We start from the raw sequence: 142663 nt of genomic DNA on the forward strand, positions 1-142663 counted from the left end.
CCTTATTACTTAAAATAACCCTGTACTAGTTAATGGCATATTAAATGCATAAAAAAGCCATTAATGAACAGATTAGTAATTCACAATATAAAAAACATAAATCACAATTACATGTTGTTTCTAATTTAAAAGTTAACTAATGGTCTGTTAGGCATAATATAAATGCAATATAAGATGAATTAAACTTCTAAACAAACAATGAACAAAAGCATTATTTTAATGTAAGTGTAATCGTTTCTGAAACCGTAAAGAGGATGTAATATGTATTGCTACTGAGCATGCCGAGTGTGAGGGTGTGTGTGTGTGAGTGCTACGTTTGTAGGCGAGTGTGTGGGTGGAAAGTTGTGTTCGAGAGCTGAGGGTGTTCTTTCCCCTTTCAAACCAACCTCTGTTCCTAGACCTGCTTGTTAACTGACATCACTGGAGTTTCCCCCATCTGCAGTGTTTATAAACTGCACTGACCAGCAGATAACTTCATTTTACAAACTCACACAATAAGGAACAGATCTCAGAGAACTAACGGCAGCTAACAGCATGGTGAAATACGAAACGACATTAGATCTGGAAGCCGGCGTAGGGGGAGTTTATCAGACAACGGTGGCACCTGTACCAGTGAAGTCCTCCAAAAGCTGGATATGGAAGACAGTCGTTGTAATCGCTTTTCTCGGCCTGTGCGCCACAGCAGCGGTTTTCTTCGCCTGGCATATGACGGTAAGATTGAAACTTCAGTGTGAGATGAGACATTATTCAAGTGCATTACACTGTGACCTTATTTCAAATGAGTCATTAATAAGCAACATTTGCCATTTCTTTCACAGAAACCAATCCAAGGAGATATTCCATTCTTTTCAGAGAAACAAATCAGTACACCATCAGGTAAACAACATTCCTAGCATTCCATCTCTGTTAGCACTTTTCAAAGCTAAATCTGTCTTTATGAGCAACTATTTTACGAGGTGTATGAATTCGTATGATGTGATTTGTATGGAAACGAACGATTTTTAAACCCTGTCAGAGGGGCGAAAGCAGATACGAATTAAATCGTACAAATTAGCCATCTGTTCGCCAAAATGTAAAAATAGTAATTGCTATAAAATGTTCTTTTTACATCAGTGTTTTGCTTTTCTAGTTATTTTACACTTTAATTAGCTTCTGTTGTTAGATTCAGACTGTGAAACTGACCCCAATCCCCTTTTCTACAGAGCACGGAAAAACGCTAATGCAGATCGCTGAGAAAACAAAGGCAGCCATTCATTTGCATGGTGAGTCTCAAACTATCTTTGACCTTCTCTGTGCACCGGTCTCATACACGTCATAGGTTATCTCATTTCAAGGGACTGAATTGAGTATTCTTAGTCAAGATCATCTTTATCAGATACTCAAAAATCTGAGATTTCTAAAAGGCATTTGTTGGCGTAGAGCTGCTAAATGGCCTTTCGGGTTGCAACAAAGACTGAATGCTTAATCAAACATTAGCTAATGTGGATTTCCTAGTCTGGTGGAAATTTATCTAAATACAGTAAAATAGAGCTTCCTCACACATATTTACTTTGCCAAGAGGTGGGGACACTCCAATAAAATGTATGATTACTACATTGCATGCTCTACTGAACATAAAGACCGTGATCATTAACCCAAACACCCAAAAAACCTGAAACAGGCTCACTTCAACACTAGTTTATGATCTAAGATTTTAAGATAATATATTAAACACAGGTAGATTTCTCACAGGAAAGAATTTGAATGTTGTTTTCACCATTTTGATACATTCTAAGTGCCACCTTCTCACACATTTATCTTCTCCATACCCAGGTCAGCATGAAGGCAGCACAAATGAATCACTGAAATGGGTCACCGGCGTGGATCAGTCATTTGAACAGGGCGGTCTTAAGCTGGAAAATAACAAGATTCACATTCCTGCCGACGGCCTTTACTTTGTGTACAGCCAGGTGTCCTATGCCATACAGTGCAATATGGACGAAAGCGACAACGGTCCGGCTCAGAACTTCCTCAGCCACAGCATCTGGCGTCATACGGACGCAGTGGTCGAGCCGATGCCTATACAGAGCTCTGTTCACTCCGTCTGCCAATCACACGAGGACGAGAAGACCACCTACAGCACCGCCTACCTCGGTGCCGTCTTTCAGCTAATGGAGGGTGATAGGTTGTCAACCAAAACCAGCCGTGTAGGCAAACGTTGAGGAAAATTATGCCAAAACATTCTTTGGGGTGTTTGCATTGTGATTTATTAGCCACATGAGTCGAGTGGCACTGGTACAAAGACAAGTGTTTTATGTTAAAACACAGAAAGTATGTTCTCAGGGCATTTGCTTTATTTGTTGTTTGACTAATGATGGAAGTCAATATTGCATCATGAAAATTATGTTTGGGTTCTAAAACACATTAGATGCAGTGAGAGCCATGCACTGAATACCATGTACTCAGTCATGAGCACTATAGCAAGGGCACTACACCTCGTATACTTATTTTAAGCTAATGTGATGTTCATTATCTTGCAGATTTCGTTGTAGAAATAGCAAGGATGTTCAAAATAATTTTTTCTAATTTGTGGATTATAGAATTATTTATAACTTTTGAGTGTATTTAAAGTATTTTACTGTGTTATTTATATTTATATATTTATTAATGATTTAATGTGCTATCATGGAAAATGGATGTGTTGAAATTGCTTGTTGAAACTCATCTGTGATTCTGACATTTTAATGGTGAATAAACAAGAAGTATTACTGCAATACACTTGACTCGTCTCATTCCACTCAAAAAGAAGAAGCAGCTTGTGACAGGTCATATGAACACAATGGGGAATTTTTGTATTCCAGTACGTGACTCGTGGTTCTTTATCCTCCTGAAGTCTGACTTCCTTTTATTTGCCAAAAATGAGGTCACTGCTTCTTTCATGAATGTTTGCTGCTTTCTCACAGGTGCGATTAGAAAAAAGCCCAGAGCACTGAATTAACAGAATTGCATCACTCTCCGGTTACTCTCGTGAAGGGTGGAGATCTCACACTTTAGTGCAACAATGTAACTGTGAATTCCAGGGAGTTCTTTGATCTGAAAGGCCGTGTACTGAAAAGACTCTGATATGTGTCTAAAAACTACTATTTAAAATCCAAAATGAAATAGTTTAGTTGCCTCTACAGGCAACTATATATATATATATATATATATGTATACAGGATGCGATTTGTAGGGGGGGACGAGGGGGATTTCCCACCTTCTGGTCTATGTATCCCTGCCTCTGCTGAATTATTTTTATCCCCCCCGGGTGATGCTACTCCACAAGCCACCAACAGAGCATATAAAATACCAAAAATAAAAATCTTTTTTTAAAACATCGGCAAGTAAAACGCTGCATTTATATAGAAATATCTCTTTACGACCGCAACAAACGGGACACTTTTTAGACACGCATTGTGACTTCGCCTCAGCGCCAGGCGCAAGTCAAACGAGCGCGTAAAAGGTGCAGGTGACGACGAGGGAGCTTCAGTTCAGTGTTGCCAGATTGGAAATGTCCAAGTATCGTACCAGAAGCTCAGAATTATCGTATTTAGAAGAAAATTATCGTTTTATAAGTTATAAGTATCGTCGTAAGTTTTTAGTATAGGTAAATTAATTAATAACTAAAGATTTTTACAACGGAATGAATCCAATACCGAACCTACTTAAGCTGGAAACTCACACTATTTTAGCTGCTGTACTACCAAAATTATGTTCCCTCTATGTAAAGCTATACTTTGACACAATCTGCATTGTAAAAAGCGCTATATAAATAAAGGTGACTTGACGTGTCAAACGTACAGAATACAGCTATTTATCTAGACCAACAACTTTTTGACATGACCTGCAAATTACCACAATAGATAAATAACTAGGCTTACCTCAGTGGGAAACAACTGACCTAAAAGCGCTGCAGCAGGAAGGTTAACATCTGCTCGAGAGAGAGTCATTCTGTCATTCTCCACGATGATTGGCCGAGAAGACGTATCATGAGATGGTAGACATGCCTAACAACGTTCACGTTGTCCTTACAATCATGACGTAGAGGATCTACAGCTAGATAAATGAGTATAAACCGATTATAACGACCATCATTTGAAGTGTCACAAAATTCTGAAATTATCGTACATTATGGGATTATTTTCATTATTGATCGTACATTGTACAGAGGTCAAAATTATCATACAAATACGATAATTATCGTACGTCTGGCAACCCTGCTTCAGTTGAACAACAGTCGGTAAAACAAAGAAAAATGAACATGACTGTCCAATCAGCCGTTATACTGTACTTGTGGCGCGCACTCAAGAAATGCACGTGCAAATGCGGCGGCGCGCGCTACATAGCTTAAATAAAGCGCAAAAGAAACGACGAACATGCGCCGTCGTTGTTCTGTTATAAGTGAAGTCATGAAATTACTAAACATGCGATTAAAGCTGCCTCAAAACTGTGTATGCATGTATGTATTTGTTGACATTGTTTTAATGCTATTGTTATTAAATTTGTTTGCCTTTAAATGTCTTAAAAATGTACATATGTACACCAGGGAAATCTAAATTTTCTCAGGGGAGCATGCCACCGTACCCCACTAGCAAACAACATTTTCTGACCTCGGTAATTATGAAACCCTGCGTACGGCCCGGCTTATATTCTATCTAACGAAATATTAGGTAAACATGTATTTCTACAAATCTGCGCACTTTTGGACTAAAAGTTAGTATGTGTATGCACTGTGATCAAAAATAAATGGGACCCACCATAATTGAATGTAGAGGGTTGTGTCTCGTTATTCTATTAACCCTTAAATGCATACCTCGGGTCTTTAGTGACCCGGGACGTCATTCACTACCCTCCTCCTTGTTCATTTTTTAAAGTTAGACATCAACCTTCTTGGTATTCCTCAATCAGTTCATTATAAAGAATATAACAAGAAAAAAATCATAAAATTATAAAAGAATGCCTATTTTTGTACTAATTTTTTTGTAAAAATTGTATAGGGTCACTAATGACCCAAGGTCTGTATGAGTGTATGTATATTTTTTCTGCACAACAATAGTTGAATCTTAGATGACGGAATAAGTGCAATTCACCTTTATTCCACAAGGTGGCAATGTCTGATACACAATGCTGGAGTGACGACTCATTCAGACAGAAAACGAAATAATAAGAAAAACACTAAATGGCTCAGCGATTTACTGCAGAGCAAGTACTGAACGCAATCAAATATGACTGTAACTGTTACTGGATGGATCTGGTGAAGCTGTTAGCGATTGAAATATTGATTTTGAAGATAGTTGAAAATTATATAGTTTTGAGAATACGTTTGAGATCGCGAATGGGCTCATATTCGTGACCTCAAACATAAAACTAGCCCATTATTTGCTGAATTTACTGGGAAATGAGCTCTGACAAGGACAGTGATGATGGCATAAAACATCTGCTCAAACTGAACCCTTTCAACCTCCAAAATGTAACAAAATATGCTTTATTTTATTCTTCTATAATTGCTACTCTAATATCAGAGGAGTTTTATATTATTGCGACAGGTAGAGATCCTTCCGTGTTAGATATAGATCCGGGTCGATAAAGACCCGAATATGTAAGAATGATTGGTGAAACAGTCATGCATTTAAGGTTTAATAACTACCGATTGATTTTGCATTCCCAGTTTGGAAAGTTTTTCGCAGTACCTCCGTCTACAACACGCATGACCTTTCAACGTAATGTGTGGTGCATCACAGAGCAGTGCAAGACGAGCATTTGTGGTTAAAAAGTATATAAATTGTTATTTTTTTTTTAGAAAATGGCTGATCATTTCACTAGATAAGACACTTATTCCTTGTCTGGGATCGTGTTAAAGCCCTTTGAAGCTGCACTGAAAGTGTAATTTGGACCTTCAACCCTGTGAACCCCACTGAAGTCCACTATATGGAGAAAAATCCTGGAATGTTTTACCCGAAAAACGTAATTTCTTTTCAACTGACGAAAGAAAGACATGGACATCCTGGATGGCATAGGGGTGAGTACATTTTTAGAAAATTTTCATTCAGAAGTCAACTAATGCTTTAATATTCAACACTATTATTGATCTGACTGCAGTGACACTATCTGATGAGAACTGAACTGAGCTGGATGATGACATCACTGTTTTCCACAGAACTGAACTAATTTGATAATTAATGATCTTTACACTATAAGTGACTTCATACTGAATAATGACACAATGACAATTTCCTGTTGATCACTGTAAACCTGCTTTGAAAACAATCTGTATTGTATAAAGTGCTATAAAAATAAAGGTAAATTGACTTGACTTAAAATGATTTCAAATGAGACAAAACAAGCATGAAACAAGCTTAAACATGCAACTAAAAATCAAGATATTTCTCATTATTTGGATATTTTCATAATGAATATACAGTTATGCGAAGCTCTAAATTATTTTATCTGGTTGACATTGTGAGTGAGAATGGGTATAGAGAACTGACAGAAGGAAAGTGTGGGGAGACAGGATCAGGAAAGGTACCTAAGCCGGGACTGGAACTCAGGTCACCCAAAGTGCAACCGCGCTACATGCTTGGAATGCTGCCAACAAGGCTATTTGCTCAATCTAGTACAAGTACTTTTAAAGACCTTCATGATCTTTTGTTTTGACTTCCTATGTGGGGTTCAAGCCTAGGGTTTCACACGTATCTTGCATTCTTCTTATGATTGTTGCTTCATCAAGAACATTCCTGGCTGCACTCTCAGTGCAAAATAATGAGTTTATTGAATGTTGACATCCAGAAAGTTTGCATATTTAGAGAAACTTTCTAAAGCTTAACATACATAGTTTTTGTCAGTTGAAAAATTACAAGAGAATTACATTATTTTTAGACACTTGGAAGTATTAAAAAAACTCCTTGTGGTACAGTGTACACACCTGACTACTAAACAGTACATTTAAGGAAAATCCATAACTGCTGCAACAGCAGGGCCTTTAGAGAAATAAATGCCTCTGAATAATAACAACCATCCCATGTACGTCAGCGGTGACTCCACACAGATGTTTACAAAGAACCCCTCCCATCCGTTCAAAAGGCACTGTTTCAGGAATTACAGATTGTACCTTTACCGTGTGTCAAGTGTTACAGTATATAGTCACACACCCTGAGCTACATTACTAGAATGCTGATATACTAGAGGAAATGATGTGTTGTACTATGCTTAGCTGTCCAGTCTGTGAATCATTGCTTGTTATATGTTAGTTTATACATGAGTACTTTTCATACAAGAATAAAACATGCAGCGATGCACAACTCTGTCCGAAATTAAAATCCCCGAATATTGTCTTACTGTGTAAACAAGTATTACATGATTGTCTTACTATAGGAAATAAAGATTAATGTAATATTGCAATAAATCCAAATATACAGAGATTGTCCACAAGTACAAAATTTTAAACATTGACTCAACTTGTAATAAATATAAAAAAAAAAAAAAAAAAAAAAAAATACAAGAGGAGAGTCAATACAATTTTATAGATCTAAGTATGGTTATAGTTTTGATGATTTCTGCCACTATGACAGTGTTTATGAAGTGATAAATAATTGGGAAAGCTTTCAAGCATAACATTTGTGTTTAAATGTCACAGAATGGTCATAAATATAATCATAAAATTGTACAAAAAGTGGTTGCATCCCTTACAATGCATATAAACAATTGTGAAAAGCACTCATTTGTCTACTGATACTCGTAAGAGGCACAAAATCATTTTTAAACAATAAGTGAAAAGTAAAACAATAAAAAAATTTATGAATTAAGAAATATTGAAACAGTGACTTAAGAAAATAAATAAATAAATAAATAATATTGCACAGACCAAGTAATGGTCTTGAATTTAGATCTTTATATATATATATATATATATATATATATATATATATATATATATATATATATATATATATATATATATATATATATATATATATTTTTTTTTTTTTTTTTTTTTTTTTTTTTTTTTACCCCACAGACCAATAATCTGTACGGAAGAGGATTAGGGCCAAGCAATAATAAAAAAATAAAACAATCTCGAGATTAAAGTTGTTAAATTTCAAGAAAAAGTCGAAATAAAATGTTAAGAATAAACTCGTTAAATTACGAGAAAAAACTCGTTAAATTTCGAGAAAAAAGTCGAGATAAAATGTTGAGAATAAACTCGTTAAATTACGAGAAAAAAACTCGTTAAATTTCGAGAAAAAAGTCGAGATAAAATGTTGAGAATAAACTTGTTAAATTACGAGAAAAAACTCGTTAAATTTCGAGAATAAAGTCGAGATAAAATGTTGAGAATAAACTCGTTAAATTACGAGAAAAAAAATCGTTAAATTTCGAGAAAAAGTCGAGATAAAATGTTGAGAATAAACTCATTAAATTACGAGAAAAAAATCGTTAAATTTCGAGAAAAATGTCAAGAAAAAATGTTGAGAATAAAGTAATTAAATTACGAGAAAAAACTTGTTAAATTTCGAGAATAAAGTCGAGATAAAATGTTGAGAATAAACTCATTAAATTATGACTTTATTCTCAACATTTTATCTCAACTTTTTTCTCGTAATTTAATGACTTTATTCTAAACATTTTATCTCGACTTTTTTCTCGAAATTTAACGAGTTTTTTCTCGAAATTTAACAACTTTAATCTCGAGATGGTTTTATTTTTTTATTATTGCTTGTCCCTAATCCTCTTCCGTAAATCTGGACAGAGTGCTCACAGAGGAAAAAAACAAAACATCTTATAATGTCGTGTGACGTGAGATGTGTGATAAATCTGGCCCGAAAGTGCAAAAGCTACTGAAGCTGTTCATAGGCCTGTGCTTATTTTTCACTCAAACTGTGACGTAACACAAATCACAAACATCATGGATGACTTGGCAAACAAAGAAGCCATTAGCGACGATTTTATCGGGAGTATTTGTGACTGTACGCTAATATGAGGGACAACAAAATGATGCTCATCTTTATACAGTCCAGGCCAAAACATACTTTCTTTCTTTTCCATTTCATTCCACTCCACTTCTACAACTACAGTTGTAAAAAATGGGAGCAGGAGGGGTTGAGACAAGGACAGAAAAGCCATTAAAGCACCCTGGCACACAGCCTTAGGGATTAGAGGAGAGAAAGCAGAGGAAGAAAATAGAGTATCGACCAGACTCGGGTCAAATACCTTTAGGAGTGAGTAAATCACAGGTGCGGCTAAAACCTTGTCTCATTTCCTTTGTGAACTGGATGAGTGAGAGCAATTCATCTGATACTGTCTGTTGATGCAATGCAAGGTCTGTCTCATTAAAGTGACAGTCTCTTCAAATGCTAAGTGAAGCACGGAGACACGCTCTTCTTCCTCCGCTGTCACTCAACAAAATAATTCAAAGAAATGTTTGACCGGTTCTGGCTCCAGCACCCACACAATCCTTCCTAAACACCCCTGTCCTAGTGCTTAAAAGATGCCTTTATCCAAAGGGATTTACGGCAGTCCAATTGCAAAAACAGTCAGTTCCCCTTGAAGAACTCTGGTTTAAGTGCTATGGTCAAGGGCAAAATAATGACAGAGCGCAAATGAGATTTAAATAACTCTCGGCTCGTCTACCAGAACCTCTAGCATTCGGACAGCAGTTTGGCCTTTATGTTAGCATTGTTAGCTCTTCAAAGAATATTACAGGTTCAGTAAAAGTTAAGCTCAATTGACAATGTTCATTACCACAAAAATTGCCATTTGTCTCCTTTTTTCTATAAAAAAAGCAAATATCTGTTACGTTGAGGCATTTACAATGGAAGTGAATAGGGCAAATCTTTATATGTTTGAAGTCACGATGAAATGGAAGTAGCGACAGATGGTTTCTTCTGTATTTTGATGCACATTAGAGCAGTGTATCCCAACCCTGCTCCTGGAGGCACATTTTTGATGTCTCCCTTATCTGACCCATACATTTTTAGGTCTTGCAGTCTCTACAAATGAGTTAATAAGTTGAATCAGGTGTATCTGATTAGGAAGAGTTGGAAAATGTGTAGTGTTGGTGTGCCTCCAGGAACAGGGTTGGGAAACACTGCATTAGAGTGTTATGGATTCTCGAAAAGGAAATATATATAGGGCGGGGACTAAGTTGTATGCATCGGTTGCGGATTGGACTTTGAGATGTGGGTGTTGCACATTGAAAGTGGAGGCAGAGTTCGCAGGGGTTGAGTTTACACTGACAAAATGACTAAAATCATGCATACGCCACCAGAGAGAAGTCTGCAATTTCACCAGAAGGTCCAGTTATGACATTTTGATTAAGTATTATGAGGTCAAAATGTTTTTTTAACAATGAGACATGTACACAGCATAATTATTCATAATAAGATCTATAACATGCATTTAGAAAATAAATAGGATGAATTTCCTGTGACCTGACAGGAAACGCAGAAAATGGATGAATGGAAAGGGTGACTTAAATATGATTTTAGAGTGTAAAATTGCTAACTAACCTTTTTCTGTGTAAAATTATATTGTATTTTAATCCGTGCAAGTTAAAACACAGAAAAAAAAATTGTTTGTCATGGTAATCTTTAATCAAAAACGACAAATCTGACTTCCGGTCTGGAATGGCATTCCTTCTCTGGTAACGTCAGTTTGATGGCTTGGGTCGAAAACGCGTAAACCTCTCATCTGAAACCGTTAGTCTGCTATGAGAGAGATGGAGAGGAGGAGCGCTAAAGTAAAAGTCTGTAAAAATGATGATTTAAATCGCTTTACAGCTCACATAATACACTGAATAAGTGCTTTTTTATATGAAAGCTTCACATTTCAGAAAAAATGGTCCAAAAATTGTCCCAATTTACTTCCATTGCATGTGACTAAACTGGACAAGCCAATATAAAACATTTTTATGCTAATTAACATAAAACAACATGCTGTCACTGGAGCTTAACTTGTACTGAATTCAGAATATTTCTTTAAAGAAGGTTTGATTAATGGGCAAGAAAAGTTATTTTCTGACATCATTGGTTTTTGGTGGCTAAAAGCAAAGCACTTGTTGACTGTGCAACAGAAATTTAGTACACACTATCATTCAAATGTTTAGGGTCACTAAGATTTTTTTGTTGAAAGAAATGAATACATTTATTCAACAAGTTTGCATGAAATTGATCAGAAAATGACAGTAAAGGTATATACAGTATGTTACAAAATATTTTTATTTCAAATAAATGCTGTTCTATTCAACAGACCCTAAAAAAATATCTCAGATCATGTGACACTGAAGACTGGAGTAATGATGCTGAAAATTCAGCTTTGCATCACAGGAATAAATTACATTTTAAAACATATTAAAATAGAAAAGAGTTATTTTAAATTGTAATAATATTTCACAATATTTATGTTTTTACTGTATTTTTGATCAAATAAATGCAGCATTGATGAGCATAAAAGGCTTCTTTTAAAAACAAAAAATCTTACCAACCCCAAACTTTTGAACGATAGTGTAGTCGGAGCAGAGTGTGAATTCATATAAATACAGTGAAAATGTTTTAAATAATATGTGTATTTTATAGCTGAGATAGGGAGTTATCAAAAGTAAACAAAGAAGTCAGGTTCAGGAATGTCAGAAATCTAAAAGCGGAGTTAAAAACCCACCAACTTCAAAATAAAGTACATAAATTACCAGTTTCTAGATACAACTTTACATTGCCTTCTTGAGATTGCACCGTCCCGGACTCATTTGTACAGCAGGGGCAGACGGCTGTTGTGGCAGTTGTTCCGACTCAGTTTGCCCTCGCCCTGGTAGAGGTTGGAAGAATTGGAGAAGGATTGAGGCAGGGATTGTTTGTCTGTTGCGGGGGAGTAGCTGGGGGGTTCCACATGAGAGGACGGGACGCTGTGGTTCTGGTTCTGATTCTGGACAGATGTGCGCCTGCGAGAACGCAAGGCCTGACGTTCTGCAAGTTGATTCCGCAGCTCTGTCACTCTTTCTTCCTTCTGTACAAAAAAAACAAATAAATTACCAATCAAATGAAAAACATATCTTGACTTTGAATGTGCCACATTTGAAATTTTACAAATAATAATAATAATTCTCTCTCTCTCTCTCTCTCTCTCTCTATTTTATATATATACAGTACAGTCCAAAAGTTTGGAACCACTAAGATTTTTAATGTTTTTAAAAGAAGTTTCGTCTGCTCACCAAGGCTATATTTATTTAATTAAAAATACAGTAAAAAACAGTAATATTGTGAAATATTATTGCAATTTAAAATAACTGTGTACTATTTTAATATATTTGACAAAGTAATTTATTCCTGTGATCAAAGCTGAATTTTCAGCATCGTTACTCCAGTCTTCAGTGTCACATGATCCTTCAGAAATCATTCTAATATGCTGATCTGCTGCTCAAGAAACATTTAATGTGTACAATTGTACAAAATATTTGTGTACAATATTTTTTTTCAGGATTATTTGATGAATAGAAAGTTCAAAAGAACAGTGTTTATCTGAAATCTAATCTTTTGTAACATTATAAATGTCTTTACTGCCACTTTTGATTGATTTAATGCATCCTTGCTGAATAAAAGTATTCATTTCTTTAATTTCTTTTCAAAAAAATAAAAATAAAAATTCTTACTGACCCCAAACTTTTGAACGGTAGTGTATAATGCTACAGAAGCTTTGTATTTCAGATAAATGCTGTTCTTTTGAACTTTCTATTCATCAAGGAATCCTGAAAAAAAAGTACACAACTGTTTTCATCATTGAAAATAATCATAAATGTTTATTGAGCAGCAAATCAGCATATTAGAATGATTTCTGAAGGATCATGTGACACTGAAGACTGGAGTAACGATGCTGAAAATTCAGCTTTGATCACAGGAATAAATTACTTTGTCAAATATATTAAAATAGTACACAGTTATTTTAAATTGCAATAATATTTCACAATATTACTGTTTTTTACTGTATTTTTAATTAAATAAATATAGCCTTGGTGAGCAGACGAAACTTCTTTTAAAAACATTAAAAATCTTAGTGGTTCCAAACTTTTGGACTGTACTTTATATTATATATATATATATATATATATATATATGCTACTAGGATGTTGAATGCTCGAATCTGATTGGTTGATCAACGTTCTGAGGTGTGTAGTTATTTTCAGGGAAACGCACGGCTAAAGTAGTTCTAGCAGGTCTTGTCCACATTACAGTTCCATATTACTTCAACAAATAATTCCATTTATCTCAATAGGTCCTTACAGCCTACAACCGCAAAAGAAACAAAACCCACAATGACACCGGCCAAGCAAATAAATAAAGTAAACAATAGGATGAAAACGACAAATTAGTGTCATGGTTTATGGCACAAAATACATTTTATTGTGTCCTGAAATCGCATACTCTCTCACATTCTCTCTCGCTCTCTTTTAAACTTAACAGTTACACACATACTGTATAGTATGGGCACACACTCGCAGCGCTGCTCTGAGGAATTAATCGGTAAAATGACTCACCAGTGAGGTAATAACTGTGCGATTCTTGAGGTAGATAAACTTTAGTTTCGTTTCTCTATTAGTAGCGACAGTGCTGCCTTGAGAGAGGCACAGACACTCAGGTAGGCTAATTCACATATGCTCATTCTCTCTCTCTACTGCATTAATAACTGTATCAAAGGTATTATTCTGCTATCAAGTTCTAAAAATGAGTTCTAAAATGACATTTTGGAATTAGCAACAGAGGCTTGGGATGAGATAAGAAATTAGTCCCACACACAAGAGTGTTTTAAGGAAACAGTGTCTTGAGGTGTGAAAACTGTAGTATAAGCGGAATAACTGACAGAATTCTTAGAAAATAATGCACGTGCAAGGTCATGGCTGCATTACCATGTCGGGTTTGCATTATTTTCTAAGAATTCAATGGCCTGTGGTCAATTATTCCTTGCATATATACAGTCAAACCAAAATTAATTCATTTCTTGTTGAATCACTTGTTGAATCATTTCATTCATTATTACAGTTCATTCACTATAGTTTAAAAAATGGTGATAAAATATGACCTCAGAGTTAAACTGTGTCAGAAAACATTAATCTTAATTATGTCAGATAACACTTAAGCAAAACATGGTCAGGTCAAAGTGTCTGAATCATTTTTGGTTCCAAATTTGATCAGTTTTACTGCTAGTCCACTGTAAGAAGAATTTTTGGGTATAATATGTCACAAAATTTTATTTTGCTATCCTCACTTATATAAATGAACTATAGTGTCCTGCACCCACTAGTAAAAATATATCAAAAATCTCTGAATAATTTTCTTTTTACTTGGAGAACGGTGACCAGAAAGAACCAAATTTTATTTGGCATCGTCACTCACCTTTGTTCCATAATAATAATTTTTTATCAGGAAAGATTCCATTTCATTGTCCACAGTGGGTTAGATGTAATGTAAATTGCTTTGGTGACATTTATGATGACAAAGGCCTGAAATCATTTCAATATATTAAGGCTCTTTTTGATATACCACAAACTTCCTTTTTCATGTATCTTCGCATTAGGTCTGCCTGCCAAGCCACTTTCCATAACAACTGTCTGGTCTAAGGATATCAGTGGTGACTTTATTTACTGATCAAATTTCAGAATCAATCACATTATCCTCAAAAAACCCAAATAATCAGATGATCCATTGGAAACTACTGCATAGACTCTACCCGTCTCCATTAAACCATTTCCATATGCATCTGTCACCTTCTCCGAACTGTAATTTGTGTCTGCAGTGAGTTCTAGGTACATATTTGGTTTTTTTCTGAGAATGTTCTGCACTTGTTTCTTTCTGGTCTCAACTTGCTCATGACTTATCATTCCTGTTAGATAAAGATATGGTTTTGACTTTTCTTACTAAGTAGTTTGATATGTTGTATCCTTTTTATGTAAATAATTATTCAATAAAAACAACTGTTCACAAAAAAAAAAAGTCTGAATAATTTTTGATTTGACTGTATGTGTTTCCTTTAAACTATTCTTTCCTTTGTATATTAACTTGCATATAAAGCATATTCTGGCCTTACTGAATGAACAACATGTGAAAGCACAGTCATGTGCTCAGAAGGTCAAAGACAAGGACGTGTATGATATCATTTCAATAATTCATCCTACCCTACGGATTTCTGGTGTGTTCATTTTTTAAGTCGCAAGCTGTGTGCACATGAGGAGAAGAGGAAGTGACGGATGTAGAGAGAGAAAAGGAGCACGTGCCTCTTGAATGATCTTCTGGAGTTCCCTGTTCTCGCGCTCAAGCTGTCGTGACTTCTCCTCATCGTTGTTGTTGGTAGAAGAGCCGGTTTTCAGCGTGTCCTGCTGCTCCGACTGCCACTCGCCACGAGTGATCAAACGGCGTATCTGCAGAAATGACCATAATAATCTATGAGGCACCGCAGGGAAACGTCACAGAATTTATGAAATATCATTCAAATCAATAGTTCATATGGGTGATACTGTGCAGGGATAATTTACAGCCAGCCAGTCAAAACATAAATCACCCTGAAGGGTGTACTTAGAGATAAAGATCGGTTTTCTGTACATTAGTACAACGTTACCAACCTAATAAATAAATAAGTGGACATGAAATACTTATTTGAGTAGAAACTTATGTGAGAAGAAATAGACCAAAAAGCAGGATTATTGGTCCGTGTATCTTTTGGTCATTCGTTTTTTTGTTTAATATTGAAATCGGAAAATTAAAAAACGGCACCTTTTTCGTTTTTCATTTTTTCAAACAAGAATTCGGCTTGATTTTTCGTTCAGGCGTAGAAAATTATAAACAACTTGAATATTTGATCTCAACATGTGGGCGGGAATGAAACGCCCCTTTCCGCTGATTGGTCAACCAAACATTAAACAGTACCGTCATCAGCTCTTCCGCAGTTCAGCGCAGCAGAATAATAGTCCTTCGCTGCGATGGATTTAACGCGTTTATTGCAACTACATTTAATCTCTTTCTCATCAAACAGCCAGATTAACGAATGGCTTAATGAAACATACCATTCGGAGGCAGAGCCTAGACAAGGCTTTCTTCTGTGTGTCCATAGATTCAGCAACCTACGCGTGTTTATCTCAGATATAATACATTACTTCGCACCTGCACTCACAACTAGCCTACCTAATAGCCAACACCTTTGACACACTGCCTGATTTATTATTGCTGACCACCTATCAATTTAAGTCATCATACACAGATGTCATAACTTTTTTTAGGCAATACTCTGCGATTTGGATAATGGAGGAACTTGAAATAATATGACAGATATGAAAAGAATTGACATTGTATCGTAGTTTATGTTCACAGCACATCTATTATAGTTCTATAATGATTTTTATTCATACAACAGATGGATATCATAATGCCGTTATCTCACAGAATGTGACATTGTACATCCAATGTGATTGAATTTAGTGAAATATGAATTTGACATAACGATGAACTTATAAACTTTTACCTTTATATAGAATTTCTTTCCTAATCTTATTAAAAAAGTATGCTATATATAATGTTAAATTCTTAAATTTTGTCAAATAAATTGAATAATATGACACTAGGCTGTTAGCATTTAAAGGTGCTCTAAGCGATCCTGGGTGGAGTAACTTCCTGTTGACATTCGAAGTGTTGTCAAACAAAACAGAGGCTAGCTAGACCCTCCCTCCTCCTCCTCCTCCCCCTCCCCTCCGTGCTTCCTGAAACAGTCATGAACGCGCATTTAAAATCATTATTGTCGGTTATTGGCTGGAGCATGTTTATTATGTTTTGTGGTCCAGGCTGCACCAATTTGTTTTTATTGCTGTTTTTGGAGCTTGTGGCGACTACAGAGACCGCGTTTTTTTACAGTGTGTTCAGGGGACAGGCAGCTAGCGGATAGTGAGGAGATGTTTGCTGTATGTGACAAAAAATGTTTTGGCATAAAAACGTGTGACATCGCTTAGAGCACCTTTAAATCAGTATCAACCAACTGCATGAAGTTGCTTTCAGATGTAGCTACTTACAGTAAATGAATTTACACAGCAATTACAACTGTATAATATAATGAGATAAATATTTTAAATGACATTTTGATACAGAAATATGAAATGACACAATAAAATGATACTTGGATTGTCAAAGTAATATCGCCACTAGGTGGCGGTAAGTCATTGTGTTAAAGAAGGAGTCATTTATTCATTCGTCGATTCGTTCAAAGCACTGATCATAGCACTGATTCATTCAGGAATAAAATCAAGTGGCTGTCAATATTAATTGGTCACTGAATTATCGTCTATGGGTTGTTAAGACTCTTATTCATACAGGAATGAAACAACTCTGTTGCCTTAGTCAGTCGCACAACGGTTCTGTGACTTTATTTGCTTTGGAAGTTTAGTTGTCAGAGAAAATAACCATTCTGTCTGCCATCAGTTAGCCGGCCAATACTTAATATTAATTACATAATCTCAGCGTATTGCCTAAAACAAAATGACTTCTATATATGATGACTTAAATTGATACTGGTCTGGGCTTGTCTGTGTTGCCACACAGATTTTGATAGGTGGTCAGCAATAATAAATCAGGCAGTGTGTCAAAGGTGTTGGCTATTAGGTAGGCTAGTTGTGAGTGCAGGTGCGAAGTAATGTATTATATCTGAGATAAACACGCGTAGGTTGCCGAATCTATGGACACACAGAAGAAAGCCTTGTCTAGGCTCTGCCTCGGAATGGTATGTCTCATTAAGCAATTCGTTAATCTGGCTGTTTGATGAGAAAGAGATTAAATGTAGTTGCAATAAACGCGTTAAATCCATCGCAGCGAAGGACTATTATTCTGCTGCGCTGAACTGCGGAAGAGCTGATGACGGCACTGTTTAATGTTTGGTTGACCAATCAGCGGAAAGGGGCGTTTCATTCACGCCCACATGTTGAGATCAAATATTCAAGTTGTTTATAATTTTCTACCCCTGAACGAAAAACCAAAAAAAAATCAAGCCGAATTCTTGTTTTTCGCTTTGTTTGAAAAAATGAAAAACGAAAAAGGTGCAGTTTTTTAATTTTCCGATTACAATATTAAATCAAAAAACGAATGACCAAAATATACACGGACCATTATTATTGACAAAACTAAAACTATATGTAAAAAACAACAACATTTTTTTAATAATTGAAATGAAGCTGAAATAAAATAAAATATAAATATTACATGACAAACTAAACAAAATGTGGAATGTTTCTTAGCAACTAACTGAAAAAGTTTAAGTTGAAGCACTAAAATTACTAACTAAATAAAAACTAAAATGGAAATAAAGCTAAAACTGAAATAAAATCAAATTAAACAAAAAAAAAATAATATAAAAACTAATAAAAATGACAAAAGCCCATTTAAAAATTACTAACTGTAAATAAAGAAAAATTAAACTGAAATAAAGCAAAAAATTAACTACAAATAAATTGAACCTAAACTGTAAAATTTAAAATAAAAATAATAATAAAAATGACAAAATCACATTTTAAAATTACTTACTGGAAATAAATAAAAACTAAAGCTGAAATAAAATTATTTAAACCTAAATAATAATATTTTAAAACAAATTAAAATAAACACTGGGCGGGAAATATATATATATATATATATATATATATATATACACATATATATATACATATATATATACACACACAAAATTCAAAATTTTAATAAAAACATTAATTTAATAAAAACAGAAATATGAAACTACTAAAAAAAATTAATAAAATAAAAAATAAAAAAATGACACAGTTAAACGGGCATTATATAAATGTATTTGACTGCATAATGCCATGAATGACCAGTAATAATCAAGCATTCCTGAGCACTGTGTAAAAATAATGCATGATAAAGAGAGCATTCTCCAAGATGTTTTGTAAAAACACCATTTCGTATCGAAAACGAAACGTAGATTAACCTAATACACTTTTGCAGTGACAAAAAACGAAACCGTGTTAAGGGAAAGAACCGAAATCAGACAAAACGAGAAATCCGTGTCCACCATAAAGACGAAGCAACATGAATGTGGAAGTGATATAAAGCAGGGGATTGTTGAAGTGCATGGACCTTGGGCACGAAGAGCACCACGAGTGTGATGTAGACTGAGAAAATGATGGCCAGAGAGGCGAACGCAAATGAAGCGTCCTGCTGAGAGGAGAGGATCATGGTCACTGGAGCAGTAATCATGCACAGCACCTGGAGACAGACAGAAAGACAGAATAACGTTAATCATGTTTTTCAAGATATAACTGATTCATTTTTAAATCAGATCTTTAGGACACACTTTCTCTCATTTTACAGGTAATTAGGTTAAAATTAAATAATAAAAAGTTAAACCACCTACTGTTTTTAAAAAACCTAAAACCTTTTTTTTTTTTGCTGTTCAGACTACAAAAAACTAAATGTCAAAAAAAAATAAATAAATTGCTGTCTAAATAAGACCTATGTGTACCAAATTATCACGGCCACTAGAGGGCGTAATTAAACTAAGAAAAAGTTCATGTGTGCCATGAATGAGAACTGAGAAACTGATGAGATTGAGATAGTGAAGAGGTAAATAAAGGAGAATGAGAGAAAAAGAAAAAAGAGAGTGAGAACCGTTGATGAAAAAGAGAAAGGTCACTTTGTCAAAACACTTGCAGCAGGCAGCAGAGAGATGAAGATCTTGTACGATCATTGGAGATGTCAAATCTGGTGAACAGTGTAGAAAAATAGCTGGTATTTACTTTCAACAGCCTAGAATGACTCTATGGAGAGATAACTGGGAGCAATGAACCGACTGTCTGGAGTCAAAACAACGTCCAGAGCACCATCCTCTCTGACCTCAACAGCACCGGAGCGATATGAGCTGCAGTATTCTGTGCTATTCTACCTACCGTTTAGTCACACAACATCCATCAGAAGAAGACTGCCGTTACGTTCGAGAGCTCAACTAAAATCTTTTTTTTTCTGCAGATTTGTACTTTCCCTGGTGAAATTTCCTGACTCGTTTCTGAATCTTGCATCACTGTAGTGTAAAAACATACAGTAAATCCTTTGCTTTTGAACAACAACCCCCGAGGAGCATCAAAGGAAGCATGTTATTACTGACACACAGCAACAGAAACATGGTGCAGTTCTGGGACTTAATCTGATTTTATGTAAAATAGCTGTAGGACTGACGTAAAGCATTACCAGTGAAGTGTTACTTGTTTCCTCATTAAGATGTTTTAGTCTGGGTTTGAGCAAATGGGTGCAATTATGCAAATCATCCTGCGAAGCACTTGGAGTCATTGCCGGAATCAAACTGTTTTCAAGCAGTTGAGCAATTCAGAGTGACAGTAATCAACACTTCATTCAAAACATGTGCTAAAAAAGGATCGAACACAAGGCGACATGTTGATGTTGATAAAAATAAATATACTTAAAGTAAGCATCATGTCAATAACTATTATTTTGTTTTCACAGTGAGTCTTTATTTTTAGCTTATAGATCATTTTAATACACACATATGAATATTTAATTCTAAAATAAATTCTATTTATACTTTTCAACCTATCAAAATAAACTAACAAAATTAATCATCAGCTATAAAGTAAGACAAAATGTATTTTGAATTAAACTATAAGCACAAAATATTATTATTGATGTCGAACTGCTGCTTGTTGACAATAGCGCAAAATTCGCTGAATTTTCAGCATCATTACTCCAGTCTTCAGTGTCACATGATCCTTCAGAAATCATTCTAATATGCTGATTTGGAGCTAAAGAAACATTTATTATTATTATCAATGTTAAAAATAGTTGTGCTGTGTAAAATGCTTTTGGAAACTATTTTTCGAGGACTTTTTGATGAATAGAAAGTTCAAAAGATCAGAATTTTGAATGGTAGTGTATATATTAGAGCTGTCAAGCAGTTAAAAGTTTTAATTTAATTAAATGCATGATGTGGCGATTAATTAATCTAATTAGTGGGAAATTTGGCTGAGAAATTACCCCAAAAGATAATTTAAAGTCATTATTGTGTTAAATGTGAAAAGCATCAAATAGACATTACAAAAAGAAGCTTTTGAAAAAAAAAGTATTTATTTGATTTAACATGGAATTTATCACACATTCACACACTTTTAGGCCTCAATTGCCATGCGGGCGAGTAAATGATTAAAGAATTTTCATTTTTGGGTGAACTATAGGCCAAAAATGACCTTTAATGAGTTTTTTATTAAAGGTGCCCTTGATTCAAAAATTGAATTTACCTTGGCATAGTCAAATAACAAGAGTTCAGTACATGGAAATGACATACAGTGAGTTTCAAACTCCATTGTTTCCTCCTTCTTATATAAATCTCATTTGTTTAAAAGACCTCCGAAGAACAGGCGAATCTCAACATAACACCGACTGTTACGTAACAGTCGGGATCATTAATATGTACGCCCCCAATATTTGCATATGTCAGCCCATGTTCCCAACATTATAAAAGGCATTAGACAAGGGCAGCCAGTATTAACGTCTGGATGTGCACAGCCAAATCATCAGACTAGGTAAGCAAGCAAGGACAATAGCGAAAAATGGCAGATGGAGCGATAATAACTGACATGATTCATGATAACATGATATTTTTAGTGATATTTGTAAATTGTCTTTCTACATGTTTCGTTAGCATGTTGCTAATGTACTGTTAAATGTGGTTAAAGTTACCATCGTTTCTTACTGTATTCACGGAGACAAGAGAGCCGTCGCCATTTTCATTTTTAAACACTTGCAGTCTGTATAATTCATAAACACAACTTCATTCTTTATAAATCTCGCCAACAGTGTGTAATGTTAGCTTTAGCCACGGAGCACTATCAAACTCATTCAGAATCAAATGTAAACATCCAAATAAACACTGTACTTACGCGATTAGACATGCTGCATGATGAACACTTTGTAAAGATCCATTTTGAGGGTTATATTAGCTGTTTGAACTTTTTTTATGTTGTTTAAGGCAAGCGCGAGCTCTTGGGGCGTAGAGCACGAGCAATTAAAGGGCCAGCAGCCCTGAATCGGCTCATTTATAATGATGCCCCAAAATAGGCAGTTAAAAAAAATGAATTAAAAACAATCTATGGGGTATTTTGAGCTGAAACTTCACAGACACATTCAGGGGACACCTTAAACTTATATTACATCTTTTAAAAAAAGTTCTAGGGCACCTTTAATATGGAAATATGATGACATTTTTTAAAATGAAATAACACTCAAATAAGAAACTAAAACTGCGAGTAGGTGGCGAAAAATGTCTAAATGAGTAAATATTAGGGTCCTATCACACACCAGGCGCAATGCGGTGGTTAGGCGCATCATTGTTGGCGCGTTACTATTTTGAGGCAACTGAAATAGACTGCGCCATTGACCACCTGAAACCCGGTCTAAAGTCAATGCCTCAATATTTGTTTTGTTATTTAAAGAGCGCGTTAGTAATATGCACCTATATATTACACACACACAGGGACGCGCAGCAGCACACAAACATGCCAAATATTAAAAATAAAAGGATTACAAATGTAAAAGATTATTATTGTGTGCATAATTATTATTGTGTGCATAAAAATTCGGCTTTTCCCGTAGATGGTCTGCTCGCGCACAAGCAGGTCCGTTTCCTCGCTAGAGAAGCGTTCAGTTTTTCCGCTTGCAAATTCTGCCATGTAAATAGCGAATCCATCATGGCACAAGCGCAACTGGCTTGGGGAATGGGAGATGAGACTGTGATTGGTTTATTGCACATTACGCCGAAAATAGGGACAACCCTTTTAGGCCATGTGTCGGGCGCGCAGACCATTTTTACCATCCTTGAACTAGCAAAAGTGGATTCAGACATGCTCTAAGCGCTTTAGACCATTAAAATAGGGCCCATTGAGTCATTTATTTATTCAATTCATTGGTTCACCCGATTGATTCACTCAAAACGCAGATTCATTCAGAAACGAAGCACCCCTATGTGTTGCTGGGAGATGCACAACAGTTGTGCTATGGCTTTAGAGGTAATATTTTCATTGGCAAAACTGAGCAAAAGCAGACAATAAATAAATGGAAGATGACCTACGTAGGTCTATAATTGCGTATTATTTATGCGTATAATTGCGTACAATAATTTTAACACATTCTTTTTGTTCCATAACTAATTTAATTAAATTAAGTTAAATTGACAGCCCTGGTATATATAATAGCTATCAGTACACATTTTATTCAGTGATTTGATTAATTTGATCTGTACTGTACAGCGCTATTGTGTTCCTTCATTTTTGTCTTCTAGCAGGTAAAGAGGCATATTTCATAAGCAAACCATTTATCATAATTCTACAGTGCAGACAGATAGCATATAAATTGTGAGGTAGAGGCAAAGTCACCTGCTGGGTCTCAATTCATTTTCAAGGAGACGGGCGAGCAACATTACACCGGCCCAGAAAATGCTATAGCCCTGGGCGACAGTTCCCGCCACTGCTCATTAGCAGTTTCATTTAATTAACTTTGTCTTTTTGTCATACATTTATAAAGGAGTCACATATCGTGGCTGTTAAACACAGTAAAACACATGGGGAAGATATTACAGTTTTTGCTGGAAGGTCACAGTATTCTTGCTACACACTGATACACATACAATATACAGTTGTGGCCAGAATTATTAGATCCCCTCATAAATATGATCAAAGATGACTGTAAAAATAAATCTGCATTGTTTATCCTTTTGATCTTTAATTTATAAAATTAGCAAAAATCTAACCTTTCATTGAAGGTAAAGAATTGAAAGTGGGGGGAAATAACATTAAGAAATAAATGTTTTTCTCCAAAACACGTTGCCCACAATTATTAGCACCCTTTTATTCAATACTTTTTGCAACCTCCTTTTGCCAAGAGAACATCTCTGAGTCTTCTTCTATAATGCCTGATGTGTTTGGAGAATACCTGAGGAGAGATCAGAGACCATTCCTTCATACAGAATCTCTCCAGATCCCTTCAGATTCCAGCTCCATGTTGGTGCTTCTTCTCTTCAGTTCACTCCATTCATTTTCTTTAGGGTTCAGGTCAGGGGACTGTGATGGCCATGTCAGAAGCTTCATTTTGTGCTCAGTGACACATTTGTGACCAGTCACGGAAAGTAGGGACACAAGTCGGTTTTGGGGCATTTTGAGTTATTCACAGATTCTGAAAGTGCAGTCTCCAAGCTTTCCAACGATGTGTGACACATGGAAATCTGATAATATTTGGAGAAGTTGTGGCCATTTGAAGGTAGGCAATCAAGAAAGCTCAAGAGGGAGAAAAACCCCTTTAAAGTTTGTGCAGTTCTCACCTGTTCTCACCTGCTGGGAGTGACAATAGGGCTCATTTACATCTCATTTAGGTAAGCCATACCCCCTGTAAAGCTGCATGGACCGCATACTATTAATAATAAAGGTTAATGTGCATTGTAAATGTCAGTAATTTTTTTTTTTTACTTTTATAAAAATGATTTAGAGGCTGAAATATGTGACTTTTTTGTCAAAACTCTATTTGAACTTGTGCATTGTAGATAACATGTTGCAAGACACTCCTTTAAAATCTGCCCATCATTTTTAATGTTATTATTTTAATGTTTATGTAAAGAAAAAGTACATATTGATGCTAATTTTATTTTTTATTTGCTGGTTTTCCACATAAAACTTGGTGAATTGACTTTTTGAACAGGATTCTGTGATAACCGTGATCATTTTGGTCACAAATCATGAAATGAAATGTTCTCACCTGAGAAGCCTGTTAAAGAAGAATAGGCAATCCAGGAAATAACTGGACTAACAGAGGCCAGAGATCGCTAACTATGGCTATTCAAAACACTTTTCAAGACAATAAATACACGATTGAGGCGATGAATGCATGTATTGACTGAATTTGCGTCTGAATAGCGCTGGCTCCGTGGGCGTGGCCGCATTAGCGGATAATGAGCTGAATCACGGACTTCTGACATGGCTCTCTTTTCATACAGATTACATAAACACAGAAGGTTTGTTTTCGATTTGACTTACACATTTTAAAACTTGACATTTCAACGTTTTTCAGACATAAGTATAATTTTTTTATGATTAGTATTCACTAAGTTACAGTTCATTTTCTGAGAACTATCAGATTGGACTTCGTTCAGAGGGAGATGAGAGATCACGCATCATGTTAGTTTTCTTTATTTTTCAAAAAGCACAACATTTTGTTTTTACTCTGAGTGTACACAAATAAAAGAAGACATTCTATAGTTTCAATTGATATATATTACTTATGTCTCTATGACAAAATATGATGGAGTATTTTAAGTCTGTTTTGCTGCAATGTGAAAAAAAACCTGCAAAACGCGCCGGCGCGTTACCCGACTCCAGAGAGGTAATGTCTTATTATGCCGCTTTCATCGTCGCTCAGATCGTCTTCAGAATCAGTGAGCGCTTGTTCATAAGCATCCGGCTTGTCGAAGAAGTACTTCAAAACATTTTCGGTGTAATGGCCACGGTTCTTCATTGAATTTTGATATCAGCTAGAGCCGGCCAGAGCGCTGCATAATAAGTAGCCACGCTTCCCAGTATGGAAATACGAACAGACAATGACACGCCCCTACTGCGTGCTAGAATCTCCGAAAAACAAGCCGATTTCGACCTCAAAATGTACGCTTTTAAATATACCAATACTGCTATCTCAAACACGGAAAGGCTTCTTCATGATCTCAACTAACAGATTATGCAAAAAAACCAAAATCACCAATTTTGAAAAAAAATGCTTCTTTCTCATTTTGCTCGAGAGTTGTGCTGCCGACTTGTGTCCCTGGATTCCGTGACGGGTCACATTTTTGTGCTGGTTTTGATGTTTGTTTTGGATCATTGTCCCGACGGATGATCCAACCACAGCCCATTATAAGATTTCTAGCAGAAGCGGTCAGGTTTTGATTTTTATCTGTTAGTATTTGATAGAATCCATGATACCATGTATCTGAACAAGATGTCCAGGACCTCCAGCAGAAAAATAGGCCCACAGCATTAAAGATCCAGCAGCATATTTAACCGTGGGCATGGGGTACTTTTATCCATGTGTGCACCAAACCCATCTGGTGGGTTTGCTGCCAAAAAGCTCTTTTTTTAGTTTCATCTGACCTTAGAAGCCAGTCCCGTTTGAAGTTCCAGTCTTGTCTGACAACTGAATATGCTGGAGATTGTTTCTGGATGAGAGCAGAGGATTTTTCTTGAAACCCTCCTGAACAACTTGTGGGGATGTAGGTGCTTTTGACTATTTTTTTTTTAAGGCTTTCTGAGACTCAAGACTCAACTAATCTCTGCAATTCTCCAGCTGTGATCCTTGGAGAGTCTTTGGCCACTCAAACTTTCCTCCTCACTGCGCATTAGGATGATTAGACACACGTCCTCTTTCAGTCAGATTTGTAACATGTTTAGTTGATTGGGACTTCTCAATTATTGCCCTGATAGTGGAAATGGGGATTTTCAATGTTTTAGCTATTTTCTTACAGCCACTTTCTATTTTGTGAAGCTCGACAATCTTTTGCTACACATCAGAACTATATTCTTTGGTTTTTCACAATGTGATGAATGATTAAGGGAATTTGGCATTTTTGTTTCTTCATGTTTATACTCCTGTGCAACAGGAAGTCATGGCTGGACAATTTCATGTTCATGATCACCCTGGATCAAAAAATTTAAATATGAATGGGAATATACTTCAGAGATATTTTACTCATAAAAAATTCTAGGGGTGCTAATAATTGTGGGCAACGTGTTTTGGAGAAAAACATTTATTTCTTAATGTTATTTCCCCCCCACTTTCAATTCTTTACCTTCAATGAAAGGTTAGATTTTTGCTAATTTTATAAATTAAAGATCAAAAGGATAAACAATGCAGATTTATTTTTACAGTCATCTTTGTTCATATTTATGAAGGGGTCTAATAATTCTGGCCACAACTGTATGTAGCGATATATTAATAGATGAAACAATCTCACCAGCTTTCGCCCAGCTGTCAGTTATGGTTAGGCTACACAGTGAGGACATTATATACTGTGAAAATAGAAACGGCCAACAGTCAGACTTACAGCTACATTGTAGATGGCCATGCCGACCGCTCTATGGTCATTAATCTTCTCGGTGGAAATGGACTTGGTCTCGTAAGCCAGAAAGATCCCCAGCAGCAGCAGAAGTCCCTTGTAGCCGTACACCACACCTGAAGAGACAGGCATTACTTAAAGTGAGTGCTCTTAAAGGTGCCATCGAATTGAAAATTTAATTTACCTTGGCATAGTTAAATAACAAGAGTTCAGTACATGGAAATGACATACAGTGAGTCTCAAACTCCATTGTTTCCTCCTTCTTATATAAATCTCATTTGTTTAAAAGACCTCCGAAGAACAGGCGAATCTCAACATAACACCGACTGTTACGTAACAGTTGGGATCATTAATATGTATGACCCCAATATTTGCATATGCCAGCCCATGTTCAAGGCGTTACACAAGGGCAGCCAGTATTAACGTCTGGATCTGCACAGCTGAAACATCAGACTAGGTAAGCAAGAAAGAACAACAGCGAAAAATGGCAGATGGAGCAATAATAACTGACATGATCCATGATATTTTTAGTGATATTTGTAAGTTGTTGCAGCAGCCCTGAATCGGCGCATTTCTAATTATGCCTCAAAATAGGCAGTTAAAAAAATTATTTTTAAAAAATCTATGGGGTATTTTGAGCTGAAACTTCACAGACACATTCAGGGGACACCTTAAACTTATATTACATCTTGTAAAAAAATGTTCGATGGCACCTTTAAAGCTTCGAGGCTGTTTAAGCATTGGTCACATGTGGAAACTGTATGCTTTTCTGTGATACTTGAGGTATTTGTCAGGGTTTTTAGTCCAGCAACATACAAAACAATGTTGGCAGAATAACTCAAAAATGATTTCTGATTTTCAAACAAATTGTTCATTTGAACCAGTTATTTTTAATGATTCTTTCAAACTGAAACAAATTTGAAAAACACTTCACTGTAAATGAGTTTTGGAAATAAAATGGTGAGATGAATGACACCATGGACACCATTCCATTCAAAAGTTTGGGATCAGCAAGAGCTTTATTATTAAAGGTCCCGTTTTTCGTGGTTTTTTTGAAGCTTTGATTGTGTTTATAGTGTGCAATATAACATGTGTTCATGTTTCGCGTGTAAAAAAACACAGTATTTTTCACATAATTTACTTATCTGTATACCGCTGTTTCCACCGTCATAAAAACGGGCTGATGACTTCCTTGTTCTATGAAGTCCCTCTTTCAGAAATACGTAACGAGTTCTGATTGTGCCAGCGGTTCCTGTGTTGTGATTCGACAGCAGTTTAGCGCATCTTGCCCGGAAAGGTCACGCCTCTTACCATAACGTGGAGATGCACGCGCTCAGTGTTATTGTAAACATGTCTTTAATTTTACCCTAATCAATTTGAGCCGGAATCAGACCCGGTGATTGGACTGCGGGATGAAAATAACAGCGTTTCGGCGACATGGCGACAAACACACTCTACAAACGCAGCTCTTGTGTATTCCTGTGGGCGGAGGTTAGTCAAAAAACTGTTTTAGTGACGTCATTAAAGAAGGAAGTAGAGGGATGTAGTCCAAACTGGCCGTTCGATGTAGGCGACTTCTGTTAAATAAAATATCTCGCTTGGCATTGAACTTTGAGCTTTAAAATTTTACAGATTTTATTTATACTCTAACAACAACATTACACACTAACTAAAGTTTGAAACATGGGATCACGAAGAACGGGACCTTTAAGAAATTAATACTTTTATTCAGCAAGGATGCATTCAATTGATCAAAGGTGACAACTGCTGTTCTTTTGCACTTATCAAAGATCCCTCAAAGTTTCACAGTTTCCACAAAAATATTAAGCAGCACAACTGTTTTCAACATTGATAATAATAGTCAATATTTCTTGAGCAGCAAATCATATCAGAATGATTTCTGAAGGATCATGTGACACTGAAGACTGGAGTAATGATGCTGAAAATTCATCTTTGCCATCACAGGAATACATTAAAATATATTAAAATTGAAAATATTTACATACAAGTAATATTTCACAATATTATTGTTTTTACTGTATTTTTAACCTAACAGAAAACAGTTAAAGAGATGAACTAAAGCTGCATTTTACCTGGAAAAAAAATATAAAAAGGGTATTTAATAATATATAATATATAATAATATATAATTTGCAATACTTCCAAGTGAGGTCATGAATCAATGATTCCCAATAGGATTTGAGTTGAGTCTATTAGACTTCTCAAAACGACAAAAGAAGAGTCTGGGGTGCAAATTTTGATGATGTATGCAATGTTTTACAATTTAAATAATATAAAATGTTTTGTGCATTACAGTACTTTTTGTCATATTACAGTAATAAATGCTGGTAAAAATGTGCTCAATTGACAAAAATTTGACCCGGGCATGTATGTGAGATTCACCCTTGCAGCAGTGGCATAGCGCAAATCCAGTTATCAGCATATTTCAACATTATATGCTGATAAGGGTATATAACTGTCTTAATTTATTCCATCATTTCTCTTGTGGCCTGTACATATAGTGAAACAAATGAGAAGAATAGGTTGTTTTTTAAAGTCGGTGGTTGAAGTAAAGCTTCAATTTCCTTAAATTCTCTCTTAATTTTCATTGATGACTGCAGCCTATAATTCATTGTATAATAGACCTAAAAAATGTTTAAAACATTTTCAAAAAGGAGCTAATAGCCTAATCTTTTATTATCCTCACAGAACGTCAGTTATGCGGTGATGCGCTATGAAATTATTGCGGGGCAAATTTATTATAATATTAATTTAATAATATAAGTAGCCTAACCTAATAGTAATAATAATAGACTAGAAGAATGTAACAGGCCTACATTAATTGGAAATGCCAAATCCTCTTAATATTGCCAATATTTGATGCTTTTGGCAATATCTCTGGCTATCGTCGATACATGATCATCGTCTGTTGACACAACCCAGCTCAGGGGGGTTATCGCGGGGCCCCGCTGCAGTGCGTGCGCATCAGCTACGCCACTGCCTTGGAGACTAAATGAAGATAGATGATCTTTGTCCAGTCAATATGTCCATATTTAAAAAATTGTGAAAGAAATTAAAAGACAAAAATAAATAAATAAATACAGGAAGAATGGAAAAGGAAGTGAGAGAGAAGAGAGGGACTAATAAGTCACATTAGAGTTTAATCTCGTTTGGAGTTCAGGGAAGGGTTTTTTTTCTCTGTAATATTATCTTCCTGAACAGTGTGAGAGAGTCAGGCTATGAGATCCAGACCTGGGCACTGACCCACAAAATTTAATTTTACACTGCGGCGCTCTGATAGGAAGTCAGGGCAGGAGGAAAAGTAGGAGAAAAAGAGATAGTGAGAGAGAGATAGAGAGAGAGTGAGGGAAAGAATGAGTTGTGAAATATTGAGAGGAATACAAAATGAACTGGCGGAAAAAAGAAATGAGAGCAAATAAATTAAATTTCGAAGATAGATTATATCAGTGTAGAGTAAGAATATAATTCATATATATATATATATATATATATATATATATATATATATATATATATATATACACACATACATACACGCACACATTCTGAGTGGAACCCCCACGCTGCATCGCTTAGGACACACTCAAAGAAAATACTGATGGGAGGTACGATGGTTCTTTCAAACAGTTCATTTCACTGAACCAAAAATGAACTCACTGACATCCAACGCAATGACGTCACTATTACGTACATATTATCCCAGAAGAAAGTGCACACTCAAACATTCAAATAAAGCAAAACTGGGATGTTTTGCATGTTTAAAGCATATAAAGTGAATAAGCTAGTGTCATTCAACCAGTGTTAATTTTGACACCAAATTTTGATTTAGTTTTAGTCATAGTCTTTTGACTAAAATGCCATTTAGTTTTAGTCATATTTTAGTCATTGTTTTAGTTTTAGTCTAGTTTTAGTCGACTAAATATCATACGATTTTAGTCGACTAAATCTAGAGTAGATTTAGTCGACTAAAATCTAATTTAGATAAATTGAAATGCATTAAGCATTTCATTAACAATACACAGATCCAATACACTGATAGATCTGATATTCCCCAAACTATTTATGTTCACCCAACTGTACTTTGCTCGCCAAAATGGACGGTTTTTGACCGTTCAAGTGCAAAAAGACAGAAAGAGAAAAAATCTTTTCAGGGATTGACACACTTATCATTGAGGTACTATTATAGTTTTAGTTTAAAATTTTTATTAGATTTCATTTTTAGTTTTTCTGCTTTCATTGTAATTTTAGTTAAAGGTTTTAGTATTTTTTTTTGTGTTTATGTCTTTTAGTTTTTGCTTTTAAATGTCTGTAAGTTTTTATTTCTGTTTGTTATTTTAATACCTCATGTTAAGCTAAAGCTTAGAAACTAGATGAAATAAAATAAGTTTACATTTTTTATATATATTTATTTTATATTTCAGTTAATGTTTATTTCAAGTAATGAAGGTTTCTTTGGTTTTAGGTTTAGTTAACTATAATAACCATTGTACTTGTAAAATATATTGAATAATGTGTCAAATAATGTTCTTAATCTTTCCTTCCTGTGACAGAAGATACAGTAGTTTTTCTCTGAATTAAATAGAAATTAAATTGAATACAGTTTATTGTGTAATAATTATAAACCATCCCGAAATATACCGTGACTCTTATTCTGAAATGTCTGCAGTCTGCACTGTAGCCTTTGTAGTAGCAGGCTGCTCATGAGGGTGATAAATATGCATTCTTACAACCGCCTAAAACATGCTACCATATAAACATCGTGTAGTAAACATTGTCATAATTCATCAACATTAGCGTATAAGTAATCGCATGGCATAAACGTGCGCTATTCGTTAATTGCGAAGCAGTCTGAAGCGCATCTGCTCGAGCCTGTAGAGCGCGCAACAGCGCCGCTTTTTCCTGCGGTTAGATCAGCACATTACACTTCAAATGTGCGCATCTTCCACACAGGACAGCAGTCCTGACTGGATATCTTCCCAAATCGTCCCTATCTTTCATTTTCGTCTCGTTTTTATTCGTTGACAAAAATTAGAGTCGATTTTAGTCATAGTTTTAGTCATTCAAAACGCATTTTTATTTAGTTATCGTCTCGTTTTCGTCCGTGAAAAAATGTCGTTGACGAAAATTATGACGAAAATTATTCGTCAACGAAATTAACACTGCATTCAACTCACCTTTTCATAAAAACACGTGAAACCGAAAATTACATTTCACCCCTTCATTAAAAAAAATTCAGGGCTGGTGCTAGTGGTCTTTCTAATTTTGCTTTTCTTGAGAAAACAGGGGGGAAAAAAAATCTTAACTGCATATTTCTATTTGATTTAGTTGAGTTCGTTGTGCATCAAACACAACGTGATTTTCATTTATCGAGATCTGACAACAACAGCACATTTTTTCGCTTGGGCGAGCGATTCCAGGACAACTTTAAGGAATGCGGAAACAAAGCGACGACTCATAATACGCCAAAGCTTGGATCTGCTTACCTCAATCCCTCCATAACTGCCACAGATTTGCAGAAAATTACCATCATTTAGCAAATAAATAATTTACGGTCAGCTTACATGTGTAATCCCAACAATGCAAGTTTTATGTTACACCTCAAATGACAAGGGAATTCATATTAATGTTATTAATTTTACATCCCAAACTCATTCTCTGAAATGGCTTGGGTATGCAGAGCATTCGTAGGTTATATGGACCGCACGCCACTGATATATACATACATAGGCTACACATATATATATATATATATATATATATATATATATAGGGGTATATATATATATATATATATATATATCTCAGAGGTTGCGTTAGACTGTAACTTTGTCCGTCATTTTGACAGACAGGGTCGTAAAAAATCTGTCATAATTTATTATTACCCGTTATTTTAATTTTCATCTTTTAATTATAATAACACATTTAATTGCTTTTATTTTTGCTCACATTTGAACAAAAATAAAAGCAATTAAATGTTTATTATAATTAAAATATGAAATTAAAATGACGGGTAATTCACACATGAAATTTCTCTGTACGTGTTGGTAGCTATTAAAGAAAATGTGGTTTCATATTTATGTTTAAATAGTCCTATGTTATGTTTTAAATTCATTCATCTATTTGATTATGAAAAGTGAAGAACATGAGTAAGATGCATCATAAGATGCGCAGTATGTCGGGAGACATGGAGTGTGTCAGACATGATTTCTTATGAACTTCATAAAGTTTTATTTTGTAGAAAGCCTTTCTTTAAAGTGAATTTCGTTTTGTAAAAATTGTATTTTAATTGTAATCAATGTTTCATCAACCAATTGCCTGGATGTAATAAATAAGAAGCAAATATAGAAGAAATTATAATCATGACGTGGAGGCGCGGGCGCGATCACTGGCGCGTGAACTGGAACGCGTCTTACATGAATGAACCGAAACTCAGCGTATAGGCTGCTTGCCTCAGAGATATGAGAAATATCTCTATAGAAAGCATGAAATATCTACTTTAACGAAAACGAAATAATTCAAATCGAAAAGAAATAGGCTACTCTGTTTATGTAGAATAAACCAAATGAATTGTGCATTCTCTCTCGCGTCCATGAGGCGATGAGGAGAGTCAATGTCAACTTCATCTTTGCCGCCGACACTGATTCAGAAAACATTACTTTGTTAATAAACAATTAAAATGTCTCATTGCTGTTTTGGTCACATTCATAAGACCAATATCGATTCATAAATTCCAGGCTATATGCCTTTTTCAGTTGATGAATAAACAGTGCATAGTGCGCCTCCCACCCAATAAATCGCAATAGGCTGAAAGCTTTGTGTTGCTTTTGATATGGAACAAAGTCTCAGATTTCAAATTCTGTCCATTTCATTAAGAAATTCAAGCAATAAATACCGTTTTGGCGCTCTTTAATGTGGCGTGATAGAGAGTTGTAGCTTCTGGGTACTCGCCTGTGCGTTATCAAACGCATAGCAAAAGATTCGTGCCAGTTTCATTTTTGTTCTGGATCCAGTGCTCTGCTGCTACATTGGAGCGCATTCGCCACCATCTGAACAGGGGTGTGAATTAGTTACAATTTACAATAGATCACCCTCAGTGTAATCTGTCAACGTGACGGACGGCCTTCAGATTTTTCCGTCAATGTTAAAAAAATTCCGTCAATGACGGATAATTTTCGGTTAACGTGACCTCTGAGATGTATTCATATTCTTGAGTTACTCAACAAAGTTGAATATTTAGCATTAGGGGTTTGTTTAAATGAAAAATCCTTAGTAAAAAACACAAAAAAGTGGCAGAGAGAGAGAGCACTGGACACGGTGAGTGAATACTGGATACGTACCAAGCCATGTGTTCATCTTCTCTGAACTGCAGTGCTCGAGAAGAGGCTGAATCAACACATCCAGATCTTCTTTAGGAGCCTCTTTAGTGAACTTCTGCTTAGAGTGAGAAAACGAGAGAGCGAGAGAGAGCACTTTAAAGGACAGAGATTGAGGTCAATGCAGCAGAGCACCGCACTACAATCCTTCACCATTAACACCTACTTTCATGCGCTTGCTCGGCAGAAATTTCTAAGGCATCTCTGAGGAAACACATCATAAAAATCAAAGTAACAACAAGAAAAAGAAAAAATAAAGTGTCACCACACCTCCACAGTTATGTGCAGTGGGTCCATGATCTGCCAGATAAGCAGAGAGAGAACATCAATAGCCAGCAGAACTGCAACGGTCGCATATAGCTTCCACGGCTCCAAGTGCTGCGGCGAAATAACAAGACCATAATCGTTTGTCAATGGTACACAGTCGCAAAACTTCAAGACAGTAACAAGCAACTGCTACAAACGGGGAAATAAAAGTTCCATTTATGCAAGGTCACAGCAGTTGTAGACATTATTGTAAACTGAGTATATCATTTTTTTTGTTTTTTCGTGGAACACAAAAGAAATACGTTTTGAAGAATCTTTACGCATCTCATGCAGTATATGCTGCATTTAATATATAATGTGTATCTTTAACTACACAGTGTCATGTGAACAACCAGTCAGTAATGATGCCAATTTAAGTTTTACATACCTTAAGTACACTAAGAAATTAATACTTTTATTCAGCAAGGATGCATTATATTGATCAAAAGTGACAGTGAAGACATTTATAATGTTACAAAAGACATTTATGTTTTTTTAAACTTTCTATTCCTCAAAACATCCTGAAAAAAAAAATGTATCTTCGTTTGATTTGTCAGACTCAAACTTCAAACCGTTATCTTGTGGGTTGGTGAGTCTTGCTGAGCAAAGAACCAGTTCATAAGAGTCATTCACTCATGAATCAGCTCATAAGAGTCATTTGTTCGTGAATCGAACAACACTAATCTTGCTGTATTTATTTTTTGCGTGCAGCTTGTGAAAACAACTCAATAGAAGATTTTACGTCATCACATTCAATTCAGACGCCAACCCACATTCGCATGAACCAGATTCCTTTTGATAAAAGCTTCGAAAATGCCAAAAAATGACAACACAAACACCATAAAAGCATTATAAAGTATAGCTTTGTGTGAGAAGCAGATGTTTTAGCTTGCAAAACATGAAAATTATCAGTGAGTAATGACTTACATTTTAGTCAGTTTTACACAAAACTATCGTATGATTTCAGAAGGCTTGAAATACAGCATATAAGCCATATCAACTACTTTTACGGAGACGTATTTGCCATTTTTGGATATTAAACGTCATTCCATGACAAGAGCTGTATAATGATTCTTCAAAAACTTCTACTTTTATGTTTAACAGGAAAAATATGGGTTTGGAACGACACGAAGTGAGAGTAAATAACAACAAACTCTTTCAAAGAACCAGCGCCTTCAAGGTGCTGTTCTGAATAACACGTTTATTTTCCTGTCAAGGTAAATGATGGAATTGCTCTGACACCATAACAATTGTGTTTACTCCATTGCAAGGAGGGCAACAGGAAAGCGGAATGCCAATCATCAGCAAACATGACGAAAGTCATGTGTTGCAAATGTGGTGATATTTCAGTTCCCATTCCATCCATTAATCCGTGGCCGCAGGCACCCTCTGGGCCGTCAGACTGGGAAATCGGGATAGAACCAAGCTTCGCAGCATACTTTCTTTTCTCTCTCTCTCCCTTAATCGCCGTGCAGGCGTCAAATGACCCGAGAGCCCCGTTTCTACCACATTCAGCCTGAGCGCCGAACTTTCTTCAAGTGCTGTCGAACCACTTAGGCAAATTGCCCCATTACGGACATCGGGAGAGTTGAAAGTCATCTCGATTCGTCGTGCAGAGCGCTTGAATAATAAAGCCCCCTGAAGGTCGGATTTCCGTAAAAGAAGTTTAATGCTCATTCATATTCATCCATATTCCATAGTTGGGGTAATCTGGTCGTCGTTTGATGAGGTCTTAGGGTTTCCCTAATGCCGTGTCTTATTGCTTTAGGACACAGGATCAGTGCAAACACATGTGTCAAGATGCTAATAGTGTGTTTGTGTTGTGTAAGGATGAAACGGACAGAACTTCTCCCAGCAAGAATAAGTGAAAGGAGGGGGGAGGTTCTTCTCTATTTCATGCTGGGAAGCTTCATCTAGCGCTGTAGAGTCAGCGGTGTGGGATTCTTTAATATGCAGTAGATAACAGTGAACTCGGCAGCGCTGCATAACGCAAGCGTGCTGCTCGTCACATTTGCAGATTCTGCAAAATTATCCAAAAATAATTAAGAGGTTACTGAAAAATGCAAAGTCTACAGCCCTGTCATCACTCTAATTAAAAAAAAAAAGTGAATTTATGTGAAATCCAAAACTTAAAAGGATAGTTCACCACAAAAATCCTGCCATCATCATCGTTTGCCATTGCTCACCCTCGTGATTCAGAATGATTTTCTTTCTATTGTAGACCACAAGTAAATGTAATATGGTAATATACATCATTGAATATATATATTCATTATGGTGTAAGCTATTCTTTTAAATGAAAGATGCATTTTTTACCCACTCAAGACCGATTTACCTTCCTCTTCTCTTTTTTCTCATCTTTCTTGGTGAAGACGGTATGAACCCACCAGATCTTGGTGAACATGCTTCCGTAGGCTAAACTGAAGCCTAGTCCTAGCAGCCACAGGCGAAACTAAGAAAAAATCAGAGAGAGAGAGCTCAATTGGGAACTTAGCTCCAAAGCAGCCATTCGTTTTTAACAACAAATCTCCAGTGTGCTCAAAGGTCAAGGCTGAACGAGAGGAAACGGCAATATAAAAGTTGAGTATAACATTTATGACTCTACCTGGCACACCACGGGGAACTGTGATCTATGGACATGGAGGCCATCGATGCCCAGAGGAAAGACAGCTGCCAGCGCCAGCACGCATCCCACCGCGGTCATGTTGTTCAGATAGGGCTGAGAGTTCTGAATGTATCTGTCAGAAGGGTTAGATCAGACTACAACTGAGCTCACAGATATATTACACCGTTTCAAAATCGGGCTGAAATATTATTTTGTAAGCATTCAGAAAAACATTTAAAGGTGCAATATGTAATAATTTTGTCTGCTAGAGGTCGCTAGAGCTCTATTCAAAACAAAGGCGTAGCTTGATGACGCCAAGTTTGAGCGCGGAATCTTGGGAGATGTGGTCTTCACCTCACAGCCGGTGGAAAATAATCGGGATAGGACTCGGGAAGAAATCATGTTCATGGATGCGATTATTAACGTTACTGTTGTATGAAGCAGAGCAGGACTGAGTGTTGTGGGAGCTGAACGAGGCCGCTGGAGCGATTGTTAATGAGAGACGAAAGCAACACACGCCTCGAGCATAGAAACTTTTATTATGCCACAGTCGCCGGTGCTGCTTCCGCTTTTCCGGTCATGAGTATGAGGTAACGCAGCTCTGTTTATCATATTAGATACATTTGAGAGTGTTGAAAATGATGTTATAATGTTACTCTGTGCGTTCGCTCGGCGGATGCTGTGAGACACTTGTTACACACTGCAGTAAGATAGATCGATTTTAGAATATCATGTTAAATGCTGGATGGCTTGTGTTGATAAATGGCATACAATTAAATTTTAAAATCTATGATGGAGCGGGTATGACGCAATTGACAGGTGACTCCTCCCACGTCCCGGAGCCTTGGTTAAAATTACAATTTTCTCACGATTTACAAATAGTTTCAAACATTTGGGGTATTGTAAGTACACAAGTGAACAACATATATAACACTGGCCTAGTGGTTTTTTGGATATTTTACTGCAAAATTTGTACATATTGCACCTTTAAAGGACGAAAACATTGAATTTCCTTTATCTTCTAAAAATCTACCTACGGAAGAGGATTAGGGCCAAGCAATAATAAAAACATAAAACCATCTCGAGATTAAAGTTGTTAAATTTCGAGAAAAAAAGTCGAGATAAAATGTTGAGAATAAAGTCGTTAAATTACGAGAAAAAACTCGTTAAATTTCGAGAAAAAAGTCAAGATAAAATGTTGAGAATAAAGTCATTAAATTACGAGAAAAAACTCGTTAAATTTCAAGAAAAAAGTTGAGATAAAATGTTGACAAACTCATAATTTAACGAGTTTATTCTTGTAATTTAACGACTTTTTTCTCATAATTTAATGAGTTTATTCTCAACATTTTATCTTGACTTTTTTCTCGAAATTTAACGAGTTTTTTCTCGTAATGTATTGAGTTTATTCTCAACATTTTACCTCGACTTTTTTCTTGAAATTTAACGAGTTTTTTCTCGCAATTTAATGAGTTTATTCTCAACATTTTATTCCGACTTTTTTCCTCAAAATTTAACGAGTTTTTTCTCGAAATTTAACAACTTTAATCTCGAGATGGTTTTATTTTTTATTATTGCTTGGCCCTAATCCTCTTCCGTATCTACCCCAGTTCAAAATGGGTTTTATTAAAACTTTTTCCATGATAATTTCATTTCAATTGTGTGAAATTGTGTTTTGTGAATAAGCCAAAATGTGATGCAACTTTGTAATGAGGCTGCACTTCACTGCAAAAAACAAACAAACAAACAAACAAAAACTAAATTTTTTCAAAACATCTAAATCACCCTTAAAGACCCCCTGTGGTGAAAATCAAGTTTTTAATGTTGTTTATATGTCTATCTGGTGTTTTTAACATGCTTTAAGACAATCAATGTGCAAATTCTTAAGTCAACACCATTGCTGAGTATTTTCTCTTTAAAAATGCAGTGAAAAAAGAAATCGCTGGTGTTTCTGACATCACAAACAACCTTGTAACCAATCGCGTCAACGTGCCGGCGGGCTTTAGTATATAATTAACTGACCGTGGCGTGCAAGGAGGTCTCAAAAGAAGGTTTACTGAGTGGATCTCTGAGCTTGTGCGAGTGAGTGGAGGCAGAGCTAATTAGCATATACATAGATCCATGTATATTAAATGAGGCAAGAGTGTAGAGTTACATTAAAGCTATTTTAAGGCATTAAGAATTTTTTTCAAAGGAAAAAACGTTTAAATATGTCATTTTGGTGATCAAATATATGTTTTAAGGGATAAAATTATTGGCAACAGGGGGAATTTAAAATAAGATAAAATTATTTGATGGCTTATTTTTAGACAACATATCTTGAATAAAGTATATTGAATATTAAAGTAATTTTTAATTGTTTTCCTACCTCATTGGCAAATAGTTTTTTATATATGTTAACAATAAACTTTTGATAGATTTTTTGCAGATGGGGTGGCAAAAATAAAATCAATACAAACTCAAGATATAATAAAATGATACATGGTGCTTATTGGAGGTGTGGTGCCATAAAAATTATTCAAAAGGACCAAACTGACATACTGAACAACACAAAATTAATCATAAAATTACTGTTAATTGTACAATTTTGGGCTCAGGGTGCCATTTACAAGTACCAATTTTTTGTTCTAAACTCTGTGTTTTTCATCTCTAACAACAAAAATGTTGCAAAATGAGAATAATTTTCTATATAAGGGAGATTTTAAATGATGGCATCTGCTATGAACACACTGTAAATGGCTTGTAAATAAGACATTTGTTTTACATGACAGATCAAAGAGGAAGAGAGCAGACTGAAGGAAGACTAATGTCAATACATAAATGCATAAATACACTGACAAGACCTTTTCTAGCAGTCAAACATAAATATAAAATCAATAGATTCAAATTTTGATGTCATCTTTAACAAAGTTATCTGAAACGATATTAGGGACATTTTTTTCTATTGTATGGCAAAATTAAGATAATAAAAAAAATTACTTGAGACAGAAAAATATGCCTATTATACTTAATCAAAATAATTGATTAGTCAGTAATTGTAATGTTTTACACAACACTTCAGATCACTTGCATGTGGATTTCTTTTGAACACAGGATACTGACCTGACGCTACTGTTGTATATGTTGAAAGAAAGGCAAACTATGCCTAGAAGGATTCCCAGCCCAGCAAAGACAGACACTGATACAAAGAGCTTCTGGGAAAGATAACGGAACTCCTTAATCACCTTGGTCTGGTCTGCCGGAGGGCCGAGGCCTGTCAAGAGAGAATCCAGTCAGGAAATATCAGAGGAAATACAGAAACCCGATGGAGAGCAGAGAGAACGGAATAAGAGTGTAAAGATCACAGCGTGGTGATACATAAAAACATGCTGAAAAAAATGTAAGAGATTGACTCTATTGACAGTTTTGTCAATAAAAAAAAAAAGGAGAAGTATTCTGGATTAGTTCGGAGAGTCATTAGCTAGGTCTGTGCTGTCAAACTTCAGAAACACAACTAAGAGAGAATATTAATGGATTTTTTTGGCAGACAATTTTCTGTGAAACAGGGCCACTGGGTCGTTTTTACACGTCAAGTGTCTGGAAAAATTCAAGGGAAAAGGAAGCTCTCAACGTTCACACATTAGCAGGACCAGACGGAATCTGACTTCTTTCACACTTTTCACACTTTCAGCGTTCGATTTGGAGGGAATTCTGTGAAACAGATTTAAAGATGTGTTAAATGGGAGTACTACACTTTTTTTGCTAGCTCAAAGAATAAACAAATACACTAAAAATATTTAATAAGCAAACATGCAAGGGACAAGGAAAGTGTAAAACTGACTAAAGGCTGTTCTAATTCAGAGCGGGTCAGAGCGGGTTAATCACTAAAAATGTTGCAAAATGAGAATAACTGTAAATAGGGATATTTTAATGATGGCATCTGGTATGAACACATTGTAAATGGCTAATGAATGAGACATTTGGTGACAGGAAGAGAAGTGGAAGAGAGCAGGGCACAGGCTGAAGGAAGAGGTTACACTTTATTTCCACTTGATCCACTTCAGACATTCTGCTATCTATAAGTAACTTGGCAACTATATGTCAACTAACTCTCATTAGAGTATTAGTAGGGTTTGGGTTAGTAGAATAAGTTGACATGTAAAGTATTAGCATATATCAAGCAGACAGTCTACTACTAATACTCTAATGAAAGTTAGTTGACATGTAGTAGAATGTCTAAAGTGGACCATTGAAATAAAGTGTTTCCAAGGAAGACTAATGTCAATGCACACATATACTGACAAACATTCAAATGATTTTAAAGGTGCCCTAGATTCAAAAATTGAATTTACCTCGGCATAGTTGAATAACAAGAGTTCAGTACATGGAAATGACATACAGTGAGTCTCAAACTCCATTGTTTCCTCCTTCTTATATAAATCTCATTTGTTTAAAAGAACAGGCGAATCTCAACAAAACACCGACTGTTACGTAACAGTCGGGATCATTAATATGTACGCCCCCAATATTTGCATATGCCTGCCCATGTTCCCAACATTATGAAAGGCATTAGACAAGGGCAGGACGTCTGGATGTGCACAGGTGAATCAACAGACTAGGTAATCAAGAAAGGACAATAGCGAAAAATGGCAGATGCAATAACAACTGACATGATTACATGATATTTTTAGTGATTTTTGTAAATTGTCTTTCTAAATGTTTCATTAGCATGTTGCTAATGTACTGTTAAATGTGGTTAAGTTACCATCGTTTATTACTGTATTCAAGAGCCGTCGCTATTTTCATTTTTTAAACACTTGCAGTCTGTATAATTCATAAACACAACATCATTCTTTATAAATCTCTCCAACAGTGTGTAATGTTAGCTTTAGCCATGCAGCACTATCAAACTCATTCAGAATCAAATGTAAACATCCAAATAAACACTGTACTTACGCAATTAGACATGCTGCATGACGAACACTTTGTAAAGATCCATTTTGAGGGTCATATTAGCTGTTTGAACTTTTTTTATGCTGTTCAAGGCAAGCGCGAGCTCTTGGGGCGTGGAGCACGCAATTTAAAGAGCCAAACACCCTGAATCGGCTCATTTCTAATTATGCCTCAAAATAGGCAGTTAAAAAAATGAATTTAAAAAAATCTATGGGGTATTTTGAGCTGAAACTTCACAGACACATTCAGGGGACACCTTAGACTTATATTACATCTTTTAAAAAAAAAGTTCTAGGGCACCTTTAAACCATTCAAGCGCAGGAAGACACGAAAGAAGCTTTGAAAACTTCGAAAGAAAAAGTGTGCACACACAGAGAGCTGCGTCTCAGCGTGCTATTACTGAACTGAGTTCTCTTGAGTCTTAAATGGACAAATACACGCAAAAATTATGTCAAAATGCTCATTTTGGCGAAAATCCTTGTTACCAGTCTTCACTGAGTTAAAATAAAAAGTATTAATGAACGTAAACAGTTGCATTTGGTCTTAAAGTGACAGTAGCCTAATATACCTGCTGCTGTCTTGTGTCAGTGTTAATTAAAGAATAAAAACCCCTCAAATGCCCAAATCTGCTCTTGACTGAATAACTGTAGCTTTAATAGGATTAATATACATGTAATTTATACATTATATAGTACTGTATTCCGTACCTGAATACTGCCTTTATTTTATTTTTATTTAAAAAAAAAGTTTATTTAAAATAAAAGTCTATTATGCTCAGCAAGGCTGCATTAACTTGTTCAAAAATACAGTAAAACAGTAATATTGTGAAACATACACTTTAAAATGACCGTTATCAATTTTCAGTGTCACATGATCCTTCAGAAATCACTCTAATATGCTGATTTGCTGCTCAAGAAACATTTCTGATTATTATCAATGTTGGAACAGAACAGCATTTATTTAAATAGAAATCTTTTGTAGATTATATATATATATATATATATATATATTTAATTAATACTTTTATATATGCAATTTATATAGAGAGATAGTGAGAGAGAGTGCGAGTTTGGAGGAGTATTTTTCCAAATTTATAAATTGCAACTTAACATGTGAATTAAACTGTGTCAGCTCTCATTACTAAATAAACAAGTAGAACATCATGAAGAACACGTACATTTGATCCATGGTAATTCATGATAATAGTAAATAATAAATTAATTTGAAGTAACTAAAGAGTTCACAGTACCATAGCATTTTAAAAACGTTGTCATCACTCCTCACACTAATGTCATCACTCTTCACTGGAACTGTGACTATAATTATAAATTTACACCTCTTGCTGTTCAGTATGTCACTATAATTATAAGCAAAAACAGGATTCCTGTGGGAACAATAATTACAGTGATGATGGCTGTCTTGTGTGTGTAAAGCTTTTCGAAATAGACAAATAAGCGATTGACAGGAATCTAATGATGAGCAATAGTTAAATTGAGAGTTTCTCCTCTGTCAGAGGCAATCATTACCAGAGACAGAAAGCTGACCGTGAGGGAAATGTGTCCGTGAAAGACAGCTAGTCCTTGGGTTTGTCAGAGTGACACAATGTTTGTTGATACATTTCAGAATGTCAGAACACTGACAAGTCAAGAGTGACACCTGACATTTGCTACTGCAATGTGGCAGCAATACTGTGAGAGATAAGTGTGTGTGTGCGTGTGAGAGAGAGAGATAGAGAGAGTGTTACAAAGCTCTGTCCATCAGTTGATGCATTCTCACAGTAAACCTTCCGTCGTCCTTGATCTAAGAATCAGGACAGGGTGTTGCTATGGAGACCTGGCTTAACAACAGTTTCCACAGCAATTTGGAAGAGAAAGTCATACTAAAGTGGTTGTCAGGAGCTACAAAGAGATTGTTGAAAAGCAAGGGCACTGCCATATGGTTCAAAAAGACATAAGAACTCAAGTCCTGAGTTCTGACCTGAGGTTACATAGATGTTTTAAAGGCTACCGTTTTATTTTAATAAAAATTAAAAACCCCATAAATGCTTGAGAATCTCACCCAGTGGATCCCGGAGGAGGTTCTGCATTATTTGGAAAGAACATCTGCTGCTTCTGCTATTATCAAGGGCAAAGAAATGGCAAGCAATGTCACCCATTCTACGCTCTTGTTTTCTCAGTGGGGGAGAGCGGAAGAAGTGAATAAATAGGGCATAACTCTCTTTTTCTGAAAATAGCCGTGATTGGCTAAAAAGGATGTAAATTTGCTACTGAGGGAAGAAAAACATTTGAAACTATGTCAAATGGCTTTTTGGAGGGATTTATGTCCTTTAGCAGAGAGAAAAGTGGTGACAGGAATGGGATCATGACATGACACAGCCCAGACTTGAAGCTCTGACTCTGAAGTGTCATAACCATGTGTGCCACTGCTGCTCTATGTCAAATACTTATCAAGACCCCAAAAAAATGGCTTCGCGATAGCGTTTTTCTTTCACATGTTGACATTGTTAAACTGGAAGTTTTTTTTTTCAAACACACACACACACACACACACACACACACACACACATTATCATTCAAAAGTTTGGGGTTGGTATGATTTTTTTAAAAGTGTTAATTTTTTAAAGAAGTCTCTTATGCTCACCAAGGCTCAAAAATACAGTAATACTGTGAAATACTGTGAAATATTATTACAATTTAAAATGACTGTTTTCTATTTTAATGTAATTTAAAATTTATTCCTGTGATCAAAAGTGAAATTTCAGCATCATTACTCAGTTTTCAGTGTCACATGATCCTTCAGAAATCATTTAATATGATGCTTTGGCGCTTAGGAAACATTTCTTGTTGAATGTTGAAATGCTTCAATGCTGAAAAAAAATTATTTGAAATAGTAAACAATGTAAATGTCTTTACTGTCACTTTTGATCAATTTAATGCATCTTTCTTAAATAAAAGTATTAATTTCTTTTTAAAAATCCTACTGACCCCAATTGGTTATATACACTCACAAAAAAAACAAAAAAAAAAAACTTTTAGTTGTTAGTTTCACTCAAACCATCCTTGTTCATATTACTTTAAAACTCATGTAACTACATGAACTTAATTTAACTGAGTTGTTTCTACTAAAAAAAATGAGTTTTGTCAGCTTTACTTAAGTGTTTGTTAAGATTGTTAAACAAAATTACTGAGTGAAACACAAATTAATGTTGACATAACTAACTGGGCAGTGAATCCATAGTTCCCAGCATGCGTTGCAAGAGACTGCATTAGAAGAGTAAATTTAGGGATTAAAGTGTTATTTAATGTGTTTTTCAGTAAAGGGAAAGATGTTGTTAGTTTATGTTAGCGTTTAATGTTCACATTAAAATAATAAATGTGTTCACCTTATATTAAGTAAACTGCACAAATAAATATTATGTAACAGTGACAAATTCAAATGATTTATTTACTCAAATAAATTTTGTCAGCTTTATTTGAATTTCTTTTGTTTATACAACTAAATTGTTGTTTGTACAAATTACTCAATATAGTTGCATAGAACCCAATTGACACTGCTTTTTTAAGTAAATCCAACAATTAATTTTTTTGAGTGTATATATGGCCTCAAAGTAGAGCTGCACGATTAATTGTTAAAAAAAATTGCAATTTCAATTCAAACATTCACTGGATCTTATTCTTTAATGACAATGATTTGGCTAGATGTCTCTTAAACATTTGAGAAGTATGATTCAATTCAATTCAATTCAATTCACATTTATTTGTATAGCGCTTTTCACGATACATATCATTTCAAAGCAGCTTTACAGAGAATGCATGTCGACATCACAATTTAAAGAATGCAGATTAGCAAATAATGTAATAATTTAGGCAATTAATTTACAATCACTGTTAGCAGTTTAACTGAACGTAGAAGCAATGAGCTCCTGAAAAATGAATTACATTAACAATAATTAGGATATAGAAATTGTGTAATATAGAATGATCACACTGGATCATTCAGATCTGCGTTTGCGCTACTGAGCAGAGAGCAGTTGTAATGTATATGTATAAAACAGCTTCACAAACAGTCTTTTCAACCACACAGTATCATTATATCTGTGTTACAATAATTCGAAATATCACAGAAATACTGGGATAAAAGTTTATAGTTTGGATATAAACACTGATGTCTATGGTAGCGATCAAAATAGAGTAAATTACTTTTGAAAGTAACTTGATGCTTTAAATAAAGATTGTATCAATTACATTGTTACACCAGTAGGTGGTGACAAGTGGCTGTCATTGAATTATTCATTCGAGAGATTTGTACAAAAAAAAGCGGATTCATCCAGTAATAAAACAAGCTAAATCTTTACAACGGCAAGTTCCCACCGAAATTACCTGGAACAATTATAAATAAAGCCTGAACCTCGTCCACGGTCCATCGGTCGTATTTTTTAAACTCCATTGTTAATTCGAATAGCAAACAACTCTTACTGCATGCACCGCAACAGACTTGATGGTTGAAATAAAATGCTGTGTGGAGTCAACAATCAACAATCAAAATGCTCAGCACCCAAGTCCCATCCCCGAAAGTTCCTGAACTTTGAAAAAGTACTACCTAGCAACAGGGGCGGAGCCAGGGGGTGGCCAGGGGTGGCCGTGGCCACCCTTGGCCTAAGCTTGGCCACCCCTTTGGCCACCCCGCTCACAACTGCTGTTTCTGTCTAGGTTTTTATTGACAAGAATTGCGTTTATTTAAATGCAGAACCGTCTCTTTAAGACCACAAAAAACGGGACACTTTTCAGACGCGCCTCAGCACCAGGCGCAAGTCAAACGCGCCGAAATGATACAGGTGCTGAATGAGCTTCAGCAGAACAACAGTGAACGGGAACGGCAAACATTATATAAAGCTTACGTAAACGTTTCTCAACTGGTGGGTTGCAAGACCGCGCACTTTTCAATCATGCGCAAATACGGTGCGCTGTATATTACTCACTAAATAAAGCGCAAAATAAAATTCCACCATGCAACGTCATAGTTGTCTATTAAGTCATGAAATAACCAAAAAGGCGATTAAAGCTGCGTTAAAACTGTGCATGCATTTGTGTAGGCCTATTTTATATATATGCATCACATGTCTCTGGACTAAAATATTCTGCTATGTGAGATCACAATATAAGGCACAAGCTGATATGTAATTTTTTAATGCATAAATAAATATCAGAACTATGCATTTGTACTAGAAGTTGCTAATTTCACGTTAATTTATAAAGTACAAACAAAAATGTATCACATTTAAACATAAAATAATTAATTTTACATTCTGGCATTTATGTGCTGTTGACTTCCGCCCTTATTCACATTCTTGCAAATGGGAATTCAAAAGAGAACACTTTTTTTTTTTTTTCTTTGTACAGAGTTTAATTCAGGTATGAAAAAACTGTTGCAATTATTTATATTGACAATATAGAAAGTTAAACATTAAGTGTTTACTTTTTTGGTTAGTTTTTGAAACAGACAAACTCAGAATTGTTGAAGTTCATTGATTATACATACAATGCAATGAAGGTCTTTGAACTACATGTAGTTATCTGCACGTCTCATCCATGGAGATGCAACAATGGAGAACAAGAACTGACTGAAAAAGTTGAAATTTAGCTATTGTGTGAGCCCCTTTATTAATATGCCAGAAAATAAGGAATGATTTAAAAAAAGAAAAAAAAGAAAGAAAAAAAAGGTCAAATTCACAGTATTCCATGATCTAATTCACTATCTCAATTACAATTAAGTACAAATGAACTGCGTTCAGTTGTGTTGTAGGCACATTCCAGTATAGTCAGACTAATTTTTTTGTTGAAATAATGAATATTTCTGTGCCACCCCAGACTGGTTGCTGGCCCCTGTCTGGCCACCCCTATGAAAAAATCCTGGCTCCGCCACTGCCTAGCAAGCAGGTACTTTCAGAGGGGGAATTTTTTTCCTGGAACTTCGCAGTAAAACTTCTGCCTGTAGCATTGATCTTCACCTTGTAGCCATTCAAAAACAAGCACTGGTGAAGTGTGAGGTCATTACTCGTCTAATGTAGGGCAGTGCTGCTTTGTTACAGTCACGCTGGTGGAATCCACTCAATGGGATCACAGCATGAAGGATTGATTAAAGCCTAAATCAAGAATGACTCACAGAAGAGGACCGGGCAAATCCTGCAAATAATCGCCTCTGTATCTCTTGGGAGAGAAAATACAGGATTTTGGTGGTGGCAATTCAATTCCCATCTCTTGGCAGAAAACCAATTTGTGGGGTAATAGGGAAGGCACCGTTTGGTGTTTTGCAAATGATTTACTAGAATAGTATCCCAGCATCCATGCAGGAAAAGGAGCAGGTTAAGCAAGAACTGTGTTTTTTTATCAAAGCTATTCTAGTGAGGTGACATTACACCTGACAGGAGGCTTTAAAAAAAAAAAGTAAAACATTTCTTTTGCTTTGTTCACACAGCATCTTTAGGACTAACTGGCAAAAAAAGGATGGGAAAGTGAAAATGAATTTATGAGCTGCATGAGACAATATAAGCGACAAAGGCATTTTTGTATTATTGACACATTCATGCATATGCTGAGTGTGAAACCACTCATCCGTTGCTCATTCAGTACACACTGAGTGCAAATGATGTGAGCATAAATAAGTGAATTCATTCGCAGCCATAGACACTGCACTTTTTGTGACGTTATAGTCACTTTGCATCCCAAATAACAACTCAGGGCTCCAGACTGGCGCGACCACCACAGCGTCGCCCAACATCAAATGGCAAATAAAATGAAAGCGGAATGAAACTGCAAAGCATTCAAATTCACTGCAGAGTTCTTCATTATTAACCATCAGATCAAACAGCGCTGACGTGGAAACCAGGAGAAACATTGTGCCATGAATGACTAAGTTATAGAAGGCTTTTCAATCCACAAATCACCAACATTCACCATGGATTTAATGCATGGTGTTGTGGCAATAATAGTCAAATGCTTTCTTTTTCCGGCACTTCAAATGCCACAATTATCATATTTAAATGTTATTTTCAATGTGATGACCAAAACTATTTGTTCATCCTTCAAAGATTATCACCATTTCTAAAACTAAAAGTTTCAAGAAGAGAATGAACCTCGTTGGTTCTTGCTGGAGCTCAAATGTGCTGCATAAGACATGAAAATGATCCTCGTTGGTTCTTGAGCAAGCTCAAATATGATGCGTAACACACAAGAATGAACCTCACTGGTTCGCGTACGTCAAGAAACATGCTTGAGCCTCCATTTACCATAAATGATGTGTTATATTAGTCTGGCTATCACCAGACTAAGCTCAATTTAAAATTGAACATTGGTCTGGGGAGTTTGCTATGTATTTCCTACTGCACAAGAGGCATGATCAACGAGCATTAGTCACGCAATTGGATAGTCCTTCAACCAATCAGATCAACGATCCGGGTGACGTACTTTGCAGAGCGATGCGAAAACTCCAGACAGGTTTACCGTGTGTCTCAATCAGCTCCCTAGTTCAGTAGTCAGGGCACTGATCAGGGAATCAGCCACATTCACTTGCATGATATACTGATTCACGACCTAGGGAACTAGGGAGCTGATTGAGACGCAGGGTTAGTTTGTATTGGTTTGTAGCATTGATCCGCGGTTTGCAGAAGCAGCAATGGCATCGAGCGATTTTTGCAGGTTGTGCAAAAAAACATGCAAGTGATCGGTATTTACACCCACTCGAGCAATTTGTTTGCTAACTAAAGAAGTCATTCAGCATCGTCGAGAGTTAAAAGGCGACTCTGATACTGTTCTGGTTCAGTGTAAATGAACGCGGAATATAGCCGCCCTAAACTACGTCATTGTCATGACAACCAAAAAGAATTCCAGTCAGCTCAGGCGGCGCGAGATTCAAGAAGCAGGGAGACAAACATATAGAGCAAATAATAAAAATATTGTCTACCATCAAGGGGCATTGAAGTAAACGAGTCCTGTACTCACATCATGAAGGAAACCACCAAAATAACAGCAGAGAATCATTGTGTGTCATTAATCGCCGTTTGTAATCTTCCTATGAAGAGACTGTCGGATCAACGCTCTGCTACATTTCTCTCAGATAAGGTAAATGCTTAACTCAATCGGTGTCACTGTGATTGTGCATTGTTATTTTGGAGAGACGGGTAGATCAGATGGAGTTTGAAAGCTGCTTGTCGTCACTTCTCTATCGTCATCGTGTTATACCCGCCAATAGCGAGCAAGGTGGATAAGCCAGTCTGTGATTGGTTCCCGCAAAACTGTAACAGCGCAGCAGAAGTGAATGCACGGGTTTCCAGACTGAGTTGCCGAGCGAAATCAAATCTCTGGCAGATCAGGCTGGGTTTACCCAGACTAGTGTTATATGTGAATAAAAGCCCAAAGTAAATCTGTTCATCATATAAAGTGATCGTGTGTCTTTAGATTAAACTGCTTGATTCATGTGGATTAGTTTGAATGATCTCTTTATGAACTTTTTGAGGCACCAAAGTGGTAGGACTGTCAATGGAGGGACAAAAATCTCTCAGATTTTATTAAAAATATTGAAGATGAACAAAAGTCTTACGAGTTTTGAACAACATAAGGGTGAGTAACTGATGAAAGAATTTTCATTTTTGGGTGAACTAACTCTAAGTTATAATATTTCACAATATTACTGTTTTACCATGTCTGATCAAATGAATGCAGCCTTGCTGAGCATAAGAAACTTCTTTCAAAAAACATTTAAAAAATCATATCATAATCATAAAGAAATAATCACAAAAACATGTTGCTTGCAAAAAAAAAAAAAATTTGCCTGAATACAAGGATATTTTAAATGACTGTCAATGGAAAAAGCTGCTTTTTAGAGCCACAGTGAACCATGCTAACAAATCACACCTTGAGCCTTACTTCCAGACTACAAACAACTAAATGGACCAGAGTCAAAGATGTCAAAATATCGGATTTTTGATGCCTGTCTGAACAAAACCTTGGTTACCTTTCCACAAGAAGATTAAATTACTTTTTTCAATTTCACACTCTTTCCAACATTTTGAACTTTCCCATTTATCGGCGAGCATCACACATTTTCATTTGATCCACACTGTGCCTTACATCAGTTTCATCAATACCAGTTTGTCAATCGAGAAACTTCACAGAGCTGCACAAAGGTCAGAGCGAGCCATGAACGGCACAGCGGCTCCGTTCCCCAGGGACTGTATGGCCTCCTCTAGCAGAAAGGACAGCTAATTGTTAGCGATGTATTAAAGAGCGCGACAGAGCTTTGTTGAGCTAACAGAAATCAATACTGGTAAGCCTCAATCTCGACGGGCCGAGTGCGGCTGTGAAAGGTGATGGGAGTGGAATGGACAGAGCTGTCTTGATGTGCAGAAAAAAAGGCTGGTTTCTCTTACCAATCCATTTGTCGTTTCCATACCAGGACAGGTTGCCTTTTGTGCTGTCGTAGTACCCAATCTTCTTGTAGCTTCCACCTGAGGAAAAAAAAAGAAATTGTATTTAAACATGAAAAAGTGAATATGAAACCACTTCTCATGCCGACATCTTCCTGAAACAAAGAGACCCTCATCTGTCTGTGAAGTACAAATGGACCCAGCTAACAGGAAACGTTCTCAGAACTTTGGCTAACATTCGGGCAAAATTCTTTCAAAGCTCTGAACAAACATTCTTCCAGTAATTTATATTTATTTATATTATACATTTATATTCATTGCTCATGAAACGTTTCACTTGGACATTCGTCTAATATTTTTTAAACATTACTACTTATTACTTGTTTCAAAACATTCAAAAAGTAACATTCCCATATTGTTTGTAAAATTATTAAATGGAACCCATAATGGTTTTGCTAAACTTCGTATAAAGATTTTTTTTTTTTTTTAAACTGGAAAAAAAAATAACGTTTCCATAACTTAATGGGAACATTATCAAGATATTCTTAGAACATATTTTTGTTATCTGGGTAGACAGAATGAAAAAGTAATGTTATTTTTGAAGGTTTGTATTAAAAGTTTTCCTGTGTAAATATAGCTTTTAATTAATGTGTCAACCAAAGGTCACATTAACAAAACCTGCTTTCACCAAGCACTGCAATAAAAAGCTTCAAAAGAGGCCTGACTCAACAAATCTGCAAAAGTAGTCGACTTAAAGCTGCATCAATAGGTCGATGATAAAAAAAAAAAAGCCCAACTGCATTGATCAAAGTAAGTCTGAAAGGGAACATATTGTAGAAAAACCCTTCTTGCACTTCAAAGACTTTGATAGGCAATGTAGGCAAACTTTTGCACCATAAAAGTTGTGAAACTTACCAGTCCAGACCATTCATTGAAACTAAACAGGAAATATGGGTCATTCTGAAATCCTAAACACTAAAATGCGACCGCAGACACAGTGAAGTAATGAGGAAGTAAGTAAGAGAGATGGGCTTTTCTTTAACTAATGGCTGGCAGTTTTTGCCCTGTGGACTTTTAGAACGTTTCTTAATTTTTTTTTTCTCTAAAACCACTTTTCACACTCTCACTCATTTGATTCCTCTAATAACAATGTATTACAGTGGACATTCACTCATCATAGGTCAATTATGTCTTTTTTCCCCATCACAGTGTCATTTCCACCACAACTAAAATGATCCATTTAATAGCATTCTGTCTCTTGTGAAAAAGAAATACACTTCAACATACTTTAAAAAGAGTTCGTATTATGGAAATAATATACTTGAAAATAATATACTTAATGGAGAACAGAATTTCCAAAAATTTAAGTTTTTTTGGAAACTTAACTGCATGTTAAATGCAATTAAATGAAAATGTATTGCAGTTTAAATTTATATTTAATGCAATTAGCATTACCTTTAAAGTGATTTTTTATTTATTATCTTTATATGTAATTTCATAATTACTTCTACAGTCTGTAATACTGCCAAATGAACTGACAAGCATTTATGGTAAGCTCAATTTAATTTTAATGTCATTTCTATTGAACCTCAATGTCTTGTATTTAAAAATATTTGTAATTATGTTTGTAAAAATCTAAGTTGCAATTTAGTGCCCTTAAAATATGGCATGTTAGACAATACATAAAAATAAGTGCTCTTCAAGTACAACAAAAGATCATTAAAAATTATTAAAATGTGACATTATTATAAAGTGCATTTTTAAAGAGTGTTACTCTCTTTAAAGGTGCTAAAGAGGATTTGTTTTATACATTTTTGCAATATTACTTGAAACTGTCTTTACTAACTGATAAAAGACTATTTATTAGGTGCACTGAAAGGAATAATATTAATATACATCATCTGTGCACGAGGTAGGGCCTTAAAAACATCAGCCAATCGTTTACAAGAGACGTGCGCGGATTGGCCCTCTGGCTTGTCAATCACTGCCATGACTGCCTGTGCGCTCCAGTAACTTTCCACACTCCACAGGCGCTGCATGCAATGTTTTTGTCAGGAGACAGGAGTAACAACTGCAGATTATGAGTTACCTGCAGTGAGTCCGACATAATGAATCCACTAACACGACACAGTGAATGCCGGTGGTAAACACTCGTGTTCCGATACTCATGCACGAGTTTTGGGAGGCGTTCCCTCGAAATGAGCTGTGAAGGAGGGGGGTTGTTCTTACGCATGCGCTCATTTCAAAAACTCACTAACAGTCTTTGGATTCTCAGTCGACGAAAAGATCCTCTTTAGCACCTTTAAGTACACTTGGCTGCCTATATAGTAGAAAGGCGAAAAAACTGAAATCGGTGCTACCTTATTAAAGAAAACAGAGAAAAAAGGCTGTTGTCTTCCCTTTTGCCTAATAGGAAGGAAAACTTCAACACCCACAATGCACTGGGCATGTTGCCATCCAAGGACACTCCCAGCAGTTTGCTATGGATACATTTAGAGTCAAATACTGCCTTGCTTTAGTAGGAAATACTACCTAGCAAACTTTTAGTCTAGAGGTCTACAAAGAATACCCGAGACCCGAGGACCTGGGACCCGTACGGGTTTAGGTCTATATTTTAAATGGTCAGACGGGTCCGGGTCGGGTCCCAATCTATTACTTCGGTTCCTGGGTCTATTTAACACTGAGTGTAATACCCAAGCCGATCTGATTCGGAGATCACCTGGTCGTGTTGAGAGTCAGTCAGCGTTTGCATGTGTTTTGTAACTGGCAAAGTATGAGCCAGGAAATAAGGTGAAAAAAACACGAGCGACCCCAGCCATCAGAAGCAGAACGGGCAAAGTTAATGCAAGCAAATGGTGATCATCCAGTTTTCCTATTGCAAACAAACTTCAAATCTCAAAAACTGCTTGTAGCCTTGCACACTCGCATTTAAATAACATATTTCAAATCATTAACAAAATCTGAGATGAACTATCTCATGATATCAGTCTATGATGCTCAAAATGCGTTTAAAAGCTTATGTTTCAGGTCGCTCCAGCTAACGCGCATGTGCAGTCTCATGCGAGCGCACTTTCTTTCTCCTATTTTTATAATAATATTATGAATGAACTGTTATGTTATATCTAAATTTTTGGTCAGACTCGGCTCAGAAAGCACAGAAATGATCGCAAATAAGTAATGCTAAAGTCAGCGGCCATGTCACTGAACAAGCAATCGTTATTATAGTTCAAAAGGGCAAACAGTCAAATTATTTTATTATACGAGTTGACTCGAGATACAACAAAATGCAAAACTGCAAAGTCGCATTTGTCATTGTGACAGCAAGTGGAATAATGAGTGGATTAAGCATTTCAATTGGCAAGAGAGGAATAACATGGATAGAACTTTCTTGGCAAGAAGGATTGTGCATCACAGTCAGGTACAAGGGAGAAGGCTACTATAGGTAAGACAAAACGTTTTATTTTCGCAACTTGTTTATTGACTTATTAAAAGCCATTTGCTGTGGAATAGACCTATCAGTAGTACATTTATGGCATTTCTAGGTTCTGCATGGGTCCGGGTCCAACTTTCAAAATAACAGTCGGGTCCGGGTCGGTTTCGAATTTTTGGACCCGTGAAGACCTCTATTTTAGTCACAATGATGTCAACTTGTATCGTTAATGGGTGCAAGAATTCAAAGAGTAAGCGTCTAGCAGGAGTGAGTTACTTTAGGTCTCCAGTGAAGGATCCAGTGTATTGTAAACTGGATGACCATGAACACAGTGTTTTAGGCCAAACGGAGGGGAAAAACTGTCAGTTCCACCCAAAGCAAAATGCCATCGAGTACAGGTAAGTGTTCCATTTTTCACTTTTCTGCATAATTTGACAAAATTACAGCTTGATTGAAAATAAGTGGTGTGACAGTCAAAGTCTTTGAACTGGCACATTTTTCACATAAAAATACTGAAATAGTGTATGTTTACTGGTTAGTTGATGCAAGTACATTTTACTAAAATCATAAGTGAACAGTCATCAAAACAGACAACAATACAACAAAAATGATGGATGTGACCCTTTAAAGGTGCCCTCGAATGAAAAATTGAATTTATCTTGGCATAGTTAAATGACAAGAGTTCAGTACATGGAAATGACATACAGTGAGTCTCAAACACCATTGTTTCCTCCTTCTTATATAAATCTCATTTGTTTAAAAGACCTCCGAAGAACAGGCGAATCTCAACATAACACCGACTGTTACGTAACAGTCGGGGTGTACGCCCCAATATTTGCATAATGCCAGCCCATGATCGAGGCATTACACAAGGGCAGCCAGTATTAACATCTGGATCTGCACAGCTGAATCAACAGACTTTATGCAGGTAAGCAAGCAAGGACAACAGCGAAAAATGGCAGATGGAGCAATAATAACTGACATGATTCATGATATCATGATATTTTTAGTGATATTTGTTAATTGTCTTTCTAAATGTTTCGTTAGCATGTTGCTAATGTACTATTAAATGTTGTTAAAGTTACCATCGTTTCTTACTGTATTCACGCTATTTTCATTTTTAAACACTTGCAGTCTGTATAATTCATAAACACAACTTCATTCTTTATAAATCTCTCCAACAGTGTAGCATTAGCCATTAGCCACGGAGCACAGCCTCAAACTCATTCAGAATCAAATGTAAACAATATACAATACTCACATAATCCGACGCATGCATGACGAACACTTTGTAAAGATCCATTTGAGGGTTATATTAGCTGTGTAAACTTTGTTTATGCTGTTTAAGGCAAGCGTGAGCTCCGTGGGCGGAGAGCACGAGATTTAAAGGGGCCGCACAGCATAAATCGGCTCATATTTAATGATGCCCCAAAATAGGCAAATTAATTAAAAAATTACTTTAAAAAAATCTATGGGGTATTTTGAGCTGAAACTTCACAGACATATTCAGGGGACACCTTAGACTTATATTACATCTTGTAAAAAAAACGTTCGATGGCACCTTTAAAATGCAATTAAGTGCAATAGTGTCATCACCTACATTAGTTTTAGAGTTTTTCCGTTTTGTTTGTACCTTGCAGTTGCTCAATGAGAGTCCAGGCCATACGTGAACCCTGAGCGTCAAACACGACGTGACCCTACGAGACACATATGCATAAATATAAATAGTTAAAAGACATTATGATAAAGACACGTCAATACAAAATCATCATAAAAGAAATCCATTTGTGATTCATCATGAAAACAGAAGCATAAAATCTGTGGAAAAATAAAGGCTGAATCATCCTATAATGACTTTGAGCTCAGATTCATTGTGTGCATTATAAAAACAGAATCATCTGAGACTGATGAGTGCCACAGCGAGTTTAAAATTTAAAAAGGCGTTCTGACAGGTCTAAGAAATGGATGTCTGGAGTATTTTATCTCATTGTTATTTGACAGCTATTTCTCCATTGCTTTTCATCAACTTACAGACACTCCTTCAAACGAGCTGGTGTTGAGGGCTCGGTATATTTCAGCAGTGATTTCCTTGTTGTTGTAGTTGAAGTCCTCCAGTGCCCAGCCTTTGGCCCTCAATGGGGCCACCGTTTTATTGAGGGCCAGTGCGAGAGCCCACACGGCATCATACGCCAACGGAGCTTCCTGAAACCCGCCCGTTTCTTCTGGGTTTTTGCCCCCGAGACGTGACATCAGCTGCACCAGAAACTCTTGGGAGGTCTGTGGAGGATTGTGGAGGAAATTTTCATAGTCGTCAAAGTCTTTGTCTGAGTTAGTCTTGAGATCCACTCACCAGGTTGGAGGCACCGCGGACGGTTCCGGGTTTAGCATGACGATTTCTGTGGTGACGTGCCCTTCCACGGCTTCCGTCATGTTCTCCACTGTGCAGTTGATGGCCGGATCTTTGATTTTAAACCAGTTGTCTGCGTACCAGCCGATGAGGAACCAAACATACTTCTTACCGAAGAGCTTTTCTTTGAAGACCTGCCAAAGATGACACCATGTTTTGAAGGTCTGTGCTTAAGCAATAATCGTATTCAATATTTTAATCTCAGTTAAGCCCCAGTGAGTTAACTCAAGCTGAGTAGAAGCATCGAACTGAATTGTGTTGAATTGACAGCTCAGATGTATTTGCAAAAAGTTGTCACTTACCTCACAAAACACCTTTCTGGCTTCAGTCTCGTAAAAGAGGCCAACTATGATTCTAGCATCTTGACGCTGGAGATGTTTTAGAGAAAAAAAAAGTTAAAAGACAACAAGACAATATAGACAATATAGTAAAGTGTCACTAGCCTGATTTACATCCATATATTTAATAATTTATTACCATTTCTATTTTTCACTATTTTCTGTGCAAGTGACAATTTTATTCTCTTGAACACATGGGATGGAACTGGAACCGAGGTTTTATGCAAGCATTCTTCAGATTTAAAGCATAAATTAAATTCATAGCTTGGATGGAAAGAGCAACTGATAACAAACTGCAAGAATGATTATTTATAATGACTTCACCGTGATTTGTTTAATAAGCTGCAGTCTAGGATGCTATGTTGCTTGGCAACCGCAAACAGCCTACAGAAAATAGACTATACTAGGATAATTTTTTATTTTGCTTTTATTCTGAATTATTAATAATATAATTGACGCTCTATTGAACATTTCTATATTAAAGCAATAATCCACTTGTGTGATTTGCCATGGGTAAGAACACCTTCTTGTGACTTATTGCTTTAATTTACTCTGTTTATGACATGCTTTAAAGATGAAGTGTGTAATTTCTGCACCATTAGCATTACCAAACTGAATTGCTAAAATGATGACTGTTTTTAAAATCTTTCCTGAACAAATTTTAGAGAAATCGTACTGGATACCTTACAGTTGTTTCTGTGTATTAAAGGATTATTTCACTTCTGAATTGAAATTTGTTCATGTTCATGTCTTTCTTTCTTCAGTTGAAAAGAAACTAAGGTTTTTGAGGAAAACACTGCAGGATTTTTCTCCATATAGTTGACTTCACCAGGGATCAACGGGTTGAAGGTCCAAATTGCAGTTTCAATGCAGCTTCAAAGGGCTCTACGCGATCCCAGCCGTGGAATAAGGGTCTTATCTAGTGAGAAACAACCGGTTATTTTCTAAAAATAAATAAAAAAATTATATACTTTAACTACAAATCCTCGTCTTGCACTGCTCTGCGATGCCACGCATGACGTTATCACGTTGTAAAGGTCACGTGTGACGTTGGCGGAAATACCACAGTAGGGCGAAAAACTCCATCTCATTTTCTCCTCCAATTTCAAAATCGTCCAACATCATTGTTTTACTTTTTTTTTTTTTTGTAAAGGCCGTTTGACTTAGTCTTTGCTTGTTCGTTTTGTCAACACTTGCTCGTAAACACTCGTACTTCCGCCTACGTCACACATGACCTTTCCAACATGATTACATAATGCGTGGCATCGCAGAGTAGTGCAAGATGAGCATTTGTGGTTAAAAAGTATATATATATATATATATATATATATATATATATATATATATATATATATATATATATATAGGGCTGTCAATCGATTAAAAATTTTAATCTAATTAATTACATACTCTGTGATTAATTAATCTAAATTAATCGAATACATAATTTTTGCTGTGAAAGTATTAAATATTTCAATTCAAATAAATCAATGCAGGGTTTTTCCTGGGTCAAAAATGGTGTTCGGTGGTGACAGACATGGTCATCCACACAAACAGTAAAAAGTGCCCTACCCACGTGATCTGCGAGCCCGATACTGACAATAAAGTACCCGTCACTCTCACTGTAATTCTTTCTTCCCCTCTTTGCAAAAAAAAAAAAAATTTGTATAGTGATTTTATAGCTTTGTAAGAGAAGATGCTTTTTTGCTAAACCTGAAAAGTATTAAAAAGTAGCATTTAGAAGTTATATAATATAATTTTCTACCATATACAATTGAATGCACCTAGCTAACAATAACTTACTTTGTTCTGGTTTCACCTCACTCCAGTCTAAACAAACTGATTTTATAGGTAGGCCTAATTTACTACACATTGTCATTTAAATAACCTGAAAATATTGTGGATTATTAAGGCTAATTTTACTAACCACTCTTGCTAAATGGGGTAAGCACACATATGTTCTCATTTCAGAGTTGTTCGAGTAAATGATTCATTATAGAACGTGTGGACAGATCAGTTGTTGTCATGATTCATTAAAATGAATCTGTTCAAATGAGTCATTAGGTCGCGAATTGGACATTAGCGGATGTTGACGCGTTGCGTGCGAATCGCGACTGTTATTAGGACATCGCAAAAGATTTGTCAACACAGAAAACACTTCACCGCTGGATAGGATTTTCTTTTTGTTTACTGAAAGTGTGGTTTATGTCAGCTGCACGTGCAGGGCGCCTGTCAGAGAAGATGAGGTGACGTTCTTTTGAGCACTCACACCCAGCGGTTATTCAGGAAAAACATTCTCCGAATGCGCCTCGTGAAACATGGATTCGGTTTTACGAACTTTTAGCATTGTGTCAGTTGATTTAGATTATTATGTGTGAGGTAGAGAGAGTGCAAAGACGGTGCTTACTTTGAAGACAGAGAGAGCTCGTGCGCATGAGAACGGCTCCAGGTTCAAAAGTCAATACGGAATGGATTAATCTGCGTTATTTTTTTTTTAACACGTTATTTTTTCTCAGATTAATTAATCGAAATTAACGCATCATTTTGACAGCCCTAATACATTATATAATATAATATATATATATATATATATATATATATATATATATATATATACATATACATACATACATACATATATACATATAAGAAAATAACCCATCGTTTTGCTAAATAAGAAGCAGCATTGAAGCTTGAAGCTGCATTGAAACTGCAGTTTGGACCTTCAATCCATTGGTCCTCGTTGAAGTCCACTATATGGAGAAAATCCTGGAATGTTTTTCTCAAAAACCTTAATTTCTTTTCAACTGAAGAAAGACATGAACATCTTGGATGACATAGGGGTGAGTAAATTATCAGGAAAATTTTAATTCTGAAGTGAACATCCTTTAAGGTGGGAAAGAAGAAAGTATTGTTGCACTGAAAAAACAAATTACGCACATCACCTTTAAAAACATAGATTTTATATAATGTCGTTCTGAATATTCAAATCACAAGGCTAGATATATGCCAAAACAAGTCAAGCATTTAACAAGACAGTCCTATTCTCATGAGATCTTCATGCAATATAATTTTACAATAAATAATGCTGTCTAACTATTCAATAATAGCTGCCAGTAGCGACCAAGACAGCATCCGAACCGTCACTTGATCTGACGAAGGAAACCGATCCTTCGGAGTGTTGATTTATTTCACATAAGGTTTTCATGTGCTCTGCCTGCTAGCTAGCTACCCGACATGGGCTGAGGAGAGGAAGTGAGCAGCTGGTGAATTTTTCATCAAAGCACCTTCAGGTTTTTGACAGCCACTGCGGGATCCGTGAGGAAGCTCTGTCTAACGCTTATCTCGATGCCGGCCTCCTTCACACGCTCTTCCAGATCATCCAAAGTCTGGAGAGAGAAAGAGAGAGCGGTGAGACAGCGGGACTGACAGGAGAGGAGTGATGTTTGTGAGAGTAGAGGACAGACAGGAAGAGAGCACATAAAAAGATCAAGGAGCGAATGAAAGAGAAGAACAAAAGGTGAATGGTCAAAGCGCAGACCAATGTAGAAAATGACAAAGTAAAGGAAATGGAAAAATAAAAGATAGGGAAAAAGACGGAGATACAAAACCTACTGACCACTCTAGATGCAAAAGCTAAATATTAGCGTTGTCAATTTAATGCGTTCATTTAATTGATTAGTTATGGAAAAAATAACATGTTAAAATTATTAACACATTTGACGAACACACCCCGCTCCAGACCTGTCATCTGACATTTCATTCAGTTGATGTGATGAACATGAAGCAGAGCAACAGCTCACAGTGTGATGTAGTCTATAGAATGCAGTTATATGCCCATAAAATTCAAGATACTGGGGCAAAAATGCCCCTGTATGAGTTGTTATCTCATATTTATATCATGATATAGTTAAGCAATATCACACGAGTAACGAGCGCAATATCACAAAAGTGCTGTTTTTGTTCCGACTAGCATGAATGCAAATGTGATACTGATTTTATACCACAGTCCAGCAAATAAGAAGTGAATATTGTGTTTATATTTTAGACACAATATTGTCTGTTTTTGTCAACGAAATATAAAGCCACAGCAGAACGACTGTGTATCTCCGAGCAACATAGCGGTGTTTCTGAACGAATTCGCACTTTGAACAAATCAGGTGAACGAATGATTCAATGGCCCATTAATAAAGAGAGCATTTAGTTAAAGGTTCAGTGTGTAAATTTTAGTTGCATCTAGCGGTGAGGTTACGAATTGCAACTAACGGCTCAGACCACCGCTCACCCCTCCCTTTCAAAGCATATAGAGAAGCTACACAGGACAAAGATGTTGTCGCCTGAGACAACAGAGAGTAGCCAGTCAAGCAATGAGGTTTCTTCTTACTTCTAACAATGAACGGTCTCTGCTTCTAATAAAACTAGATGACTACTACTACTACTACTACTCTTCTTCTTTAAAAACACCAACGAAGGAGAACAACAACAACGCAGTGACAAACACGCTCTGTAGAGCAGTTTGTCCATTTAGGGCTGCTGTAGAAACATGCCGACTTAACATGTATGGGGACCCACGGTGTATGTAGATAGAAAGATGTCTAATATTTAGGAAAATTTGTGAAAGATCTTCCTAATTATTAGGCACTGGGCCTTTAATTAATGAATGAATCAGCCGTTTAAATGAAAAGAATGAATGAATGATTCAATGACTTACTTATTTAGACATTTCCCGTCACCTACTGGCAGTTTTAGTTTCTTATTTAGAGTATCATTTCATTTAAAAAATAATGTTGTATTCCATCTAAAAAAAACAAAACAACAACAACAAAACACATTAAATGTATAGTTCACCCAAAAATGAAAACTCTGTCCTCATTTACTCATACCCCCATGGCCTAAAAGTTTATGTGTAATAAACTGAATCAAATATAATATTTCTTTCTAAAGCTGCTTTTTGTAATGTCTATTTGATGCTTTTCTTGTTTAACACAATAATGACTTTTAATTATCTTTTGGGGGTAATTTCTCAGCCAAATTTGATGTGCGCCACATTGTGTAATTAATTAGATTAACATTTTTAATTGCTTGACAGCTCTACTAAATATATATATTTACTCCAAATCACTCACTTATAGAAGCCAGTTACTTACCTACTGTAGGTTTTTTACCTAAGCTTTTTTTGGAAAAGTGCTTTGAGACATCCTACATCATGGAGGAAATGGTGAAAGAGGATGTGAACAGGAGAGAAGGATTGGGATGAAAGTAAATGAGAAAAAGAGATGAGCTGGTGAAGAGATGGAGGGGGATCATTAGCCTAGCAGAATTACACTAGCTCAATACTGAATCAATGCATGAGAGATTTATGACTTGGTCAATATTCCTAGCAGCTAACATGAAGAAAAATGACTTTAAGAGTCCTTCATCACTTAAGGAGAGAATAATCAACCATGGTCTTTGCCATTAACTCTAAGACATTAACCTTAGAGTAAAGGAGCAGCTAAGCTCGCTAACGGTTTTAAGAGGAAAAAGAAACTACTTTTCTGGGAAATGACTTCCTTTAAAGGGGTCATATCAGTTTTTAACATTTAATTTCCCCCCTGAGGTCCACGTACAGCATTTCTGTGTAAACACAGTCATAATTTATAATCATAACCATCCATTTCCATCCTCTTAGTGACATTTATTTATTTATTTTTGCTGTGACTTTTTTTGCATGTGAAATGAGTTACAATGTGTAATGTAGCCTCTTTACAAAGCCTGTATTACATTTTTACATGTTCACAAAACAATCAAAGCTGAAATGTGCCATAAAAAATGTGACAGTCTTGTCTAATGTTGGCATATGCAGAGTGGTAGGTGCTACACACAGCCAAGAATATGGATTTGACTACATTTACCCTCATTATTAGTTCTTCAGGTGTTCAATGAATATTTTGGTGTTTAGGAATAACACTGGCCTGTCTTATTCTACTTCCTCCTTACAGACATGTCAAGTCACCAAATAGGCATTCAATGTTACCTTATGTGGATTTTTGCATTTTAGTTTCAATAAATGTTTTTTTTTTTTAATCAGGGGAGGAAGTTTCTTAAAGTAAAGTAAAAAAAAAAAAAAAGTGCTACGCTTGTAAGACTAGTCTTAGCGGTTTATGCAACCGACCCCTGGTAACAAAAGGAAAACCACAGTATGATTGTACTAAGTAAGATAAATAAGAGAGAAAGCTCTGCAAGCAGGACTGACCGAGGTAAAGACTTCAGTCGTCTGCTGGATGGTGGCGATCTTTGTCCATCCCCACTTCTGGAAGAGCCGCACACGTGTAGGATTATGCAAAGTTGCTGACGGGTGCGTACGGAAGAAAGTGGGAAAGCGCTGGCGGTTGGATAATGCTGGAGAACTAGAGCCGTATGAAAACTACAGAGAGACAGCAAGAGAGAAACAGTAGGTAAAAAGGTGGAAGGATAGAGAGAGCACATTGAAAAGATTTACTCAGCTATATGGTTGACCTTATTTCATACCCCTAAAAAGAGTGAAACACAAAGCAAAAGCAGAGCAAAAATATGAGTCAGATTTCTGTGCACACTGTAAGAAGGGTAAATGTCAACCCAGGGAAGCTAGAAGCTTTGCGCAAACCTGAATAAATAAGACAGTCTGTTTCTTCATCCAATGTTGATGTGTCAGTAGTACAGCAGAGGAACGCTAACAAGTTTCAGACTTTCAAAACTAAATCTTTGTATTTCAAGCAATGAAACAGGTTGCTTGATAAAAATAAATGAATAAATAAAAAACATTTCCTTGTGAAAAAGAAGTGTGCTTCATTGTATTGAATGTGTACTTCAAATCTTAAAAGTAATGTACTTGCAGATAAAATAATATTTAATAATAAAATAACAACACATAGTCAAATTAAAAGTTTTACTTATAAATATTTTATATTACTATATTATATTATTTATAAGTAAACATTTACTCATATTTTAATAACATTTTGTCATGCTTTAAAGTAGTACACTTCTTTTTTTGTTGACTAACATACTAAAGCACATGTAAAGTACTTGATTAATAATTTCAACTGTAGTGTGTTATTCAATATTGAATATAAAATTAATATATTTTAACCATCTGCTGCTCCTCACCTTTTTTTATTTCAATGAATGTACTATATTTTAGTTTAATAATGTTTTTTATATAATATTTTGTATTTTTAGGTGATTTTATGTTACTAAATTATATTTATGCAGTAGTTATAATCCATCACAAAAAACAAACAAACATTAAATGTATAGTTCACCCAAAAATGAAAATTCTGTCCTCATTTACTCACCCCCATGGCCTAAAAGTTTATGTGTAATAAACTGAATCAAATACAATATTTCTTTCTAAAGCTGCTTTTTGTAATGTCTATTTGATGCTTTTCTCATTTAACACAATAATGACTTTATCTTTTGGGGGTAATTTCTCAGCATTTTTTTTTTTTTTTTCACTTTTTGAGCATAGAACTGAAAATGAAATTTCCAACTTAAACTGTCATAAATCTTGAATGCAGACACAGACTTTGTTTGGTCTCTTTTTAAAGAAGACACTTAGTAGATTATTGCTGTGAAAAACGTTTAAAAAAAAAAGTTACAGAAGTTTATTATGAAAAATGCACAAAAATACTTTTCAAATTTATTATGAAAAATACAGTCAAACCAAAAACTTACTCAGACATGTTTGATATTTTTTATATATTTTTACTAGTGGATGCAGGACACTATAGTTCATTTATGTAAGTGAGGATAGCAAAATAAAGTAAACTGTGACATATTATACCCAAAAATTCTTCCTACCAGTAAAATTGATAAAAATTTAGAACCAAAAATTATTCAGACACTTTGACCTGACCATGTTTTGCTTAAGTGTTATCTGACATAATTAAGATTAATGTTTTCTGACACAGTTTAACTCTGAGATCTTGTCATATTTTATTACCATTTTTTAAACTATAGTGAATAAACTGTATTAATGAATGAAATGTTCAAGGTGTCTGAATAAATTTTGGTTTGACTGTATATATTTTACAAAAAATGTTTTACTCTAAAACTGTGAGAAAATCAAAGCCATAAATCTAAACAAGTTGTGTTCCAAATTTGAGGTTGATATCTCAAAAAATGAGCTTTCAGTAAGATTTTGTTTGGGCGCAGTACCAATCGTTTCCACTCGATGAAATTCGCTTATTTCCATTTATTTCCAATTCTGTCATTTTTGACAAGTTTCATACCATTCCGATGAACTAAAAATGATCGAAGAGCACCAGAAGGTTAAATGTACTAAATTGTAATGTCATCATTAATAATGTGTTATTTCAATTATATTTAAATACACAATATACAAAATTCAATAGAAATTACATTAAAGTATATTTTAGTTTACCAAAAAAGCTCCACTACATATGAAGAGGTACTTAAATCATACTAGCACCCTAAATTCAGCTAATTGCATATAATATGAATTTAAATTATAATACATTTTTTATTTATCTGTAATTAACATCCATTAAACTGGCAGAAAACATTACATTTGGTTTGCACTTATGTATATACTATTTCTGTAATAATAAGTACTCTTTATAAAAGTATGCTAAAGTGTACTTCTTTTTCACAAGGATGGATTTGCCTAAAACTGTTGCATATAAACACAGTTATTTTTCGAGAGAATCTATTTCATAATCTACTCGAGTACAAACCCACTGAAGTCTTTCAGAAGGTTTCCTTGGAGAGTTAATTTGTTAAAAGCAAACTCACTATTCCAACTTTTTCTAAATTGCATGCAGCAAACGCAACTTACTTCACACAAGTAAACTTATCCGATGAGAACAAAGTCATGATAGAGAACATTATTTTCCAAATTCCTGCAAACCTCGGTGGATGCCAGATGATTGAAAAAGAATAATTGGAAAAAATAATTACTAAGGGTATCTTGTGTATTTCACACTCTTTTTTCACTTTCATACTCTCTTCAGTTCTCTGACTTCCTTGAGAGCCTCTTTTGACAGTTTTAATTTGTCAGCTTTTTCAATAGTGTAAACAAACTACAGAAAGTCAATAAGATCACAAGTCCAAATTCTTTTTGTTCCTTGACCCAAAAACAACACAGAACCCCTTGTTTTGTGTGGCACATTTGTTAATCCAAATCTCTAATCTAGTTGTAGCGAAAGCTGTAAAACAACTGTTTTATCATTTTGTTTAATCAGGAAAGAACAGTAAACCAACTTCTCAATATGAAACTCTGTAACGTTCGACAGTCAAATCCAGGTGTACGGAGAAACCAATGATCAACAATAAACATATAAGGAGTTTAGACACATAGCAAACACACCACTATTAGGTTCCACATGCGTGCCGCCTCAGCCACCAGTGTAGAAACGGAGCTGCAGCCCGGCATCAAGACGATCTTTATGGGCTCTGTGTACAGCAAGTCATACAGCAGTTTAGTGGCCTCTCCTGGATCACACTGAAGGAAAGAGAAAAACAACATCAAGACAGTCATAATTAGCCTACTGTCTTTGAAAAAGTTAACTGCAGCTTGCAGGGTGTAAAAGCTTCATTTGAGTGTGTCATAATCTATAAGGGATCAATGAAATCAGCACAGAAACACAGTATCTCATTGCCCAGAAAAACGATCTTGCACTGCAGTGAAGCTGTCACCAAAGACCTCTCGTGCTGCAGTTCACTGTGACAAATACAACAGGAAGTGATTCACAAATGAGGGGGTGACTGCTTGAAAGCAGCAGATGCAGTCACACTAAAATGGTGCCCTTGGTAACAATCAGCAGAAACACTTAATTAGGAGCGTAATGTACAGTTTTATTTTTGTTAAAGTTAGAACTAAATGGCATGTTGCTGGCCTCAAAAACAATGACAGTCAGAAAGGACCCACTTTGGATCCGTCTTACAAGGAGTAGATTAGAATAGAGAGAGTTTACTGCCATCCCAAACCAATAGTAACTCACTCCCACTAAACTTTTACTCTTTGAATTCTTGCACCTGGTAACAATACAAGTCAACACCATTATGACTAAAAGTTTGCTCGGAAGTATTTCCTTCTAGCCTGACGTGGTCATACTCAATTCTAGTTCGAATATGAGTCTGATACTGCTCCATTGGGCTTTGATTATGAGGGCGTATTTCAACCGATCCAGGAAAGACCTCAATTGGATAGACCTACAACCAATCAGAGCTACAGAGTAAGTGACGTATGTTGAGCGACGCATAGTTGTCAACAGAACTCTTCTTAGCGACCATCGGGGCCAGCTGATAAATCAAACTTTTGCCGAATCCCGTAGGAAGGATGGCAAAGACATCTTTCCCATTGACAAATGCCTTGATCGCGGTCCTCTGTTCCTTTTTTAAAATTAATGCGCTGTCGATATCTTCTATAACGGACGCGATGGCGGAATCTACACATCTCAATTCTTCAACAGCCATCATTGTTGTAAACTAATTGACCTTTCGCAAAGACCCGCCCCCCTTAGTTACTGTTGCTTTGTCCGACAAGCCGTGGCGCTGTCACGCCACACAGAGTGGAAAATACATCGCGGAGCAAAGAGGAAACTGACAACACATCGACAGACGAGACAGAGCAGGTTACTTATGATATTAAACAAAGTCCCAGCTTTCAAACTGTGTAGTTATTAAAAAAATTCAAACAATAAAAACTGTTTTGTGGCTCTTTAATGGGTTGTGACCATGATCGTGACAGATTGCTGTAGCGCCTCAGCTCAAGAGGCTCGTTAACCGATAGTATAATCAAATAAACATGAATGAACATGAGAATGAATGTTGTTTCAAACGCGGAAAGATGTCAATATGCACAATTTTTCAAGTTTAACTCCACCGAGGTTAATCTTATAACTCCTGACTGCTTTGTCAACAAAATGGCGGATGCGGCGTTCTGATTGGTTAGATCGCTTGTCAATCAAACTCCCCAAGCGCTCTTTGATGACGTGGCTGATTATGTTTCTGGTGATAATCTGTCAATAATCGCCCTGACAATGTGATTGGTCCGAACAGTTTCTGTTCGGGCATAATTACTCCTCTACGGATCGAGTCCAGACCGAACTCCCCGACCTCAAAATGTTGTGGGCGGGGCTAAGTTCGGCTGGCATCCAGGCTAATTTCCTTCTAAAGCAAGGTGGAATTTGACTCTGATAAGCGTATCCATAGCAGATATGTGGGAGTGGCCTTGGATAGCAATATGCCCAATGCATTATGGGTGTTTTCCTACCTATTTGGCAAAAGGAAAGACAAAAATGCCTTTTTTCTCTGTTTTTTGGTCAGGTAGCACTGAATTCAAAAAATGCTGTAATAATGCTGTAATAAAATGCCTTTTTATTGAACGCCATTTTGCCAGCAATGTACCCCTTTAAGTGCAAACCAAAATATTAAATGTTAAAGGTGCAATATGCAATATTTTCTGTCCGCTAGAGGTTTCTAGAGGCCTATTCAAAACAAAGGCGTAGCTTGATGATGCCAAGTTTGAGAGCGGAATCTTGGGAGATGTGGTCTTCACCTCAACGGACAGTGCAAAAGAATAGGGATTGGAGTCGGGAAGAAATCATGTTCATGGATGCGATTATTAACGTTACTGTATAAAGCAGAGCAGGACTGAGTGTTGTGGGAGCTGAACGAGGCCACTGGAGCGATTGCGCAACACACGCCTCACAAGCAGCGGGACTGTTATTATGACACAGTCGCCAGCGCTGCTTCCGCTTTTCTGGTCATGAGTATGAGGTAACACAGCTCTGTTTATTATATTAGATAATTTAAGAGTGTTGAAAATGTTATAACGTTACTCTGTGCGTTCGCTCGGTCGTTGCTGTGAGACACTGTTACACACTACAGTAAGCTAGATCGATTTTAGAATATCATATTAAATGCTGGATGGCTTGTGTTGATAAATGGCATGCAATTAATTTTAAAACATATTGTATGATGGAGAAAATGCTGTATTACGGTTACTAAAAATAAAGTTTCATCTGATTATGCTATGTTAGCTACTTGACAAAATAGTGTTTTTCTCTGAGGCATGGTAAAGCATGGTACTCGCAAAAAATCAAGACAATTAGATTTAAACAATAAGATTAAACGTGTTGAGCTATATATAATTCATTTTCCGTCTATAAATATATCAAAACAGTTGTTCCCTTGTCTAGTAAAACATGTCATATATTGAAGCGTCTTTGGTGTTTCCATGGTTTCTACAAAATAAAACCGGAAACCGAGGGTAACGTGGGTATGACGCAATTGACAGGCGACTCCTCACACGTCCCGAAGCCTTGGTTAAAACTGCAATTTTCTCACGATTTACAAATAGTTGGAAACATTTGGGATATTGTAAGTACTCAAGTGAACAAAATATATAACACTGGCCTAGTGGTTTTTTGGATATTTTACTGCAAAATTCTTACATATTTCACCTTTAAGTCCGACATTTTCGTATTTGTCATTCTAAAAATTTGTCACGCACAGAATCCTTGCACACCGAATCCGATGCTTATCAATTAATACATTGCGAAAAAATTCGCAAAAACAATACAATATGGAGTCTTCAAGCAGTGAGGATGATTTTGTTGTCCCCTCTCTTCTTAAAAAGAGAAAAAGAAAGAGAAATATTGGGTTCATCCAATCCTGAGATTGCGTAGAGAGGAAGGAGAGTTCCAACACTAGGAGCTCCAGTATTATCCCGAACGATTCAAAGTTTACTTCAGGATGTCAGTGGCTCAGTTTGATGCATTGCTAGCGATACGATCTTTATATTCCACCTCTTTGTATTCCGCACTATGTTTGTAATACAATGCTTTGTGCTGCGGGCGAAAAGGATCAACTTGTCAGACACCATTCTGGATTTTGGCGTTCGCTTGTACGGTGGCTCTGAATTGTCACCTCTCAAAATGCTTGCTACCGGCACGAAAAATGCAGAAAATTTAACCCGTCAACCATATCTGAATTTTTTTATGACGGACAAAAGTTTCGGAGACAGTGTGTAAATGTGATTGATACAACGTGAGGTTATATTTATTTTCAACGTACAAAAACTTCGCACCTTTAGTTCACCCAAAAATGAAATTCTGTCATTAAATACTCACCCTCATGTCATTCCAAACACATAAGACTTTCGTTCATCTTCACAACACAAATGAAGATATTTTAATGAAATCTGATTTCTGTCCCTCCATTGAAAGTATATTCACCCAGAACTCTTATCTTTCAAAACGTTCATAAAGATATAATAATAAAAAAAAAAACATTTGAATCGAGTGGTTTAATCAAATTCTTCTGAAGAGACATGATGCCTTTATATGATGAACATATTTAATTTAGGCTTTTATTGACATACAAACAGTGATCAGTGAACGTACACAGCGCTCAACCGTACTTGTGTACAGTGTACAATACAATAATAATACAAGTGATGGAATCAAACTGGCAGGTGATTTTTTGCAGTGGTAGCAGCAGTGCGTAAAAAACCTGAGGTATTAAATTGCAGGTAACAATTATTGTTATAGTAATTCACTGATACTGTATAATATGAAGAAATATTAATAAAACATTGTAAACAGATATTGATAAAGATACACTTGTGGTGCCAAGTACTGGCAGTAATGAAAATGGTTATTGCAGTTAGCCTCAGTGCAACAGTCTCGTCTTTCTCCATGAAGTGGAAGGTGTCAGGGAATTGAGTAGTTACTAGCAATAGCTAATAATAATAATTTCATTGGACCAATCTAGTACAATTTTGAAAGAGCCACATGTGGTTTCTCTGCTTCAGTCTCTCTTGGTATCTCCGGGGAGCTGAAGCATTTTTATTCAGTCCACGGGCTCGGAGAAGCAGCCATCGAAAGTGGCTTGACGTGAGGGAGGCATCTGTGTTCTTAAAGTCCCTGGAGCTGAAGGTTATGCAGGTCTCAGGACCAGAATACTGAGTGTCAGCTAAAAAGGGCAAGAAGACCTTTTCTCGCTGCTGCTGGACACAATGACAATTTTGTTTTTGTTGGGTCTGATATAACAGTGCAGGGTTGGGCAAAATTCAGAATTGAAGAATTGGCTGCCTTCCAGTTGACGATTTGGGATTTGAATTAATTTGGCCACACCTCACAGGAAGTTCAACTAACCTCACTATCTAACCTCTATCTAAGAAGTGTGTGTTGAATGTGCACTTGGAGTATATTTTTAAAAAAATAAAATAAAAGGCCAGTGTACTTAAAGAGAGTACACTTTCATGATTGTTCCAATAGCGACACTTGTGGTCTTTGCAATTGATTACTTATATTATTATTATTATTATATTTATTTCCTGTAAGTTTTTCTTTTTTCTTTTCTTTTTTTTTTTTTTACAAAACCTTCAAACAAGGCTTTGTCAAGCCAGCATTCGATTGATTGTCTTGACAAACTTTGCTATTCTATTAAAAACTACAGTTTACCCAAATTCTAGTTTATTTTATTTCTACTTCCTTAGATTTAAATTTGAAGTGCAATACTGCATCCTGTTTCTTACCGCAGTTAAAATTTAACATCCCAGTCCTTCTTTCTTGCTAATAATTTCCATTATGTCTATGACTATGATTGAGTCATAAAGAATATTTAGTGAATGTAAGCACATTGCGCATAAAAATAAAGACATCATCGCATACAGCGCAAGCTGCACTCTAAAAAATGACCGTGATTTTAACAGTAAAAGACTGTAAAAATGCTGCGGTGAAAAACTGTCAATTGTTTCCGTACTATATACGGTGAATAACTGTAATGGATCTAATGGTACATTTAATGTAATTTTACGGTAAAATACCGTTAAATTCACCGTTTTTGGAAGTGAAAAATAACAATTCATTGTAAAATTTACAGTGAAAAAACGTAAATTGACATTCCCACAATTCCCTGTGTGACACTTCACATTTTATAAATTTTCGTTTCTTTTTAGTTTTTCTCATTTTTTTCTAATCAGTTATGTACATTAGGGTTTTATGTTACATCTAATGTTGTTAAATTAATGTTTATTGCATTTTTAAAATTTCATGCATGTTACCATGATGGTGTTTAGTGTGTGTGTGTGAATGACACTGTGTGCACCTCTATATATTAGTATTGTCCTTCTCAGCTTGTGGAAAAGCTGCTTGTGATGAACTTTGATTCATCATGTGACTCTTATCACCACTGTGTTTGGTGACTGTCAGTGTATTATAAAGGTACAAAACAGATATTAGTACTTCATTAGGTTGGTAAATTAACATTATATCAGTTAATGAAATACGTTATTTTACCGTAAATTTAACAGATTTTTTTTTACGTTGCTACTGTATTTTTTTTACGGTAAAGTTCTGGCAACCACAAATTTTACTGGGATTTTTTTTACAGTGTGGAAGCCAGATCTGTAGCTTTGACTTTGTTTACTATACAGATTCAAATGCTAAAAGAAGCAAAACGCATCCTCCCGTGACTCAGAACACGAATGAGTCTTTATCTGCTGTTCTGCCTTATATTAAATTGCAAGTGTTGATTTGTTATTTCTAAACTGCGATTCTGCATCCCTGAACCCTGATGAGAATGAATAAAGCATGCATTTGGATATGGAAATCCTTCTCGTTACAATCTGGATACAACAGATGCCAATTAAAACAGGGAAAGCACAAGTATCTCATCAGGGCATCGGCCTCTCTCTCTTTCTCTCTCTACCTCGGTCTCGCTCTATCACGGTTAATAATTGATCAAAGTTTGCAGGCTGAGCTTTGATATAACCATGGCAACTGTCTGGAGAGGGTGAGTGTATCTGTGCAAGGGGGTCCCTGTAAATATCTGAAATATCTCACACACACACGATGGACCACAACTTGTAGCACCAGCACATCACTTTGTGATTTCCATTTTTAACCAATATCACAGCAATGAATCAAAAGCCAAAGGCAGTTTTTTATTATAAAATGCGCAATTTTGTAACATTCTAATTATAGTGACAACAGTAATTATTAGTGGTGTGTGCTAATGCAAGCATAAATATTGCTTATACTTTTAAACAAATCCATAAGGGTAAGTATTACATTTGTTGTGCAATTCCATGCTGTTTGTATTATGGATATTAAGTAAATGATACCTCAAAATATTAGAAAGAGGCTTGATATTACTTGTCTAAGTGATCAGATGATGGGAGATGAAAGAAAAGGCCCACACTATATCTAAAATATCGTAAAAACTTGGCGGTGGGTTCTTTTGAGTTGTGCCAAAAAGCAACCACCTAGCAACCAATCACAATGCCCTGGCGACCACCAAATAACCACTCACAACACTGTAGCATCACGTTTTGCATGAACAAGCACTACTTACATTTTCTTCTTAAAAAGTTAAAATCTAGTTGGTCTCGATTAATTAAAACACAAATCTCCAAGGGATAATTTCCTAAAAGTGGCATTTTAAAAAGTGAAGGAAAAAATGGATTAGACAACAAAAATCTGTGTTCTGCAGGCAGAGCATTGCAGGGGTTATAATAACACTCATTTATGAAATAAATATTTATTAAATGTCAAATGAAATTGGAATTTTGAGGTGACTTTCATGTTTCTATGCAAACATTGCTCTGCGTGATAATTGGCTATTTGAGAGAGATTAAACGAATGCCCCAAACACGTCTGAGATTCTTTGAACAATAATTAAATGCAAAACCACATCAAATTTGATTTTCTCCCTTTGTAATTACATTTCTGACACCCAAAAGCAATTTTGATTAGAATCTCATCCAGGTATGAAGTGCTCACCAATCAAGAGGAAATTCTCAAAATATCTGCCGGCTTAAATGTCAACGAGTCTGAGCACTTCACACCTGCTCTTCCATCTCCACGGCATACCAACACATGACATTTATACGTCGTCACACTCGGCCTCTCCGAATATTGCATTTTTCTACTTTTTCACTTGCAGTATGCCTCAAATTTTTATTAGGATTAATGCTAAATTAAAACAGAGACTTGCACCATATGGTGACATTTCTAGAAAGCCGTTAATAATATCAGGAATTGTACACATCATTTTCATTAAATCATGAATTAAGGTGAATTAAATCAGGATTAGTGCAGTACTGCTAATATTGCTGGCTCCTGTATGATAAATTGGTTATGCTTTTTCTCATTTGAAAAGTCACTTTGGATAAAAGTATTTGCTAAATGATTATATGTAAGCTGAATATGACTGCTATTTTTAAGTATAAGAAATGGAGAATTTTTTTTTTTTTTAAACTTTCTATTGTCTTTCTAGTATTCCGGTGACTTTTTATCAGGGGTTTTTATATACATTTAATACACTTTTAATACAATAATTATTCATTTAAATATTTTAAATGAATAAATAAATAAATAAAAGGTCTTGTGACAGTTTTTTTATAAAATTATTTATTTTAGTTCCATCTTTTTCTAATATGAACCCATTATAGCCTTACAACCTTGACCCAAAAATATTTTGTTTACAAAGGCCCTTAAAGGGATAGTTCACCCAAAAATGAAAATTTGATGTTTATCTGCTTACCCCAGCACATCCAAATGTAGGTGACTTTGTTTCTTCAGTAGAACACAAATGATGATTTTTAACTGCAACTGCTGCCAGTCTGTCAGTCAAATAATGGGAGTGGATGGGAACTTCTACTATAAGAGTAAATAAAACTTGCACAGACAAGTCCAAATTAAACCCTGCGGCTCGTGACGACACATTGATGTCCTAAGAGACGAAACGATCGGTTTGTGTGATAAACCGAACAGTATTTATATCATTTTTTACCTCTAAAACACCACTATGTCCAACTGCGTTCAGCACTCTTTAGTAAGGTCTGATCACGCTCTGACAACGGCAGTGATGTCTAGCGCTCATTGAAGTATATGCGCGAGACATCACTTCCATTGTCAGAGCGCGATCAGACCTCACTAAGCGAGTGCTGAACGCAGTTGGACATAGTGGCGTTTTAGAGGTAAAAAATGATATAAATACTGTTCGGTTTATCACACAAACCGATCGTTTCGTCTCTTAGGACATCAATGTGTCGTCACGAGCCGCAGGGTTTAATTTGGATTTGTCTAAGCAAGTTTTATTTACTCTTATAGTAGAAGTTCCCATCCACTCGCATTATTTGACTGACAGACGGCAACAGTTGGAGTTAAAAATCATCATTTGTGTTCTACTGAAGAAACAAAGTCACCTACATCTTGGATGCGCTTGGAGTAAGCAGATAAACATCAAATTTTCATTTTTGGGTGAACTATCCCTTTAAAAGGTGCAATAAGTAATTTCTGAGAAACACTGTTGATATATTAAAGTGTTAGCTCACCCAAAAATGAAATTTCCGTCATTAATTACTCACCCTCATGGTCGTTTCACACCCGTAAGACCTTTGTTCATCTTTAGAACACAAATTAAGATATTTTTGATGAAATCCAAGAGGTATATAACTCGTCCATAGACAGCAATATAATCAACACTTTCAAAGTCCAGAAAACTACTAAAGACATTGTTAAAACAGTCGATGTGACTGCAGTGATTCAATCTTAATTTTATTAAGCGACGAGAATACTTTTTGTGTGCAAACACAAAACAAAAATAACGACTTTATTCTCATACGCTGCTTACGTTCAGCGCTTCCAGGTTCTACGTCAGAACGGCGACTTATTATTGGCCGGCTCCTGCGTCAGCATCACACGCATGTGTCGTGCTGCTCACGTGATCAGCGTTGGCCAATACTGAGCCAGGATTCTGATGTAGAACCTGGAAGCGCTGAATGTAAACAGTACAAGAATGACACAGAAGAGAAGGAATTGTTGAATGAAGTCCTTTTTTTTTTTTTGTGCACAAAAAGTAATCTCCTTGCTTCATAAAATTAAGGTTGAAGCACAGCAGTCACGTCGACTGTTTTAACAATGTCTTTAGTACCTTTCTGGAACTTGAAAGTGGTGGTTAAATTGCTGTCTATGGACGAGTCATATACCAATCAGATTTCATCAAAAAGATCTTAATTTGTGTTCTGAAGATGAACGGGTGTGGAACGACATGAGGGTGAGTAATAAATGACAGAATTCATTTTTCATTTTTTGGGTGAACTAACTAACTAACAAACAAACACACACCTCCCTTCATTTGTCCACCCCCCAAAAAAACAAACACGCAATGCAAGAGTGGATGTCCCTTTATCATAGCATAGTTAGACGTATAACTTATTTCTGTTCCAAAAATTCTCTTCCAAATCGTCACAGATGTCGAGTTTCTTTTTCAAGCGTGGTCCTGAGTGACGTCAACGAGGGTGGAATTTTCTTTTACGGGCACTTCTCCCGGAAGGGCGCGCGCGCACGTCGGATCGAGAGAGTAAAAGCACGCCTATCAACGTGCGGTCGGGTTTACGGAAGTCGTCGGCAGCACTGCACAGGTCACAGGACTGCACGAAATCAACAATGTCACCAAAGAAGTGCGTTTTTGGTTGTGAGGGAAAGATAATCTTGCTTCCCAAAGAACCCAGCGTTAAGTGGAGCTGAGAGTTTTGTGCTCACGCAATACATTGATGCGCTCTCGACATTTGTTATTAAAATAACTATAGAAACTGATAGTTACAATCACTTTTTTATTGGTTAAAATTAATGGAGAATATCTCATGTTTTTCTGAGGCTGCTCGAGCCCTCAGGATCGGCGCTTATGGTTTTATAAACAAGGCCCAGTTCAGCGCTGGATTTACAGATCGTTTGAAACTGAAAGATAGAGCGGTCACAGCGATAATGATCCTGGTTATGAGTCGGAACAGCAGGTGGTGAGTAAAACTGCATCAAATGTTTGTTTTGCTGGCAATAGGCGCCTGAGTGTATATAACGTAATGTAAACAACACAAACGTAGTGAATTCATAAAATTCATATGCTATATTCATTATAGTGATTCAAAAGTTATCCATGGATAATGCGATGGTGTATTGTGTGTGTTTAAATACAGTTGTTTAGCTGACCATTGATAGCTTGTAGACGATCTCTACACAAAAGCTGCGCGTGCTCGTCACTCTTTAGCTCCGCTCACACGGCACGCCTCCAGGCGTTTGGCTGTTTTCGGAAAGACTCGGTACAGCGTATCTATGTTTTATAAATATGATTAAACTAAAGACTTTTTGGAGAATGAAGGATGCACTACTACTCTATAGGTACTCAAGATTAACATGCCCCCCCCCCTTAAATCTCTCTCTTGCTCACTCTCCCCTCCCCTATCACAAGCGGACAAGCCCCCTACTACTGATTGGCTAAAAGTGTGTTGTGCTGCTCAGTCCAATCCACTTTCAACAGCATTTCTCAGAAATTGCTTACTGCACCTTTAAGGGTACGTTTACACAGCAACAATGTGCTAAAAACAGAAAAGTTTTTCCTTTGCGTTTTTCGCATAGAGACGACAATGTTATCAAAACGATTCCCGTTCAAACGGATCCGCGAAATGACTAAAAACACTGTATTATGCTGCTAGGCCAGTAGTTGGCGATGTCACTTTGTAAAGAAACACTACACACCTATAAACTGAACACGTAATATGCATGACGTCACGGTTTACACAAATTTGTGTTTTCGTTTATTGTTTTCAAAACTTGCACTTTGAACTCCGTTTTCAAAAGTTTGCATTTTCAGGTCCCAAAAAAAAAATCTTAATCAATAGAATTTTTTTATCATAACACATTTTGGGATCAGAAAAAAAATCCTTAATACACCTATTGTATCCAAATCATTAATGGATTTTTAATGCTTTTCAATGTGGGTCAAATTCGACACAAGGATCACAGGTGGATGTGGTTTCTTAAGCCAGTAGGAGGTTTAATGAACTAACTTGGAAGATGATGATTATCTTGACATCTTACAGATAGTTATGATTCATCTGTAAGAACCTTTCAATCGTGAGTGGTCAGACAGGTACTGCCAATACACAGGAGTCTGCAGAAGAACCTCCTTATCCTTACAAGATCTACAGGGATGCAAGTTTGTTTGAACTGTGGTTTCACTGGTGGCTGTTGCCATGCCAACCCTCCTCTCCCTGATTCTTCCTCTATATTGAGTGTGATTGCAATGCAGAGTGTGGTTCACCAATCACAACCATGATACAACACATCTCTGTCCAGTTAGAGCACTCTTTAACTGTTTCCTCACCTATATGGGGTGCTCAGTACCATCACACCAAACTAAACTAAACTGGCCCGCTTTGAACTTCTGAAAGTGCTACGTATTCACTGGCAGCGATAAGAGAGACATCACAAATGCACATTCTTGCACATATTTCCTATCGGACATTTTAGATATCAAACCAGCTCTTATGACATATTTAAAAGTGTGGTTGTCTATGGATGCTAACAGAACTGAAACCAACTTTTGACAAAAGTCAGAAAAATTCTCTCTTGATGCATATTGCACAAAAAAAAAATGTATTTAGGAATAAGGAATACACTTTTGGGGGTGATCTTTCGAAAACTCTGCAACGCTAAAGGCATACATAAGCATTCATGGTGCATGAATTTGGGAGTATTTTTAGGAAGTCAAATTACTTTATGCAGCTGAAGCCTTACAGGCTGTTGATAACAGCCAAGTGCAGTGAGTTGTGAAATATTAATGTACCAACAACTGCAATGTCAACTTGACACCAACCCCTGAATCTCAAGATACAATCAGTGCCACAACATTAATGAAGCACCTGCTAAACACTGATAATTTCATGCCATCTTCAATTAACATCTGGTACTTATCTCTGTTTCAGTCCTTGAACATGAAATATTTTAATAAATTAGCAGACGGTAAAGAGGGCAACGACATTTCTTCTTACTAAAGTACTTAGCAAAAGCCCTTGAAAAATATTTATTCATTCTACATGGATGAAAAACACTACTTCTGATAAAATGCAAATATACTAGTTAAAATGACATTGAGGATTAGGAGATTGAAAGTATATAGAACAAGAACTTTATCTAATTACTGACATGAATTATATTAGAATATTTTGGCAAGTATTCAGTAACTTACTTGACTTGTATGCTATTGTATAAAATGTTTGCATAAAATGTACTAAAATGATTTCCAAGGTAAGCGCATGGTGGTAAATTAATTACATAATACACACACAATATATATATACTGCCATTCAAAAGTTAAAAAAATCATGTTTTTAAAAGAAGTATCTTCTGCTCACCAAGGCCGCATTTATTTGATTAAAAATACAAAAAGAAAACAGCAATATTGTGAAATATTATTACAATTTAAAATAACTGTTTTCTATATTTTAACATGTAATTTATTCCTGTGATCAAAGCTGGATTTTCAGCATCATTACTCCAGTCTTCAGTGTCACATGATCCTTTAGAAATCATTCTGATATGCTGATTTGATGCTCAAGAAATATTTATTATTATTAATGTTGAAAACAGTTGGATGATATTTTTTTTCAGGATTCTTTGATGAATAGAAAGTTCAAAAGAACAGCATTTATTTTAAATAAAATCTTTTGCAACAAATAAATGTCTTTACTGTCACTTTTGATCAATTTAATACATTTCTTTCCTAAAAAAAATGGCTGACCCCAAACTTTTGAACGGTAGTGTATAATGTTACAAAAGCTTTCATGTCAACTGCAATTTTGAATGAAATGATACGATTAAATGCTGAGCAAAACATGTAGGCTATATTTATATATCAGGAAAACACATACATATAATATGGAAATTGTAAATGTTAAGTGTTGGCCAGTTCTTACCATGCTGTCGTAATGAATGAGCTCCAGCTCGTAGTCCGGCAGAATGTCGCTCCGGTTGTTCACGAGATCTAAAGCCATCTGGGCTGCGGGGAGACACGCTTGACCACCGGGCCATCCTCCACTCATGGGAAACAGAGCTCCGATGTACAGTTTCTTCTTGCCTGCAACCGCACACGGCCAGGAGAGGAAGATAAGCAATGCGTAAAGGAGAGTCAAGCTTCTCCAAACTCTCCCCAAGATCCTTTCCTTGGATGCCATCAGTATCCAATTCGATATTTATACGTTCTGAACTTAAACTGTGCCTTTATGAGCAAAGCTGAAAGTGTCAGCACGTGCGATGTGTCCAGTTTAAAGTAACAGAACCGTGTTTGGAACGCGCAAAAACACTTTAAGCGTAAAGTAATATTTAGACGCGCAAATGTCAGTCCTTGTCAAAATATGAAAATGCTGGACTCTAGTTGGGACTGATATGTTTACAGTAGTTATAGTTTCATGGCTGGAATCAGTAGCACTAAGCTCTTATCGTCTTAATGTACAGTTCTTGTAGCTTAAGTCTTGCGAGTCTTTCAGAATCTTTAGACTCTTTGGAATTTTCAAACTCTGCTTAATCTTCAGAAAACCTTTCCAGAGCCTTCAGAATATTTTAAAGTCTTCCAAAATCTTCGGAACCTTTAGGAATATAGTTTTCAGAATCTTTGAATTCTTTAGAATCTTCAGAATGTTTTAGAATCTTTAAAGTCTTCGGAATCTTTATCTTGGAATCTTTTAGAATCTTCTCAATAGTTTAGACTCCGACACCAAATCATTAATGTCCTGTCACAGAAAGCGCTTCAACATTAACCAACTGTCCAGATATGTAAAAGCTTAACTACAGAAATCACGCTTTCATTGTTGGGTAAAAACAAATGCGCCATCGGGCAGTTATTGTCTCTGTCTCTTTCCCTTTCAGAGTCACAGTCGGTGTGTTTGTAGTACAGCTAGGCTCATGGTTCACGACAGGAGAGAAAAACAGGTGGTGTTGAGCGACATTGTCGGTCAGAACGCGCTCCGCAAATCCTCTGGCGTTGCTTTATTTACCGCGCCGCTCGCGAAACGTGATTAAGTTTTAAGCTGTCGAGCATATTATCCCGGCATCTGATCAGAATATAGGAAAATAACAATTGTGCTGCGGCATAATCCTTTAATCCGTCGGCAGGAGAGGGGGGAAATTGACCACCAAACGCAGCACACAGAGATCCGTACTCAGAGCAGACAGCAGAGAACTGACTGAACCACTGACAGACGAACAGTACTGTTGTATAGCAGGAAGGCGGGCGGGGTTAAAGTTATCGCTCTCTTCTGAATCAGAATCACTTTCACTGAATCAGAATCATTTTCAAAAGTCATGCAATCTATCTACCTGTTCATCCGTCCATCCCTCTTTCTTTCTTTCTCTGTCTATCATCTATCTATCTATCTATCTATCTATCTATCTATCTATCTATCTATCTATCTATCTATCTATCTATCTATCTATCTATCTATCTATCTATCTATCTATCTCTTACAATCAGCACTCAAAAAATGAACTTTCATTGTTGTTAGTTTCACTCAAACCATCCTTGTTCACATTACCTAAAAAACTCATGTAACTACATGAACTTAATTTAACTAAGTTGTTTCTACTAAAAATGAGTATTGTCAGCTTTACTTAATAAGTGTTTGTCAGTCAACTTCACATTGCTGAGTGAAACACACAAATTAATGTTGACATAAACTGTGCAGTGGATCCGTAGTTTCCAGCATGCTTTGCAAGTGACTGCATTAGGAGAGAAAATTCAGGGATTAAAGTGTTATTTTATGTGTTTTTCAGTAAAGTGAAAGATGTTGTTAGTTTATGTTAGTGTTTAATGTTCAGTTATGTTGGACATTTAGAGGAGTTTCTGTAATGTTTTCGAATTTTGTGGTTACCATTATGCAGAAGAGTGGCGCCTGTGTTTAGGCTGTGAGCATCATATACGCATGATTATAGGATAGATCTCTGCAAATTTTAAATGCAATTTTGTAGAGCGAATAGTTAATTTAATAAGATAAATTAAGTCATTAAATGTGTTCACCTTAAGTAATAAACATAACATTATTAAGTAAACTGCACATATAAATATTATGCAACAGTGACAAATTCAAATGTTTTGTATAAAAAAATTTGTCAGCTTTACTTGAATTTCTTTTGTTCATACAACTAAATTGTTATTTGTACAAATTACATTGAAATGCCACTTGGATGTAACGCATTACAAGTAACGCAAGTTAGGCTATGTAATCGGATTACTTTTTCCAAGTAACTAAAACTAAAGTAACTCATTACTTTTATATTTACAACAAAATATGTGAGTTACTTTTTCAAATAAGTAACGGAAGTTGCTCTTTTTTCCCATTTATTGACTGACAGCTCTCCTGTCCCCATGTTGAGAGGAATCGAGGGCAATCTTTGTGTGCGCTGTGTAAACATGATGGTTATTCTAAACTAGTTCTAGACTAAATGTGAGCACACAATTACTCATCCCACTTGCACAAAAATAATAATGTTAAATAATAGAAATATACTTCATGTATTTAATCTCACTTTATAAAGCAACGTATTTGCTGCTGACTTTTGATTATCCAATTCAACAATACTAAAAAGCAAAAATGACTTTAGATAAACATTTGCCAAAAAAAAAGAACAAACAAACAGCCCAGCCCAGATGGGAAAAGGTAATGCAGAAGTAACGTAACACATTACCTTCCATAAAAAGTAACTAAGCAACTCAATTAGTTACTTTTTTGGGGAGTAACGCAATATTGTAATGCATTACATTTAAAGGTGCAGTGTGTAAATTTTAGTGACATCTAGCAGTGAGGTTGCGAATTGCAATATAGAGAAGCTATGGTGACCAACACAGGACAAAAATGTCGTTGTCTGAGACAGCAGAGAGTAGCCAGTCAAGCAAACGTGCTCTGTAGCAGTTTGTCCGTTTACAAACCCATGATGTATGAGATAGAAATGGCTCATTCTAAAGGTAATAAATACATAATAGTTCATTATGTAAGGTCTTTATAAACCACTGAAAACATAGTTATGTATATTATATTGCATTTCTGTCAATAGATCCTCCTCAAATGTACACATTTCACCTTTAAAGTAACTTTCCCCCAACACTGAGTACAATCAGGCGATTCTGTCTGAAAATTCTTGTAGATAGGATTTTTTATTTTATTTTACATGCATTTGAGCACATACACTGAATTCCAAATTATTATGCAAGTGACATATCTGTAAGATTTCAGTACAATAAAAATTCAGATTTTAGTTTTTCTAAGAAAATGTTTGTTTTATTTATCCAAGTCTTTTCCAGTATTAGTTGTTTTCATGCCTTTTGCACAACATTGGACCATTTCATGCTTTTCATCTTCAGAAAGATCTTTCTTCCTCCCATATTGCATGAGAACTGTGACTTGGTTAATAATGTGGAACAACCATAGGGTTTCCATAGACCTGGCAAATTATTTTGTCTGAGATTGATACTAGTTATCTAAAAAGACATGGATAAATAAACAAACAAACTTTTTTTTAGAGAAACTAAAATCTGAATGTTTATTGTACTGAAATCTTACTGTCACTTGCATAATAATTTGGAATGCGGTAATACAAACTATTTACATTAATACAACTATTTCATTATCAGCTAAATCAACCAGGATCTGCCTATCCATCTGTCTGTCTGTCTGTCCATCCGTCCATCCATCCGATCTCATCTGTAGTGCAATTGCATACTTGCCCATAATGACACCTTAAACAGCATGTCAGTCTTGTTGCCCCCGCAGCCCTCTGCATTCCTTATTCACTTTAAATACTCTAAAACAACAGAGTAGCGCTGAAATTCATGACTTGAGCCACCGTGAACTTCAGGACCAGAGATGCTCCGGTGACATTTGGAGCTCCCTTTGAATCCACTCTCTCCATATGTCAGTCATTAATTATTCATCCCTGATCTTTAGCTGTTATTTAATAAAAGAAAGGCTGGAGAAGCCTCCTGTGAGGATATATAATTACCCTTTAGTTTATGTGATAACTAAATATGTTTATAAACCAGAATGATATTTTATGTTCTTGTTCATAAAGCAAGAGAGGGGTTTATAGAGGGCTGGCAAACAAAAGGTCACCTTTATGCTGAATTATCCTTTAACAAGCACAGTAAGAGCAATGTAATCACCACCCCGTACACACAGGCTTGATTTTGTGCACACACACATAAACACACACTGTGCTGAGATACACACATAACCTCATATACATTCATATAAACACAGGGCAGAAACACACACTTATCTACACACTCTGGCCGAGTGTTAATCTTCAGCCTGCTGAGAGTGCACTAAGTAGGCGGTGATCTCTAGCTGTGAGTTAACAGAGGGAGTCGAGAGAGAGAGAGTCGAGCGCATTTGCGTGGCTTGATAGTCTAAATCAGCAGAGCTGAAAGAAACGAAGGGAAATGAAAGAAAGGACAGAGGGATTGAGAGGAATGGAAGGCAATTAAAGGGAGGGATGGATGAATGAGAGGGTGCTACAGTCGTGCTTGCAGGAGCGCTTGTATTAATGCTGAGAGGCTCTGGCAGCGTGAAGAATTATAATGAGATTCAATAGTCTGGGAGTTGACATGAAGTCCTACTACTACATTGCATCTAAAACTATTTTAAACAGCATTTTGCTTATTCTTTATTATTTTTATGCATGAAACTTATATTACCTAATTTAAATAGGATGTTTGTCATATATACATAGAATACTTAGTACTTTTCAAGACCCTGTGTTATCAAAATGAGTATCTTTTGGATCATGTGTGTTATCTTTTAAGTCATCGACTGGATATGTTAGTACAAGTTTAGATATATACTACATCTAAAATATACAGTTTTTATCTTCTGGGAAAAGAGAACAAATATTGATGACTCATCCTGCACTACACAGATTTTTGACCAATCAAATGCTTTCTATTGAGAATGGCCCTCCATTAAGGCCTTTAACCCTCATTTAGGGTTTACATTCATACTTCTCCCACACTGTAAACCCGAATAAGTTGGGCTAACTCAAAAAATTTGAAGTAAACAGTTACATCAAATTTCTTGAGTAATGATGTTCCCAATTTTAAGTAAGCAGCGTGTACTCATGTGAGTTAATTGCTCCTAACTTGAAGTACTGAGTTAGTGAACTCATACATTTTAATAGCAATTAACATAAAAGATTTATTTAATTAACTTTTTTATTTTGAGTTCTTTCAAATTAAATGTTATTTACTTCACTGTAAACCCTAATATGAAAATTCAGAAAATGCCAACTTGCTAATTGTCTAATATGTTAACAATAGCATAGTATAGACCTTTCTGAATGAGAACAGCAACTTAAAACATGTAACTTAGGGTGTACTCACAGTCTCACACTAGGCACGGTTGCCTTGAACTGAGCCCGAGCGCGATTGTCCCCCCTCCCCCGCTGGCCTGTACTCACACGTGACACGGCGCTAAACGTTCCAGGCCGGAGCACGCTTACGTCATATACGATGCAACTTTTTGAATGGAAGAAAACATGAAGAAATGCACTTTTGCTAAGATACTGCCTAAGATGGCTATTTATAATTTATGCAGCACAGCGATTTTCAATAGCAGGTTTCAGAGGATTATTACGAAGGCAGCTGACATTAATGGAGGAATTTGCAGCTTTACTCGCAAACCACAATTCCTGTTCATCAATAAGATGAGAATCAGACCCATTATAATATACCCATTATACATATACTCAAATTAATTACATGAATTGATAAGGTGTACTATCAGAGAAGTAAAAAAGACGTTTGCCGTCGTAATGATGACAGTAGCGCACACAAAAGTATAGCTGTTCCATGCTCCAGCACGGTTAGCGCTCACACTGCATGCGAACCGCGCTCGAGCCCAACTGAACCGCGCTCTGGCCCACCTCTTCCAAGCGGGACAGGGCCGGCTAAACGAATTCCGCGCCTGGGCACGGAACAGAGCGATCACACTTGTCAAATGTACCAGGCTTTAGGGGTCAAACGCTTTCGGGCACGGTTCAGAGCGCCTACTAGTGTGAGTACACCCTTACCTGCTCTCAAACCAAGCCGCATGTGCCACTTGTCACCATGATGGTAACTCTCCAAAAACCCACATTAACATAAACTCTTCTAAATTAGCATAACAAAACACTAATCACTACTAAATCTCCCTTACCATTAATCTTGCACAAAAAACACTATATAACACTTATATACACACAATACAGTTAATCTAACTGAACTAATTTGTTCAATTTAAGTTTGTCCTACTCAAACCAATTAAGTATTTTGAGTGTTAGGGTTTACAGTGCAGTCATAAGTGGCAGAACATCTCAAATGTAACCTGTTTGTAATATAATGTTGTTTAATATTATTTTATATTTATTGATCTATTTTGAGGGAATTGTATGCTACTAAGTAATATTTACACAGCAAAATCAACAAAGTTAAATAAACTCTACTCAGAGTACATATGGTCCCTCTCTAAATAGTGTTAAAATAACACTGAATCAGAGTTAAAATTAATGAGATAATTAAGCAATTAATTAAGTAATGATTATGCATTAGTGATGAACACCTGCTGTTAACAAGCAGAATCACTGAAGAAAAGAGAAACAAAATAACTACAACTGACTTCAGTCACAGCCTTATTAATTGCTTAATTATCTCATTAACTTTAACTCTGGTTCAGTGTTACTTTAACACTATTTAGAGAGGGACCATATGTAATCTGAGCAGAGTTGATTTAACTCTGGGGATATTACTGTGTATGCAATAATTATTACCCATTTGTTTCCACAATTTGTTACTTTGCATGCATATATATTAGGATGTCTACGGCAATATTGTGCACTTTAAATGGATGCAGGTGTGTATCCGCAATTATATGGCACTTATGAAGAGTTCTCAAAAAATGTAGCACCTTTTTGCACGTCTTTTTGTGGCATGTCTGTTGAAGTATAATAAACGAACAGTTGGAGAGCCTTTGCCCTATTTGTTGTGTGTGGATCCTTTTTTTGTTCGCAAGTGCCACAAATGACACCAAGCATCAATCCGATGACATAAAAAATAAAAAATAAAAAACAGAACATAAAATTTTCAGTCAAAAGTGACCAAAGAGCACCAGAGCATCAAAAATGTCTTTGTTATACTGTATAGCCAATTCAAAAGAACTAATGAAGGTACAGAGGCATTTAAATATAAAAAGAAAAAACAAGTTACAGGATCACTTTCACATATGCATATGAACTTTATCTAAAAATCTTGTTGTTTATCAAATTATAAATAAACAGGATCATGGAGTACATCCACATAAAACAACAGTTCTTGCATAAAATATTTAAAGTAGCAATAATCATAGGAACAGAAATGTTCTGGATGGTGAAACAAGATGAATTTATAAAGCAAAACATGTTTTTTTTTAATAATATTTTAATTATTTTAGTGCTACACATACAGTATATAGCACTAAAATAATGGAGATTTGTTTTCACAAGACTGATGGTAAAATACAGCCCCCTTGTGGGTAAATAAAGCATTACTATTTCGATTTTCACACAATGAGAGTTGTGGTAAGAATTTTTTTTAAATATAGCATATTAACATTAACATTCTCATTTTACATTCTGCTATTTTTACATATTTGAAGCAAATTAAAGTGGACTATTAAGTGATAAATAGATTATCATGGGATGTAAAATATTATTTTGAGTCCTTGTTAAAAGTGACCTCTCACATGAGAAATGAAATAACTCCTTGAGATGATCTTATGTCTTACCTGTATAGTTACTGTCATCTGATGATGCGCAAATATAAGGGGGAAAAAACAAGAGCCACATGGAGTTAAACTGATCATTCATATTTATAAAATGTGTTTATATTAATGTGTTTGTGTGATTGACAGTTAACTCAAATCATATACTCACAGACACAGAGTGGTTTAGGTGAGTCCCATTTGCCCAGTTTGGTACAGTGAGAGATATTGAAACCCTCCAATAGAAAGCCAGCATGACAGCTGTAATGAAGAACTGTGCCCTCTACTGGTTGTCCTGAGGGCTGCAGAATCGCCCTCCCGTTCTCCAGAGACATCCAGGAACGCGGGCAAACCAATACTGAGGATTTTAGCAACAGCGTAAGCACATGCTGACACCCTTTTAGCACATTTATATTAACATTGAAGTGTTGAAGTGTTATGCCACTATCACAACAACACACAGACAATTACATTTAAATAAAACACTATATGTTTTATAGTTTTTTAAATTGAATAATATATCACAGAAATTATTCTAATATACCAATTTGGTGCTCAACTTTTAATAATGGTACTTACTTTTTTAAATATTGAAAACAGCTTTCACTGCACAATATTTTTGTTGGAAATTCACACATTTCTCAGGATTCTTGGTATGAATATAAAACTTAAAAAAGAACATTTATTTGAAATAGAAATATTTTGTAACATCATAAATGGTTTTAATGTGAATAAAAGTGTTAATTTCTTCTTCTTCTTTTCTTATTAACCTCAAACTTTTGTCGTGGTTTCCACAAAAATATTAAGCAGTAACAACTTTTTCAACTAATAAGAACAAATTTTGAAATCTTGAGCATCAAATCAGCATATTAGAATGATTTCTGAAGGATCATGAAAATTCAGCTTTTCCATCACATTAATAAATTACATTTTATCCCTACATGGATACTACTAAATAAATTAATAAATGGATGTATTGATTTGCAGTAATTTTATTATGTGAGAAGAAAGGGAGCAATACAAGACATAACACAAGCGAAATTGTTCAATTATAGAGTTTAGTTCATTATACAAATGCTTTTGACCTCAGAATGCTGTTATTGACCAATCAGAATCCAGTATTCCACAGAGCCGTGTAATAAATATAGATATTAATCAGTAGAACAGGACAGCAAGGGCACTTACAGCATCTGCTGAGCTGGTTTATGTCAGTCCAGGTGCCATTGGGGAGGCACTTTCGGACCTTGGGCCCCACAATAATTCTGCTTCCTCTACAGATATATTCTATCTCATAGTCTACTGGCAAGATCTGCACACTGCGGATCTACAGAGATAGAGAAAGAGAGACATTTGTAGATTGAATTAGATGTTGCTAAGGGTCAAAGTCCCATCAGAACTGACAGTGATGTTTATGGCTGCCAGTTTAATGTGCTGCCGTAGAGTTTTACCTGTTCCTGAGTCAGTCCTCTGTAGCGTATCCCTCCATCTCTGGGGGGACGAATGATTGCACATCCTGAAAGAGAGTAAGAGAGATGGGGGAGGATGAAACGAATAGAGAGAATGACTAATGTTCTGGGTACATTTACATCTGAAATATTAAATTTGAGTCCTCTTGCAAGACTGTAACACACTGATAGTTTATAATGATTTAATGGTACTGTCTCATATCAAAATACAGTGCTCATACCGCATGGAGAATGTTTAAAGGGGCGGTTGAATATGATTTCACTTTTTTAAAGGATTAGTTCACTTTCAAATTAAAATTTCCTGATAATTTACTCACCCCCATGTCATCCAAGATGCCCATGTCCTTCTTTCGTCAGTTGAAAAGAAATTAAGGTTTTTGATGAAAACATTCCAGGATTTTTCTCCATATAGTGGACTTCAATGGACCCCGAACGGTTGAAGGTCAAAATTACAGTTTCAGTGCAGCTTCAAAGTGTTCTACACGATCCCAGATGAGAAATAAGGGTCTTATCTAGAGAAACCATCGCTCATTTTCTACAAAACAAATTAAAATTTTATACATTTTAACCATAAATGCGCGTCTTGAACTAGCTCTCTTTTTCTTCTCCATTAGAATTCCAGCAGTGTAGACACTGCTAAGTGTATTACTGCCCTCCTCAGGTCAAAGTCTGAACTAAATTGTCATATATAATATGTTAGTGCAAGTATATAACAAGTAGTTCAAACTTTGACCTGTGGAGGGCAGTAATACACTTAGCAGTGTCTACACTGCTGGAATTCAAATAGAGAAAAGAAATAAAAGAGCTTACAGTGCGTTCCAAACGGGATATATCGCCCTCCGAAGGGCACTTCGGAGTGAAAACAATCATGGCCGCCATATTGAAGGGTCGTTCCAAATCAAAGTGCTCAATTAAGGGCCCTTCGGAATTAAGGATTTTGAAGGGTACAACTGATGGACACTTCGGGCCCCCATGATCCTTTTGCACAGGGAAGTTCTTTGACATCACAGAATAGGTACGGAAGGCGGTTAGGAGTTCGATTTTACATATAAATATATGTATAGTATTTTTCTATACTACTGTAATATTTATACGAGTTAGATTTAGTACATTATTATGGTCAAAATGACATTGTACCTATCAGTCCATTCAAATGTTTCAAATACATATACACAATATACATTATGGTGCAATAAACCAAAAATAAATAAATATATAAACTAACGTTAAACAAAAGGCGCAGCTTGCGCAATCTATCCTCCGTGACTGTCTCGTTAAGATGACGCAGAAGTGCGTTCCAAAAAAAGAGTTTTTTGACCCCTACAACCTTCATCCCTTCGAAGCTCTCACTCTGGAGGGTAAACCCTTTGAAGGGATGAGGGCATAGGGTTGAGCCCTTCAAAATGGAACGCAGGGTTGGTTCAAGATGAGCATTTATGGTTAAAATGTATAAAAATTTTTTTTTTTTTTAGAAAATGAGTGGTTTCTCTAGATAAGACCCTTATTCCTCGTCTGGTATCGTTTAAAGCCCTTTGAAGCTGCATTGAAACTGTAATTTTGACCTTCAACCGTTTGGAGGCCATTGAAGTCCACTATATGGAGAAAAATCCTGGAATGTTTTCATCAAAAACCTTAATTTCTTTTCAACTGACGAAAGAAGGACATGGGCATCTTGGATGACATGGGGGTGAGTAAATTATCAGGAAATTTTAATTTGAAAGTGAACTAATCCTTTATCTTTAGTTAGTGTGTAATGTTGCTGTTAGAGCATAAACAACATCTGCAAAGTTACGAACATTCAAAGTTCAAAGCAAAGGGAGATATTTTCCTTTTACAGAAATTGCTTCTTAAGGACTACAACAAACGGCTGGTAGGAACTACAATGAGCTTCGTCACTGGTTGGTGACATCACTAACCCTAAAATTTAAATAAACCCTTGTCCCCGGGAACACGCAATAAAGGGGTGAGGCCATGTTGGGCTGCTTTAGAGAAGAGTTGTTGTAAAGTAGAGTGTCGTTACCATGCCGTCATTCTTATGCCAGACTGCTTCACATATGAGGGACGCTGGACTTTGCACAAAAGATTAACATGACGGCACATGCTAGTCGATGAATTGAATCAACTCCACAGCAACTACATTAATTTATCCACTAACCGTTCAGAAACGACCAGTTTCATTCTAAAAGTTGTAACTTCTTCCTGAGTCTCTCCATCAGTGTCCGACTCCGGTTTGAACAATGTAAGGCTGAACACCGTTACTTACAATCATCATTTTGGCTGCGTGAGATTCTCCAGCTTTGTTGTTGTTGAGCAACCAAAGTGCTGTTAAAGCTCCACCCTCTTCTGGAAAGACGGCCGGGAGCAGCTGCCCATTTGCATTTAAAGGGACACAAATGTGTTTTTGCTCACACCCAAATAGGGGCAAATTTGACAAGCTATAATAAATGATCTGTGGGGTATTTTGAGCTGAAACTTCACAGACACATTCTGGGGACAACAGAGACTTATATTACATCTTCTGAAAGGGGCATTAGACGTCCCCTTTAAGATGTTTAGCACTTAAAAAAAGAGAGATCCTAAAATTTTTTTGTTTTTTATTGAGTAAGGCCCTGAGAAACATATTTAAACAAATCTCACAAGCAATTATTTAAGGCAGCTGTACACTTGTGTGATGTTGCTAACAATTCAATGAACTTAAAAATAGAGGAACTTGCATTTTAGACAGAATATTGCCAGTATGTGTCAATTTTCGAAAATAGTTTTAAAAAAACCCACAATAATCGAAACTTCTCTGAAAAACACACATCAGTGGTGTTTCCTTCCTGAATGAATTGGTGTGGAATGAACAAAATCAATTCATGAACAATTCAATGACTCACTCATAACATCAGTCGCTTGTTTCGTTCCTAAAAGGGATAATTCATCCAAAAATGAAAATTTAATTTACAGTTAATTTACTCATCTTCAGGCCATCCAACATGTAGGTGACATTTTTCTTCAGCAGAACAGTAAAAGTTTTTAGCTGAAATTGTAATATAATGCAAGTTGGATGCTATTTGCATCAAATTACAAAAAAATAGTTAACGCTGCTGTGAGGGTGTTTCTAATACAGCGGCTATGGGAGTGACCGGTAAAAATGACGTCTTTCTCTCTTCTGACTGCCGTTATCAATCTCTCTCTATTTTTTCCATCCTTTTGAAAGTTGTGAAAAAACACTATTGTGGAGTTTTTCTTTTGCTATTTGTGCAAATGGAAAAGCAAAAAATATATTTAATGAAGTCTCTCATTCACCGCCATAAAAGTTAACCCAACTATGACGACTTCCGCTTCAGAGAAACCTGTAAATGTGAAAAGGGTCCATAGCAGCATTTTCTTAGCGATATGTTATTTACACTAGGTGAAAAAAGCAATAGATTCTATTTACAATGTAAAAGTATCAGTTCTTTGCAATACGAGTAAATAGTAATTAGATGCTATCTGCACTTTGGTCACTGTGATTTTGCAAAGTAAGACATGTTCCTGGATCAACATATTTTGTTGATCCTGGAACAACATTCCAGTCTGAAAATTTAGTCTTAACCCTATTTCTACACCTAAACCTAACCCTACCCATAACTTATCCCTAAAATCAGAGGGGAAAGATAGGTGAATAACATTGATGTACAGTAGAAGCACCTAACCCTGGCTGCAAGCCTAAACTTGACATAAACGGTAAACTTGTTCCTCAAATCTGATTGGTTGATTGGAATGTTGTACGGGCTGCAACAACGATTAATCGCGATTAATTGTTTGCAAAATAAAAATCTGTGTTTATGTAATAAATGTGTGTGTTCTGTGTATAATAATTATGTATATAAAAAAATACACACACATACATGTGTATATTTAAGAAAAATTTTATATTTATATATAAAATATTTATATATAATATAAAATATATTTAAATATATATATTTATTTATACATGCATATATCAAAATATATCAACAAAGATGTTGATCCAGGATTGGCAGATACTATTTGCACCTCAGTATTTTTGTACATTAACAGGATGCAATAATATCATAGAGTGTAAATTATTATTTTTATTAAAATTATTAAATGATGCTGCCTTATTGGGAGAATAAAAACCCTGCCTACACCTTCCCCAATAAATACATTTAATATTATTAAACACTCGTTCGCAGTTTATTTCCACTTTTAGAACATTATTTTCATTTTTATTGAAAATAAATATGAGCTCGGCAAAAGGCAGAACTGTTGTGTATATACAGTATATATATATATATATATATATATATATAACTTGCAAGGTATATGTAAACCCACGAGACGTACTATAACAATGAATTGCTTTGATTCACCAAGATTGTGTAGGCTATATATTGCTTTCGCAAAGAAAAGGAGACCTGACATTGCAATCCATATTTTCCTTCTATAGTTCCGGCAGAACATGATCCCACAAGGACTGAGGGCAGATCGCTGTTTGAAATCCATGAAACTCAGTTTACAGAATCTAAACAGAACGCCCTCTAATCTCACAAAGCAACAGAGGTGGGCCACTTTTGACATTCTGTGGTGTTGAATTCAACATGCACGGACCAGACATCATCCACACACACACACACACACACACACACACACACACACACATTACCTCCGGTCGTTGAATTATGTATGGACGAGATGAGAGTAGGAAGCAAGTAGAAAATTACAAGAAATAATAGCTGCTCCATTACTGCATCTGAACAAGAATGAGAGAGAGAAAGAGAAAGAGATATGACTAATAATATGCTTGATTTCAGCAGGTCACAATTCATGCTCTATTCAACCCAATTAAACTGCTCGTGGCATGACAAGATCTTGTTGGCATTCAGATGTGTTAAACATAATAATAACCTGCTGTCTCATTTAATTACACCACACACGGCCGTGGAGGAGGAGGAGGATTCGTGGAACATGGAGGCAGTTTGCCGTCCCTACACTGTAAAGATTTTATGAGCTTTCCCTCAACCACACTTAGAGTGAAAAAGCACATTCAGGGTGGGTCAAACAAGAGCATGCAACACAAACATAAGCAGACGGGTCTAACACACACACACACACACACACACACAGCTTCTTATAAAGACATTTCAAGAGCACAAAGCATTGAACAGAGAGCGCTTTCATCAATATTGACTCCTGTATTGAATACACTTCAACCTAGAGGTCAATGTAACTTAGATAGATAGATAGATAGATAGATAGATAGATAGATAGATAGATAGATAGATAGATAGATAGATAGATAGATACATACATAGATACATAGATAGATAGATAGATAGATAGATAGATACATAGATAGATACATAGATAGATGAAGTGACAGAGAGAGATGTAAGGGGAAAAGAGACTCCATGGGAAAGAGACAGGAGATGATTCAGGAGGTGAGGATCAGAGGGATCAGTTAAACTTTAAACATGTCTCCACAGCACTCCATCTCATTAATTCTGTACGGCACAGCGGCGGAGCACGACACTTGAAAATCCAGAGTTCAGAGATTATAGTAATCCAAACACGCAAAGGACGGATAGGATGCACTAACAATGATTAGTTTGCATTGCACTGTTGAACAAATAGATTTTCAGCTTTTTCGATTATCCTAATTGTCCCTGTAGTTCATATTTTTACATAGTACTTTTAAACAAGGTAAAAATTTCATGAGACTCGAGACTTTATGCAACTGTGGCAGTTGCATGAATGTGATGTTTTCTAGGGAGTGAATATGGATGAAGGTTGAAGGTTTTTCTTATGTTAAAACAGTTGTTTGGATTTATATTAACAATGTTCTTTATTTTTTTCCGACAAAAACTTTCAAAATATGCTCAAATATTGGTGTTTTTTTATGATTGACCCCATACTCTTCTTCGCTGGTTCATAAATTCACCATTTACTATTGTTAGTATCATTATTATTAGGTTATTATTTTGTCTTGTTCAATATAATGAGTGTCTGTTATGCCAAATCTTCATCAGATAATGAGAGATGTTCCTGGTAAATTTATATTTGATAGGCTAAATATAGAATTTCATTGGAATTTCTATAGAATTTCAAACAAATCTTGCTGATTTCTATGTGACACCATTAAGCAAGACTTTCCTTCTGGTTTTGAAACAGTTGTTTAGGTTTATATTAAGAATGTTCTTTCTTTTTTTTTGACAAAACCTAAAAAATATGCTTGAATGTTTTTTATATGATTGATTTATCAGATATGCTTTATTTTGACACTCTGCTATATTTTTATATTTAATCCTTTTGACATCAAATCTCCCTTTTTATACTTCTTTGCAAATTTTAGTCTATAAAACGAATAATTTCCACTGTTGCACAAATATACCGTCAGCTTTAGCTTATATTTCAGATATTAAACAGTCAAAATACATCTCTACAAGACTGAGACAGTGTCATGAATGTGATATTGGCTCGGTTAATGTTTTTGGAGAGGTTACGGTCCCGTTTGGCGAAACATTTTCAGCACCACGGACAAGTACTTTCAGCTAGTCCCCATAAAGATGCACTCCTGCTGCTTTATTATTCTAATAACCTTCTGCGTTGTACAACATGACGTTTTCTGGTCTAAAAATATATGTTGTCTGGGGGATGATGCTTCCCTTAAGTTTCCATATTAACATGGCTGCGAATGTCGTCAGCGTAGTCTACACCTTTAAGCGCACCGTTTGTGAAGTTTTGTGTCCCGTACAAAGCATACTTCGAGGGGGGTTCGTCAAAACAAAAGATCCCTGTCAAATATGCCTGATAAAACAGCCGCGAGCTACTTCTTCAAATAAAACACACGAAAAACACAAACGAAACTCGAGCGCAGACATCATGTGAAAGTGTTTTACTCACAGCAAAGGCCCGGTGAAGCTCCAGCAGGACCGACCCGAAGAAAATAAGCACAATTTCCGTTCAGTGAGAGTTTAAAGATAATATCCACACATATGAGCGCGATGTCGCTTTGATCTGTGCATCACATTTGCGGACTGATTTATGGCTTTTAGAGAAGGGTCTGTATTGCTTTTCATTGGATCATCGCAGGTGTAAATCACAGGCTACATAGAGTAACATTATCTACATAGCTCTCATCCTTCCTCCTTCCTTCCTTCTTTTTTTCCACTCCCTCCTCAATCTCACTTACTTGTGACGTAACGGGGGAACGCAGCCTACGTCATTTCATCCTTGCATCACGAGGCATCTTCTGTGCTCAGTGTACAATTGTCAACTAATATATTGTATTATTTTTCCTCTCTCTCTCTATTTATGTATACTTTACTTTGTAATATTTTGACTTTTTAATGTTATTGTTAAAAAAGATATTTATATGAATGATTTACCCTATTTTGTATTTATTATGTATCAATTAATTGATTGCAATAGTTTAAAAGTGATTGAAATTACTTATATATTTATATATAAATAAAATAATTGTTCTTAATAACCAGTTTTAAAAACATTAATTATTATATTGTACTGTAGCAGACAATTTTATTCTTATCAAAGTCACATTTTCATTTCAGTAAACAATATTGATATTTATTTATATAACACCTTTTAAACCTATTGTTTACTAAGTGCTTTGCGGAGTGAATACGTATGTGCAAACACACAGTTAGATATAAATTTTATATTAGTTTTCCCTTCCTCCAGGATTGTCTTCTGTTCCTCTAAGGCCAAGCCATTCATTATGGGCACAGTCGTCTATTTATATACTTTGTGCTTTAATAATTGAAAAGAGATGAATCCTTTTGGAGAGTCTATTTTCAAGACCATGTTCAAAGAAATGAGTTGGATAGTTCACCCAAAAATGAAAATTCGGTCATCATTTACTCACCATCACATAGTTCCAAACCTGTATGAATTTCTTTGTTCTGCTGAACACAAAGGAAGATATTTGGAAGAATGTTTGTAACCAAGCAGATCTCGCCCCCCATTGATTAGCTTAGTAGGAAAAATAAATACTATGGTAGTCAATGGGGGGCGAGATCTGCTTGGTTACAAACATTCTTCCAAATATCTTCCAGTAACACTTTACTTGAAGGGGTGTGCATAAGACTGACATGACACCTTCATAATCTTGACATGACACGTGTCATGAATATGAAGGAGGTTTTATGCATGTTTATGACAACTGTTATTAAATGTCATTCCCTCAATTATGTCATTTTTAATGCACAGATGACATTGTTTGAGATGTCTTTGTTACGACAACTTGACATAAACCAATACATCATAACCTGTCAGTGTCTTTGTCATGACAACTTGACATTACCAAGACAACATAACCTGTCATAAACATGACATAGCAGATTAATTATCAAACTTAAAAAAACTACTTAGCTTTATGGGTTAACATTACATTACATTATTTTGGTAACACTTCAGTATAGGGAACACATATAAACTATTAACTATGACTTTTCCCTCAATAAACTCCTAATTTACTGCTTATTATAGTTAATTGTTAGGTTTAGGTATTGGGTAGGATTAAGAATGTAGAATAAGATCATGCAGAATAAGGCATTAATATGTGCTTTATAAGTACTAATAAATAGCCAATATTTTAGCCATATGAATGCTAATAGTAATAAGCAACTAGTTAAAAGACCCTAAAATAAAGTGTTACCATTATTTTATAACAGTGTCATCTTTTTTACAAAATTTGAAATTGTCTATTATCTGACCTTCTGTTGGAGGAAACTTAAAAAAAAAAAAAAAAAAATGAAAATAGTCATGACACTGTTATAAAATTATTTGTCAGAGTTTTGTCACTTAATGACATTTTAATGACAAGTTCAATTTGTACCACTGTACTTGAGCTCAGGATACATATTCATGACACTATTATAATGGCCTCATGACAGCCAATGTCAAAACCAACTACATGACAGTTTAATGCAATGTTAACCCATAAAGCTAAATGATGTCAAGTTGTCATGACAAAGACACTGACAGGTTATGATGTATTGGTTTATGTCAAGTTGTCGTAACAAAGACATCTCAAACAATGTCATCTTTGCATTAAAAATGACATAATTGAGCGAATGACATTTAATAACAGTTGTCATAAACATTCATAAAACCTCCTTCATATTCATGACACGTGTCATGTCATGATTATGAAGGTGTCATGTCAGTCTTATGCACACCCCTTCAAGTAAAGTGTTACCTATCTTCCTTTGTGTTCAGCAGAACAAAGAAATTCATACAGGTTTGGAACTATGTGAGGGTGAGCAAATGATGACATAATTTTCATTTTTGGGTGAACTATCCCTTTAATAAAAAGAGTGTATCATGATAATAGAAAATCTATAAAATATGATTTTTATGAAAAGCTATAAAATATGTTATATCTAAAAAGATAGGAAAAGGAAAAAGGCAAGTCATAATCAGATTGCGCACAGACCAGGGCAAGGAAAAGAATTTTGCAACAGCACCATTTGAAATATTTTTGTCTCTTTCTTTTTCAGCATCTAAACAGCTCAGGAGTCAGGAAGGTAAGCAGATGCTGTGTAAAAACTGACAGGATGGTACAAGTTTCCAGAGAAAGATTGCAGGGATGACTTCAGAGAGAATAAATTACAGTCAAAGTGTCTTATTTTAGTCATCTGCTAGGAGTTTCACTTTCATATCAGAGGAGAGACTGCTCACCTTCTCTGCCCTTGCAGTTCTGATGGTGCCAGTTTATTAAAATCAGGAACGACGTTTGCTGGCAGATAAAGCATGTGTGTGTATACCCTAGTGAAAAAATAGTATACTTAAGCACAGTTTATTTGAATGTACTTCAGAATAACTAAATGTACTTGTGGCACGCTATAAATTGGTACACTTAAAGTCTGCTAAATTGGAACAACTAATTTTGTACTAAATGCATTTTCGTTGTCCAAAAGCAGCTGACTGAAGTTCAACTAAAGTTGTATTAAATATACTTGTTTGTGCTAAAGTGGAACTATTCCAAGTATACTTAAGTACACTTTAAATATACTCTTGTATTTAAGTTTTGAAATGCAGAATTCACTCAGCATAAACTTTAAATGTATTTTGGTGACATTAGAATTGCAATTCAATTACACTGTAAGAGTGTTGAACATACATTAATATTATACTGATAACAAACTTTTGGTGATGTTAAAACACATTGCAATGGCATTAATTTCATGAATCAAAATTGTAAGTAAAGACATTTACAGTGTTACAAAAAAAGAATCATTTGGCAATACTCTAATTTCTGTGCATGTCACACCAGTGTTTGGGGAAATAGACGAAGCTGCATGTGCAGATAAGAAAATAAGTTATGTAACAAAAGCAGATGTTATCTTGTATTTTGAAGCAGAAGTGGGTGTTATTCACCCCCTGTGAGAATTCATTCACTTGTCTCAAATGAAATTCCACTTATATGGAAATCAGCTTTTGCTCTTCCCCTGTTTAAAGGCGGAGATCCCACACACCTAAACAATTACAGGCCCATTTCCAAGCTGTCTGTCCTTGAAACATTTGTCAACAAACAATTGAAGGACTTTCTTTTTGTTAATAATATTCTCTCCGATTATCAATCTGGTTTTAGAAAACAACATAGTAAAGCCACGGCAGCCTTAAAAGTACTAAATGATTTTATTGAATCTGTTGATAACAAGAAACACTGTGCAGCCTTTTTCATTGATCTATCGAAAGTGTTTGACACCGTTGATCATACCTTACTGATGCAACGACTCATCAGTTTTGGATTATCTAAACATGCTATTGATTGGTTTAAACCTTTCAAATAGAACTCAATGTGTTCAGGCAGAAGGTTTTATCTCCGGTTCACTCAATGTAACTAAAGGTGTGCCGCAGGGGTCAGTCCTAGGTTCACTTCTATTTACACTATATATAAATAATATTGATCAAAATGTTCATAATGCAAATTTTCACTGTTATGCTGATGATACAGTTATATATAGTTCAGCATCTACACCCATTCTGGCTCTCTCTCAGTTACAGCTTGCTTTTAATACTGTTCAGCATAACTTACTTGAACTGAAATTGGTTTTAAAGGCGCTGCTCCTGGGCGGAGTAACTTCCTGTTGACGTTCGAAGTGTTGTCAAATAAAATGGAGGCTTCATGTTGTTTTCTAAATCAAAAAATGTTTATTATGTTAAGTGGTCAATCCCTAATTTTTTTAATCAGGGGACAGGCAGCTAGCGCATAGTAAGGAGATGTTTGCGACATTGACAAAAAAAAAATGGGCCTAAAAACGCGTCAAATCGCTTATAGCGCCTTTAAATGCTGATAAAATAAAGTTCATGTTGTTTTCTAAATCAAAAACAATCCCTAATAATCTTCTTTCTGTTACTTCCCAAGGTTCAGAGATTGAGTTTGTGACTCAGTATAGGTATCTCGGGATTTTAACTGATGATGATCTCTCCTTTGGCCCTCATGTTCAGCAATTGGTGAAAAGACTGAAAGTGAAATTGGGTTTTATTTTAGAATTAATCCTGCCTTTCCTTCGAGGCTAAAAAGAGGCTTGTTGCTGCCACTTTTATGTCTGTACTGGACTATGGTGATGTTATATTTATGCATGCATCTTCTCAGTGTTTACATGCTTTAGACACTGTTTATCATAGTGCATTAAGGTTCGTAACAAATCTTAAATCCCTCACTCATCATTGTGTGTTGTATGCTCGGGTTGGATGGTCTGCTTTGTCCATCCGTAGACTAAAACACTGGCATATTTAAGTTGGCTTGAAAAAACCAACTTACTGTTATGCTATTTTCTTCTGAGACTAAAATTTCCAACTCCTCCTAGAGCTTTAACTCTACATACTCCAAACTCGGGTCAAACCTTCAGACTGTTCTGACTTAGTGTGCTATATCTTTTCTAACTTATCCGACTTACGGTTTTCCTAAAAATGACTATTAAAGCTCGGAAAAATCCCACTGACTTTCATTGACAGAATGTTCAAATGAGCCAAGACTTTCAAATTCCAACTGTCAAAATTCAAATTTAAACTACGGAAGCCCATTAGACTCAAACTCAATTTTTGATTGCAACACCTTAGCAACCACCCAGAGTACCCTAGCAACCGCATAGCAACACCTTAGCAACCACCCGAGTTCCCTAGCAACCACATAGCAACACCCTAGCAACGATCTATCTATCAAAACTACTAAACTAAAACTTTCAAACTGAAAACTTTCAAACTTCAAACTTTTAAAACTACTTCAAACTTTCTAGCTAGGCTTTTTCAAGCCAACTTAAAGTTTGTCTTCAAACTTTTTAATCTAGTTTTATTTATAAATCTATTCTGGGTCTGCTTCCTTCATATCTTCATATGTACATCAGTAAAAAAACATGTTGGTAGCTAGAGCCTTCGGTCCCAGGAATTCTTCCTTCTGTCTGTTCCAGTGGTACGTACTGAATTAGGGAAGAAGGCATTTAAATTTGCTGCTCCCTCTGCTTGGAATAACTTGCAATTGACATTGAAACTTAAGGAGTTGATTTCACTGGACATTTTTAAAGTGATGTTAAATGATTTGGAGACAGAAACAACGGTTTGTAGATGTTTTGATTATTTATGTATGTATTTCAATATATACAGTACAGTCCAAAAGTTTGGAACCACTAAGATTTTTAATGTTTTTAAAAGAAGTTTCGTCTGCTCACCAAGGCTACATTTATTTAATTAAAAATACAGTAAAAAACAGTAATATTGTGAAATATTATTACAATTTAAAATAACTGTGTACTATTTGAATATATTTGACAAAGTAATTTATTCCTGTGATGCAAAGCTGAATTTTCAGCATCGTTACTCCAGTCTTCAGTGTCACATGATCCTTCACAAATCATTCTAATATGCTGATCTGCTGCTCAAGAAACATTTAATGTGTACAACTGTACAAAATATTTGTGTACAATATTTTTTTTCAGGATTATTTGATGAATAGAAAGTTCAAAAGAACGGTGTTTATCTGAAATCTAATCTTTTGTAACATTATAAATGTCTTTACTGCCACTTTTGATTGATTTAATGCATCCTTGCTGAATAAAAGTATTCATTTCTTTAATTTCTTTTCAAAAAAATAAAAATAAAAATTCCTACTGACCCCAAACTTTTGAACGGTAGTGTATAATGCTACAGAAGCTTTGTATTTCAGATAAATGCTGTTCTTTTGAACTTTCTATTCATCAAGGAATCCTGGAAAAAAAAGTACACAACTGTTTTCAACATTGAAAATAATCATAAATGTTTATTGAGCAGCAGATCAGCATATTAGAATGATTTCTGAAGGATCATGTGACACTGAAGACTGGAGTAACGATGCTGAAAATTCAGCTTTGCATCACAGGAATAAATTACTTTGTCAAATATATTTAAATAGTACACAGTTATTTTAAATTGTAATAATATTTCACAATATTACTGTTTTTTACTGTATTTTTAATTAAATAAATGTAGCCTTGGTGAGCAGACGAAACCTCTTTTAAAAACATTAAAAATCTTAGTGGTTCCAAACTTTTGGACTGTACTGTACTTATGGATGTTATTTGTTAAACCCACGTGAGATGTGTTGCTGTCACTCTTGGCCAGGACGCTCTTGTAAAAGAGATTCTTAATCTCAATGTGCTTCTTTTCCTGGTAAAATAAAGGTTATAATAATAATAATAATAATTAAAAAAAACGTTACGCAGTGTATGTTCTCGCTAAGTTGCTGCCAAATGTAAGATTGTTGTATTGATTGATTGATTGATTGGTCTGCTGCGTTCTCATGTCAGTCATCTCATTTTCTTTCCAATAAATAATATACTTTGCATAATAAAAGTATTAATTTCATGAATCAAAATTGTAAGTAAAGACATTTACAGTGTTACAAAAAAGAATCATTTGGCAATACTCTAATTTCTGTGCATGTCACACCAGTGTTTGGGGAAATAGACGAAGCTGCATGTGCAGATAAGAAAATAAGTTATGTAACAAAAGCAGATGTTATCTCGTATTTTGAAGCAGAAGTGGGTGTTATTGACCCCCTGTGAGCAGTTTATGTTATTTTGCAATACATCCGCCACACGTACTGTTCGCTTACACACGATTACAGAAGAAACCACACATGTGTTTCGCCATCATTCAGGCCGTGTTCGAGCACACTTACCCTGAGGAGAGGAGAGACAGGTAAGGGCGTTCATCACGACTGAATGTATGGAAGACAGTGAGTGTCACACACATTCACTAGAGTTACAGATGTATTTCTAATGAGCAGCAGACGGGACATGACATTGGCATAATGAGGTTAATTTGACATTGTGATTGCAGGTGTAATAATAATCTGTTCATTTGTGTGTGTTGTGTTTCAGGATGGATGTACTTGTGATGTTGCTGGTCTCTCTACTGCCCGGACTGTGTCATGCTGCATTGACAAGTACGTTTAGGGTCGTGCAAGTGTATTTGTTACTGACGCCATGTAGTATGTCTTGAAGTACATGTTTATCATGATGCATTTTGAAGAGAAATAGTTTATAGCTGGTCACTAAAAGCTCAAAGCCTGAGCTACGACACAGGATTAGGGTTTAACTGGATTAATCGGCAGGTTATATTCTGGATATCAGGTCATGAACTGGAATTGTTTGGTTGTACAGTGCTCAGGCCTGTTTATCGATGGGTTTTCATTTGAAACTGGACATATTTATATCATTTCTAGAAAATGTTGCTCTTGGAGCCAGTGCTGTCCAATCTTCCACATACTCTTCCTATGGAATGGCAAATGGAGCTGTAGATGGAAACAGAGATGCAGATGAAATGTTGTGCACTCGTACTTCACTTCAGAATCACCCTTGGTGGAGAGTTGACCTGAAGAACGTCTACCAGATCAGAAGGATCATCATCACTAATGGTGGATTGGAGACGAGTGGCGCCGAGATCCGTATCGGCAACGGATTGACAAACAACGGCAACAACAATCAGCTGTAAGGATCGTTCTCTCTCTCTTGAATTCTCACACTACTATTCACACAGTTGAAAAGGCTTACAAAATTTCTTTTTACTCAGTCAAAAACCTGGTTAGAAAGAACACAAAGAGACGCTGTATGTTTTCTTCATGTCTCCGTGTCCTAGGGTTGCAGTGGTCTGGTCCGTCCCACCTGGAGGCACGAGAACATGTGACTTTAGGCCTACGGAGGGGCGATACGTCAACATTTTTCTCCGTGGGATGAATAGAGCTCTCAGTTTGTGTGAGGTTGAGGTTTTTGCAGGTAAAAGACGGAGAGAGAAGAAACATCTGTGATTTCATTTGTTTCTGTATATATTAATGAGTGAATAACACTTATTACTGTAATTTTTATTAACAGAATATGATCCCACTTGTGTTCCGGGTGAGTGTATATCTAACTTTGAAACTGCTTTTAGTAACACACACACACACACACACACATAGTTTGGAACCACTAAGATTTTTAATGTTTTTAAAAGAAGTTTCGTCTGCTCACCAAGGCTACATTTATTTAATTAAAAATACAGTAAAAAACAGTAATATTGTGAAATATTATTACAATTTAAAATAACTGTTTTCTATTTGAATATATTTCACAAAGTAATTTATTCCTGTGATGCAAAGCTGAATTTTCAGCATCATTACTCCAGTCTTCAGTGTCACATGATCCTTCACAAATCATTCTAATATGCTGATCTGCTGCTCAAGAAACATTTAATGTGTACAATTGTACAAAATATTTGTGTACAATATTTTTTTTCAGGATTATTTGATGAATAGAAAGTTCAAAAGAACAGCATTTATCTGAAATCTAATCTTTTGTAACATTATAAATGTCTTTACTGCCACTTTTGATTGATTTAATGCATCCTTGCTGAATAAAAGTATTCATTTCTTTAATTTCTTTTCAAAAAAATAAAAATAAAAATTCCTACTGACCCCAAACTTTTGAACGGTAGTGTATAATGCTACAGAAGCTTTGTATTTCAGATAAATGCTGTTCTTTTGAACTTTCTATTCATCAAGGAATCCTGAAAAAAAAGTACACAACTGTTTTCAACATTGAAAATAATCATAAATGTTTATTGAGCAGCAAATCAGCATATTAGAATGATTTCTGAAGGATCATGTGACACTGAAGACTGGAGTAACGATGCTGAAAATTCAGCTTTGCATCACAGGAATAAATTACTTTGTCAAATATATTTAAATAGTACACAGTTATTTTAAATTGTAATAATATTTCACAATATTACTGTTTTTTACTGTATTTTTAATTAAATAAATGTAGCCTTGGTGAGCAGACGAAACCTCTTTTAAAAACATTAAAAATCTTAGTGGTTCCAAACTTTTGGACTGTACTGTATATATATATATATATATATATATATATATATATATATATATATATGCTTACAAATATTTCAGAGATGTCAAAGCAGTCCAAAAGCCAATACTCCAGAGGTTTGCTCATGGATTTAAGAACAACAAAAGAAAATATGTTCTTTATGGTTTAAATGTTCTTTGTTTTACTTTTTTTTTTTTTTCATGGAAAACAGGCAATCTTGCTCTTGGTGCCAATGCTGTCCAATCTTCCATAAAAGTTGGACGTATTGCCCAAAAAGCTGTAGATGGAAGTAGAGATACCAGACACGAGTCATGTACTTTCACCAATTTCGGCAGACCATCCTGGTGGAGAGTGGACTTGAAGAAAGCCTACAACATAAGAAAGGTTACCATCACTGTTAATATTAGTACTGTATATGGATATAATGATTTGGAGGGGACTCTGATCCGTATCGGCAACAGCCTGGAAAACAACGGCAACAGCAATCAGCTGTAAGTTTTCATACATGTTTATGCATTTGTTGTCAGTCCTGTCCAGTAGAGGCGTGTCCCATAAATTCAGTGGTATTGAATATGATGGTTAATATTTGGATAAAGCATGCCTCTGTCTCTCTCTCTGTCTGTGTTTATCCACAGGGCTGCAGTACTTCAGGGCATTCCTGACGGAGGCACAAAATCGTTTGAGTTTGCACCTGTTAACGGACGATATGTCAATATTGTAGCTAAACGCCCATATCTGTGTCTGTGTGAGGTTGAGGTATTTTGCCAGTGAGATATACAGAGATGAGAATGTTTTTATATTCAATAGAACAATGATGTTTACATGACATCTCACTTAATTTTTATTTTCAGTATTTTTGCCTTTATTTAGACAGTAGAGCAGGAGAGTCCTTAAGAAGGAATCATGTCTGTATTATTTTCTTTCTGTAAATTCTGTATGTATTAAAAGAAAATGCAGTACACCCAGAAATACGTCCTCACCGTTTACTCATCTTTTACCCTCATGCCATCCGTGATGTATACGACTTTCCCTCTTCAGATGAACACAAACAAAAGTTTGTAATGCGATACGTGTTTGTAAGAAAAATACCAAACTTTTTAAATATTTTAAACTGTATTTTTCACTAGGGTATATATATATGTATATATGCCTGGAGTGTAAAACATTCCATGTTTCTATTGTAAATCATTGGTGAAAATGGCATTTATTCAATCAAAAATACAGTAATATTGCAAAAATATATATTACAAAATGAATAGCTTTACAATTTGAATATATTTTAAAATGTAATTTATTCCTGTATTCAAAGCTGAATTTTCAGCATCGTTACTCCAGTCTTCAGTGTCAGAAATGATCCTTCAGAAATCATTCTAATATGCTAATCTGCTGCTCAAGAAACATTTCTTATTATTATCAATGTTGAAATCAGTTTTGCTGCTTAAAATTTTTGTGGAAATTAAGATACCATTCAAATATTTGTGGTAAGATTAAAAAACAGAGAAATTAATATGTTTATTCATCAAGGATGCATTAAATTGAATTAAAGTGACTGAAGATATGTATAATGTTACAAACATTTTCTATTTAATAAAGTCTTTAATACAATACAGATAAATGCTGTTTATTGAACTTTCTATTCATCAAAGAATCTTGAAAAAAGTATCACCATTCCCACAAAAATGTTAAGCAGCACAACTGTTATCAACATTGATAAGAAATGTTTCTTGAGCAGCAAATCATCATATCAGAATGATTTCTGAAGGATCATGTGACACTGAAGAAGTAATGATGCTGAAAATTCAGCTTTGACAACACAAATAAATCACATTTTAAATTATATTCAAATAGAAAACTACGGAAGAGGATTAGGGCCAAGCAATAATAAAAAAATAAAACCATCGAGATTAAAGTTGTTAAATTTCGAGAAAAAAGTCGAAATAAAATGTTGAGAATAAAGTCATTAAATTACGAGAAAAAACTCATTAAATTTCAAGAAAAAAGTCGATATAAAATGTTGAGAATAAACTCGTTAAATTTCGAGAAAAATGTCGAGATAAAATGTTGAGAATAAACTCGTTAAATTACGAGAAAATTTTTTTTTAAATTATGAGAAAAATGTCGTTAAATTTCGAGAAAAAAAGTTGAGATAAAATGTTGAGAATAAACTCGTTAAATTACGAGAAAAAAAAATCGTTAAATTATGAGAAAAATGTCGTTAAATTTAGAGAAAAGTCGAGATAAAATGATGAGAATAAACTCGTTAAATTACGAATTTGTTCTCATAATTTAACGACTTTTTTCTCGTAATTTAATGACTTTATTCTCTTAATTTAACGACTTTTTTCTCGTAATTTAATGACTTTATTCTCATAATTTAATGACTTTATTCTCATAATTTAACGAGTTTATTCTCAACATTTTATCTCGACTTTTTCCTTGAAATTTAATGACATTTTTCTCATAATTTAACAAATTTGTTCTCGTAATTTAACGACTTTTTTTCTCGTAATTTAATGACTTTATTCTCAACATTTTATCTCGACTTTTTCCTCGAAATTTAACAACTTTAATCTCGAGATGGTTTTATTTTTTTATTATTGCTTGGCCCTAATCCTCTTCCGTAGAAAACAGTTATTTTAATTTGTAAAAAATATTTTGCAATATTACTGTTTTTACTTTATTTTGAATTAAATAAATGTAGCCTTGGTGAGCATAGTGTGCATTTCAAAATCATTAAAAAAAAATTGTAATTTTCCAAACTTTTGACAGGTACAGTATGTATATGTATATATATTCTGCAAACATGATTTTAATATCTCAGCTTCGGACTTGCCTTTAAAAAAAGAAGACATTAAAATTCCCCCCCCGCAAAAAAAAACTTAAAATTAATATGAATTCATAAATATACATTTATTGTTCCATCAAACGCCACAAATGTCACCACTGTGCACATCTTCACACAGAACACTAGTTAAAGACAATAATATCAACATAACATCCAATGCTCACACTGAGAGTTAGCCAAGATGTATAAAGCACACTGAATGAAAAACACCTGAAATTCTTTAAATGAAAATAAATTCTGAAATATAGAAAAGTGATTGTCTTAAACAGCAAAACATCAAATGTTCAGCAGCAGGTGTTTTACAAACCCTGCACTGAAGAATAAAAATCACTTCATTTCTCCAACTGCACAAAACCTGTACTTCTGTCGAATCAATGTTTCTTCTGATGAAAAGACCGGAGTGCACTAATGCAAACAAGACATAAAGCAAACCTCATGCAAGCGTTAAGAACTCTAGGATTTGATTTGAAATATATTGCAGTCTACAGTAAAGCGCTTTTTGTAAACCACCATTTCAAAGTCAGCATGGGACTAATACATTAAAATAAAAAGAAAATCAATTTTAAAATAACTTGAGAAAAAAAATCTGTGACATTTTAGAGCTTAGCATTAGCTAATGCCATTTTACCTTCAAAGAGTGATTATGTCAGTAAGTGAACTAAAGTTAATCAGCAGTCAGTAAAATCCGACAAGCCTCATTTTATCATTATGTCAGCTATAGAGACTATAATAATACGAGCGTGCGTATAAGACACGGTTTTATACATTTGCATAGAAAAATATTAGGTGCTTATTAGGATGAAAAAAAAAATATTGTTGTATTTTATGCAGGGTTACTAGCCTTGCAAATATTGTCAGTCTTTTACCACTTTATTTGAGATACTCAAACAGGACGACAAACTTCTCATGTAAGGGTTGGGTAAAAAAATAATTCAAAATAATAATAATAATTATTATTATTCTTTTTTGTCTTTCTTCTTTACAAGTACTGATAAAAATGCTCAACAATAAATAATGATAAAAAGTTGCCCTGTCAGTCAAGAAACAAGCTCCTCATGTAAGGAAAACATAAAAATGAACATTATTCATGGATGCGCTTTATAAACTGACACTTCTCATGTGTTGTTTGAGAAACTCCTCTGAAATGTCAAGATTTTTTTGACAGTTTTTATCATCCTTGTCTCTCTCCCCCTCCTCCCCTGAGAGACTGACGTCACTGCTGAGATGACCGAGGTGTTCGACAGAGTCGCACTTTTCAAGATCGGAGACGATGGTCCGGAAGCTGACGACGGAAAGAGAGTCTGAACCAGATCTCGTCACCTCAGCTCTTCCCATGTCCACCCACCTGGAGTTTTGATGCGTCTCCACCCACTCTCTGGTATTAGTCACGCCTTCTTTCCCATCCACCCAATCGCTTGGTCTCGGGTAGCCTCCGCAGGCTCCGCCTTCGGTACCCGTGTTGCTGACTGTCTCTGCTCCAACAGGAGAGCTCCGTCCACCACATGTTTTGATTGGTCCGTTCTTTGGTTGCTCCTTCTCCCTCTGGGCATGGATCTCCTCGCTGATTTGCTCCAGTTGGCGCAAGGTGCTGGAGTAGTTTAACTTGGCTTTGGAGATATGCTCCTCTAACGCTAAAATTTTTGACTTGTGCTCCTACAAAAACATTTTTGAGTATGTTCAGCTCACATATTTTAACTGTAAATGGTGCATAGTAAATCTCAATCAATCAATCATAGATCATATTAATCTTAAAGAGGTATAAAAGTGTAATTCACCCAAAATTAAAAATGGTCATCATTTATTCATCTTCATGTTGAGCTATGATAGATGGCAATATTTTCATTTAATAACAGTTTAAATATGTTAAAAATGTGTTTGCTTTTTATGAGGGTTATAATAATTAACTAAAACTATTAAAAACATTTCTGTTAAATGAAATAAAGCTGAAATAAAATAAAATATAAATATTAGCTTTAACAAAATGAAACTAAACAAAAATTAAAAATCTTTCCTTGGCAATGACTGGAAATGAAAACTAAAACTGAAATAAAAATAAATTAAACCTAAATAGCAATATATATTTATTTGTGTGTATATATATATATATATATATATATATATATATATATATATATATATATATATATATATATATATATATATGTGTTATATATATATATATATATGTGTATATATATATATATATATATATATATATATATATATATGTGTATATATATATATATATATATATATATATATATATATATATATATATATATATATATATATATGTATGTGTATATATATATATATATATATATATATATATATATATATATATATATATATATATATATATATATATATGTATATATATATATATATATATATATATATATATATACATACACACATAACATTACAATAAAATTACAATAAAATAACACTATCAAAAAGCTATTTTAAGGATTCTGAAGTTTTGGAAAATGTATGTTTTTATGTATTTTTTAAAAGGAAATATGGGTTTGGAACAACATGAAGATGATTAAATGATGACCAGATTTTCATTTCTGGTCAATCTATTCATTCAATTTTAATAGGCGTGGCCATATTTTTCAACACCAACACTATACAGTGGGCTCCACAAATATTGGTAAATATGAGCAAAACTGACTATGAAAATGTGTTTATGCCATTTCGTCTCTTAATCTTTCATTCAAAATATTCCAAAAAATAACATTAAATTTACAAAAAAATATAAATGTGGAATAAATGAAATGTTTTTCTCCAAAATATGAATACCACAATTATTGGCACCCCTACAAATTCTAATGAGTAAAAATCTAACTTAAGTATAATCCCGTTCATATCTATATTTTTAAGTTCACCTTAGTGATCAGGAACATTTGTTAAGTCAAGTCTTCCTGTTTCATTGGGCTCTAAATATGAAGTGACACACAGGCCAAATTCCTATAGTCATCCATTACTGTGGGAAAGACCCGAGAATACAGTAATAATGTGTGACAAAAGTTTGTTGAGCTGCACAAATCATGAAATGGCTATAAGATAATAGTGGTAGCACTTTATTTTACAGTCCTGTTTTGCATGAACATACTATGTACTTACTGTAGCAATGACACTAACTATACACCAAGCCTGAACTACCCCTAAAACTTAAACTTAACCTTACATTACTCAGTACTTTCATGGGTAAGTACACTGTAAGTGCACATACTGTAAAATAAAGAGCAACCATGATAGTTTAATTGTTGGAATACTCATTTCCACTATCTGGGCAATAATTAAGAGGTCATCTGCAAAGTTACAACGCTCAAAGTTCAAAGCAAAGGGAGATATTTCCTTTTACAGAAATTGCTTTTTAAGGACTACAACAAGCTTCTTCCCGGGTTGGTGACATCACAAACCCCAAAATTTACATAAACAATCCTCATTTTGGCTGGCTGAGATTCTCCAGCTTTGTTGTTGTTGAGCAACCGAAACGCAAGCTGTTAAAGCTCCGCCCTCTTCTGGAAAGACGGCCGGGAGCAGCAGCTCATTTGCATTTAAAGGGACACACACAAAAACGGCGTGTTTTTGCTCACACACAAATAGGGGCAAATTTGACAAGCTATAATAAATGATCTGTGGGGTATTTTGAGCTGAAACTTCACAGACACATTCTGGGGACTTATATTACATCCTGTAAAAGGGGCATTAGAGGTCCCCTATAAATCAACTGGAGATGGTAACAATCTACCTGGAAGAAGATGTGTGTCTATATTGGCCCCACAAGCACTGTGGAGGATGGTTTGAGTCGCCAAACAAACTGTAAGGATCATAGTTGGAGAAATACAGATGCTAGTTTGGTCTTAGGGTCAGAAAATCACAAACTATGAACAGACCTCACCTATATAACCACAATTGTTTGGGAAGGTTGCAATAAAAAAATCCTTTAATGATATAAAACAGCAATCTCATGCAATTACAGTTTACCAGGGGTTCCCAGGTGAAAAAAAAGTACATTTCAATAATGTACTTAAAGTGCTAAGTTACCACTTATAGTACACTATGGGTTCAAGTGTACTATAAGTGGTAACTAAATACATTTTTTAAATACAGAGATAGTATATTAAAAGCGCATTTTAGTTCATATTTCATGGTGTCTCAAAATAGCACAGTTAAGTACACTTAGATGTTCTTAGATCATCTTAAGAAGTACTAAAGAAGAATTTTTAGTATATTAAGTACAAAATTAGCGTGCGGAAATAGAGCACTTTAAGTACATTATTGAAATGTACTTTTTTTTCACCTGGGTTACTGGAACTTTCAGTGGGACTGGTTTTTATGGTCAGATGAGACCAAAATAAAGCTTTTTGGAAAACCACCAGAGGTGGGGTTGGCATATACAGAAACATAGCCATGGAGAAAAGTACCTCATTCCCACTGTGAAGTATGGTGATGGATCTTTAATGCCGTGGGGCTCATTTTCTTCCAAAGACCCTGGACAACTTGTTATGATACACTGTATCATAAACTCCAAGTACCAACAGATATTAAATCAACACCTGACTGACCCCGTCAGGAAGGTTAAACCCGGCTATGGTTGGATCGTCCAGCATGACAAATGATCCAAAGCACATCTCAAAATAAACAGAATAGTTCACTGACCACCAAATGGGTTTAGCCATGGACATAGCAGTCCTCTGAGCCAAATCTCATAATGAGCTGAAGAAAAGAGTCCACAAACATGGCCCTCTGAATCTGAAGGATCTGGAAAGATTCTGTAAGGAGGAATGATCGTCTGTGTTCATCAACCTTATTACGCATTATAGGAGAAGATCCAGAGATGTAATCTTAGCAAAGGGATCTTGGTAAATGAATGGGCGATAATAATTGTGGAATACATATATTTCAGAAGAAAAAAAAATTGTCTTTAATTAAAGGCTAGATTTTTGTGAATATTTTGAATGAAAGAAAAAGAGGAGAAATTGCAAAAACAAATTTTCACAGGCAGTTTTGCTCATATTTACCAAGGGTGCCAATATTTGTGGAGCCCACTGTACAACTGTAATGAGATCGCAACACACCTCTAGAATGTCATTGAACTGCGCCTTAAGCTCGAAGTAAGACTTGGACTTCACGATGGATCTCTTCAGTGACTTCTGCAGCTCCTGCACGCGGGCTTCGGCCTCCTGACACAGCTGGGTGACACGCATGTGCTCGCGTTCACTCTTCATGCGCTCCTCCTCCGCCTCGTTCACCTGGACACCCCATAAAAATTGTTTTGAACTGGACCTTGTTCTCTTTGTACTTGTAGATTCTATGGGTTATATGGGGGGTTAATTGTGCATTTGTTACATAGTGTCATGTACATAAACAAGATTTTTAAGGCATGAAATTTCCAACCAACAACAAACATTACACACATACATATACATGCAAACACACACACACACACACACACACACACACACACACACACACACACACACACACACACACACACACACACACACACATATACATATATACAGTACAGTCCAAAAGTTTGGAACCACTAAGATTTTTAATGTTTTTAAAAGAGGTTTCGTCTGCTCACCAAGGCTACATTTATTTAATTAAAAATACAGTAAAAAACAGTAATATTGTGAAATATTATTACAATTTAAAATAACTGTGTACTATTTAAATATATTTGACAAAGTAATTTATTCCTGTGATGCAAAGCTGAATTTTCAGCATCGTTACTCCAGTCTTCAGTGTCACATGATCCTTCAGAAATCATTCTAATATGCTGATTTGCTGCTCAATAAACATTTATGATTATTTTCAATGTTGAAAACAGTTGTGTACTTTTTTTTTTTTTTTCAGGATTCCTTGATGAATAGAAAGTTCAAAAGAACAGCATTTATCTGAAATACAAAGCTTCTGTAGCATTATACACTACCGTTCAAAAGTTTGGGGTCAGTAAGAATTTTTATTTTTATTTTTTGAAAAGAAATTAAAGAAATGAATACTTTTATTCAGCAAGGATGCATTAAATCAATCAAAAGTGGCAGTAAAGACATTTATAATGTTACAAAAGATTAGATTTCAGATAAACACTGTTCTTTTGAACTTTCTATTCATCAAATAATCCTGAAAAAAAATATTGTACACAAATATTTTGTACAATTGTACACATTAAATGTTTCTTGAGCAGCAAATCAGCATATTAGAATGATTTCTGAAGGATCATGTGACACTGAAGACTGGAGTAATGATGCTGAAAATTCAGCTTTGCCATCACAGGAATAAATTACTTTGTGAAATATATGCAAATAGAAAACAGTTATTTTAAATTGTAATAATATTTCACAATATTACTGTTTTTTACTGTATTTTTAATTAAATAAATGTAGCCTTGGTGAGCAGACGAAACTTCTTTTAAAAACATTAAAATCTTAGTGGTTCCAAATAGGGCTGGGCGATATATCGCATGCGATTGTCACGCGCATTTCGTCAGTAAAGCCGGTTCCCTGATTGCCGATAAATCGCCATCACCTGCTTTCAGATGGAGCGGCATTTAATAGACAGAGCCGTAGATCACTGAAAGCCACGCAATATCGCGTTCATTATCGAAGGCGATTCATCTGCGATATGAATGCGATATTGCGTGGCTTATCAGTGATCTACGGCTCTGTCTATTAAATGCCGCTCCATCTGAAAGCAGGTGATGGCGATTTATCGGCAATCAGGGAACCGGCTTTACTGACGAAATGCGCGTGACAATCGCATGCAATATATCGCCCAGCCCTAGTTCCAAACTTGGAAGTACAGTTGGACTGTACTGTATATACACATATACACACATGTCATGTGAAAAAGTTAGGACACCCCATAGAATTCCATGGTTTTCCATATCAGAACATAGTAAAAAATCATCTGGTCGTTGGCAGGTCTTAAGATTTGGAAAATAAAATAGTTGAACAAAAACACATGACATATCACACTGTGTCGTTATTTATTTAACAAACATAAAGCCAAGATGGAAAAGCCATGGGTGACAAACTAAGGACACCCTGTATATATACTTGCAAATTTATGCAGAATCCTAATATGCTACGTGATTCTGTCATGTAACCGAAGTCGGCTCATTAAGAAAACATGGTCAGAGTTCAAGGTTAGAGACTTAACTGCTTGCTACAACTTGATAAGAGGAGTTGGAGGGAAAGTGGCATACCTTTGAGGTAGCATGATTCAACATCTCTTGCCAGGTTGGATCCAGCGTCTTGACTGCAGTGAGGCCCTGTTCAGCCACATGGACCATCTCTCGAGCAGCCGAGTGCATGGACACCGCTCTCTCAAAGCAGAGCGCGGCTTTCTGGGTCTCCTGCTGGGCCTAAGAAAGAGTGAAACCAATCATACTGTATTGAAGAGACAATATGATTTTATCAGGTGAAGGTTGTGAGCATCGCCTTTGAAACACAGGCCTGTTTTCCAGAATGCTAAACAGAGAGCGTGTGCTCGGCTACCTCCTTTGCTTTCCTGCGCGCCTCATAGTAAGGCCTGGCCTTCTCGATGCAGGACCCCAGTTCTGAACTTTTCGCCTTGAGTTTAAGCACAGATTCATTCATTATCCTCCTGTGGCTGGACCGAAACTCCTGACAACAAAAACAGATGCAGACCATTCACAACAAGTTAATAATAAAATTAAGTGTGTTTATCAAGCAAGATCAATCATGACTGTTAATCATGTTTGGCATTAAGAGAGAGATAAACATAAGCCATATCTTATCTGAATTATATGGGGTGGTGGTTACAGATAACCAAGACTAAAACCATAAAAAAAAAAATCTTACTGGAAATAAAATAAATGTTAACTGAAATAAAATAAAATGTATAAAAATAAACAATTGCTAAGGAAACATGTTTATCTTCATGTACTAAAACTAAAACCAATATAAAATTAATTTAAAAAAAAATTATATAGACATATTTAACAAAAAAAGACAAAAAAGGGCAAATTAAAATGACTAAACTTTAACAATAAAATGAAAACACAAAATATAAAAATAAAAACTAACTCAGAATATTAATAAAAACTATTATAGTACCTCAATGATACTAAAATAACACTGGGTGGTGGTTACTGTTTTATAATCAATGTTTAATAATCAAACTAGGCTTGTAGCAGAAAGGTTGCAGATTGGATCCCAAGTACAATCTACCTAAAACCTGAGGCTATAATCCTGTACACTGAATTAAAAGTGTCACGCTTTAGTGCTGCAGTACATTTGGACACACCCAGAAAAAGCATATTTGTGAGAAATCAAGATTAATAAAAACACGACATGAAATACAACCAATGTACTGTCTTCTCTAAGGTGAATATCATTGTAACAAGAAGTTAACATGTTCGCATCTTTGCGTTCACATTCTGACTGTCATCAGACAAATGAAGTTCCAGTCCGTAAAGTACACGGATACTTTTTTTGTGGGTTAGGGTTTTAGGAGTTCAAGGCATTAAAGGGTTAGTTCACCCAAAAATGAAAATTATGTCATTAATGACTCACCCTCATGTCGTTCCAAACCCGTAAGACGTCCGTTCATCTTCGGAACACAGTTTAAGATATTTTAGATTTAGTCCGAAGAGCTTTCTGTCCCTCCATTGAAAATGTATGTACGGTGCACTGTCCATGTCCAGAAAGGTAATAAAAACATCATCAAAGTAGTCCATGTGACATCAGAGGTTCAGTTAGAATTTGTTGAAGCATCGAATATACATTTTGGTCCAAAAATAACAAAAACTACGACTTTATTCAGCATTGTCTTCTCTTCCGGAATCCTTTCCATTGAATTGATTCCATTGAATTGATTCCATTGAATTGATTCCATTGAATTGATTCCATTGAATTTATTCCATTGAACTGATTCCATTGAACTGATTCCATTGAATCCTTTCATCTGTCGGCGTTACTAATGCACCTTTACGTCGCCGTGGTTGTTTTTGGCGATTAGGACATCCGCAACATTTTGAAGCATCGGAAATACATTTTGGTCCAAAAATAACAAAAACTACGACTTTATTCAGCATTGTATTTTCTTTCGGGTCTGTTGACAATTCGCGTTCACGACTCCGCTTCTTCTTCTTCTTTCCTGTTTTACGGCGGTTGGTATCCAGCTTATTGGTGCATTACCGCCCCCTTCTGCTCCGGAGTGTGGTTCACGACTCCACAGTGACGCTGATGACGTGTTATCCGGTGCGCCCGAGCTTCGTTTACAGTCTGAGGGAGACGCACGCTGTATTCAAGCTATTCTACATTGTTTGTATTTTGGTATTGCTATATTTTTAAAAATGGTGCGTAAGTGTGCATGTCGCGGATGTCCTAATCGCCAAAAACAACCACGGCGATGTAAAAGTGCATTACCAACGCCGACAGATGAAAGGATTCAATGGAATCAATTCAATGGAATCAATTCAATGGAATCAATTCAATGGAAAGGATTCCGGAAGAGAAGACAATGCTGAATAAAGTCGTAGTTTTTGTTATTTTTGGACCAAAATGTATTTTCGATGCTTCAAAAAATTCTAACTGAACCTCTGATGTCACATGGACTACTTTGATGATGTTTTTATTACCTTTCTGGACATGGACAGTGCACCGTACATACATTTTCAATGGAGGGACTGAAAGCTCTCGGACTAAATCTGAAATATCTTAAACTGTGTTCCGAAGATGAATGAAGGTCTTACGGGTTTGGAACGACATGAGGGTGAGTCATTAATGACATAATTATCATTTTTGGGTGAACTAACCCTTTAAATTTCAAGTTGCATTCTTATTATTCTTGATTTCTTACAACTTGTGTGCTTTTTCTGTGCGAGTCGGAGTAAACTGCAGCGCTAATAGAGTCACGAATGTGCAGTCGTGCACAGAAGACCAACGGCCGAGGTCAGGATGTTTATTAAATAATACATTAAATTTTGGTTTGTTTTTACCAAACACTATGGTATACCCCCAGAACACTTGAAATATACGACGTGTTGCATGGGACTATTCTGTGAAACTTTCACATGTTTTTTAAAGCTTCATGCTGGTCGATTTCTCCTTTTTTGGTCCAAAAAAAGAATGAACAGTATCCTGCATTAGAACACCAGGGCCAGTAAATGATTCTGAACATTCTGAAGTTTCCACATACTTGGAGTTCCAGTTCCATCTTGTTGATTTCCTCACTGGCCTCATTCAGACGCTCCAGTTCCTCCTAAACACGGAAACACAACAGATGACAGTCGCCCAACAGTAAATGATCTTCATTTGTGGTTCAATACAAAATAAAGGTGACCCAGAAGCCAAAGAGTCATTGAGTTTATAATAATGTCACGAAAATATATGGTAAAAAATGTATAATAACTAACATTATTATTATTATTATTATTATTATGTTATGATGCACATCCAGAAGGGTGGTGATGGTGAATCTAGGAAGCAAAGGGTGGTGACTTAAAATAAGCTAAAATAAAAATACATTTTAGGTTCTATAAAGAAAATAAATATAACATACAATTTTAATGACATAATAATGTGCAAATGAACAAATGTTTGTCTAAATTTTTGATCGATAGTGCACATACAAAACGAAATGTCAAGGAATTTTGATTTGCATACATTCATAACTGAACGTCCATGAACTTCAAATCTGTTAAGCATTATATATGATATTGGTTAATCATTTATTAGTTATGAATTTGATAAAGAAATATCAGATATGGCTTGCTGAGAGATGCTGCTTGATTTTTGATCAAAATATTGTATAAAATATCAATAACATCAGTGAACAGTGTTGTGTCAGAACTTTCACACGCAACACAATGTGATGATTGAAGGTCAGTTTACCTGGATTCTGGGATCTAGTTCCTCCTCTGTCAGTTTTCCATTCAGTGAGTTTTCATCGTGACATTCAGATCTCTCGCAGTCTTTACTCTCCATCTCTGTTTCCTCGGATTCCCCATCAGCTTCTCTGCCGTCCTCAGCCACCTCCTCCTCCTCCTCCTCCTCCTCCGTCTGATTTCCTTCTCGCTCCTCCACTGAAGTGGATCCTGAACCCGCAGGACTTTCACGCAAAGCCGCTGGATCCATTTGCAGGCCTCTTCAGATATCCAAGATCAAATGTTGCCGATTAAAACTATCAGATCGAAAGCAAAAAAGAAAGATAGCGTCCCTTAGTTTAAATGGCTTTGCCTTCCTTCATTTCTATTCAAGTTTAGCTTGCTCGCTACTGCGAATGACTATCATCAAATAAATAAACCGGATTGACGAGTTTAAGTTTCATGAAAGGTAATATGGAGATTACATGACCAAAATTCGCCTAAAGTCCATTAATTTGCCACAGATTTACCCCATGGCTAACATCGTACTCCTTCCGCCATTCAATAATTCGAAATGAGATACACAAGTGAGGTAAATAGAAAACACGAAACCAAGCCTTTTAGGACTCTCTGGGCCACTGTAGTTAACGTTATGCAACATGCGTGTAACGTAATAGCGTGGGAGCGCACTGACGTATGTAATGAGTCTTTTGTGTGGCTAATAATAATTTTTAATTGGCAAACCTCACATACACAAAAGCAAAAAGAGAAATTGTTTTAAGGTGTTTATGGTTGCTTTTCTTTTGTTTATTGATTCTCTTAAATGTATTGACAACAAAACATCTAGATATACAATTTTATTTGCTAGAGTTAAAGTAAATTTGAACTTCTTTAGTATTTTAATGTATCTTTTTATTTAATTTTTTTGTAAACCCTCTGTATTAGTTACAGATGTTGTTAATTATTTGGATGTCGTTCTCGTTATATATGTACAAATATATATATATATAGTCATTGCACACACACACACACACACACACACACACATATATACAGTTGCAAGAAAAAGTATGTGAACCACTTGCAGAATCTGTGAAAATGTGAAAAATTTTAACAAAATAAGAGAGATCATACAAAATGTCAGAAAAATCCTCCAGCTCTTCAGTTTTCAAGCATTTTTGCATATTTTAACCCTTTCCAGCAGTGACTGTATGATTTTGAGATTCATCTTTTCACACTGAGGACAACTGAGGGACTCAAACATTCACTGATGCTCCAGAAGAAAACATGATGCATTGAGAGTCGGGGGGTGAAAACTTTTGAACAGGATGAAGATGTCACAATTTTTCTTATTTTGTTTAAATATCATTTTTTTTTTCATTTAGTACTGCCCTTCGGAAGCAACAGAAGATACTTGCATGTTTCCCAGAAGACAAATTAAATACAATTTACCTTGATCTTCAAATTCCAAAAGTTTTCACCCCTCGGCTCTTAATGCATCATGTTTCCTTCTGGAGCATCAGTGAATGTTTGAGCCTTTTTTAATAGTTGTGTTAAAAACAGGTTCAAACAGGGTTTTGAACAGGGTTATTTTAATAAATTCGGCTATTTTTTTTTTTTTTGTCTTGTGGACCATATGTAAACGTCTTTTATGTAAAATATCTTGACAGTAATAAATAAAAAATAACATGCATTTTGTATTTTGTAATTTTGTTAAAATTATTCACATTTTCACAGATTCTGCAAGTGGTTCACATACTTTTTCTTGCAACTAATAATATATATATATATATATATACACAGGTGCTGGTCGTATAATTAGAATATCGTGAAAAAGTTCATTTTTTTATTGTAAATTATTTTTAAAAATGAAACTTTCATATATTCTAGATTCCCTACATGTAAAGTAAAACATTTCAAAAGTTTTTTTTTTTTTTTAAATTTTGATGATTAGAGCGTACAGCTAATGAAAGTCCAAAATCCAGTATCTCAAAATATTAGAATATTTCCTAAGATCAATCAAAAAATGGATTTTCAAAACAGAAAAGTTCAAGTTCTTTAAAGTATGTTCATTTGTACACTCAATACTTGCTCCTAGCACAAATTACAGCATCAGTGAAGTGTGGCATGGAAGTGATCAGCCTGTGGCACTGCTGAGGCACTACTGAGCCTTCAGATCATCTGTATATTGTTGGATCGACTGTTTCTCATCTTTCTCTTGAAAATATCCCATAGATTCAGGGGTCAGGCATGTTGGCTGGCCAATAAAACACAGTAATATCATGGTCAGCAAACCACTTGGAAGTGGTTTTTGCACTGTGGGCAGGTGCTAAAGTCCTGCTGGAAAAGGAAATCAGCATCTCCATAAAGCTTGTCAGCAGATGGAAGCATAAAGTGCTCCAAAATCCCCTGGAAGATGGCTGCATTGACTTTGCACTTGATAAAACACAATGGACCAACACCAGCAGACGTCACGGCCCCCCAAATCATTACTAACTTCAGAAACTTCCCACTAGACTTCAAGCAGCTTGGATTCTGTGCCTCTCCAGTCTTCCTTCAGACTCTGGGACCATGATTTCAACATGAAATGCAAAATTTACTTTTATCTGAAAAGAGGACTTTCAACCACTGTTCACTGTCCAGTTCTTTTTCTCCTTAGCCCAGGTAAGAAGCTTCTGACGTTGTTTCTGTTTCAGAAGTGGCTTGGTAGTCCTTTTCCTGAAGATGTCTGAGTGTGGTGACTCTTGATGCGCTGACTCCGGCTTCATTTGACTCATTGTGAAGCTCTCCCAAGTGTTTGAATCGGCTTTACTTGACAGTATTCTCAAGCTTGTGGTCATCCCTGTTGCTTGTGCACCTTTGCCTACCCAATTTCTTCCTTCTAGTCAACTTTGCATTTAATATGCTTTGATACATCACTCTGTAAACAGCCACCACATTCAAGTAATGACCATCTGTGACTTACTCTCTTTGTGGAGGGTGTCAATGATTGTCTCCTGGACCATTGCCAAGTCAGCAGTCTTCCCCATTAGTGTGGTTTCAAAGAAAAAGAGATACCCGAAATTTATACTGTAGGGATGGTCATTTAATGAAACTCAAATGTAAATATTCTAATATTTTGAGATACTGGATTTTGGACTTTCATGAGCTATATGCTCTAATCATCAAAATAAAAAAAAACAACTTTTGAAATGTTTTACTTTACATGTAGGGAATCTTGAATATATGAAAGTTTCATTTTTAAAAATAATTTACAATAAAAAAATGAACTTTTTCACGATATTCTAATTATATGACCAGCACCTGTATATATGTGTGTATGTTTCCTTATTTGTAAAAAATGTTAAAAATAATAATGTGATAATGTAAGTACATTTACGATAAACTGCATGTTGTCACCTAAATCATATGAATAACATAGTTGTTAATACTGTACCATTATTATTATTGTATAAGTAAGAAATAATGAGGCATTAAATTAAATTTAACAAAACATTTATTTTCCTCTCAGAAAATCCCAGTATATAAGTAAAACACAGAACATAATCAAGTGTTTTTTTCTCAACATATTCCAATCACAATGCTATGAACCATACACATGATTTAATAAAGACAGTACACAGAAGTGAATCAAAACATCCTACATTTATAGGCACTTAGAGCAGTATTCACAGTTTTAAAAACATAAGTGTTACTTTTTTAATCATTTACCTCATTTTCAGTTCCTAAACAAATATACTTTGTGTGGAAAAATGTGTGCAACTGATCGGTATAAGATTTAAATTTAATGTGTCAGTTTAATGATGCGACTAATCAAAGTTATCAAATAAATCCTAGTTGACAAAATACATACAAATAATGAAACCTGAGTAAAAAAAAAAGTCTGAGTGATCAATTAATCTGTTATTGTCTTTGGTATCATATTATATTCATCCTGAAACCCCTTCTGGAAGTTTTTCCATCATAAAGCAGCACAATGGAATTTTAAGACAATTACTCTCATGAATGCTGTGAAGGGAATGATGGTAACACATAACATGCAAAATCATTTTTATGTATGTGCTTTGCACCTTAAAAATAAATCTTGTGAGGTAGGCACAGCCCGCCTCAACTCCAGCTTGGATCATATTGACTCCAACCAGCAGGTGGCGCTAAATAGACCCTCTTTCCACGAAAAAGGAAAGTAACTACACCTCTATACCCAGCTCTAGGGACTCCTGACTTCAGGTCGTCCATTACCCCAAGATTGCGAGCAAATGTTTTAAAACTGTCAGGACTAGAATACTGCACCCGAAATGGCCCAGACCCAGACAGTTTCCCACTCTGCAAGTCCTCCACGGTGACAACCGAAGCAACGTAAACCTCCTTCTCAAAGCTCTCATCATATTTCTTCTTTTCTAAATACGACAGGTCCATTTTTGTAAAAGGCACAAATTCGCTATTGAGCTTAATAAAGCGGAGGTACTTGTCGTAAAACTGCCCCAAACTCACACCCTTCCTGCCGAATGTTAAAGTTCTGGAAATTTCTGGCCTGATGCAGGACCGGTCTCTGCGCTGATCGGGGTGCCGCATCCAGTCATCCCAAAACGAGGCCGGCCATTTTGGCTCGAGCTCTGCCCAGAGATCCTTTGTGAGCATCCAGCCCAAGCCTGGGAAAAAATCTGTCCTGTACAACAAGCTCGCTTTTCCAGGGTCCACGAATCCTTCCCTGCCATTGTCATTCCAGGCAGACACGCACCACAGAGTTGGGTCCGATTTTAAAATCGGATGAAGCGATCTGAAGTACTCAAAAAAATCAGGGGCCACCTGGAAAAAAAGATCAAACATATCATCAACAAAATAAAATGTGTTTGTGATATTCTCAAAGGAGAACACAAAAGGAGAAATTCTGAACATTGAAAAAAAGAAAAAAAAAAGGATGCAAAAGCTTCCATAAAAGTATTATAATGTGGTTCCTACAGCTAAATATGCAAAATGCAAAGTCTTCTGAAGTTAAACAATGGCTTTGTGTCAGAATCAAGAGGAAATTTAAATAATTATTCACTGAAACTCTTCTTCTCCAGTGAACTGATTCTCTGAAAAGATCTGACCGAAAAGAATGATTCATTCACAAATAAGACGTTGCTGCTTCTCTTATGAACATGCCAAGGACAGCTATCGACATTTTCAGTGAATAACAACATACATTATATATACATATATGCAGTGTTGGGAGGAGTTACTTTTCAAAGTAATGCATTGCTATATATTACATTACTCCCTAAAAAGTAACTAATTGTGTTAGTTACTTTTTATGGAAAGTAATGTTACATTACTTTGGCGTTACTTTTTCTCACCTGGGCTGACTTTTCAGCTGTTCAGCCATTCTGGACTGAAGAAGAATAGGATGCAGGAGAAGAAAGTTCAACACGCTTACTTCAGCAATAAAATAAAAACAAATGAAACACAAATGTGATGTTTATCTAAGGCCCTGTTTCCACCTGGTATTAAGATGCGTTTTGATCAATCGGAACACACAAGTGGACGATGCTAAATACAGGGAGTGCAGAATTATTAGGCAAGTTGATTTTCTGATCATATTTTTTTCCCAAGCACATTTTACCAATTCCAATCCACATCAATCTTAATAACTACTATTAATATTGTTTTTAATCATTTATAAGTGATATATAATTGTTCATGAAGGCTGGAAATGAAAAATGCCTTATATTCAGGTGTGCAGAATTATTAGGCAAGTTTTCTTTTACAGGCAAAATGAGCCAAAAAAGAGATTTAACTCAGACTGAAAAGTCAAAAATTATTAAATACTCATGAGAAGGACGCAATACTAATGCAATACTAGAAATTGCAAAGTTAAAGCATGACCAAGGGACAGCAAAATGCTCATTGGGTCAGCGGGGTCAGACAACAACAGGTGGAAAAGAAAAGACACATGTTAACTGCAAAATAATTAAGAATTAAGGTGAAGAATTAAGTGTGAAACCATCAGTAACCCTTTAGTCTCCAGCGCCACCATTTACCAGAGCTGCAACCTACCTGGAGTCTCCAGAAGTGCAAGGTGTCAGGATCTCAGAGACTTAGGTTAGCTAAAGAATCCTAAAAAATGACCTGCACTTGATAAGAATCACAAGCTGAAGTGTTATAAAATACATGAAGACTGGGTTTTAATAGGGCTTATAGACAGACAGCTTGAGAATGACTCCTGATGGACCAGCACCACATCCTCTTGTACCACTGTTTGAAGAATTTATCCAGAATCTGGCAGTAAGGTGTTTGAGTTCACTTTTAGTCCATCTCTTATCCTGAAATGTCTGTCTTGCAGAGATGGACTAAAAATGATCTTCCAAAACTTACTGCCAGATTCTGGAAGATAAATTCTTCAAACAGTGGTACAAGAGGATGTGGTGCTGGTCCTTCAGGAGTCACTCTCAAGCTGTCTGTTTATAAGGCCTATAAAAACCCAGTCTTCATGTATTTTATAACACTTCAGCTTGTGATTCTTATCAAGTGCGGGTCATTTTTTAGGATTCTTTAGCTAACCTAAGTCTCTGAGATCCTGAGACCTTGCACTTCTGGAGACTCCAGGTAGGTTGCAGTTCTGGAAAATGGTGGCGCTGGAGACTAAAGGGTTCCTGATGGTTTCACACTTAATTCTTCACCTTAATTCTTAATTATTTTGCTGTTAACGTGTCTTTTCTTTTCCAGCTGTTTTTGTATGACCCCGCTGACCCAATGAGCATTTTGCTGTCCCTTGGTCATGCTTTAACTTTGCAATTTCTAGTATTGCATTAGTATTGCGTCCTTCTCATGAGTATTTAATAATTTTTGACTTTTCAGTCTGAGTTAAATCTCTTTTTTGGCTCATTTTGCCTGTAAAAGAAAACTTGCCTAATAATTCTGCACACCTGAATATAAGGCATTTTTCATTTCCAGCCTTCATGAACAATTATATATCACTTATAAATGATTAAAAACAATATTAATAGTAGTTATTAAGATTGATGTGGATTGGAATTGGTAAAATGTGCTTGGGAAAAAAATATGATCAGAAAATCAACTTGCCTAATAATTCTGCACTCCCTGTACAGGTATAAATGGGTTGTAAAGCGTTTTAAAGGGATAGTTCACCCAAAAATGAAAATTTGATGTTTATCTGCTTACCCCCAGCGCATCCAAGATGTAGGTGTCTTTGTTTCTTCGGTAGAACACAATTGATGATTTTTAACTGCAACCGCTGCCGTCTGTCAGTGGTATAATGCAAGTCAGCGGGAACTTGGACTATAAGAGTAAATAAAACACGACAGACAAATCCAAATTAAACCCTGCAGCTCGTGACGACACATTGATGTCCTTAGACTCGAAACGATCGGTTTGTGCGAGAAACCGAACAGTATTTATATCATTTTTAACCTCTAATACACCACTATGTCCAACGGCATTCATCACAGCGGCAGTGATGTCTCGCGCATATACTTCAATGAGAGCGAGACATCACTGCCGCTGTCAGAGCGCGATCAGACCAAACGAATCGAGTGATGAATGCAGTTGGACATAGTGGTGTATTAGAGGTAAAAAATTATATAAATACTGTTTGGTTTCTCACACAAACCAATCGTTTCGTGTCTTAGGACATCAATGTGTCGTCACGAGCCGCAGGGTTTAATTTGGACTTGTCTAAGCAAGTTTTATTTACTCTTATTGTCCAAGTTCCCGCTGATTTGCATTATACCACTGACAGACGGCAGCGGTTGCAATTAAAAATCATAATTTGTGTTCTACTGAAGAAACAAAGACACCTACATCTTGGATGCTCTGGGGGTAAGCAGATAAACATCAAATTTTCATTTTTGGGTGAACTATCCCTTTAAGCTTGTCCACTTTCGACCACTTCCAGAGGTAGTCGAAAACACATTATACTAAATAGCTTTCGTAGTGGAAACACTCACCTGATCAAATGAGTTCGAACAACCACAAAAGACCGACTACTCTCTGCTTACTGACCTAATACATAAACATTATGGGAAGTGCACTAACCAGACAGGATTTAAACTTTTTACAATGTTCTCTCACCATTCCCATAAACAGGGCCTTAAAGGGATAGTTCACCCAATAATAATGGATTACTTAAAAAATAAGTAATCCATAAGGCTCCAGGGGGTTAATAAAGGCCTTCTGAAGTGAAGCGATTCATTTTTGTAAGAAAAATATCCATATTTAAAACTTTATAAATTCAAATAACTAGCTTCCGGTGGACGATCGTACGCAGAATGTGCAAGTCGACTTGTGCCAAATGAGTAATCCTCTGATGTGATGTGTGACGCAGGATGTAGGAGACGCCTCAGCTTTAGACGCCTCTCACGGTTCAAACAAATATGGCTGGGCAACAAATTTAAGCTCCTCTTATATCGAAATCTGCCAACATTCCTCATTAAAAGTTCTAGTTTTAGACTTCTAATTCGTGACCGGTGTTTTGTTTTGCTCTCTCCTCTGTGCCTCCGTGTTCGTCATTGAGTCAGGGTCAAAGGTTACTCGTCCGCCCAAATCGACAAATCGTCTGCTAGAAGCTAGTCATTTGAATTTATAAAGTTATAAATATAGATGTTTTTCTTACAAAACCGCATTGCTTCGCTTCAGAAGGCCTTCAGGAGTCGTATGGATTTTATTTATTTATTTTTTTTTATGGATGAATGCATTATTTTTGGCTTTAAAAATTGAAGCCAATTCACAACCATTATAACCCTTGGAGGACTAAGGATATTTTTAAATATATCTCCGATTGTATTCGTCTGAAAGAAGAAGTCATATACACGTAGGATGGCTAAATCACGGGGTAAGTAATTTTTGCTTTTTAGTATGGTTCATATGGATCATCGAAGGTCAGCAACAAAGACATTGGTTATTAAAGTGAGATTAAGTATATTTGTGTAATATTTAATTATTGCAGGTTTGCGAAATAATCTGCGTTACTTTACTAGTTACTTGAAAAAAGTAATCTGATTACATAACTCAAGTTACAATGCGTTACCCCCAACACTGCATATGAGTCATAGCAACTATTTTCATAATTTTGTTGTGCTTTTACAGTTTTACTGAAGCTTGAATAATTCAGTCCCCTGTTAATTGCATGGTAAAAAAAAAAATATTAGTCTTAACAAAATTCTCCTTGTGTATCATCTTTGAATTTTGGATTAGCTGTTCCTTTTATTAGACATTACACAAACAACATACATTAAAAGGAAGTTACCTCCAAATCATCCTCCACAACGACAACCGTTGAGTATGAAAAGGTGTTGAAAACCTGGCTGAGTGCCCAACGGTAATGCCGAGAGATTTTGTAGTAACCCTGGAACTTCTTATGTTGTGAAGGTACTGAGATATCTGAAAGATCAGGCTGTTTGATATGGGTCAGCTGACTGCCATACGAGGCGATCACGCCAGACGTTTCTGCGTGTCCGCAGTCCTGGCTCACTATGATGGGGTAGAGCTCGGCCGAAGGTCGGTGCTCAATGAGTTTGTCAAGACAGCGTTTCACTGTCACACGATTGCAGGCAATGACTAAAATAGGGATGACCACCGGAGCTGAATGTTCGACTTCTGAATTTGGCTTAGCAGCTGTCACACCGCCTTTGTTCTCCCAAACTGACCACTGGTTCTGGATTTGCAATAGGATCTTCCTCTGCGAATCAAGTTCAGCTTCAAATGCATCAGCTACGCGCATCACCTCATTCATAATATTTCCAAACTTGCCTCCTCCGGCCGCGTCCCCAGTGTTACCAGGTTCACCATGGCTGTCCTGAGACCCTTGAGTGGAAGGGCGTCTCAAGAAGACAAAAAGAAGAATGACATTCCAAGCTAAAAATATGAAAGCACCACAAATGATAAGAGAACTTCTTCTTGCGGAGCATGGCCTTGATACGTGATGGGACAGAGGATTCAGGAAGGAAGAAATGGATGGAGATATGAAATGGGCATTTAGAACAGGAAGGTTTGATGGATGGATGGACAAGAAGAGTCTTGTGGATCTTTTAATTTTTTTTCACATGCTTTGCATGATATTTTTCGATCAGTTGTCAGAAAAGTAAAAGAAATTTGTAACATTAAACCAACCGAAGGTGAAAATAAGACATATTCCAGGTTTCAGGATTCTGATATAAGGCGTTACAGTCCAAAGTGACACAGTGACTTTCAGCTGAGCCTGTAAAATAAGCAAGATTAAAGGTCACATGTAATGTTTACCAACTGTACTGAATCGATATTAAATTTATGTTTTACAACCAAACACATGAGAAAGCTTCAGTATTTTTCTCATTTGAATCATTTTTGCATACAAGTGTGAATGTTACAAACTACAGATTAGAATGGAAAAAATCCACTTCTTTTGCATTTCACTGGTGCAAAATTTCAGTGGATTTGTTGGGTGTATGTAAAAATGTCTAAATGCAAAACACTTAAATTTAGTCAAGCATGTCTATCTTTTTTATACAGCGCTCAGCGTAAATGAGTACTCCGTTTGAAAATTAACATTTTAAACAATATCTCAATGAACACAAAAACTATTTCCAAAATGTTGACAAAATTAAGTTTAACTTATAACACAAAAGTAAGGTTAATAAAATAACTTAGATTACACATTTTTCAGTTTTACTCAGATTAGGGTGATGCAAAAATGAGTACACCCCACAACAAAAACTACTACATCTAGTACTTTGTATGTCCTCCATGATTTTTAATGACAGCACCAAGTCTTCTAGGCATGGAATGAACAAGTTGGTGACATTTTGCAACATCAATCTTTTTCCATTCTTCAAGAATGACATCTTTTAGAGACTGGATGCTGGATGGAGAGTGATGCTCAACTTGTCTCTTCAGAATTCCCCATAGGTGTTCGATTGGGTTCAGATCAGGAGCCACTGAATCACTTTCACCCTGTTCTTCTTCACAAATCCAACAGTGGCCTTAAATGTGTGTTTAGGATCATTGTCATGTTGGAAAAGTGCATGACGACCAAGGGCACGGAGTGATGGTAGCATCTTCTTTCAGTATAGAGCAGTACATCTGTGAATTCATGATGCCATCAATGAAATGCAGCTCCTGACACCAGCAGCACTCATGCAGCCCCACATAAGGACACTGACACCACCATGATTCACTGTAGGCACCATGCATTTTTCTTTGTATTCCTCACCTTTGCGACACCATACAGTTTTGAAGCCATCAGTTCCAAAAACATTTATTATGTACGCCGTATTGTGTCACGGGAAATAGTCACCCCAGTTTGGCTTTCTACTTCTTTAGATAACTGCAGTGAACTTGCATGCCGATTTTCTTCAACCTTTCTCATCAGAAGACGCTCCTGTCGAGGTGTTAACTTCTGTGGACGACCTGGACGTCTCTATGAGATGGTTGCAGTTCCATCTTTTAAAATTTTTTGTATCACTTTTGCTACAGTATTCTGACTGATAAGTAAAGCTTTGCTGATCTTCTTGTAGCCTTCACCTTTCTGGTGTAAAGAAATTATTTTCGTTCTCAGGTCTTGTGACATTTCTCTTCCATGTGGTGCCATTGCTGACAGCATGAAATGGGAAGGGGTTTTAACACCCTTTTATAGTCAACTGTCTGCTGGACACCTGTGTAATGAATAATTAGACTCACCTGTGTTTCAATTCTTGTTAAATTAGACATTTGTAGTCTAAAATTTAGCTTTGCTCCAGAGACCTTCAGTGGGGTGTACTCATTTTTGCATCACCCTAATGTGAGTAAAACTGAAAATTTTGTTCTCCAAGTTATATTATTAACCTTACTTTCATGTTATATGTTAAACAGATGTTATATAAAACTTAGTCTTGTCAACATTTTGGAAATTGTTTTTGTGTTCATTGAGATATTGTTTAAAATGTTACTTATCAAAGGGGGTGTACTCATTTATGCTGAGCACTGTACATTGTTACTGTGTAGCATAGTTTTTATTTACAATGTGGTACATTTTCACCTTACACAAATTATTCTCTGAAATCTCAAACGACATGTGGTACACGTTAATTTAGTATCACTAAGATATTATTATAGTTTTTTTTAAATTTGAATTCGTATTATTTTCATATTTTCATTTTAGTTAAAGTTTTCATAATTTTGTTGTTTTTGTCATTTAGTGAGTTTAAAAACTTATGTCTAAGTAGTTTTTATTTTAGTTTTAGTACTTTTAGTACATCAAGTTTAACTAAATGAAAATGAGAAAAATTGCCTTGGCAAATAGAGGAAATAAAATTATTATTTTTTCTTCAGTTAACAATTATTTTATTTCAAGTAACAAAAGTGTTTATATTATCTATAATAACCCTGGTACACTTTAATGGAAAAGCCCATTATTTCCCTAAAAAAAAAAAGTTCCCCTTATTTTCCCAGCAGGGAAGTTGGCAGTCCAGCAAACAAGATCTCACAGCAATTAATTTCTGTTTTTCATAAAATAAAAAAAATACAAATGTCAGCGGTCTGATAATCCATGCATTAGAGTATTTGAAATGAAGCACTGACAGTGGTGTACTGCAGTGTAATCCCATTTTAAACATTTGGTATAATTATTATTGACTTTTTTATGTTTTCATATTAATAGCGAGACTACATTACATATTTGTACTTCAAAATCTGTTATTTGACTGCTACTTAATTTAAATAATTTAAAATAAATATTTAAAACTTAATTAATAGCTAAAGTGTAATTTAAAATGATGGAAATTATTGTGACTTGTTACAGAATAAAATACATACATTAAACCTAATGTATTTGTCAACTACATTATGAGAATTTATCGTGATTATTAAAGTAGTATTATTTCAAGGTGTAAGCTCAGTTGTCGCTGTTATATTTTGACTATGCATTTCGAAATGTACCTTCCCATCAGTATTGCACGCGCAAATATGGTAAGGCATTATCAAGACGGTTCGTCCGTCGATCAATAATCTCACCTGTAGCTCATCCAGAACTCTCTCAAACACAGCTACCTACAGTAAGAGGCTAAACCGGTCTGTTTACCACCCAAGAGAGCTGAGGTTAAGCAACACCATGATGCATAAAAATGCCAACATATCTGACTTACATGAGTCAACGCGCGCTCACACTCTGTCATGTTTCCCGTCTTCTTTAGTCTGCCAGTACATTCATTTTTCCGTCGCTTTAAAGATTATGTCCCATTTCAACTAATCCAAATCAATTTATTTGCAATCTGATGTGGATTACACGTTGAATAATCCTTAAATTAAACAGCAGTAAACTTCCTTTCCGTCTACCCTTCAAGCTTCGCTCAAGAATGTAAGAGTACTTGACTTCCGGGTAGCGTCATTTTTAGGAAGTCCCTCCCTCTCCCTGTTTACCTTAATGAAGAGATACGTGTACATAAAACGCATTTCCTTTGTGTTCGGTGAAAGGTTAGAGTCGAGGTAAGATTTCGGGCCTCTGGATATACGTAGGCTGTGGGGCCTCGTGGTGTTTGTGCTGATCCCGCGACATTTATAAGCAGCGTCTCTGCTGAGGATCTTATTACAAGAGCGACGAGAGGCGGAAAACAGGTGTCCTCCTCCTCAGTTAGAAAAGTGCCAGACATCGGCACTTGTGGACTTCTGTAAATCATGGAATCGTCCCACAGTCACTGCAAACCTGGAGATATCACCTGTGATTTGGAGTTGACCTGTAAAATCAAGATAGTAGAAGCAAATCCCCCTGTGGAGCCAAATTAAAATCTCAAGACATTTTGTGTAGTGTAGTATTTGTGCACAAACAATGGCATTGTTAATTGCTGAAATATCGAATTGTTTTTCTTATGTGAGGATTTTTTTTTTCTATGTAGTTTTTATTTTAGTTTTAGTTCTTTTAGTGGGCCTGCATCGAGTTTAACTAGGTAAATGAAAATGAGAAAAACTGCCTTGGCAAATAGCTGAAATAAAATAAATTTTTTTCTTCAGTTAAAGGGTTAGTTCACCCAAAAATGAAGATTCTGTCATTAATTACTCACTTTCGTGCCGTTTTACACCCGTAAGACCTTCGCTGATCTTCTGAACACAAATTAAGATATTTTAGTTGAAATCCCGTGAGGCCTCCATAGCCAGCAATGACATTTCCTCTCTCAAGATCCATTAATGTACTAAAAACATATTTAAATCAGTTCATGTGAGTACAGTGGTTCAATATTAATATTATAAAGCGACGAGAATATTTTTGGTGCGCCAAAAAAAAACAAAATAAGGGCTTATATAGTGATGGCCGATTTCAAAACACTGCTTCATGAAGCATCGGAGCATAATGAATCAGCGTGTTGAATCATGATTCGGATCGCGTGTCAAACTGCCAAACTGCTGAAATCATGTGACTTTGGCACTCCGAACCGCTGATTCAACACGCTGATTCATTTGTGGTTCGAATCTTCCTGAAGCAGTGTTTTGAAATCGGCCATCACTATATAAGTCATTATTTTGTTTTTTTTTGGCGCACCAAAAATATTCTCGTCGCTTTATAATATTAATATTGAACCACTGTACTCACATGAACTGATTTAAATATGTTTTTAGTACCTTAATGGATCTTGAGAGAGGAAATGTCATTGCTCCCTATGGAGGCCTCACTGAGCCATCGGATTTCAACAAAAATATCTTAATTTGTGTTCCGAAGATGAATGAAGGTCTTACGGGTGTGGAACGGCATGAGGGTAAGTAATAAATGACATTATTTTCATTTTTGGGTGAACTAACCCTTTAACAATATATATATATATATATATATATATATATATGTGACCCGATCTGGCGAAATGAGTCGGAAGTCGCAACGTTCTATTTTAAGATATGGGCCGATAATGTGGAAAAACAATGAAAAAATCGATTTTTTTTTTTTTTAAGCTAATTTCAAAGAACAGACTTTCAAAAATAATCTCCCAAAGTTTCGTAGTCCAGATAATTGAGTAAAGGTATTTAAATGGCTATTAAATTTGACATGGTTTTACTAAATTCGCTGGAAATGAACTTCTCAACTCCTCTCGTCACTTATGAGCATTTCCCGGTATCCCCTGAAACGTCATTATCTCTGCTCTACAAATATGGTGTTACACGTTGTATAGAACCAATCAAAAAGCTTAGAAATGTAAACATACTGACCTAAACGCTGATTTTTAACAATGGGAAGCCCCGTTTCGACTGACAGGCACGCGATCGGTCCAGCCATCCTCCTGTCAGACTAGCGCGCCTTATAAAATAAAACTCCCATTTGCGTGTCTCTCTTTAAAAGCCAATAAAAATTGAATCCATATAGGTAGCACAAAAATTCTTTCTGCATACAAAGCCAAAGACTTTAAACTTTAATATCAAGCTTCCAACATGCTTCTGTTGTGTTGTTTGCACCCTCTAATGAGTCTGAGTAATATGCGTTTACAACAAAAATAGCACAGCAGCTAACTGAATACAAGTATGTATAATTCACATGCTCATAACTTCATGAAAAATGCACAGATCATAAAAATCGCACATCAATATTTAAAGCAGATTCTCAAGATTAAAATGAATCCAAAATCAATATGATATATTGCGTTGATCACAAGATATTACTCACGGAATGATTTAACATACTTGGCTAAAAACATGTCTCTCATCTCTCCGGGATGCAGTGTGTATCCAATGTTCCCGGACCCATCCATGTTCGTTTTCCAACGTGGAATAACACATAATAGATATCATTTTAAAGCTTAGAATCTCATCTTTTTAATGCATCTAACCATTTTGAAAAACTCCTAACGAGTGCTGAGAAGCACCTCTAAACCGGAGTTTACCGCCCGTTGGCGCCACCTGGCTGCGGAAAAAATGAACAACAATTTTTCAAACTATTCTTTATAATATCACCACGAAATTTGAACCAGATGCAGCTCGCATATAGGAGAGCATCACCAAAAAAGAATTTTTTAGCGATCTTATTGTGTTCCTGAGTTATTCCATGTCAAATAAAAAAAGAAAAATTATTTTAAAAAAATTATATATATTTTTTGTATTTTATAAGCTGTTTGTCAGCAAGATAATATCCAAATGTAATGTAATTTATATTTTCTTAAATTTTAAAATGTTTTCTATCAAATGATACCTACCTTTAGACTCTCCTTGCTAGAGTTTTGGAGTTATGAGTCTTTACTTTTGTGTGTGTCGCTCAGAAAAAAGAAAAAAAAAAGAACTCTAAAAAAGCCTTCAGGTCTTAAAGGGTTAATTCAAATAAATACTTTAAAATAATTTGAGCTTCAGCCTGGTTTAATAGCATTTATATATATATATATATATATAAATGTCTTTGGTCAAATTAAGCTGTAAAATAAATAGTTTATCCCTTTAAATGCAATGGATTTTGAAAGATATCAACAAAAAAACGGGCAAAAAACTTTAAAAGCGATTTTCTCAGGTTTTCAATTGGAAAAAGAGGGCAGACGACCATAATTAAAATGGGTATATCTTTAAAACCATTCAAGGTATGACTTTGACTAGGATATCATTTTAAAGCTTATTGTCTCATCTTTCCATTGATACCAAAATCTCAATTTTGAAATTTGGGTCACTGTGACTCATTTTGCTGGATCAGGTCACATATATATAATGATCAACACATGGGGTCTTGTTTCAAGACAGAATGGAGTTGGAGACTAATGATTTAGGCCCAGTTTCACTTACAGGGCTTAGATTAAGCCAGGATTAGGCCTTAGTTTAATTAGGACATTTAAGTAGCTTTTATAAACATGCCTTCACCATTACTGGTGTGCATCTTGAGACAAAACAATGGCACTGACATATTTTAAGATATGTCAGTACAAGTTGATTTCAGCTAAAACAGCTCAAACATGCATTTTAATCTGGGACTAGTCTTAAACCTTATCTGTGAAGCCGGGAATTAGTGTTTTTTTCTCTCTTAATAATTAAGTTTCATTTTGCTTAATAATTATACACATTTTAAAAGTATATGTATGCGGTGCACAGCCTCAAAATCATCCTTCAGAAAAAAACAAAACACATGTCGATTCTGTTGTTTTATTAAGACTTATCAGAGGAGCAAAAATGCTATTTTAATGAATAGCAGCACACCTGTTAACAAGTGACCTATGTATTAATAGACACAAAGTCAAACATGCATTGCAGCATGAGTTACCTCTGAACATAAAGGCAGCTCATGGTCAGCAGTTTTGGTTATATTTATAGCTTCTTTATCCCTAAAGGGAAATTCTGGTGCAAAACATTTGGCAAAAGTATAAATTGTATAAAACACAGCAGTATAATTCAATAAAGCTGAAGTGAACAAGACAGTGCATGAAAGAACATCTATCTATCTATCTATCTATCTATCTATCTATCTATCTATCTATCTATCTATCTATCTATCTATCTATCTATCTATCTATCTATCTATCTATCTATCTATCTATCCATCCATCCATCATGGGTATAAAAGTGCATTTGTGTGAAGTGTTATAGCTGAAGACTCATTCCCCAGGTTCAGGTCCTTCCAATGTTTTAGGTTGATCCTCATGATGTTCAGAGGTACATTTGACACACCCACTCAACTTATACTGCAAAAAAAAAAAAAAAAAAAAAAGTATTGTTATAATATTAGCCATCATCATTACACAAAGCATGCTAATAGCAGTATGTCAATTTCTCACTAAATACTTTTTATTTTGAAATTTTTATCACAAAAAAAAAGTATTGTTATCATATTTGCCAGCCATCATCATTACATAAAGCATGCTATTACTATATGTGCCAAATTCTGACTCCTAAATGTACTATAATTCATTCAAATATTGCTTATGCAGCAACATCATCTTCATTCAACTTTGATATTCTCTGTAATTTTGTGTAAGGAAAATCATCCTTTATTCTTAATTATGAATTGCATGCCCTCATTAATTGTCTGGAGAATTATATAAAAGTTAGAAATTAATTGAATGTACGTTTAGAGCAACAGTATTGAGGTCAGTTATGTAATAAGTTGACCTAATATGTCACTTTAGTTCTTTCCTGCAGGTATTAATTTATTAGTGACGCTGTGAAAAGTATATAATATAAAAAGTATATAATAGGCTATATGATAGTATATAATAATCACATATTCTGTAAAGAATTAGGCTATAAGCAAAAAGGTTTGACTTGTGACCTTTTCAAACCACATTATAGCGGCCACTTACATCCGGATGAAGCTGGTTCCCGTGTTTTCCAAGGTGAGTCCGCACACTGTCTGAAACTGTGGTTGTAAAATTGATCAGTTTATCCTTTAAAGACCATAACAAGCCGAGAGAAAACAACGGATTCACACTACCGTGGTCCAGTGTGCTTATACTCTGAGCGCAAACTACACAAATGCATAAAGTCCATGGATTATCCGAGTTTAGTTTTCCTAAATGCGAGGCATCCAGTCGAAGCACCAGATTGGTTTTGGATGAAACACTATAGCGTTGAGATTTAAAAGAAAAACTATAGTCCGACATCACTTTCGTCTTTGGCCACTGGCTTGCACTGGATGCTTTCATAGTTAACATTTTGTTGTCAAACTTTCTGACCAGATGATCTTTGGATTCACAATTTCTGATCGGCAGATTTTCCTGAGCAGGACGTTTCAAATCGCGCTGTCACGGACAGAACTGCCGGGAATATCCACTCGCTTCCTGTGAAATAAGAATCCCCAAAGAGAGCGAAAATAAGATTTGACCGAATCCCCATATGTCATCATCCCGAGCCCGTGAGCTGAAGCTCGAGGCCGCTTCTGGTTCGCCTGTTTTCGGGCAAGGATATTCCCCTGACACCGGAGAACAGCCGATAGGGCTGAAGCGGAGGGTGTCGAAGCCATCGCAGACTTTATTTTAGGACTCTTGTGGTCCTTTTAAATGCAGTCCTTATCAATATTTTCAAGTGAAATCACTTTTTGATGCTGATATAAGGGACCCTAATTTGACTCTGAATGACTTATAAAGCGTTATTATGTGTAGTCTTGCTACAGGGCTTGCGTCAGATCGAGGGGTGTTGGTTATTCAAGTTGCCCGTGACCAATATCGTGTGCTTCACATGCCCCCCTCGTGTACACAGTGTGCGAATTATAGTTATTTTTAGAGGAGGATACTACCTTTAATTTTAAGGCACTTATAAGAAATAAATCTGTGTAAAGGTTCGTTTTTTGGCCAACTTAAAATGACTTGTTTTGTAGCCTGCTGCCTCTAGCATAACAGTTTTTCCCACCATATATGTACTATATTTAGCATGAAAACCCCTATACATATTATTTAAAAGGAAATCTGTATACATTTTAATAAATTAGGAAGGCAAGAATCCACCACACCCCAATCCTCCATATACAGACCATTTATAGAGCAAAAAAATATGACTGGGCCTCTTGACCTATATTGAAAACATACTCATATGATCTTGACAGATTGACAGATACTGGCTATGTTGTATAAATAAACATTTGTGATTTTGCACATTTATGAGGACATAACAATGTCCAAAATATTCTATATTTTTAACTGTCAGGACAACTGGACAGGTAGGCCTGTATTTTAGAAGAATGTTGAAAACAATTAGACTTCTTGAAACAGTGAAACTGTAACTTGTGAATGTAGTGTACAGAATGTACACTGGAGGGCATCTGAGCTCACTTATTGATGGATACCTAGTATGTAGGAAATAATGATTTACTTTGTACAATGTGACACACTGTAAAAAAGAATTGTTGGTTTAACTTAAAAAAGTAAGTTACCTGGTTGCCTAGTTCATTGAGTTAATACAATGAAGGCGATTGGTTTAATTAACAGAAACTAAAAATATTATGTTATCTGAACCACATTAATTATTGAAGTTGATCTGACAAAAGAAAACATGATGTGATAACAAATCATGAAAATATTTTTTTTTACAGTGCAGAACCCTTTTGAAAAAAACAGCATATGCTGGTTAGGTATGTTTTGAAGCATGGAAGCTGGTCATGAGCTGGTTTAAGTTGGTCAAGTGCTGGTCCTAAGTTAGTCCTGAGCTGGAGGTAGTTGCTTAGGACCATCTTGGGACCAGCTTAAACCAGCTCATGACCAGCATAAAACCAGCTCAAACCAGCTTCCATGCTTCAAAACATACAGTGGGTACGGAAAGTATTCAGACCACCTTAGAATTTTTCTCTCTTTGTTATATTGCAGCCATTTGCTAAAATCATTTAAGTTCATTTTTTTCCCTCATTAATGTACACACAGCACCCCATATTGACAGAAAAACACAGGAATTGTTGTGCCTTGCCACAATTCTGTCTCTGAGCTCTTCAGGCAGTTCCTTTGACCTCATGATTCTCATTTGCTCTGACATGCACTGTGAGCCTGTAAGGTCTTATATAGACAGGTGTGTGGCTTTCCTAATCAAGTCCAATCAGTATAATCAAACACAGCTGGACTCAAATGAAGGTGTAGAACCATCTCAAGGATGATCAGAAGCAGGGACGTGCACGGGGGGTTGCTCAGGTTGCCCGGGTCGGCTTTTTTTAGGTCAGAGCAACTGCCCCTCAAAATTCCTGTGCACGTCCCTGATCAGAAGAAATGGACAGCACCTGAGTTAAATATATGAGTGTCACAGCAAAGGGTCTGAATACTTAGGACCATGTGATATTTCAGTTTTTCTTTTTTAATAAATCTGCAAAAATGTCAACAATTCTGTGTTTTTCTGTCAATATGGGGTGCTGTGTGTACATTAATGAGGGAAAAAAAATGAACCTAAATGATTTTAGCAAATGGCTGCAATATAACAAAGAGTGAAAAATTTAAGGGGGTCTGAATACTTTCCATACCCACTGTACCTTACCAGCCTATGCTGTTTTTTTCAACAGGGAACTGCTAGGGAGACTGACAATTTTGCAGCGCAACATGTATTTTAGTATCCATATTGTCCAACAGTGATATAGAGATAATTTGCGAGTTTGACTGGATGCATGGCCTTGGCATCAACAAAATATATGTTGGAATGTTTTGTCCTCTTTTTTGTTTGTTATTCTAAGTTAGATTACTTGCATTTTATTATTTGCATTTAAGCATCATTTTTACCCTACTACATCAGAACAGATCTGCAATGCATTTTCTTTTTTTTCTTTTTGTATATGACATTATTAGGGTTGCAAAAGGGTGGAACTTAGGAACTTAACCTTGGGAATTTTGGAAATATTCCAATTTGGAAACTTAACAGGAATTTATGGGAATTTACGGGAATTAATGAGAATTTATGGTAATTAATTGGAAATTTTGGGAAATTTATATAAATGTATAATATTTATATAAAATGTATCATCTACAAACATAAATATAAACATTTTGTTTGGTCATAACATGAAATTTCTTTTTTGCATTCAATTATTTCCAATTTAGTAAATATGTAAAATAAATATTTATTGCAGCAGTTGTTATGTGTTATTTATTTCAGCGTCAAATAATCCTTCAGAAATCATTCTAATATGCTGATTTTATACTCAGTTATTGTCAGTTTTGGAAACAGTTGTGCTGCTTAATATTTTTTTGGAACCTGTAATACTTTTTTTCAGGATTCATTGATGAATAAAAAGTTAAACAGAACAGCATTTATTCAAAATAGAAATCTTTTCTAACAATATCACTTTAATATCACTTTTTATCAATTTCACATATCCGTGCTGAATAAAAGTATTCTTTCTTTCCAAAAAATTTTTGACCCCAAAATTTTGACCAGTAATGTATATTATTACAAAAGATGCATCACAGAAATAAATTATATTTTAATGTATATTAAAATAGAAAACAATTATTTTAAATTTCACAATATTACTGTTTTTTCTGTATTTTTGATCATATGTGTATGTTATGGAATGAAGTGCATAGTGCATGTATGGGGTGTGGTCTCAATAGCCCCGCAGTAAGTACTGTGCTGTGTGAATGTCAGGTTAAAAATTCAACTGAAATTGCATTAAATCTGATTGTTTCAACTAAAATTATGCTGCAAGATGTTTTTTTTTTTCAACTACAAATAAGTACCCTGTTATAGGCTAACCTGCAATTTTGCAAATTTCCTGTTTATTCCCATTAATTCCCGTTAATTCCCACATATTCCTGTTAATTCCCACATATTCCCGTTAATTCCCATATATTCCCGTTAATTCCCATGGAAAGTTTCCAGCTTTGAAAATTCCCGGAATTTTGTAACCCTAGACATTATATCCTACATTAGTTATAACCCTTATTTATGAAACTAAAGTCCTGCTGAAACAGCCGTTCTCATGCGCTGACCTGACTTTTACTGTAATCGACGTTGGTTCGAATCCGCCTTTTGCCGAGCTCACTCTTCTCCATTTTCCCATGACTTATCACATTAGAAAGGCATTTATTTTCAATAAAATTGAAAATAATGTTCTAAAAGTGGAAATAAACTGCCTAACGAATGTTTAATAATACTAAGTGTTTACTTGGGTAGGGGGAGGTGTAGGGAGGGTTTTTATTCTCCCAATAAGGCAGCATCCAATTAATAATTGTCATAAATTTTAATCAATTTACACTCTATGATATTATTGCATCCT

General features: G+C 35.6%; 5 protein-coding genes and 1 long non-coding RNA gene across 7 annotated transcripts; 2 read left to right on the top strand and 4 right to left on the bottom strand.

Annotated features, from left to right (window-relative positions):
• The first annotated feature begins 399 nt into the window (after window positions 1-399).
• Window positions 400-2753, top strand: tnfb (tumor necrosis factor b (TNF superfamily, member 2)). The gene is made up of 4 exons (XM_048159833.1): window positions 400-711; window positions 819-876; window positions 1203-1262; window positions 1813-2753. Exons 1-4 carry the CDS (start codon window positions 535-537, stop codon window positions 2199-2201), a joined length of 684 nt encoding a protein of 227 aa, XP_048015790.1. The 5' UTR covers window positions 400-534; the 3' UTR covers window positions 2202-2753.
• Window positions 2754-11397: 8644 nt separating this feature from the next.
• Window positions 11398-97191, bottom strand: gabbr1a (gamma-aminobutyric acid (GABA) B receptor, 1a). The gene is given in 25 exon segments (XM_048161499.1): window positions 11398-12012; window positions 15272-15415; window positions 19125-19253; window positions 27130-27257; window positions 34500-34593; window positions 34806-34913; window positions 37177-37293; window positions 37447-37579; window positions 40549-40699; window positions 51803-51880; window positions 56863-56926; window positions 57261-57506; window positions 57580-57605; window positions 57608-57770; window positions 57939-58004; window positions 61262-61363; window positions 64210-64380; window positions 67324-67458; window positions 80725-80885; window positions 88591-88608; window positions 88739-88924; window positions 89752-89890; window positions 90015-90079; window positions 94690-94776; window positions 96927-97191. Coding segments are annotated over 24 exon segments (2964 nt in total). The 5' UTR covers window positions 94769-94776; window positions 96927-97191; the 3' UTR covers window positions 11398-11751.
• Window positions 97192-104135: 6944 nt separating this feature from the next.
• Window positions 104136-107356, top strand: LOC125249121 (fucolectin-like). Of its 2 annotated transcripts, none has more exons than XM_048161323.1 (7): window positions 104136-104225; window positions 104408-104472; window positions 104752-105016; window positions 105165-105301; window positions 105398-105421; window positions 106599-106878; window positions 107023-107356. In XM_048161323.1, exons 1-7 carry the CDS (start codon window positions 104164-104166, stop codon window positions 107156-107158), a joined length of 969 nt encoding a protein of 322 aa, XP_048017280.1. In that variant the 5' UTR covers window positions 104136-104163; the 3' UTR covers window positions 107159-107356. The 2 variants fall into 2 exon arrangements, with proteins under 2 accessions (XP_048017280.1, XP_048017281.1); XM_048161324.1 differs by having other exon boundaries at window positions 106599-106771; window positions 107023-107171.
• A 1922-nt stretch (window positions 107357-109278) lies between these two features.
• Window positions 109279-120719, bottom strand: sh3bp5la (SH3-binding domain protein 5-like, a). Its single transcript, XM_048161030.1, has 6 exons — window positions 120113-120719; window positions 119418-119480; window positions 116750-116878; window positions 116458-116616; window positions 114323-114496; window positions 109279-110885 (listed from the first exon to the last, which is right to left on the bottom strand). Exons 1-6 carry the CDS (start codon window positions 120353-120355, stop codon window positions 110331-110333), a joined length of 1323 nt encoding a protein of 440 aa, XP_048016987.1. The 5' UTR covers window positions 120356-120719; the 3' UTR covers window positions 109279-110330.
• Window positions 120720-123562: 2843 nt separating this feature from the next.
• Window positions 123563-130109, bottom strand: mgat1a (alpha-1,3-mannosyl-glycoprotein 2-beta-N-acetylglucosaminyltransferase a; the record flags this gene model as incomplete). The annotated part of the gene is given in 3 exon segments (XM_048161011.1): window positions 123563-124890; window positions 129329-129976; window positions 129978-130109. Coding segments are annotated over 3 exon segments (1479 nt in total), but the record flags the coding sequence as incomplete, so codon positions are not given.
• A 7004-nt stretch (window positions 130110-137113) lies between these two features.
• On the bottom strand, window positions 137114-139181 carry LOC125249525. The gene is made up of 2 exons (XR_007180573.1): window positions 138282-139181; window positions 137114-137663 (listed from the first exon to the last, which is right to left on the bottom strand). It is a non-coding gene; the product is annotated as an uncharacterized LOC125249525 (long non-coding RNA).
• Between the last annotated feature and the right edge of the window lie 3482 nt (window positions 139182-142663).

Source organism: Megalobrama amblycephala, linkage group LG16, assembly GCF_018812025.1.
Source record: "Megalobrama amblycephala isolate DHTTF-2021 linkage group LG16, ASM1881202v1, whole genome shotgun sequence".
In the NCBI taxonomy this organism is placed as follows: Eukaryota; Metazoa; Chordata; class Actinopteri; order Cypriniformes; family Xenocyprididae; genus Megalobrama; species Megalobrama amblycephala.

Excerpts from the sequence above, each read along its gene's own strand:
- tnfb (XM_048159833.1), top strand. The coding sequence starts at position 535 with ATGGTGAAATACGAAACGACATTAGATCTGGAAGCCGGCGTAGGGGGA. Across the intron at positions 712-818 it reads TCTTCGCCTGGCATATGACG|AAACCAATCCAAGGAGATAT; the intron begins GTAAGATTGAAA and ends TTTCTTTCACAG. Across the intron at positions 877-1,202 it reads ACAAATCAGTACACCATCAG|AGCACGGAAAAACGCTAATG; the intron begins GTAAACAACATT and ends CCTTTTCTACAG.
- LOC125249121 (XM_048161323.1), top strand. The coding sequence starts at position 104,164 with ATGTGTTTCGCCATCATTCAGGCCGTGTTCGAGCACACTTACCCTGAG. Across the intron at positions 104,226-104,407 it reads CCTGAGGAGAGGAGAGACAG|GATGGATGTACTTGTGATGT; the intron begins GTAAGGGCGTTC and ends GTTGTGTTTCAG. Across the intron at positions 105,422-106,598 it reads TGATCCCACTTGTGTTCCGG|GCAATCTTGCTCTTGGTGCC; the intron begins GTGAGTGTATAT and ends CATGGAAAACAG.
- sh3bp5la (XM_048161030.1), bottom strand. The coding sequence starts at position 120,355 with ATGGATCCAGCGGCTTTGCGTGAAAGTCCTGCGGGTTCAGGATCCACT. Across the intron at positions 116,879-119,417 it reads AGATGGAACTGGAACTCCAA|GAGTTTCGGTCCAGCCACAG; the intron begins GTATGTGGAAAC and ends TTTTGTTGTCAG. Across the intron at positions 114,497-116,457 it reads TGAATCATGCTACCTCAAAG|GTGAACGAGGCGGAGGAGGA; the intron begins GTATGCCACTTT and ends TGGGGTGTCCAG.